Source organism: Leptodactylus fuscus, chromosome 2 (genome assembly GCF_031893055.1).
Source record: "Leptodactylus fuscus isolate aLepFus1 chromosome 2, aLepFus1.hap2, whole genome shotgun sequence".
NCBI classification, from domain to species: Eukaryota; Metazoa; Chordata; class Amphibia; order Anura; family Leptodactylidae; genus Leptodactylus; species Leptodactylus fuscus.
The window spans coordinates 273,726,785-273,850,382 of NC_134266.1; the positions used below are offsets into that span (position 1 = coordinate 273,726,785).

Sequence of the window (123,598 nt, forward strand, 5' to 3'; positions counted from 1 at the left end):
TACCAGGGGACCCCGAGACACAGGCCGCTGCTATATGGAGGAGACCCCTAATATAGAGGAGACCCTCACTACAGACCCCAAAATACCAGGGGACCCCGAGACACAGGCTGCTGCTATATGGAGGAGACCCCTAATATAGAGGAGACCCTCACTACAGACCCCAAAATACCAGGGGACCCCGAGACACAGGCTGCTGCTATATGGAGGAGACCCCTAATATAGAGGAGACCCTCACTACAGACCCCAAAATACCAGGGGACCCCGAGACACAGGCCGCTGCTATATGGAGGAGACCCCTAATATAGAGGAGACCCTCACTACAGACCCCAAAATACCAGGGGACCCCGAGACACAGGCTGCTGCTATATGGAGGAGACCCCTAATATAGAGGAGACCCTCACTACAGACCCCAAATACCAGGGACCCCGAGACACAGGCCACTGCTATATGGGGGAGACCCTCACTAAAGACCCCAAATACCCGGGGACCCCGAGACACAGGCCGCTGCTATATGGAGGAGACCCCTAATATAGAGGAGACCCTCACTACAGACCCCAAATACCCGGGGAACCCAAGACACAGGCCGCTGCTATATGGAGGAGACCCCTAATATAGAGGAGACCCTCACTACAGACCCCAATTACCCGGGGAGCCCAAGACACAGGCCGCTGCTATATGGGGTAGACCCCTAATATAGAGGAGACCCTCAATACAGACCCCAAATACCCAGGACCCCGAGACACAGGCTGCTGCTATATGGAGGAGACCCCTAATATAAAGGAGACCCTCACTACAGACCCCAAATACCCGGGGAGCCCAAGACACAGGCCGCTGCTATATGGAGGAGACCCCTAATATAAAGGAGACCCTCACTACAGACCCCAAATACCCGGGGACCCCGAGACTCAGGCCGCTGCTATATAGGGGATACCCCTAATATGGGGAGACCCTCACTACAGACCCCAAAATACCTGGGGACCTCAAGACACAGGCCGCTGCTATATGGGGGAGACCCTCACTACAGACCTCAAAATACTTGGGGACCTCGAGACACAGGCCGCTGCTATATGGAGGAGACCCTCACTACAGAACCCAAAGGAACCAAGACACAAGATGCTGCTATACTGGCTAGACCCCTAATACAGAGACCATCTCTGAGGGGCGAGACCCAGATACCAGGGAGGACCCTTAATATAGAGGAGACCTTTGAAGGGGAGACACCTAATAGGGAAACCATCCCATTGGGGGGGGGGGGCAAGATACCTGGGGGTCCCCTAATGTAAAGGAGATTTATGAGAGGGGAGAACCCTAATATAGAGACCATCTCTGAGGGGAGACCACAATATAGAGGAAACCTCTGAGGGGGAGACTCAAAAACCTGAGGGGACTACAATATGTAGACCGGTTCTGAGGAGGAAGACCTGGATACCGGAGGGGACCCCCAAGATAAAGGAGACCTCTGAGGAGGGGAGACCCAGATTCCTGAGGGGACTCCAATATAGAGAACACCTCTGAGGGGGGAGACCCAAAATCCTGAGGGAGCTCAAATAAAGAGGACACTTGCAGGGAAGCCTCAGATACCTGAGTTGACCCTGATATTGAGGTGGGTGATCCATATTCCCAGGGTAAATTCAATATAGAGGTCACTTCTTTACAGTGTAAGACCAAGATGCCAGGGGGCACCGCAGTATACAGTTTACCCTCGCGAGGGAGTACACCTGGGGGAATAACATTATACAGGCAACCTCTGTGTAGGTCACCTCAATATACACTATGTGGAGAAAAGTAGGGTCCCCTCTACATTACACCTACAAGAGCTTATATAACACACCATTCAGGCATTAAAGGGGTTTTCCATAGGATATGCCATAAAGGTTTGATAGATTCGGATTCCACCTCTGGGACCCCCACTTATCTCTAAGGCTAAGATCACACCTGCTGCAGAAACCACCATAGAGAAGTGTCTTGTATGGAGGACTTTTCTCTCCGCCGCTTTCAGTAAGACTATTGGTTTTGGTCAGGCTTTACGGAAACAGCGTAGGTCTGTTCCCATAAAAAAGACTAGACGTTGCGGTTACAATATGGCGCACTGGTTTACGTTACCATAACCCCATGCACTTTTATGGGAGTTACAGAGTTTACAGCTATCTGTTCCCAAGCCCGACCATAGCTGATCGTCTTCAAAGCAAGGGCACGGTCAGGTTAGTAGGGAGGCAGGGAGCCTGAGGTGGGTCCCACCTCTGAGACCTGCACCTATCAGACAATTATGGATAAACCCCTTTAATATGAAGTTGGCCCCCTCCCCCTTTATCTTCCACTCTTCTTGCTTTACAAGATTCTAGGGTTCTTTGTTTTTGCCCTTTCGGAAGAAGAACATTTGTGAGACACTGATTTAGGAACTGATGTTGGACCTTGAAAAGGCCTGGCACGATATCTCTGTTCTAGCCCACCTCTTGGGTGTTGGATGGGTCTGAGTTCGGGGCTCTGTGCAGAGACTCAAGTTCTTTTGCACCAAACTCCCTCAACCATACCTTTATTGACCTTGCATTTTGTGTCGGAACTGGGCACTGGAGGAAGGGGCGCTAACGCAACTATATAGACCCAGATACACTTAAGTGGAAGCGGAGACCTCACTGCTTCCTCACCAAGAAGGACATGCCATAAGATCATGCAAACCAAGGAAGTAGACAATGTCGCTAAGATCTGCCAAGGATCATATTTTCAAGCATTTAGCTTCCATCTGTGACAGGTGGGAAATGCATAAAGGCCAGATTGAAAGCAAAGTTTTTTAGTCACATGAAACCTCAGAAATTAGATGAAGTGGTCTGGGAGGACTGTGTGATGTCTTCTATTTGTCGACATTCCAGTTATTGCCACTTGTCGGAAACTGAGAAAAACAGAATCCTTGAACTGAGAGACCTTGGTCGCTCACATCGGTCTGGCAGATTGCGATGTGCCTAGGCCGAAATGTTAACATTGAATGTCAGGGTGGTTGAGAGAGCAATGTTGAACTGGAACGACAACAAGATCTGCGCTGAGGCAAACCTCTGGACGGACGGATCATCTAACTGGAAGAATAACCTGACTAGTGATCCAATCTGGACTACAAGTGACCTCCCTACCACAGAAGACAACCACAGAAGACAATGGAGATCTATACCCTCCAGCGATGAGCCCTGTTTTATCTCGGACACAATTTTAGCCAGAGATGTGTCTGGGGACCACATATGCAAATTCCATAAAGAGGACTTCACGAAGAAATGCCACATCGTTCCTGGTCCCAGGATTATGGAGTAGATGTCATAATGTATGGTAGCTGGACTCCTCCAGTCTACATTTTAGGTACTTTGTCAGTTCATAGTTATATTGATTTGGTGGTGTTACCACTGTTAGGAACCTGATGCAACAAACAACTTTGTAAGGTCTAGGGCAACTAGAATCCCCAAGCGCTGAGGCAAAAACAGTCCTGGGTGTGCTTCGCTCCCCTAACCGGAGCGGAATCAGGCCCCGGAGTTCTTCTTTTGAGGCACAATACATCTAAGGGCTCGTTCATACTTCGGAAAATCTGCCTCATATTCTTAACATTTTCCTCCTATCGCGGTATGCCGAAGCAGAAGTGATGAATGGAGCGGATCAACGAAGGGCTCAAGCGGTGGACTCTGCAACTGAATCAGCTTCAAGATCGAGCAGGTTGCTTATTTTTTCAGCGTCCTGCTCCAATCTCTACCTCCCATTTGGGGGCGAAATCTGTCTCAAAAACAGTGGCAGATTCCACTGCATAACCAGGCCCTCAAAATAAGCTCGGTTCAGTGTGAACATACCCTTGGATGGGCAGATTTTCTGCCTGTTAACAATATAACATACCAGCCATCACTTATGAACAGCCATTTACACGTAACAATCATCATTAGTACATGAACAAACAATATTTAATACATTCCTTCACCGTCATACCATTTGCATTTGTGGGTAGAGCATCCCCTTTTAGCACGTGTATATAGGCTGCCAACCAATGAGCACATAAACAATGCCAAAAATAAGGCTTTGCTCATTTGTTGGGTGTTCATTTGCTGATCATTGGCCCGTGTAAAAGGGCCTTCAGTGTGTGATTATCGATACCTTATTGTCAAGACAACAAGTCCTTAGAGATTTTCCGAAGACGTGATTGTTCAGGATGGTTGGCTAATGATTTTCTAGCAGCGCCGGACAAGATTGTTCAGTTTATGACTCCCCTGAGAAGTCATCATCTGCAAGACCGTGGGACTAGGATTTTTTTTTAATTCGAAGATTTTATTGAGAAAAATAAAATTAAGAGGAATATTTGGCACAATATACAATAGAGAAATCATTATATGGCATGTATAGTAAAAGGTGCGTGTGTTTTCTCTCCAGTTAAAGGACCCAAATCAAATTTTCATAGGATAGGTTATTAGTATGTGGCCTGTCGTGGTCCAACACTTGGACCCTGCACAGATCATCTATTCTAGCAGCCTCCCTGCACCGTAAGGTACTAAAGGACGAATATGTGCAGCACCGCTCCTATTCATCAATATGGCATCTCAGTTTGGGGTGTGGGGAATCGCTCAGGTAGCAGTGCAGGAAACAGACACTAGGTTGTACACAAGTTGCATTAACTGCCTTTGCAAAGGCACAAATAACCAAAAGAAAAGCCTTCTCGGCTGAGAACTAACTAAACATAAGGAAACTTTTCCCTGACTATACAGGAGTCTGGCTACCAGACTCCCACCTTGGCCACAACAATGGGTGGCACAGTACCTGCTTTGTAGGTTCGGTCTGGACAGGTCAGCTCTGTCAGTGTGGTGCCACAGCTCCCAGTCCTCACCAGGCCTTGACCACACAGCTGACCTCCCTGGCATCTGGCATGGGTGCCACCAGACACCCCTCAGCTGCCTGGCTGGAACATACCTGTCTTCCCAGACTACACCCTTGACTCGCACTGGGCCGTCAACCCATTAAAGGAACAACAAGGATTATAGATGTGTCCTAACTGGCATGCAGAAACATCATACTTACCAACTTTAATTTAGAGATCTGGGAGTCCCAATGTGCTGAGCATGTCACAAAAAATTTGTATGGCCACTCCCCTTTTACTAAAGCTCCACCCTTTTGGGGGCATTACATGTATGGGACTTAAACGTCCGACAGTATTATGGGATGTGTACGCTTATAAGGTAGGCATTCGTTTCCCATAGATCGTGAAGCCTGTTAGAGACAACCGCACCATATTGCATTATAAAGTGGTCTTCTAGGGGGGTCATCTCAAAGAAGATGGCTAGTATGGAAAACCGAACGTCCATCACGTACACTGCGGGCTGGGAAGGGGGTGGACTTTTGGAGAGGCTCCTCTGTACTGTGCACCTCCTGTTGCAATGTTTTATTTCACCCTGTGTTCATTGATGTCTCCGTTATTATTGATATAACATCAGCAGCCACATAATAGGGTAGAGGGGTCGACATGGCAGAACGTGTCACCTCAGGTCAACCGTGACCTAAATTAATCACATCATTAATACCAGTGATGGAAAATGAAAACTGAAATGTAGTGACCAGGCAGCCCCGCGCCCGAGCAATGTGTGACCACTCCAGCGATGCCTGAAGGAACGGCTCCGGTCACTGCCCCATAAATATCACCCATACAGTTATAGGCTCCTGGGCCAGGACATTTATTAGAATTGTCTATATGGTAATATAAGAGTATATTCACACACACCGCAGATTTCTGCCATGGAAAATCTATCCTATCGAAATGCAGTTATATCAGGAATCAGGTGTATTATGAGGTTCTGCAGCAGCTGCAACATGCATTATAATGTTGCTGAAGTGTGTATTACAGAGTTCTACAGTTTAGGTATCATACTGTGTTCTGCAGCAGCTGAGGTGTGTATTATGATGTTCTGCAGCAGCTGAGGTGTGTACTATGATGTTCTGCAGCAGCTGAGGTGTGTATTATGAGGTTCTGCAGCAGCTGAGGTGTGTACTATGATGTTCTGCAGCAGCTGAGGTGTGTGTTATGATGTTCTGCAGCAGCTGAGGTGTGTACTATGATGTTCTGCAGCAGCTGAGGTGTGTACTATGATGTTCTGCAGCAGCTGAGGTGTGTATTATGAGGTTCTGCAGCAGCTGAGGTGTGTACTATGATGTTCTGCAGCAGCTGAGGTGTGTGTTATGATGTTCTGCAGCAGCTGAGGTGTGTACTATGATGTTCTGCAGCAGCTGAGGTGTGTATTATGAGGTTCTGCAGCAGCTGAGGTGTGTGTTATGTTCTGCTGCAGCTGAGGTGTGTATTATGATGTTCTGCAGCAGCTGAGGTGTGTATTATGATGTTCTGCAGCAGCTGAGGTGTGTATTGTGATGTTCTGCAGCAGCTGAGGTGTGTACTATGATGTTCTGCAGCAGCTGAGGTGTGTATTATGAGGTTCTGCAGCAGCTGAGGTGTGTATTATGAGGTTCTGCAGCAGCTGAGGTGTGTGTTATGATGTTCTGCAGCAGCTGAGGTGTGTATTATGAGGTTCTGCAGCAGCTGACATGTGTATTATGATGTTCTGCAGCAGCTGAGGTGTATATTATGAGGTTCTGCAGCAGCTGAGGTGTGTGTTATGATGTTCTGCAGCAGCTGAGGTGTGTATTATGAGGTTCTGCAGCAGCTGACATGTGTATTATGATGTTCTGCAGCAGCTGAGGTGTATATTATGAGGTTCTGCAGCAGCTGAGGTGTGTATTATGATGTTCTGCAGCAGCTGAGGTGTGTATTATGATGTTCTGCAGCAGCTGAGGTGTGTATTATGAGGTTCTGCAGCAGCTGAGGTGTGTATTATAATATCCTGCAGCAGCTGAGGTGTGTATTATAATGTTCTGCAGCAGCTGAGGTGTGTATTATAATATCCTGCAGCAGCTGAGGTGTGTATTATGAGGTTCTGCAGCAGCTGAGGTGTGTATTATGAGGTTCTGCAGCAGCTGAGGTGTGTATTATGTTGTTCTGCAGCAGCTGAGGTGTGTATTATGATGTTCTGCAGCAGCTGAGGTGTGTATTATGATGTTCTGCAGCAGCTGAGGTGTGTATTATGTTATTCTGCAGCAGCTGAGGTGTATTATGATGTTCTGCAGCAGCTGAGGTGTGTATTATGAGGTTCTGCAGCAGCTGAGGTGTGTATTATGAGGTTCTGCAGCAGCTGAGGTGTGTATTATGTTGTTCTGCAGCAGCTGAGGTGTGTAGTATGATGTTCTGCAGCAGCTGAGGTGTGTATTATGTTATTCTGCAGCAGCTGAGGTGTGTACTATGAGGTTCTGCAGCAGCTGAGGTGTGTATTATGTTGTTCTGCAGCAGCTGAGGTGTGTAGTATGATGTTCTGCAGCAGCTGAGGTGTGTATTATGTTATTCTGCAGCAGCTGAGGTGTGTATTATGATGTTCTGCAGCAGTTGAGATGTGTATTATGAGGTTCTGCAGCAGCTGAGTTGTGTACTATGAGGTTCTGCAGCAGCTGAGGTGTGTATTATGTTGTTCTGCAGCAGCTGAGGTGTGTATTATGATGTTCTGCAGCAGCTGAGGTGTGTATTATGTTATTCTGCAGCAGCTGAGGTGTGTATTATGATGTTCTGCAGCAGTTGAGATGTGTATTATGAGGTTCTGCAGCAGCTGAGTTGTGTACTATGAGGTTCTGCAGCAGCTGAGGTGTGTATTATGTTGTTCTGCAGCAGCTGAGGTGTGTATTATGATGTTCTGCAGCGGCTGAGTTGTGTATTATGTTTATCACTTGCTTTATACCCAGAAACCGCTGCTCAATAGTTGTAATTTTATTGAAAGCCCTATTTGTGCAAAATTGACTAACTTACGGATATTTTGTCACCTTTTTCTGAACAGTGTCCAGGAGGGGGCGCAGTGCTGACACATTACAATCACAGTGTATATCATAGAGGGTCTCGGCCTGCTATCAATCTGGCACATTTTCCGTCCTGCACCTCTTACATGTAGGATTATGCTGTCCGCCTGAAAAATCAGACATCTTTGTGAACGGACACTTAAGGACAGACACGGACTGTAAAGAACGCACATGATGTCCTATTAAATCAATGCAAAATGTAACGGACACAGCTAGTGTCCGATGCTAAGATTTTGCGCAGACATTAGCATCGTACACTAGCTGTCAGACACCGACGCTAGTGTGATCGCCCACTTAGAGTCGTCTCCCCTTTCTTTCTGCCCGTGTATGACCGGCACAGCAGACACAGATAAGCGGTGTTTAGTTGGTGCCGCTCATCCCTGACATCAGACTGGGATCTGGATAGAAATATTCTGTATAGACTCATCAATAGAACATTTCCATGGATTTGTATTATCCGTGCGACAATGTCTATAGACCTGTCAGCCCCGCACAGCATCGATCCCGGCAGCCGCCATTGTTCCGCCTGGCGCGGTGATCAGACAGTTATTTGTGCTGGGTTATCCGCTCCACCATTTTAATTATCTTTTTTATTTACAGGTGAAATAAAAGCTCAGGCAGCGTACGGCGGTGCGCTCTCCGGGGACCGACATGCCGTAAGTATTAAGCATCTGGATCTTTAATGCACTTTGCTTGGGGATGCGGAAAGAGACCCGCGTGTCTTGTAGCCGAGTGGATGTCATAATTCACATGATCAGTAATTCAAGATCACAGAGCGACCATGAGCCGGAGAGCTGACGCCGCCGAGCAGAGGCCTAACTGGAAGTGCAAAATCTGTAACGTGGCCCCCCCCTACCACATACTATGCCGGTGTATCTTATACTGTATAGTGTCCTTTAGGTCCCCTCAGGCCTGTCATTGGGCCTCAGCCGTCACATGAGGCGCGCTGACGTCATGACACTTGGGTCACGTCGTCATCACCACTGACCATATTGAAAGATCCAGCATTCACCATAATAGTACAGTTACAGCAAGGGGTTAACTGATGACCTATCCTAAGGATAGGCTGTAAGGATAGGTCATCAATTATTAAGCTTGGGAAACCCCTTGAAAGGCTCGCCGATCGGCTATTCCTGTCTCATGAGAATCCTCCAGACTATATAATGTGTGGATGACCAGACTAATGTGTCCGCTCTTCTTCCTCCATACATGACATCATTTTATTGACCATCCTGGAAATCTTTTCACACATTTCAGTCATATTAATGCGTTTACTGGTATTGGCAGAGAATTACAACAAACCGGAGGTTACATCAGGTATCTACTCGAATGATCTGCAGTACCAGACATAGCCTGCGGATAAGAGTGGCGCTATTTTCGGGATAATAAACAACAGACTCCTAATCCCTTTCAAGTGGCAGTAGTCATGCCCATGGCGAAGGAACATATGGAGCAGATCAAGGACTGGATCTATAACAGAACGGCTAAACTCAAAACCTTTAGTCCAGGTGATCGGGTGTTGGTGTTGGTTCCACGGTGGAAAGTAAATTTCTGGCCAAATGGTAAGGGCCATATGAGATTATCGAAAGAGTGGGGGAAGTGAACTATAAGGTACCAACCGGGCAAGAGAAAGACCGAACAAATCTACCATAGAAATTTACTAAACCCTGGAAGGACAAGGAAACGTAGGACAGGGAAGAAGGTGCCCCTAGCAAGGTAAGTACGGCATCACCCGAGGTGCAAGTAGCAGAGACTCTGTCTAAGGCCCAGAAACAGGAGACAAAAGAGTTGGTACAGAAAAATAATGATGTGTTTTCTGAGATGCCTGGACGCACCCATGTGATAGAGCATGACATTGTCACCGAGCCGCAGGTACGGGTTAATCTAAAACCATACCGGATACCTGAAGCTCATAGACAACCATATCTGAGGAGGTCAAAGACGTGGGCACTTGGGGTAATTGAGGAATCTAAGAGTGACTGGTCCATTCCCATTGTTCTGATTCCTAAGGTTTAGAGATGAGCGAACAGTGTTCTATCGAACACATGTTCGATCGGATATCACGCTGTTCGAGATGTTCGATTCCATACGGACACCACGTGGCAAACTCCAAAAAAATTCGATTTCCCTCCCACCTTCCCTGGCGCTTTTTTTGCTCTGCCGGAGGAGGCAGAGTCTAAGATCGCTACACACCAGTCTCCATTCAGGTCCGACCTTAGACTCCGCCTCCTCCGGCAGAACCGGAGGCGTAGCGAGCTCAACACACACATTCAGCTCTGCTGCATCACCGCATAGGAATGCAGGAATGGAGACTCCGCCTCCCCCGGCAGAGCCAGCGCTGATTGGCCGAATACTGTAGACTGGCCAATGCATTCCTATGGGAAAAAGTTAGCTCGCGAAAATCGCAAGCTCACAGGGATTTCCATGTAATAAAGTGACTTTTATGCCCCCAGACATGCTTCCCCTACTGTCCCAGTGTCATTCCAGGGTGTTGGTATCATTTCCTGGGGTGTCATAGTGGACTTGGTGACCCTCCTGAGACGGATTTGGGTTTCCCCTTAACGAGTATATGTTCCCCATAGACTATAATGGGGTTCGAAACCCATTCGAAGAGTGAGCAGCTGTTCGAATCGGATTTCGAACTTCGAACATTTGGGTGTTCGCTCATCTCTACTAAGGTTCTGTAATGATTGCCATAAACTGAATGAAGTGTCAAAATGTGATGCCTCCCCAATGTCCAGAGTCGATGAATTAATCGAGAGGTTGGGACATGCCAGGTATTTCTCCACCCTCCACTTAACCAAAGGAAACAAGCAGGTGCTGCTCTCTAAAGAGACCAGGGGAAAAACGGAATTTGTCACCCCAGAGGGGCTTGTTCCAATATGTGACGATGCCGTTTGGGTTACATGGGGCTCCAGCAACCTTCCAGAGATTGATAGACAGAGTCCTTAAGCCCCATCAAAGGTACGCTTCAGCCTATCTGGATGACATTGTCATCTTTAGTACAGACTGGGAGAGTCGCTTGCCAAAAGTTCAGGCCATACTAAATTCCCTCCAAGTGTCTGGTTTAACAGCCAACCCCAAAAAAATGTGCTTTGGGTCTGGAAGAGGCCAGATACCTTGGGTATGTCATTGGAAGAGAGGTGATAAAACCCCAGGTTAACAAAGTGGAGGCCATTCAAAATTGGCCTGAAATAAAAAGCATGCTGGGAATTGTTGGCTATTACCGAAGGTTCATCCCAAATTTTGCGACTATTGCAGCCCCGCTGACAGACCTAACTAAGGGGACTAATTCTGTCATGGTCAAATGGAGAGAAGAGGCCGAGGGGGCATTGCAAGAGTTGAGGTCAATCCTCTAAACAGCCGACTTTGGTCAAAGTGTTTGTGGTTCAGACTGACGCCTCTGATGTGGGGTTAGGTGCAGTGCTGTCCCAAATAGTGGGTAATGAAGAGCACCAAGGCACCTACCTGAATAGGAAGCTTATACCACCGGAGAAAAATTATAGCATTGTGGAGACGGAGTGCTTAGCCCTTAAATGGGCCCTGGAATCCCTAAGGTACTACCTCCTGGGCCGACACTATAAGCTGGTGCTCACTCCCCTCTAACATGGATGTGCCTCGCTAAGGAGAGGAACGCCAGAGTCACCAGGTCGTCTCTCACCCTGCAAAACTTTAAATTCACTGTGGAACACGGGGCAGGCAAGCTGCAGGGGAAGACTGATGCCCTATCCAGGACCCAATGTAGGTCGGTCAAAAGTGTCCGCCCCTACAAGTCAGAACAAGGTGGGGGGGGTATAGGTGACAGGCAGAGCGCTGGAGTCCCGCTATATCAGCCCCAGATCCCTGACTTATGTGTGGTCCAGGATGGATCTGGAGTAGGCCTCAGCCCAGGTGTGGGTCCTGGGCTCATTACTGGCCCATAAATGGTTGCAGAGCCTGCACTTCAGGGCAGAACCAAGAAGTGAGGAGGTGGCTGGGTCTGTCCTGTAACCCTGCGTCCGGTGAGACCAATTTGTGTTTGTGTTTTTCGTGTGGCTGGTGGTAAGCAACATGTATAGTTAGGTTATTACTTCTGTTTAGTTAGTCGCTCGGACGAGCAGGAATTTGTTTTTCTTCTTGTCTGAAGTTAAGGCTGGATTTTGTTTTGCTCATTTTGTGCCTTGAGGCAAGGTTTATTTATTTTCACATTTTGTGTCCCTGTCTTGGCTGTTTGGGTCCGCACCACTGCTCCTACCGAGCTACCTCCCCCACACTATCTATCTCATATCTCAATCTGAGTTGATATGCTGGTCCTGTTCACAGACTCCCTTTAAAGAGAAGATGATGCACATTCCCACAGGAGCACAGAGTGTTTCAAGGGATTGATGAGCCATATTGCACAGATTTCTGGTAATTGCCGGTATATACGAGGCTGTAGCCCAGGACGCCTTGAGCTAGTGCCTTGCCTTGGGCATTATTTCACAACACACGGCCTAAACTTCATGTAGAATTCATGACTTCCCCTTATGATAGATGTCAGCGTGTCCTTGTGATCAAACGCTATAGAAGGAGGCTGCGAGTAACATGAGAGGAAGGGTTAATGTTACCGGTCATCATATATCTGATACTCTGTTCTGTACATCTACCTGAGACCACCACTAGGGGGTGTACTGTGTAGAGATCCTATACAGGGTGATAGGAGCATTATACAGGGTAAGTTACAGGTACAGAGCACCAAATCCCCTGCAGAGACAGTTACAGGTTACAATTGTATCTGCAAGCAGTCACCACTAGGGGGAGCCTATAAGCTTACTGCATACAGTTCAGGGTATGTAGTAAGCTCCCCCTAGTGTCAGCTGCAAGCAGTCAGCATCTTATCTTTTAACCCATTCCTGTACCACGCATGACTAATAAAAGGTCTGTGCGCCATGCTGTACAACACGTAGATGGCGCCATCTGCAGCAACAGACATTCTCAATATCCTGCATTATAACCTTGTCACCCCTTCTAGAAGAAGTCAGGGAATTGCTAGCTATGCTGTCCCATGGTGTAAAAGTGCAGGGTCACCAATCCTACAGTATAGACCGAGCACCTCGAAATAGAACAGGAAGTGAACGGTACTGCCTCTGCCCTCTAGTGCTCCAAGCTGGTTATTACGCCCCCTGCAATATCCTCTCCCAGCATGTTTAAGATGACATGTATTTCTCAAACCAACACCTTGATTGATCTTACCACCATCCCTCTGCAGCGCACTGAAAAAGCTGAAACCCTGATCTATTTTAAGATGGCCGCTGACTGCGAGGTGCAAAACACGTTTTATAATGTAACGGTACCTCTGCACTATTCCCTGATCCGTAGGGGGAGGCAGCGCTAGGTCAACACAGCAACAACTGCAAAATATGGAATTCAAGGACCAACCGGGGCTAAAGCTAATTCAGACAGACAGCCTGAGGCGCATCCAGATTCTGACCGAGCCATTACGCCTCCTGAGGGAAGCGTTTTATTAAGTGATTGCTCAGCGCAGCATCTGGTCCAGCTGTGATAACTGAGGCTGCTCCTCCAGCACACCGCCGTAATGGTGCATTTCTGCTTAGCAAAGGGTTTTTTGGAGGAAGCTTTGGGATTTTTTTTATGGGTAAGACAGGTGTCTGGAATGTGTCATGAAGCAGGTGATGTGGAAGTAGCAAGCCTAGAACATGCAGTATACAGAGAGTCAACTGAGGCTTCTGATGTCATCTGTACCCCTTTGTTAGAAAAAGGGGCACAGACACATCGCTGTTTACCTCCTCATGGACACTGTTGCCTTCCCCCTATCACAGACACAGAGTAAGGAAATCTGCAGCTGCATCCCCTTCTCTCCGTTCCTTACTTCATTTTACTGTTTTACACCAGAAGGATTTTCTCTTGCCTATACTCTCACTTTATGCAGTCTCACAGACACAGTTAGAGAACCTGCAGCTGCATTCCCCACTCACTCTTCCTCTCTCACTTCTATATACTCTTTTACACAAGATTCATTTTCACTGCCTTACCAATCTCATAGCATGCAGCTGCATCCCTTCCCTTTATCCCTGTCTTCTGTTTCCGGTTTTGCTCTAGATTTTTACTCCTCCTCCTCTCTCACAGCATGCAGTCTCACAGGCACATAGAGAAAGAACCTGCAGTTGCATCCCCTCTACTCCCTTCCTCTTTGTCTCCTATTTACTGTTTTACACTAGATGGATTTTTATTCCCCCTCCTCTCTCACAGCATGCAGTCTCACAGGCACACAGAGAAAGAACCTGCAGCTGCATCCCCTCTTCTCTCTTCCTCCCTGTCTTCTATTTACTGATGGATGGATTTTGTGTCCCCTCTGCTCTCACAGAATGCAGTTCCACATGCATGTAAAGAAAGAACCTGCAGCTGCATCCCCTCTTCTCCCTTCCTCCCTGTCTTCTATTTACTGATGGATGATTTTGTGTCTCCTCTGCTCTCACAGAATGCATTCCCACAAGCATGTAAAGAAAGAACCTGCAGCTGCATCCCCCTCTTCTCCCTTCCTCCTTGTCTCCTATTATTATATGGATTTTTACTCCTCCTCTACTCTCACAGCCTGCAGTCTCACAAACACACAGAAAAAAATAACCAGCAACTGTATCCCTTCCCTTTATCCCTATTTTATATCTCCTTTTTTGCACTAGATGCAATTTTACTCCTCCTCCACTCTCGCAGCATTCAGTCTCACAGGCATACAGAGAAAGAACCTGCAGTTGCATCCCCTCTTCTCCCTTCCTCCTTGTCTTTTATTTACTGTTGGATGGATTTTGCGTCCCCTCTGCTCTCACAGAATGCAGTCCCACAAATATGCAAAGGAAGAACCTGCAGCTGCATCCCCCTCTTCTCCCTTCCTCTCTGTCCTCTATATACTGTTTTAAACTAGATGGATTTTCACTCATTCCACTCCAATCTCATAGTATGAAGTCTCACAGAACACAAAGAGAAATAACCTGCAGCTTCATCCCCCCACTAGCCCTTCCTCTCTGTCTTCTATAAACTGTCACCATTCTTTTCTGTCTCTTATATACTGTTTTACACTAGATGGTGTTTCCCTCTCTTTCCACTCATGTTATGCAGTCTCACAAACACAAAGAGAAATAACCTGCAGCTTCATCCCCCCACTCGCCCTTCCTCTCTGTCTTCTCTATACTGTTTTGCACTATATGGATTTTTTCCTTTGCAACTCTGTATGACGGCCACCAATCTGCCATGTGTCACTTATAATACTGGTGTCTACTTATGTTGCTGAGTAGCAGTTTGGACCCCCTCAGGCACCTGTGCTAGTGGTAAACGCTACCTCTGCAGCCCCTTAAGCTACATCACAGCATCAAGAACGGGACCTGATGTCTCCCTGCAGAGTTCCTCTTTAAATCCACTGAATTCACACTTCGCTATACAAGCCTGCAAGGGATTAGATCTGAAGGGTTCAGCCGTCTGATGCTAAATTTTCCCTTAGGAACTCAATGACAATAATATTTAAAGAGACCACAGAGAATTATGGCTCGGTCTTCTTTGTAGAACATTCGGGAGCCCGGGAGGGATTGGCCCTCACTTTGTTTGCTGGTGGGAATCGCCAAGGACCACACAAGATTGAAGCTGCATCCTCTGTTTCCTGGCCTCAGCGGATTCAGCGCCAAAACCCAACATCCCCTTATGAGTTGGCAGTGGAGAAACACACAATTGCCTCTGGAGATGCCACCCTGTATAAAGCGACAGGCATGTGTTCCAATGCCCAGGAGAGATCTGATAACATAAGTCAGAGCTGGCACTGAGCATCTGTCTGCCACATTAACTGGATTACTGAGCTTCCTAGGAGTGATTGCCTTTTATACGGATATGTCGACACGAAATCATGCAGTTTCCTAGAGTTTGGAGACCGCAGAATTCCCCGTTGTTTAAGATTATGCAAATACATTATTAATCCCCCTCCATCACTGTCAGCAGCGGCATCTTACAGATACCAGCAGAGACAGCAAGTATAACTGTAGTCAGCGGCGAGGGACAAGTCAAAGACAAACATAGGAATTAATGGGAACTTTAATGGCAGGTATGGAATTGTCACACCCGAAAATATAATTCCTGTATACTGTATGTGACATGTATCTGATAATGAGGTAGGTGAGACACTTCACTGGGAACCCTTATATCAATAGAGGTCTAGGTGCTTATACAATACAATCATAAGACCCGGGCTGTAATGGAATTCAACTATCTAAGTAATGGCAAACTGCTGAGCTTGTGCTAATACCCAGGAGCTAGTCAGAACAAGCAGAGCTGAACTAAAGCATAAATAATACAGCCTCTTATATGCAAGAATACAACTACTATAATACTGCCCCCTATGTACAAGAATATAACTACTATAATACTACCTCCTATGTACAAGAATATAACTACTGTAATACTGCTCCTATGTACAAGAATATAACTACTATAATACTGCTCTTATGTACAAGAATATAACTACTATAATACTACTCCTATATACAAGAATATAACTACTGTAACACTACTCCTATGTACAAGAATATAACTACTATAATACTGCTCTTATGTACAAGAATATAACTACTATAATACTACTCCTATGTACCAGAATATAACTACTATAATACTGCTCCTATGTACAAGAATATAACTACTATAATACTACTCCTATGTACAAGAATATAACTACTATAATACTGCTCCTATGTACAAGAATATAACTACTATAATACTGCTCCTATGTACAAGATTATAACTACTATAATGCTACTCCTATGTAAAAGAATAAAACTACTATAATACTGCTCCTATGTACAAGAATATAACTACTATAATACTGCTCCTATGTACAAGAATGTAACTACTATAATACTCTTCCTATGTACAAGAATATAACTACTATAATACTACTCCTATGTACAAGAATATAACTACTATAATACTACTCCTATGTACAAGAATATAACTACTATAATACTGCTCCTATTATAAGAATATCACTACTATAATACTACTCCTATGTACAAGAATATAACTACTATAATACTGCTCTTATTATAAGAATATAACTACTATAATACTCCTCCTATGTACAAAAATATAAATACTATAATACTACCTCCTATGTACAATAATATAACTACTATAATACTACCCCCTATGTGCAAGAATATAACTACTATAATACTACTCCTATGTACAAGAATATAACTACTATAATACTGCTCCTATGTACAAGAATATAACTACTATAATACTACTCCTATGTACAAGAATATAACAACTATAATACTACCTCCTATGTACAAGAATATAACTACTATAATACTGCTCCTATGTACAAGAATATAACTACTATAATACTACCTCCTATGTACAAGAATATAACTAGTATAATACTACTCCTATGTACAAGAATATAACTACTATAATACTACTCCTATGTACCAGAATATAACTACTATAATACTGCTCCTATGTACAAGAATATAACTACTATAATACTACTCCTATGTACAAGAATATAACTACTATAATACTACTCCTATGTACAAGAATATAACTACTATAATACTGCTCCTATGTACAAGAATATAACTACTATAATACTACTCCTATGTACAAGAATATAACTACTATAACACTGCTCCTATGTACAAGATTATAACTACTATAATGCTACTCCTATGTAAAAGAATAAAACTACTATAATACTGCTCCTATGTACAAGAATATAACTACTATAATACTGCTCCTATGTACAAGAATGTAACTACTATAATACTCTTCCTATGTACAAGAATATAACTACTATAATACTACTCCTATGTACAAGAATATAACTACTATAATACTACTCCTATGTACAAGAATATAACTACTATAATACTGCTCCTATTATAAGAATATCACTACTATAATACTACTCCTATGTACAAGAATATAACTACTATAATACTGCTCTTATTATAAGAATATAACTACTATAATACTCCTCCTATGTACAAAAATATAAATACTATAATACTACCTCCTATGTACAATAATATAACTACTATAATACTACCCCCTATGTGCAAGAATATAACTACTATAATACTACTCCTATGTACAAGAATATAACTACTATAATACTGCTCCTATGTACAAGAATATAACTACTATAATACTACTCCTATGTACAAGAATATAACAACTATAATACTACCTCCTATGTACAAGAATATAACTACTATAATACTGCTCCTATGTACAAGAATATAACTACTATAATACTACCTCCTATGTACAAGAATATAACTACTATAATGCTGCTCCTATGTACAAGAATATAACAACTATAATACTGCTCCTATGTACAAGATTATAACTACTATAATGCTACTCCTATGTACAAGAATATCACTACTATAATACTGCTCCTATGTACAAGAATATAACTACTATAATACTACTCCTATGTACAAGAATATAACTACTATAATACTGCTCCTATGTACAAGAATATAACTACTATAATACTACTCCTATGTACAAGAATATAACTACTATAATACTGCTCCTAGGTACAAGAATATAACTACTATAATACTACCTCCTATGTACAAGAATATAACTACTATAATACTGCCCCCTATGTGCAAGAATACAACTACTATAATACTACTCCTATGTACAAGAATATAACTACTATAATGCTGCTCCTATGTACAAGAATATAACTACTATAATACTGCTCCTATTATAAGAATATAACTACTATAATACTACTCCTATGTACAAGAATATAACTACTATAATACTGCTCCTATGTACAAGAATATAACTACTATAATACTACCTCCTATGTACAAGAATATAACTACTATAATACTGCCCCCTATGTGCAAGAATATAACTACTATAATACTACTCCTATGTACAGGAATATAACTACTATAATACTACTCCTATGTACAAGAATATAACTACTATAATACTGCTCCTATGTACAAGAATATAACTACTATAATACTGCTCCTATGTACAAGAATGTAACTACTATAATACTCTTCCTATGTACAAGAATATAACCACTATAATACTGCTCCTATGTACAAGAATATAACTACTATAATACTACTCCTATGTACAAGAATATAACTACTATAATACTACTCCTATGTACAAGAATATAACTACTATAATACTACTCCTATGTACAAGAATATAACTACTATAATACTGCTCCTATGTACAAGAATGTAACTACTATAATACTCTTCCTATGTACAAGAATATAACTACTATAATACTACTCCTATGTACAAGAATATAACTACTATAATACTACTCCTATGTACAAGAATATAACTACTATAATACTGCTCCTATTATAAGAATATAACTACTATAATACTACTCCTATGTACAAGAATATAACTACTATAATACTGCTCCTATTATAAGAATATAAATACTATAATACTGTCTCCTATGTACAAGAGTATAACTACTATAATACTACCTCCTATGTACAAGAATATAACTACTATAATACTACCCCCTATGTGCAAGAATATAACTACTATAATACTACTCCTATGTACAAGAATATAACTACTATAATACTGCTCCTATGTACAAGAATATAACTACTATAATACTACTCCTATGTACAAGAATATAACTACTATAATACTGCTCCTATGTACAAGAATATAACTAGTATAATACTACTCCTATGTACAAGAATATAACTACTATAATACTACTCCTATATACAAGAATATAACTACTATAATACTGCTCCTATGTACAAGAATATAACTACTATAATACTACCTCCTATGTACAAGAATATAACTGCTATAATACTACTCCTATGTACAAGAAAATAACTACTATAATACTGCTCCTATGTACAAGAATATAACTACTATAATACTACTCCTATGTACAAGAATATAACTGCTATAATACTACTCCTATGTACAGGAATATAACTACTATAATACTGCTCCTATGTATAAGAATATAACTACTATAATACTACCTCCTATGTACAAGAATATAACTGCTATAATACTACTCCTATGTACAAGAATATAACTACTATAATACTTCTCCTATGTACAAGAATATAACTACTATAATACTGCTCCTATGTACAAGAATATAACAACTATAATACTGCTCCTATGTACAAGATTATAACTACTATAATGCTACTCCTATGTACAAGAATATCACTACTATAATACTGCTCCTATGTACAAGAATATAACTACTATAATACTACTCCTATGTACAAGAATATAACTACTATAATACTGCTCCTATTATAAGAATATAACTACTATAATACTACTCCTATGTACAAGAATATAACTACTATAATACTGCTCCTATGTACAAGAATATAACTACTATAATACTACCTCCTATGTACAAGAATATAACTACTATAATACTGCCCCCTATGTGCAAGAATATAACTACTATAATACTACTCCTATGTACAAGAATATAACTACTATAATACTACTCCTATGTACAAAAATATAACTACTATAATACTGCTCCTATGTACAAGAATGTAACTACTATAATAGTCTTCCTATGTACAAGAATATAACCACTATAATACTGCTCCTATGTACAAGAATATAACTACTATAATACTACTCCTATGTACAAGAATATAACTACTATAATACTACTCCTATGTACAAGAATATAACTACTATAATACTACTCCTATGTACAAGAATATAACTACTATAATACTGCTCCTATGTACAAGAATGTAACTACTATAATACTCTTCCTATGTACAAGAATATAACTACTATAATACTACTCCTATGTACAAGAATATAACTACTATAATACTACTCCTATGTACAAGAATATAACTACTATAATACTGCTCCTATTATAAGAATATAACTACTATAATACTACTCCTATGTACAAGAATATAACTACTATAATACTGCTCCTATTATAAGAATATAACTACTATAATACTGTCTCCTATGTACAAGAGTATAACTACTATAATACTACCTCCTATGTACAAGAATATAACTACTATAATACTACCCCCTATGTGCAAGAATATAACTACTATAATACTACTCCTATGTACAAGAATATAACTACTATAATACTGCTCCTATGTACAAGAATATAACTACTATAATACTACTCCTATGTACAAGAATATAACTACTATAATACTGCTCCTATGTACAAGAATATAACTACTATAATACTACTCCTATGTACAAGAATATAACTACTATAATACTGCTCCTATGTACAAGAATATAACTACTATAATACTACTCCTATGTACAAGAATGTAACTACTATAATACTCTTCCTATGTACAAGAATATAACTACTATAATACTACTCCTATGTACAAGAATATAACTACTATAATACTACTCCTATGTACAAGAATATAACTACTATAATACTGCTCCTATTATAAGAATATAACTACTATAATACTACTCCTATGTACAAGAATATAACTACTATAATACTGCTCTTATGTACAAGAATATAACTACTATAATACTACTCCTATGTACCAGAATATAACTACTATAATACTGCTCCTATGTACAAGAATATAACTACTATAATACTACTCCTATGTACAAGAATATAACTACTATAATACTGCTCCTATGTACAAGAATATAACTACTATAATACTGCTCCTATGTACAAGATTATAACTACTATAATGCTACTCCTATGTAAAAGAATAAAACTACTATAATACTGCTCCTATGTACAAGAATATAACTACTATAATACTGCTCCTATGTACAAGAATGTAACTACTATAATACTCTTCCTATGTACAAGAATATAACTACTATAATACTACTCCTATGTACAAGAATATAACTACTATAATACTACTCCTATGTACAAGAATATAACTACTATAATACTGCTCCTATTATAAGAATATCACTACTATAATACTACTCCTATGTACAAGAATATAACTACTATAATACTGCTCTTATTATAAGAATATAACTACTATAATACTCCTCCTATGTACAAAAATATAAATACTATAATACTACCTCCTATGTACAATAATATAACTACTATAATACTACCCCCTATGTGCAAGAATATAACTACTATAATACTACTCCTATGTACAAGAATATAACTACTATAATACTGCTCCTATGTACAAGAATATAACTACTATAATACTACTCCTATGTACAAGAATATAACAACTATAATACTACCTCCTATGTACAAGAATATAACTACTATAATACTGCTCCTATGTACAAGAATATAACTACTATAATACTACCTCCTATGTACAAGAATATAACTAGTATAATACTACTCCTATGTACAAGAATATAACTACTATAATACTACTCCTATGTACCAGAATATAACTACTATAATACTGCTCCTATGTACAAGAATATAACTACTATAATACTACTCCTATGTACAAGAATATAACTACTATAATACTGCTCCTATGTACAAGAATATAACTACTATAACACTGCTCCTATGTACAAGATTATAACTACTATAATGCTACTCCTATGTAAAAGAATAAAACTACTATAATACTGCTCCTATGTACAAGAATATAACTACTATAATACTGCTCCTATGTACAAGAATGTAACTACTATAATACTCTTCCTATGTACAAGAATATAACTACTATAATACTACTCCTATGTACAAGAATATAACTACTATAATACTACTCCTATGTACAAGAATATAACTACTATAATACTGCTCCTATTATAAGAATATCACTACTATAATACTACTCCTATGTACAAGAATATAACTACTATAATACTGCTCTTATTATAAGAATATAACTACTATAATACTCCTCCTATGTACAAAAATATAAATACTATAATACTACCTCCTATGTACAATAATATAACTACTATAATACTACCCCCTATGTGCAAGAATATAACTACTATAATACTACTCCTATGTACAAGAATATAACTACTATAATACTGCTCCTATGTACAAGAATATAACTACTATAATACTACTCCTATGTACAAGAATATAACAACTATAATACTACCTCCTATGTACAAGAATATAACTACTATAATACTGCTCCTATGTACAAGAATATAACTACTATAATACTTCCTCCTATGTACAAGAATATAACTACTATAATACTACCTCCTATGTACAAGAATATAACTACTATAATACTGCTCCTATGTACAAGATTATAACTACTATAATGCTACTCCTATGTACAAGAATATCACTACTATAATACTGCTCCTATGTACAAGAATATAACTACTATAATACTACTCCTATGTACAAGAATATAACTACTATAATACTGCTCCTATGTACAAGAATATAACTACTATAATACTACTCCTATGTACAAGAATATAACTACTATAATACTGCTCCTAGGTACAAGAATATAACTACTATAATACTACCTCCTATGTACAAGAATATAACTACTATAATACTGCCCCCTATGTGCAAGAATACAACTACTATAATACTACTCCTATGTACAAGAATATAACTACTATAATGCTGCTCCTATGTACAAGAATATAACTACTATAATACTGCTCCTATTATAAGAATATAACTACTATAATACTACTCCTATGTACAAGAATATAACTACTATAATACTGCTCCTATGTACAAGAATATAACTACTATAATACTACCTCCTATGTACAAGAATATAACTACTATAATACTGCCCCCTATGTGCAAGAATATAACTACTATAATACTACTCCTATGTACAGGAATATAACTACTATAATACTACTCCTATGTACAAGAATATAACTACTATAATACTGCTCCTATGTACAAGAATATAACTACTATAATACTGCTCCTATGTACAAGAATGTAACTACTATAATACTCTTCCTATGTACAAGAATATAACCACTATAATACTGCTCCTATGTACAAGAATATAACTACTATAATACTACTCCTATGTACAAGAATATAACTACTATAATACTACTCCTATGTACAAGAATATAACTACTATAATACTACTCCTATGTACAAGAATATAACTACTATAATACTGCTCCTATGTACAAGAATGTAACTACTATAATACTCTTCCTATGTACAAGAATATAACTACTATAATACTACTCCTATGTACAAGAATATAACTACTATAATACTACTCCTATGTACAAGAATATAACTACTATAATACTGCTCCTATTATAAGAATATAACTACTATAATACTACTCCTATGTACAAGAATATAACTACTATAATACTGCTCCTATTATAAGAATATAACTACTATAATACTGTCTCCTATGTACAAGAGTATAACTACTATAATACTACCTCCTATGTACAAGAATATAACTACTATAATACTACCCCCTATGTGCAAGAATATAACTACTATAATACTACTCCTATGTACAAGAATATAACTACTATAATACTGCTCCTATGTACAAGAATATAACTACTATAATACTACTCCTATGTACAAGAATATAACTACTATAATACTGCTCCTATGTACAAGAATATAACTATTATAATACTACTCCTATGTACAAGAATATAACTACTATAATACTACTCCTATATACAAGAATATAACTACTATAATACTGCTCCTATGTACAAGAATATAACTACTATAATACTACCTCCTATGTACAAGAATATAACTGCTATAATACTACTCCTATGTACAAGAAAATAACTACTATAATACTGCTCCTATGTACAAGAATATAACTACTATAATACTACTCCTATGTACAAGAATATAACTGCTATAATACTACTCCTATGTACAGGAATATAACTACTATAATACTGCTCCTATGTATAAGAATATAACTACTATAATACTACCTCCTATGTACAAGAATATAACTGCTATAATACTACTCCTATGTACAAGAATATAACTACTATAATACTTCTCCTATGTACAAGAATATAACTACTATAATACTGCTCCTATGTACAAGAATATAACAACTATAATACTGCTCCTATGTACAAGATTATAACTACTATAATGCTACTCCTATGTACAAGAATATCACTACTATAATACTGCTCCTATGTACAAGAATATAACTACTATAATACTGCTCCTATTATAAGAATATAACTACTATAATACTACTCCTATGTACAAGAATATAACTACTATAATACTGCTCCTATGTACAAGAATATAACTACTATAATACTACCTCCTATGTACAAGAATATAACTACTATAATACTGCCCCCTATGTGCAAGAATATAACTACTATAATACTACTCCTATGTACAAGAATATAACTACTATAATACTACTCCTATGTACAAGAATATAACTACTATAATACTGCTCCTATGTACAAGAATGTAACTACTATAATAGTCTTCCTATGTACAAGAATATAACCACTATAATACTGCTCCTATGTACAAGAATATAACTACTATAATACTACTCCTATGTACAAGAATATAACTACTATAATACTACTCCTATGTACAAGAATATAACTACTATAATACTACTCCTATGTACAAGAATATAACTACTATAATACTGCTCCTATGTACAAGAATGTAACTACTATAATACTCTTCCTATGTACAAGAATATAACTACTATAATACTACTCTTATGTACAAGAATATAACTACTATAATACTACTCCTATGTACAAGAATATAACTACTATAATACTGCTCCTATTATAAGAATATAACTACTATAGTACTACTCCTATGTACAAGAATATAACTACTATAATACTGCTCCTATTATAAGAATATAACTACTATAATACTGTCTCCTATGTACAAGAGTATAACTACTATAATACTACCTCCTATGTACAAGAATATAACTACTATAATACTACCCCCTATGTGCAAGAATATAACTACTATAATACTACTCCTATGTACAAGAATATAACTACTATAATACTGCTCCTATGTACAAGAATATAACTACTATAATACTACTCCTATGTACAAGAATATAACTACTATAATACTGCTCCTATGTACAAGAATATAACTACTATAATACTACTCCTATGTACAAGAATATAACTACTATAATACTGCTCCTATGTACAAGAATATAACTACTATAATACTACTCCTATGTACAAGAATGTAACTACTATAATACTCTTCCTATGTACAAGAATATAACTACTATAATACTACTCCTATGTACAAGAATATAACTACTATAATACTACTCCTATGTACAAGAATATAACTACTATAATACTGCTCCTATTATAAGAATATAACTACTATAATACTACTCCTATGTACAAGAATATAACTACTATAATACTGCTCCTATTATAAGAATATAACTACTATAATACTGTCTCCTATGTACAAGAGTATAACTACTATAATACAACCTCCTATGTACAAGAATATAACTACTATAATACTACCTCCTATGTACAAGAATATAACTACCATAATACTGCCCCCTATGTGCAAGAATACAACTACTATAATACTGCTCCTATGTACAAGAATATAACTACTATAATACTGCTCCTATGTACAAGAATATAACTACTATAATACTACTCCTATGTATAAGAATATAACTACTATAATAATACCTCCTATGTACAAGAATATAACTGCTATAATACTACTCCTATGTACAGGAATATAACTACTATAATACTGCTCCTATGTATAAGAATATAACTACTATAATACTACCTCCTATGTACAAGAATATAACTGCTATAATACTACTCCTATGTACAAGAATATAACTACTATAATACTACTCCTATGTACAAGAATATAACTACTATAATACTGCTCCTATGTACAAGAATATAACAACTATAATACTGCTCCTATGTACAAGATTATAACTACTATAATGCTACTCCTATGTACAAGAATATCACTACTATAATACTGCTCCTATGTACAAGAATATAACTACTATAATACTGCTCCTATGTACAAGAATATAACTACTATAATACTACTCCTATGTACAAGAATATAACTACTATAATACTGCTCCTAGGTACAAGAATATAACTACTATAATACTACCTCCTATGTACAAGAATATAACTACTATAATACTGCCCCCTATGTGCAGGAATACAACTACTATAATACTACTCCTATGTACAAGAATATAACTACTATAATGCTGCTCCTATGTACAAGAATATAACTACTATAATACTGCTCCTATTATAAGAATATAACTACTATAATACTACTCCTATGTACAAGAATATAACTACTATAATACTGCTCCTATGTACAAGAATATAACTACTATAATACTACCTCCTATGTACAAGAATATAACTACTATAATACTGCCCCCTATGTGCAATAATATAACTACTATAATACTACTCCTATGTACAAGAATATAACTACTATAATACTACTCCTATGTACAAGAATATAACTACTATAATACTACCCCTATGTACAAGAATATAACTACTATAATACTGCCCCCTATGTGCAATAATATAACTACTATAATACTGCCCCCTATGTGCAATAATATAACTACTATAATACTACTCCTATGTACAAGAATATAACTACTATAATACTACTCCTATGTACAAGAATATAACTACTATAATACTGCTCCTAGGTACAAGAATATAACTACTATAATACTACCTCCTATGTACAAGAATATAACTACTATAATACTGCCCCCTATGTGCAAGAATACAACTACTATAATACTACTCCTATGTACAAGAATATAACTACTATAATGCTGCTCCTATGTACAAGAATATAACTACTATAATACTGCTCCTATTATAAGAATATAACTACTATAATACTGCTCCTATGTACAAGAATATAACTACTATAATGCTGCTCCTATGTACAAGAATATAACTACTATAATACTGCTCCTATTATAAGAATATAACTACTATAATACTACTCCTATGTACAAGAATATAACTACTATAATACTGCTCCTATGTACAAGAATATAACTACTATAATACTGCTCCTATGTACAAGAATATAACTACTATAATACTACTCCTATGTACAAGAATATAACTACTATAATACTACTCCTATGTACAAGAATATAACTACTATAATACTGTCGACATACCTGCCTCCGGACGACAACCCACATACGCACGGTAGTGAGATCCACCACCCAGAACCCACACAGACAAGAAGAAACAGCCGAGACAGAATTGTCAACAAGAGTGGGAGACAACTGCTGAACATGTGCCGAAGCCTAGGACTGTACATAATAAATGGACGTACCACAGGCGATCCCAGAGGACGCTTCACACTAAACTCTCAAGTGGGCAACAGCGTGGTGGACTATGCCATTACAGACGCAGACCTGTCAGACATTGAAGACTTCACAATCGCACCTGACTCCCATCTATCAGACCACAACCAGATCCTACTATACATGAGAACCAGGAACAAAACACCCATACATGAGCCCCAACAGTCCGGCCTCTACAACCTACCAATACATTTCAAATGGGCCAACCACCAGGCCATAGAATATAGCAACGCAACCAACCGACCCGAAATCAAGACACTGCTCACAAACTTCCATACAAACAACTATCAGCCAGACCAACAGGGAGTCACCAGAGCTGTGAAGGATCTCAAGTACATCCTACAGACCACAGCAGAACTAGCAGGCCTGAAACGAACCAAACCCATAAGACAAACCAACAAACAGTCCCACAAATGGTTCGACAGCGACTGCAAAGCACTACGCCATACCCTAAGAACAGCCTCCAACCAAAAACACAGGGACCCCAACAACAAGGAGGTGATGGAAGCCTACAGCAATCTATGCAAGCAATACAAGGGCACCCTCAGAGAGAAGAAACAGAGATACCTCTCCCACAAAATTGAGCAACTAGAGGACTCCCTCCAGGACAGCTCATTCTGGGAGACCTGGCACCACATGGGCACAAAGCCCAAGAAAAACTCTCTCCACATCCAAAATGGCAATATCTGGCTCAACTACTTCAGAGGTCTCTACAAAAACATCCCAGAAGAAGAACTAACTCCAGAACAGCAACAGATAATCACCAAACTGAGGGCCATGGAGAAAGTCATCAAAGACTTCCAGAACCCTCTGGACTCGCCAATCACCATAAAAGATATACAGGAAAGAATTGCCGTGCTGAAAGGCAAAAAGGCCAGCGGCCCTGACGGCATCCTACCAGAGATGATCAAATACAGCCCTCCAGCAATACACGCGGCACTGGCAAAGCTATTCACCCTCGTGCTCAATGCTGGACACTTCCCCGAAGACTGGAACAAAGGGCTCATAACCCCCATCTACAAGAATGGGGACCAATATGACCCCAACAACTACAGAGGGATCTGCGTCAGCAGCACGCTAGGGAAACTGTTCAACAGCATCATCAATAACAGAATCCTCACCTTCCTCACACAACACGGGGTCCTCAGCAAGAGCCAAGCAGGGTTCATGCCAAACCACCGCACCACAGACCATATCTACACCCTGCACAGCCTCATCAAGACGCACGTCCACAACACCAAAAGAGGCAAGATATTCGCCTGCTTCGTGGACTTTAAGAAGGCGTTTGATTCAGTATGGCACCCAGGCCTACTTCTAAAACTCCTAGAGAGTGGAATAGGAGGAAGAACGTACGACGTCATCAAGAGCTCCAACACCGGAAACCAGTGCAGTGTGAAGGTGAATGGGAAAAGGACAGCATACTTCCAACAGGCCCGAGGGGTCAGACAAGGCTGTAGCCTGAGCCCAACGCTCTTCAACATCTATATCAATGAACTGGCTACAGCCCTGGAGGCCTCACCAACCCCAGGCCTCACCCTGAACAATCGAGAGGTGAAGTTCCTGCTATACGCCGATGACCTCCTACTCCTGGCCCCCACCGAGAAAGACCTCCAAGAAAGCCTGTCAGTGCTGGAAAAATTCAGTACCACATGGGCCCTACCCATCAACCAGAAGAAGACCAAAGTCATGGTATTCCAGAAGAAGGGCCACAATAAAGCCTCCACCCCACAATTCACACTGAACGGCTCCACACTGGAGAAGACCAACAGCTACACCTACCTGGGGCTGGAGCTCAGCCAATCAGGAGGCTTCAAAGCAGCAATAGAAACCCTGAAAGCAAAAGCCTGCAGAACCTTCTACGCCATCAGAAGACAACTGTACCACCTCAAACCACCGGTGAGGGTCTGGATGAAGATATTTGACGCTGTCATCTCCCCGATCCTTCTCTATGGCAGTGAGGTTTGGGGCCCAGCCACCTACCCAGACCAGTCAAGGTGGGATTCCAGCCCAACAGAGAACTTCCACCTGGAGTTCTGCAAATACCTGCTACATGTCCATCGCAACACCTCCAACATAGCCTGCAGGGCAGAGCTAGGCAGACTCCCCCTATGGCTCACCATACAGAAGAGGGCGCTAGCTTTCCAGGCACACATCCAGGGGAGCAAGCCTGACTCCTACCACCACCAAGCATGGCTAAGCCACCTGAGCAAACCAGACATTCAACAACCAAACAGCAGCCAACCACCAAACCAAAAACTCCAACAGATGATAACCAAGGCCGAAATAAAGGCGACCACAGAGGCAAACAGAGAGCGGTACATTGAAGAATGGAGAAACGAAATAAATAACTCCAAGAAACTCACCGTGTACCAATCCCTACAAAGGGACTACACCATGGCCACCTACCTGGAGAGAATACGCCACCCCAAGCACAGACAGACCCTGAGCCGGTACAGACTGAGCGCCCACAACCTAGAGATAGAGACGGGGCGATACAGACAGATGTACAAGCCACGGGAGAAGAGACTGTGCCAGCACTGTGACCAGGGGGCCCTAGAAGACGAGACCCACTTCCTGCTACACTGCACCAAATACTCAGCTATGAGGGCCGTCTACTACCAAAGACTCTCTGCCCACATCCAAGACTTCATATCTGCAGACGAGAAGAGAAAACTCTAAATCCTACTGGGAGAAAAAGAGGCCACTGTGGAGATCGCTACCCAATACGTGTCCAGCTGTCACCAAACAAGAGGAATATGAGACTCCATGGACTGTTATATTTATCCCAAAACACCCGCCCCACCCACCCCCACCCCCACCTCCCCATATAGCAGTCACCAACGAAGAGGAAGATGAGACTCCATGGACTGTTATAACCGAACCCCCCCCCCCATACCCACCACCCACCCAACCCAACTCCCCCCCCACCCACCCACTTTACTAGCTTTGGCAATGCCAAATACCTATTCGGACGTGCCAATAAAGCATTTTTTGATTTGATTTGATTTGATACTGCTCCTATGTACAAAAATATAACTACTATAATACTACCTCCTATGTACAAGAATATAACTGCTATAATACTACTCCTATGTACAAGAATATAACTACTATAATACTGCTCCTATGTACAAGAATATAACTACTATAATACTACTCCTATGTACAAGAATATAACTGCTATAATACTACTCCTATGTACAAGAATATAACTACTATAATACTGCTCCTATGTACAAGAATATAACTACTATAATACTGCTCCTATGTACAAGAATATAACTACTATAATACTGCTCCTATGTACAAGAATATAACTACTATAATACTACTCCTATGTATAAGAATATAACTACTATAATAATACCTCCTATGTACTTGAATATAACTGCTATAATACTACTCCTATGTACAGGAATATAACTACTATAATACTGCTCCTATGTATAAGAATATAACTACTATAATACTACCTCCTATGTACAAGAATATAACTGCTATAATACTACTCCTATGTACAAGAATATAACTACTATAATACTACTCCTATGTACAAGAATATAACTACTATAATACTGCTCCTATGTACAAGAATATAACTACTATAATACTACTCCTATGTACAAGAATATAACTACTACAATACTACTCCTATGTACAAGAATATAACTACTATAATACTACTCCTATGTACAAGAATATAACTACTATAATACTACTCCTATGTACAATAATATAACTACTATAATACTGCTCCTATGTACAAGAATATAACTACTATAATACTACTCCTATGTACAAGAATATAACTACTATAATACTGCTCCTATGTACAAGAATATAACTACTATAATACTACTCCTATGTACAAGAATATAACTACTATAATACTACTCCTATGTACAAGAATATAACTACAATACTGCTCCTATGTACAAGAATATAACTAGTATAATACTACTCCTATGTACAAGAATATAACTACTATAATACTACTCCTATATACAAGAATACAACTACTATAATACTGCTCCTATGTACAAGAATATAACTACTATAATACTACCTCCTATGTACAAGAATATAACTGCTATAATACTACTCCTATGTACAAGAATATAACTACTATAATACTGCTCCTATGTACAAGAATATAACTACTATAATACTACTCCTATGTACAAGAATATAACTGCTATAATACTACTCCTATGTACAAGAATATAACTACTATAATACTGCTCCTATGTACAAGAATATAACTACTATAATACTACTCCTATGTACAAGAATATAACTGCTATAATACTACTCCTATGTACAAGAATATAACTACTATAATACTGCTCCTATGTACAAGAATATAACTACTATAATACTGCTCCTATGTACAAGAATATAACTACTATAATACTACTCCTATGTATAAGAATATAACTACTATAATAATACCTCCTATGTACAAGAATATAACTACTATAATACTGCCCCTATGTACAAGAATATAACTACTATAATACTGCCCCTATGTACAAGAATATAACTACTATAATACTACCTCCTATGTACAAGAATATAACTACTATAATACTGCTCCTATGTACAAGAATATAACTACTATAATACTACTCCTATGTATAAGAATATAACTACTATAATAATACCTCCTATGTACAAGAATATAACTACTATAATACTGCCCCTATGTACAAGAATATAACTACTATAATACTGCCCCTATGTACAAGAATATAACTACTATAATACTACCTCCTATGTACAATAATATAACTACTATAATACTACTCCTATGTACAAGAATATAACTACTATAATACTGCCCCCTGTGTACAAGAATATAACTACTATAATACTACTCCTATGTACAAGAATATAACTACTATAATACTACTCCTATGTACAGGAATATAACTACTATAATACTACTCCTATGTATAAGAATATAATACTATAATACTACTCCTATGTACAAGAATATAACTACTATAATAATACCCCCTATGTACAAGAATATAACTACTATAATACTACTTCCTATGTACAAGAATATAACTACTATAATACTGCTCCTATGTACAAGAATATAACTACTATAATACTGCTCCTATGTACAAGAATATAACTACTATAATACTACTCCTATGTACAAGAATATAACTACTACAATACTACTCCTATGTACAAGAATATAACTACTATAATACTACTCCTATGTACAAGAATATAACTACTATAATACTACTCCTATGTACAATAATATAACTACTATAATACTGCTCCTATGTACAAGAATATAACTACTATAATACTACTCCTATGTACAAGAATATAACTACTATAATACTGCTCCTATGTACAAGAATATAACTACTATAATACTACTCCTATGTACAAGAATATAACTACTATAATACTACTCCTATGTACAAGAATATAACTACAATACTGCTCCTATGTACAAGAATATAACTAGTATAATACTACTCCTATGTACAAGAATATAACTACTATAATACTACTCCTATATACAAGAATACAACTACTATAATACTGCTCCTATGTACAAGAATATAACTACTATAATACTACCTCCTATGTACAAGAATATAACTGCTATAATACTACTCCTATGTACAAGAATATAACTACTATAATACTGCTCCTATGTACAAGAATATAACTACTATAATACTACTCCTATGTACAAGAATATAACTGCTATAATACTACTCCTATGTACAAGAATATAACTACTATAATACTGCTCCTATGTACAAGAATATAACTACTATAATACTACTCCTATGTACAAGAATATAACTGCTATAATACTACTCCTATGTACAAGAATATAACTACTATAATACTGCTCCTATGTACAAGAATATAACTACTATAATACTGCTCCTATGTACAAGAATATAACTACTATAATACTACTCCTATGTATAAGAATATAACTACTATAATAATACCTCCTATGTACAAGAATATAACTACTATAATACTGCCCCTATGTACAAGAATATAACTACTATAATACTGCCCCTATGTACAAGAATATAACTACTATAATACTACCTCCTATGTACAAGAATATAACTACTATAATACTGCTCCTATGTACAAGAATATAACTACTATAATACTACTCCTATGTATAAGAATATAACTACTATAATAATACCTCCTATGTACAAGAATATAACTACTATAATACTGCCCCTATGTACAAGAATATAACTACTATAATACTGCCCCTATGTACAAGAATATAACTACTATAATACTACCTCCTATGTACAATAATATAACTACTATAATACTACTCCTATGTACAAGAATATAACTACTATAATACTGCCCCCTGTGTACAAGAATATAACTACTATAATACTACTCCTATGTACAAGAATATAACTACTATAATACTACTCCTATGTACAGGAATATAACTACTATAATACTACTCCTATGTATAAGAATATAATACTATAATACTACTCCTATGTACAAGAATATAACTACTATAATAATACCCCCTATGTACAAGAATATAACTACTATAATACTACTTCCTATGTACAAGAATATAACTACTATAATACTGCTCCTATGTACAAGAATATAACTACTATAATACTGCTCCTATGTACAAGAATATAACTACTATAATACTACTCCTATGTACAAGAATATAACTACTACAATACTACTCCTATGTACAAGAATATAACTACTATAATACTACTCCTATGTACAAGAATATAACTACTATAATACTACTCCTATGTACAATAATATAACTACTATAATACTGCTCCTATGTACAAGAATATAACTACTATAATACTACTCCTATGTACAAGAATATAACTACTATAATACTGCTCCTATGTACAAGAATATAACTACTATAATACTACTCCTATGTACAAGAATATAACTACTATAATACTACTCCTATGTACAAGAATATAACTACAATACTGCTCCTATGTACAAGAATATAACTAGTATAATACTACTCCTATGTACAAGAATATAACTACTATAATACTACTCCTATATACAAGAATACAACTACTATAATACTGCTCCTATGTACAAGAATATAACTACTATAATACTACCTCCTATGTACAAGAATATAACTGCTATAATACTACTCCTATGTACAAGAATATAACTACTATAATACTGCTCCTATGTACAAGAATATAACTACTATAATACTACTCCTATGTACAAGAATATAACTGCTATAATACTACTCCTATGTACAAGAATATAACTACTATAATACTGCTCCTATGTACAAGAATATAACTACTATAATACTACTCCTATGTACAAGAATATAACTGCTATAATACTACTCCTATGTACAAGAATATAACTACTATAATACTGCTCCTATGTACAAGAATATAACTACTATAATACTGCTCCTATGTACAAGAATATAACTACTATAATACTACTCCTATGTATAAGAATATAACTACTATAATAATACCTCCTATGTACAAGAATATAACTACTATAATACTGCCCCTATGTACAAGAATATAACTACTATAATACTGCCCCTATGTACAAGAATATAACTACTATAATACTACCTCCTATGTACAAGAATATAACTACTATAATACTGCTCCTATGTACAAGAATATAACTACTATAATACTACTCCTATGTATAAGAATATAACTACTATAATAATACCTCCTATGTACAAGAATATAACTACTATAATACTGCCCCTATGTACAAGAATATAACTACTATAATACTGCCCCTATGTACAAGAATATAACTACTATAATACTACCTCCTATGTACAAGAATATAACTACTATAATACTACTCCTATGTACAAGAATATAACTACTATAATACTGCCCCCTGTGTACAAGAATATAACTACTATAATACTACTCCTATGTACAAGAATATAACTACTATAATACTACTCCTATGTACAGGAATATAACTACTATAATACTACTCCTATGTATAAGAATATAATACTATAATACTACTCCTATGTACAAGAATATAACTACTATAATAATACCCCCTATGTACAAGAATATAACTACTATAATACTACTTCCTATGTACAAGAATATAACTACTATAATACTGCTCCTATGTACAAGAATATAACTACTATAATACTGCTCCTATGTACAAGAATATAACTACTATAATACTACTCCTATGTACAGGAATATAACTACTATAATACTACTCCTATGTATAAGAATATAATACTATAATACTACTCCTATGTACAAGAATATAACTACTATAATAATACCTCCTATGTACAAGAATATAACTACTATAATACTACTCCTATGTACAAGAATATAACTACTATAATACTGCTCCTTACTACTATATCCATCCCTTACATAGACTCGCTGACGCGTTTCGAAGACATAAAGTCTTCTTAGTCGTAGCCTGTTTTGTTTTTACCTTACGTGGCTATAAATTCCTTCCGGTATAATCATCGCCATCTGTGATGCCTGAAAACTATCGTTAAAACCAACGTTAACCCTTTATGGGAATAAAACCACATACGTGTCGAAATGATAATACCTCAGAAAATTTGCCATACATAGCTGTATACTCATAATAGTACAGACTTAAACCTCGTTGTTAATTTTTATATGAAAAAGTGTGTTTTTTAATTTTGGAATAAACGCTACGTTTTATAAGGACCGTGGATGTAAGCTGGAATCTTTTATTTCCATTGGATTTTCTTGCTACGTGACCCATAGCCGGTGGGGTTGATTTCCGGGCTTCCTCCGTCCTCAAGTCTACAAGACTACATAGAACTCCCAGTAAGAATGTTGGATGAAGATTCATAAGTAAGTGGGCTGCATTTTTTCTCTGTTTGCGTCTAGTATAATACTACTCCTATGTACAAGAATATAACTACTATAATACTGCCCCCTATGTACAAGATTACAACTACTATAATACTGCCCCCTATGTACAAGAATATAACTACTATAATACTGCCCCCTATGTACAAGATTACAACTACTATAGTACTGCCCCCTATGTACAAGAATATATAACTAATCTGATAGTGTCCCCATATAGTCCATGTGCAGTATGTGTATACAGTATACATGAATGATAATACATTTTAATATGCTATAACTAGATATAACAGATGATGTTTTGCTATTTTACCACCTTTGGGATGATACAATGACAGATATGTGGTCAGGATTGATAATACCGTGTGCCATGTGTTGTTATTATACTGCAGGCTGTATAGTCCTGCTATATAATGGGGTGATACTTCCATATAGCTCATTACATGCTCCCCTGTAGTGTCGGCGCTGTCAGATATCTGCAGTTCGGAGGCTCAGCTGGAAGTTGAACATCTGTGCTTTAGTACTAAGAAATCCAGACGTGAAGATTTGGGAATGTGTCCAGGACTGGGTCAGGTGCTGAAGACTCTGCCGTGGTAATTACCGGTGATGTGTCTGACTGTAAATCTATAGGACACGGGGACTGTCAGTATAAGAGAAGGTCACACCAGAATTCCTGCTCTGGCTTCAGTGTTTTTGTACTGATGATGATTTGCGCTGTTGTCCTTACATTGCTTGGTGCCCTGAGAAGAGCTTTCTATTGATCCCCTCTTTACGATGTAATATATAGTGCCCTGACAATGTAATACTGCAATCTGCTGTATACCAGGTGGTCACACACCCCTATGTCTGGCACTAGTATTGCAATATAGACAGACAGCTGTGCTTTTGACTCCTAATGTGCAGTTTTTTCCTCCTGTGCACTTACTATATGTAATCTCTTCCTCCTCCTGTGAAGACCCTGCGTGCAGTCCCTTCCTCCTGTGCAGCCTCTATATGTAGTCTCTTCCTTCTCCTGTGCAGTCCCTTCCTCCTGTGCAGCCTCTATATGTAGTCTCTTCCTTCTCCTGTGCAGTCCCTTCCTTCTGTGCAGCACCTATATGTAGTCTCTTCCTTCTCCTGTGCAGTCCCTTCCTTCTGTGCAGCCTCTATATGTAGTCTCTTCCTTCTCCTGTGCAGTCCCTTCCTTCTGTGCAGCCTCTATATGTAGTCTCTTCCTTCTCCTGTGCAGTCCCTTCCTTCTGTGCAGCCTCTATATGTAGTCTCTTCCTTCTCCTGTGCAGTCCCTTCCTCCTGTGCAGCACCTATATGTAGTCTCTTCCTTCTCCTGTGCAGTCCCTTCCTCCTGTGCAGCACCTATATGTAGTCTCTTCCTTCTCCTGTGCAGTCCCTTCCTCCTGTGCAGCACCTATATGTAGTCTCTTCCGTCTCCTGTGCAGTCCCTTCCTCCTGTGCAGCACCTATATGTAGTCTCTTCCTTCTCCTGTGCAGTCCCTTCCTTCTGTGCAGCCTCTATATGTAGTCTCTTCCTTCTCCTGTGCAGTCCCTTCCTTCTGTGCAGCCTCTATATGTAGTCTCTTCCTTCTCCTGTGCAGTCCCTTCCTTCTGTGCAGCCTCTATATGTAATCTCTTCCTTCTCCTGTGCAGTCCCTTCCTTCTGTGCAGCCTCTATATGTAGTCTCTTCCTTCTCCTGTGCAGTCCCTTCCTCCTGTGCAGCACCTATATGTAGTCTCTTCCTTCTCCTGTGCAGTCCCTTCCTCCTGTGCAGCACCTATATGTAGTCTCTTCCTTCTCCTGTGCAGTCCCTTACTCCTGTGCAGCACCTATATGTAGTCTCTTCCTTCTCCTGTGCAGTCCCTTCCTCCTGTGCAGCACCTATATGTAGTCTCTTCCTTCTCCTGTGCAGTCCCTTCCTCCTGTGCAGCACCTATATGTAGTCTCTTCCTTCTCCTGTGCAGTCCCTTCCTTCTGTGCAGCCTCTATATGTAGTCTCTTCCTTCTCCTGTGCAGTCCCTTCCTTCTGTGCAGCCTCTATATGTAGTCTCTTCCTTCTCCTGTGCAGTCCCTTCCTCCTGTGCAGCACCTATATGTAGTCTCTTCCTTCTCCTGTGCAGTCCCTTCCTCCTGTGCAGCACCTATATGTAGTCTCTTCCTTCTCCTGTGCAGTCCCTTCCTCCTGTGCAGCCTCTATATGTAGTCTCTTCCTTCTCCTGTGCAGTCCCTTCCTCCTGTGCAGCACCTATATGTAGTCTCTTCCTTCTCCTGTGCAGTCCCTTCCTCCTGTGCAGCACCTATATGTAGTCTCTTCCTTCTCCTGTGCAGTCCCTTCCTCCTGTGCAGCCTCTATATGTAGTCTCTTCCTTCTCCTGTGCAGTCCCTTCCTCCTGTGCAGCACCTATATGTAGTCTCTTCCTTCTCCTGTGCAGTCCCTTCCTCCTGTGCAGCACCTATATGTAGTCTCTTCCTTCTCCTTTGCAGTCCCTTCCTCCTGTGCAGCCTCTATATGTAGTCTCTTCCTTCTCCTGTGCAGTCCCTTCCTCCTGTGCAGCCTCTATATGTAGTCTCTTCCTTCTCCTGTGCAGTCCCTTCCTCCTGTGCAGCACCTATATGTGGTCATTTCTCCTGTACAATCACTATGGTGGTGGTTCGGGGGAGGGGACGCTCCTTCATGTGTTCTGGAGCTGCCCGCTTTGGGGGGATTTCTGGGCCGGAATTCACCGTCTGATCTCCCAAATCTTTCAAACTACCATACCTAACACCCCGGCCTTCTTTCTGCTGCATCTCTCGGAGACCTCCCGTAAATCGGCTATAAGACACATGGTTAACGCGGCTAGAGCCTGCATCCCTGCTCTTTGGAAGTCCCCCACTCCCCCTCGCTTTGTAACTGGATTCGTAAAGTGGAGGATATCCAGTCCATGGAAGACCTCACGGCGTCTCTTCCAGGGCTCCCGTCCCTACAGGGACATTATGGGTTAGGAGCGTCTCATTGACCCCCGGGCCCAGACCATTTGTTCGTGGTCTGGGCCCGGGGGTCCCGCCTCCTCTTCTCTTTTTTCTCCTCTTTCTGCCTTTTTGCTTGTTTTTCTTTCCTTTCTCTCCTCCCCTGCTTCTCTATAGTCCCCTCCTCTCCCTCTTCCCTACCTTGCTTGTTCGGACAGCCTTCTGTTTTCTTTATGACATTGGCCCTTTGCTTACCTGCCGGGCCTTACTGGGTTTTTTTTTTTTTTTTTTTGTTGTTTTTTCTTTTGTGTTTCTGCTGAGTGTTCTTACGCTTTGTTTGCTTTTTCCCTGTTTGTTTGAAGTTTATAAATAAAGAATTTATAAAAAAAGAAAAGACGATAATCCGTATAAAGAGACAATATAAACCGTACCATGTGTCAGCTGGACCGGGGCCATGTAGGCAGAACGTACACCGTGCTAAGCTGTGGATGATACCATGGATGAAGGAGATCTGCTAATAATAACCACCTATTACTGGACAAATGAGAGACTCCAGACCTGTATGTAATGTAATGTATGTACACAGTGACTGCACCAGCAGAATAGTGAGCGCAGCTCTGGAGTATAATACAGGATAAGTAATGTAATGTATGTACACAGTGACTGCACCAGCAGAATAGTGAGCGCAGCTCTGGAGTATAATACAGGATAAGTAATGTAATGTATGTACACAGTGACTGTACCAGCAGAATAGTGAGCGCAGCTCTGGAGTATAATACAGGATAAGTAATGTAATGTATGTACACAGTGACTGCACCAGCAGAATAGTGAGCGCAGCTCTGGAGTACAATACAGGATAAGTAATGTAATGTATGTACACAGTGACTGCACCAGCAGAATAGTGAGCGCAGCTCTGGAGTATAATACAGGATAAGTAATGTAATGTATGTACACAGTGACTGTACCAGCAGAATAGTGAGAGCAGCTCTGGAGTATAATACAGGATAAGTAATGTAATGTATGTACACAGTGACTGTACCAGCAGAATAGTGAGCGCAGCTCTGGAGTATAATACAGGATAAGTAATGTAATGTATGTACACAGTGACTGTACCAGCAGAATAGTGAGCACAGCTCTGGAGTATAATGCAGGATAAGTAATGTAATGTATGTACACAGTGACTGCACCAGCAGAATAGTGAGCGCAGCTCTGGAGTATAATACAGGATAAGTAATGTAATGTATGTACACAGTGACTGCACCAGTAGAATAGTGAGCGCAGCTCTGGAGTATAATACAGGATAAGTAATGTATGTATGTACACAGTGACTGCACCAGCAGAATAGTGAGCGCAGCTCTGGAGTATAATACAGGATAAGTAATGTATGTACACAGTGACTGAATCAGCAGAATAGTGAGCGCAGCTCTGGGGTATAATACAGGATAAGTAATGTAATGTATGTACACAGTGACAGCACCAGAAGAATAGTGAGCGCAGCTCTGGGGTATAATACAGGATAAGTAATGTAATGTATGTACACAGTGACTGCACCAGCAGAATAGTGAGCGCAGCTCTGGAGTAAAATACAGGATAAGTAATGTAATGTATGTACACAGTGACTGCACCAGCAGAATAGTGAGAGCAGCTCTGGAGTATAATACAGGATAAGTAATGTAATGTATGTACACAGTGACTGTATCAGCAGAATAGTGAGCACAGCTCTGGAGTATAATACAGGATAAGTAATGTAATGTATGTACACAGTGACTGTACCAGCAGAATAGTGAGCGCAGCTCTGGGGTATAATACAGGATAAGTAATGTAATGTATGTACACAGTGACTGCACCAGCAGAATAGTGAGCGCAGCTCTGGAGTATAATACAGGATAAGTAATGTAATGTATGTACACAGTGACTGTACCAGCAGAATAGTGAGCGCAGCTCTGGGGTATAATACAGGATAAGTAATGTAATGTATGTACACAGTGACTGCACCAGCAGAATACTGAGCGCAGCTCTGGGGTATAATACAGGATAAGTAATGTAATGTATGTACACAGTGACTGCACCAGCAGAATAGTGAGCGCAGCTCTGGAGTAAAATACAGGATAAGTAATGTAATGTATGTACACAGTGACTGCACCAGCAGAATAGTGAGAGCAGCTCTGGAGTATAATACAGGATAAGTAATGTAATGTATATACACAGTGACTGTACCAGCAGAATAGTGAGCGCAGCTCTGGAGTATAATACAGGATAAGTAATATAATGTATGTACACAGTGACTGTACCAGCAGAATAGTAAGCGCAGCTCTGGAGTAAAATATAGGATAAGTAATGTAATGTATGTACACAGTGACTGCACCAGCAGAATAGTGAGCGCAGCTCTGGAGTAAAGTACAGGATAAGTAATGTAATGTATGTACACAGTGACTGTACCTGCAGAATAGTGAGCGCAGCTCTGGAGTATAATACAGGATAAGTAATGTAATGTATGTACACAGTGACTGTACCAGCAGAATAGTGAGCGCAGCTCTGGAGTATAATATAGGATAAGTAATGTAATGTATGTACACAGTGACTGTACCAGCAGAATAGTGAGCGCAGCTCTGGAGTATAATACAGGATAAGTAATGTAATGTATGTACACAGTGACTGCACCAGCAGAATAGTGAGCGCAGCTCTGGAGTATAATACAGGATAAGTAATGTAATGTATGTACACAGTGACTGCACCAGCAGAATACTGAGCGCAGCTCTGGAGTATAATACAGGATAAGTAATGTAATGTATGTACACAGTGACTGCACCAGCAGAATAGTGAGTGCAGCTCTGGAGTATAATACCAGGAAAAGTAATGTAATGTATGTACACAGTGACTGCACCAGCAGAATAGTGAGCGCAGCTCTGGAGTATAATACAGGATAAGTAATGTAATGTATGTACATAGTGACTGTACCAGCAGAATAGTGAGCGCAGCTCTGGAGTATAATACAGGATAAGTAATGTAATGTATGTACACAGTGACTATACCAGCAGAATAGTGAGAGCAGCTCTGTAGTATAATGCAGGATAAGTAATGCATGTACACAGTGACTGTACCAGCAGAATAGTGAGCGCAGCTCTGGAGTATAATACAGGATAAGTAATGTAATGTATGTACACAGTGACTGCACCAGCAGAATAGTGAGCGCAGCTCTGGAGTACAATACAGGATAAGTAATGGAATGTATGTACACAGTGACTGTACCAGCAGAATAGTGAGCGCAGCTCTGGAGTATAATACAGGATAAGTAATGTAATGTATGTACACAGTGACTGCACCAGCAGAATAGTGACCGAAGCTCTGGAGTATAATACAGGATGAGTAATGTAATGTATGTACACAGTGACTGCACCAGCAGAATAGTAAGCACAGCTCTGGAGTATAATGCAGAATAAGTAATGTAATGTATGTACACAGTGACTGCACCAGCAGAATAGTGAGCGCAGCTCTGGAGTATAATACAGGATAAGTAATGTAATGTATGTACACAGTGACTGTACCAGCAGAATAGTGAGCGCAGCTCTGGAGTATAATACAGGATAAGTAATGTAATGTATGTACACAGTGACTGTACCAGCAGAATAGTGAGCGCAGCTCTGGAGTATAATACAGGATAAGTAATGTAATGTATGTACACAGTGACTGTACCAGCAGAATAGTGAGCGCAGCTCTGGAGTATAATACAGGATAAGTAATGTAATGTATGTACACAGTGACTGCACCAGCAGAATAGTGAGTGCAGCTCTGGAGTATAATACAGGATAAGTAATGTATGTATGTACACAGTGACTGCACCAGCAGAATAGTGAGCGCAGCTCTGGAGTATAATACAGGATAAGTAATGTAATGTATGTACACAGTGACTGCACCAGCAGAATAGTGAGAGCAGCTCTGGAGTATAATACAGGATAAGTAATGTAAAGTATGTACACAGTGACTGTACCGGCAGAATAGTGAGCGCAGCTCTGGAGTATAATACAGGATAAGTAACATAATGTATGTACACAGTGACTGTACCAGCAGAATAGTGAGCGCAGCTCTGGAGTATAATACAGGATAAGTAATGTAATGTATGTACACAGTGACTGTACCGGCAGAATAGTGAGCGCAGCTCTGGAGTATAATACAGGATAAGTAATGTAATGTATGTACACAGTGACTATACCAGCAGAATAGTGAGTGCAGCTCTGGAGTATAATACAGGATAAGTAATGTAATGTATGTACACAGTGACTGTACCAGCAGAATAGTGAGCGCAGCTCTGGAGTATAATACAGGATAAGTAATGTATGTACACAGTGACTGCACCAGCAGAATAGTGAGCGCAGCTCTGGAGTATAATACAGGGTAAGTAATGTAATGTATGTACACAGTGACTGTACCAGCAGAATAGTGAGCGCAGCTCTGGAGTATAATACAGGATAAGTAATGTAATGTATGTACACAGTGACTGCACCAGCAAAATAGTGAGCGCAGCTCTGGAGTATAATACAGGATATGTAATGTAATGTATGTACACAGTGACTGCACCAGCAGAATAGTGAGCGCAGCTTTGGAGTATAATACAGGATAAGTAATGTAATGTATGTACACAGTGACTGCACCAGCAGAATAGTGAGCGCAGCTCTGGAGTATAATACAGGATAAGTAATGTAATGTATGTACACAGTGACTGTACCAGCAGAATAGTGAGCGCAGCTCTGCAGTATAATACAGGATAAGTAATGTAATGTATGTACACAGTGACTGCACCAGCAGAATAGTGAGAGCACCACTGGAGTATAATACAGGATAAGTAATGTAATGTATGTACACAGTGACTGTACCAGCAGAATAGTGAGCGCAGCTGTGGAGTATAATACAGGATATGTAATGTAATGTATGTACACAGTGACTGTACCAGCAGAATAGTGAGCACAGCTCTGGAGTATAGTACAGGATAAGTAATGTAATGTATGTACACAGTGACTGTACCAGCAGAATAGTGAGCGCAGCTCTGGAGTATAATACAGGGTAAGTAATGTAATGTATGTACACAGTGACTGTACCAGCAGAATAGTGAGCGCAGCTCTGGAGTATAATACAGGGTAAGTAATGTAATGTATGTACACAGTGACTGTACCAGCAGAATAGTGAGCGCAGCTCTGGAGTATAATACAGGATAAGTAATGTAATGTATGTACACAGTGACTGTACCAGCAGAATAGTGAGCGCAGCTCTGGAGTATAATACAGGGTAAGTAATGTAATGTATGTACACAGTGACTGTACCAGCAGAATAGTGAGCGCAGCTCTGGAGTATAATACAGGGTAAGTAATGTAATGTATGTACACAGTGACTGTACCAGCAGAATAGTGAGCGCAGCTCTGGAGTATAATACAGGGTAAGTAATGTAATGTATGTACACAGTGACTGTACCAGCAGAATAGTGAGCGCAGCTCTGGAGTATAATACAGGATAAGTAATGTAATGTATGTACACAGTGACTGCACCAGCAGAATAGTGAGCGCAGCTCTGGAGTATCATACAGGATAAGTAATGTAATGTATGTACACAGTCACTATACCAGCAGAATGGTGAGTGCAGCTCTGGAGTATAATACAGGATAAGTAATGTAATGTATGTACACAGTGACTGTACCAGCAGAATAGTGAGTACAGCTCTGGAGTATAATACAGGATAAGTAATGTAATGTATGTACACAGTGACTGTACCAGCAGAATAGTGAGTGCAGCTCTGTAGTATAATACAGGATAAGTAATGTAATGTATGTACACAGTGACTGTACCAGCAGAATAGTGAGCGCAGCTCTGGAGTATAATACCAGATAAGTAATGTATGTACACAGTGACTGCACCAGCAGAATAGTGAGCGCAGCTTTGGAGTATAATACAGGATAAGTAATGTAATGTATGTACACAGTGACTGTACCAGCAGAATAGTGAGCGCAGCTCTGGAGTATAATACAGGATAAGTAATGTAATGTATGTACACAGTGACTGCACCAGCAAAATAGTGAGCGCAGCTCTGGAGTATAATACAGGATATGTAATGTAATGTATGTACACAGTGACTGCACCAGCAGAATAGTGAGTGCAGCTCTGGAGTATAATACAGGATAAGTAATGTAATGTATGTACACAGTGACTGCACCAGCAGAATAGTGAGCGCAGCTCTGGAGTATAATACAGGATAAGTAATGTAATGTATGTACACAGTGACTGTACCAGCAGAATAGTGAGCGCAGCTCTGCAGTATAATACAGGATAAGTAATGTAATGTATGTAAACAGTGACTGCACCAGCAGAATAGTGAGAGCACCACTGGAGTATAATACAGGATAAGTAATGTAATGTATGTACACAGTGACTGTACCAGCAGAATAGTGAGCGCAGCTGTGGAGTATAATACAGGATATGTAATGTAATGTATGTACACAGTGACTGTACCAGCAGAATAGTGAGCACAGCTGTGGAGTATAGTACAGGATAAGTAATGTAATGTATGTACACAGTGACTGTACCAGCAGAATAGTAAGCGCAGCTCTGGAGTATAATACAGGATAAGTAATGTATGTATGTACACAGTGACTGCACCAGCAGAATAGTGAGCGCAGCTCTGGAGTATAATACAGGATAAGTAATGTAATGTATGTACACAGTGACTGTACCAGCAGAATAGTGAGCGCAGCTCTGGAGTATAATACAGGATAAGTAATGTAATGTATGTACACAGTGACTGTACCAGCAGAATAGTGAGCGCAGCTCTGGAGTATAATACAGGATAAGTAATATAATGTATGTACACAGTGACTGTACCAGCAGAATAGTGAGCGCAGCTCTGCAATATAATACAGGATAAGTAATGTAATGTATGTACACAGTGACTGTACCAGCAGAATAGTGAGCGCAGCTCTGGAGTATAATACAGGATAAGTAATATAATGTATGTACACAGTGACTGTACCAGCAGAATAGTGAGCGCAGCTCTGCAATATAATACAGGATAAGTAATGTAATGTATGTACACAGTGACTGCACCAGCAGAATAGTGAGCGCAGCTCTGGAGTATAATACAGGATAAGTAATGTAATTTATGTACACAGTGACTGTACCAGCAGAATAGTGAGCGCAGCTCTGGAGTATAATACAGGATAAGTAATATTATGTGTGTACACAGTGACTGTACCAGCAGAATAGTGAGCGCAGCTCTGGAGTATAATACAGGATAAGTAATGTAATGTATGTACACAGTGACTGTACCAGCAGAATAGTGAGTGCAGCTCTGTAGTATAATACAGGATAAGTAATGTAATGTATGTACACAGTGACTGTACCAGCAGAATAGTGAGCGCAGCTCTGGAGTATAATACAGGATAAGTAATGTAATGTATGTACACAGTGACTGCACCAGCAGAATAGTGAGCGCAGCTCTGGAGTACAATACAGGATAAGTAATGTAATGTATGTACACAGTGACTGTACCAGCAGAATAGTAAGCGCAGCTCTGGAGTATAATACATTATAAGTAATGTAATGTATGTACACAGTGACTGCACCAGCAGAATAGTGAATGCAGCTCTGGAGTATAATACAGGATAAGTAATGTATGTATGTACACAGTGACTGCACCAGCAGAATAGTGAGCGCAGCTCTGGAGTATAATACAGGATAAGTAATGTAATGTATGTACACAGTGACTGTACCAGCAGAATAGTGAGCGCAGCTCTGGAGTATAATACAGGATAAGTAATGTAATGTATGTACACAGTGACTGTACCCGCAGAATAGTGAGCGCAGCTCTGGAGTATAATACAGGATAAGTAATGTAATGTATGTACACAGTGACTGTACCAGCAGAATAGTGAGCGCAGCTCTGGAGTATAATACAGGATAAGTAATGTAATGTATGTACACAGTGACTGCACCAGCAGAATAGTGAGTGCAGCTCTGGAGTATAATACAGGATAAGTAATGTATGTATGTACACAGTGACTGCACCAGCAGAATAGTGAGCGCAGCTCTGGAGTATAATACAGGATAAGTAATGTAATGTATGTACACAGTGACTGCACCAGCAGAATAGTGAGAGCAGCTCTGGAGTATAATACAGGATAAGTAATGTAATGTATGTACACAGTGACTGTACCGGCAGAATAGTGAGCGCAGCTCTGGAGTATAATACAGGATAAGTAATGTAATGTATGTACACAGTGACTGCACCAGCAGAATAGTGAGAGCAGCTATGGAGTATAATACAGGTTAAGTAATGTAATGTATGTACACAGTGACTGCACCAGCAGAATAGTGAGAGCAGCTCTGGAGTATAATACAGGATAAGTAACATAATGTATGTACACAGTGACTGTACCGGCAGAATAGTGAGCGCAGCTCTGGAGTATAATACAGGATAAGTAATATAATGTGTGTACACAGTGACTGTACCGGCAGAATAGTGAGCGCAGCTCTGGAGTATAATACAGGATAAGTAATGTAATGTATGTACACAGTGACTGTACCGGCAGAATAGTGAGCGCAGCTCTGGAGTATAATACAGGATAAGTAATGTAATGTATGTACACAGTGACTATACCAGCAGAATAGTGAGTGCAGCTCTGGAGTATAATACAGGATAAGTAATGTAATGTATGTACACAGTGATTGTACCAGCAGAATAGTGAGTGCAGCTCTGTAGTATAATACAGGATAAGTAATGTAATGTATGTACACAGTGACTGCACCAGCAGAATAGTGAGCGCAGCTCTGGAGTATAACACAGGATAAGTAATGTAATGTATGTACACAGTGACTGCACCAGCAGAATAGTGAGCGCAGCTCTGGAGTATAATACAGGATAAGTAATATTATGTGTGTACACAGTGACTGTACCAGCAGAATAGTGAGCGCAGCTCTGGAGTATAATACAGGATAAGTAATGTAATGTATGTACACAGCTACTGTACCAGCAGAATAGTGAGTGCAGCTCTGTAGTATAATACAGGATAAGTAATGTAATGTATGTACACAGTGACTGTACCAGCAGAATAGTGAGCGCAGCTCTGGAGTATAATACAGGATAAGTAATGTAATGTATGTACACAGTGACTGCACCAGCAGAATAGTGAGCGCAGCTCTGGAGTACAATACAGGATAAGTAATGTAATGTATGTACACAGTGACTGTACCAGCAGAATAGTGAGCGCAGCTCTGGAGTATAATACATTATAAGTAATGTAATGTATGTACACAGTGACTGCACCAGCAGAATAGTGAATGCAGCTCTGGAGTATAATACAGGATAAGTAATGTATGTATGTACACAGTGACTGCACCAGCAGAATAGTGAGCGCAGCTCTGGAGTATAATACAGGATAAGTAATGTAATGTATGTACACAGTGACTGTACCAGCAGAATAGTGAGCGCAGCTCTGGAGTATAATACAGGATAAGTAATGTAATGTATGTACACAGTGACTGTTCCCGCAGAATAGTGAGCGCAGCTCTGGAGTATAATACAGGATAAGTAATGTAATGTATGTACACAGTGACTGTACCAGCAGAATAGTGAGCGCAGCTCTGGAGTATAATACAGGATAAGTAATGTAATGTATGTACACAGTGACTGCACCAGCAGAATAGTGAGTGCAGCTCTGGAGTATAATACAGGATAAGTAATGTATGTATGTACACAGTGACTGCACCAGCAGAATAGTGAGCGCAGCTCTGGAGTATAATACAGGATAAGTAATGTAATGTATGTACACAGTGACTGCACCAGCAGAATAGTGAGAGCAGCTCTGGAGTATAATACAGGATAAGTAATGTAATGTATGTACACAGTGACTGTACCGGCAGAATAGTGAGCGCAGCTCTGGAGTATAATACAGGATAAGTAATGTAATGTATGTACACAGTGACTGCACCAGCAGAATAGTGAGAGCAGCTATGGAGTATAATACAGGTTAAGTAATGTAATGTATGTACACAGTGACTGCACCAGCAGAATGGTGAGAGCAGCTCTGGAGTATAATACAGGATAAGTAACATAATGTATGTACACAGTGACTGTACCGGCAGAATAGTGAGCGCAGCTCTGGAGTATAATACAGGATAAGTAATATAATGTGTGTACACAGTGACTGTACCGGCAGAATAGTGAGCGCAGCTCTGGAGTATAATACAGGATAAGTAATGTAATGTATGTACACAGTGACTGTACCGGCAGAATAGTGAGCGCAGCTCTGGAGTATAATACAGGATAAGTAATGTAATGTATGTACACAGTGACTATACCAGCAGAATAGTGAGTGCAGCTCTGGAGTATAATACAGGATAAGTAATGTAATGTATGTACACAGTGATTGTACCAGCAGAATAGTGAGTGCAGCTCTGTAGTATAATACAGGATAAGTAATGTAATGTATGTACACAGTGACTGCACCAGCAGAATAGTGAGCGCAGCTCTGGAGTATAATACAGGATAAGTAATGTAATGTATGTACACAGTGACTGCACCAGCAGAATAGTGAGTGCAGCTCTGGAGTATAATACAGGATAAGTATTATTTAATATTATTTTTTTAATAATTTATTAATTATTTAAATTTATTTTTTATAATTTTATTATTCATTTTTTTAATTTTATTAATTAATTTAATTATTTAAATTTATTATTAAAGAGCACCACTGGAGTATAATACAAGATAAGTAATGTAATGTATGTATACAGTGACTGTACCAGCAGAATAGTGAGCGCAGCTGTGGAGTATAATACAGGATATGTAATGTAATGTATGTACACAGTGACTGTACCAGCAGAATAGTGAGCACAGCTCTGGAGTATAGTACAGGATAAGTAATGTAATGTATGTACACAGTGACTGTACCAGCAGAATAGTGAGCGCAGCTCTGGAGCATAATACAGGATAAGTAATGTAATGTATGTACACAGTGACTGTACCAGCAGAATAGTGAGCGCAGCTCTGGAGTATAATACAGGGTAAGTAATGTAATGTATGTACACAGTGACTGTACCAGCAGAATAGTGAGCGCAGCTCTGGAGTATAATACAGGATAAGTAATGTAATGTATGTACACAGTGACTGCACCAGCAGAATACTGAGCGCAGCTCTGGAGTATAATACAGGATAAGTAATGTAATGTATGTACACAGTGACTGCACCAGCAGAATAGTGAGTGCAGCTCTGGAGTATAATACCAGGAAAAGTAATGTAATGTATGTACACAGTGACTGCACCAGCAGAATAGTGAGCGCAGCTCTGGAGTATAATACAGGATAAGTAATGTAATGTATGTACATAGTGACTGTACCAGCAGAATAGTGAGCGCAGCTCTGGAGTATAATACAGGATAAGTAATGTAATGTATGTACACAGAGACTGCACCAGCAGAATAGTGAGCGCAGCTCTGGAGTACAATACAGGATAAGTAATGGAATGTATGTACACAGTGACTGTACCAGCAGAATAGTGAGCGCAGCTCTGGAGTATAATACAGGATAAGTAATGTAATGTATGTACACAGTGACTGTACCAGCAGAATAGTGAGCGCAGCTCTGGAGTATAATACAGGATAAGTAATGTAATGTATGTACACAGTGACTGTACCAGCAGAATAGTGAGCGCAGCTCTGGAGTATAATACAGGATAAGTAATGTAATGTATGTACACAGTGACTGTACCAGCAGAATAGTGAGCGCAGCTCTGGAGTATAATACAGGATAAGTAATGTAATGTATGTACACAGTGACTGCACCAGCAGAATAGTGAGTGCAGCTCTGGAGTATAATACAGGATAAGTAATGTATGTATGTACACAGTGACTGCACCAGCAGAATAGTGAGCGCAGCTCTGGAGTATAATACAGGATAAGTAATGTAATGTATGTACACAGTGACTGCACCAGCAGAATAGTGAGAGCAGCTCTGGAGTATAATACATTATAAGTAATGTAAAGTATGTACACAGTGACTGTACCGGCAGAATAGTGAGCGCAGCTCTGGAGTATAATACAGGATAAGTAACATAATGTATGTACACAGTGACTGTACCAGCAGAATAGTGAGCGCAGCTCTGGAGTATAATACAGGATAAGTAATGTAATGTATGTACACAGTGACTGTACCGGCAGAATAGTGAGCGCAGCTCTGGAGTATAATACAGGATAAGTAATGTAATGTATGTACACAGTGACTATACCAGCAGAATAGTGAGTGCAGCTCTGGAGTATAATACAGGATAAGTAATGTAATGTATGTACACAGTGACTGTACCAGCAGAATAGTGAGCGCAGCTCTGGAGTATAATACAGGATAAGTAATGTATGTACACAGTGACTGCACCAGCAGAATAGTGAGCGCAGCTCTGGAGTATAATACAGGGTGAGTAATGTAATGTATGTACACAGTGACTGTACCAGCAGAATAGTGAGCGCAGCTCTGGAGTATAATACAGGATAAGTAATGTAATGTATGTACACAGTGACTGCACCAGCAAAATAGTGAGCGCAGCTCTGGAGTATAATACAGGATATGTAATGTAATGTATGTACACAGTGACTGCACCAGCAGAATAGTGAGCGCTGCTTTGGAGTATAATACAGGATAAGTAATGTAATGTATGTACACAGTGACTGCACCAGCAGAATAGTGAGCGCAGCTCTGGAGTATAATACAGGATAAGTAATGTAATGTATGTACACAGTGACTGTACCAGCAGAATAGTGAGCGCAGCTGTGGAGTATAATACAGGATATGTAATGTAATGTATGTACACAGTGACTGTACCAGCAGAATAGTGAGCACAGCTCTGGAGTATAGTACAGGATAAGTAATGTAATGTATGTACACAGTGACTGTACCAGCAGAATAGTGAGCGCAGCTCTGGAGCATAATACAGGATAAGTAATGTAATGTATGTACACAGTGACTGTACCAGCAGAATAGTGAGCGCAGCTCTGGAGTATAATACAGGGTAAGTAATGTAATGTATGTACACAGTGACTGTACCAGCAGAATAGTGAGCGTAGCTCTGGAGTATAATACAGGATAAGTAATGTAATGTATGTACACAGTGACTGCACCAGCAGAATAGTGAGCGCAGCTCTGGAGTATCATACAGGATAAGTAATGTAATGTATGTACACAGTCACTATACCAGCAGAATGGTGAGTGCAGCTCTGGAGTATAATACAGGATAAGTAATGTAATGTATGTACACAGTGACTGTACCAGCAGAATAGTGAGTGCAGCTCTGGAGTATAATACAGGATAAGTAATGTAATGTATGTACACAGTGACTGTACCAGCAGAATAGTGAGTGCAGCTCTGTAGTATAATACAGGATAAGTAATGTAATGTATGTACACAGTGACTGTACCAGCAGAATAGTGAGCGCAGCTCTGGAGTATAATACCAGATAAGTAATGTATGTACACAGTGACTGCACCAGCAGAATAGTGAGCGCAGCTTTGGAGTATAATACAGGATAAGTAATGTAATGTATGTACACAGTGACTGTACCAGCAGAATAGTGAGCGCAGCTCTGGAGTATAATACAGGATAAGTAATGTAATATATGTACACAGTGACTGCACCAGCAAAATAGTGAGCGCAGCTCTGGAGTATAATACAGGATATGTAATGTAATGTATGTACACAGTGACTGCACCAGCAGAATAGTGAGTGCAGCTCTGGAGTATAATACAGGATAAGTAATGTAATGTATGTACACAGTGACTGCACCAGCAGAATAGTGAGCGCAGCTCTGGAGTATAATACAGGATAAGTAATGTAATGTATGTACACAGTGACTGTACCAGCAGAATAGTGAGCGCAGCTCTGCAGTATAATACAGGATAAGTAATGTAATGTATGTAAACAGTGACTGCACCAGCAGAATAGTGAGAGCACCACTGGAGTATAATACAGGATAAGTAATGTAATGTATGTACACAGTGACTGTACCAGCAGAATAGTGAGCGCAGCTGTGGAGTATAATACAGGATATGTAATGTAATGTATGTACACAGTGACTGTACCAGCAGAATAGTGAGCACAGCTGTGGAGTATAGTACAGGATAATTAATGTAATGTATGTACACAGTGACTGTACCAGCAGAATAGTAAGCGCAGCTCTGGAGTATAATACAGGATAAGTAATGTATGTATGTACACAGTGACTGCACCAGCAGAATAGTGAGCGCAGCTCTGGAGTATAATACAGGGTAAGTAATGTAATGTATGTACACAGTGACTGTACCAGCAGAATAGTGAGCGCAGCTCTGGAGTATAATACAGGATAAGTAATGTAATGTATGTACACAGTGACTGTACCAGCAGAATAGTGAGCGCAGCTCTGGAGTATAATACAGGATAAGTAATATAATGTATGTACACAGTGACTGTACCAGCAGAATAGTGAGCGCAGCTCTGCAATATAATACAGGATAAGTAATGTAATGTATGTACACAGTGACTGCACCAGCAGAATAGTGAGCGCAGCTCTGGAGTATAATACAGGATAAGTAATGTAATTTATGTACACAGTGACTGTACCAGCAGAATAGTGAGCGCAGCTCTGGAGTATAATACAGGATAAGTAATATTATGTGTGTACACAGTGACTGTACCAGCAGAATAGTGAGCGCAGCTCTGGAGTATAATACAGGATAAGTAATGTAATGTATGTACACAGTGACTGTACCAGCAGAATAGTGAGTGCAGCTCTGTAGTATAATACAGGATAAGTAATGTAATGTATGTACACAGTGACTGTACCAGCAGAATAGTGAGCGCAGCTCTGGAGTATAATACAGGATAAGTAATGTAATGTATGTACACAGTGACTGCACCAGCAGAATAGTGAGCGCAGCTCTGGAGTACAATACAGGATAAGTAATGTAATGTATGTACACAGTGACTGTACCAGCAGAATAGTGAGCGCAGCTCTGGAGTATAATACATTATAAGTAATGTAATGTATGTACACAGTGACTGCACCAGCAGAATAGTGAATGCAGCTCTGGAGTATAATACAGGATAAGTGATGTATGTATGTACACAGTGACTGCACCAGCAGAATAGTGAGCGCAGCTCTGGAGTATAATACAGGATAAGTAATGTAATGTATGTACACAGTGACTGTACCAGCAGAATAGTGAGCGCAGCTCTGGAGTATAATACAGGATAAGTAATGTAATGTATGTACACAGTGACTGTACCCGCAGAATAGTGAGCGCAGCTCTGGAGTATAATACAGGATAAGTAATGTAATGTATGTACACAGTGACTGTACCAGCAGAATAGTGAGCGCAGCTCTGGAGTATAATACAGGATAAGTAATGTAATGTATGTACACAGTGACTGCACCAGCAGAATAGTGAGTGCAGCTCTGGAGTATAATACAGGATAAGTAATGTATGTATGTACACAGTGACTGCACCAGCAGAATAGTGAGCGCAGCTCTGGAGTATAATACAGGATAAGTAATGTAATGTATGTACACAGTGACTGCACCAGCAGAATAGTGAGAGCAGCTCTGGAGTATAATACAGGATAAGTAATGTAATGTATGTACACAGTGACTGTACCGGCAGAATAGTGAGCGCAGCTCTGGAGTATAATACAGGATAAGTAATGTAATGTATGTACACAGTGACTGCACCAGCAGAATAGTGAGAGCAGCTATGGAGTATAATACAGGTTAAGTAATGTAATGTATGTACACAGTGACTGCACCAGCAGAATAGTGAGAGCAGCTCTGGAGTATAATACAGGATAAGTAACATAATGTATGTACACAGTGACTGTACCGGCAGAATAGTGAGCGCAGCTCTGGAGTATAATACAGGATAAGTAATATAATGTGTGTACACAGTGACTGTACCGGCAGAATAGTGAGCGCAGCTCTGGAGTATAATACAGGATAAGTAATGTAATGTATGTACACAGTGACTGTACCGGCAGAATAGTGAGCGCAGCTCTGGAGTATAATACAGGATAAGTAATGTAATGTATGTACACAGTGACTATACCAGCAGAATAGTGAGTGCAGCTCTGGAGTATAATACAGGATAAGTAATGTAATGTATGTACACAGTGATTGTACCAGCAGAATAGTGAGTGCAGCTCTGTAGTATAATACAGGATAAGTAATGTAATGTATGTACACAGTGACTGCACCAGCAGAATAGTGAGCGCAGCTCTGGAGTATAATACAGGATAAGTAATGTAATGTATGTACACAGTGACTGCACCAGCAGAATAGTGAGCGCAGCTCTGGAGTATAATACAGGATAAGTAACATAATGTATGTACACAGTGACTGTACCGGCAGAATAGTGAGCGCAGCTCTGGAGTATAATACAGGATAAGTAATATAATGTGTGTACACAGTGACTGTACCGGCAGAATAGTGAGCGCAGCTCTGGAGTATAATACAGGATAAGTAATGTAATGTATGTACACAGTGACTGTACCGGCAGAATAGTGAGCGCAGCTCTGGAGTATAATACAGGATATGTAATGTAATGTATGTACACAGTGACTATACCAGCAGAATAGTGAGTGCAGCTCTGGAGTATAATACAGGATAAGTAATGTAATGTATGTACACAGTGATTGTACCAGCAGAATAGTGAGTGCAGCTCTGTAGTATAATACAGGATAAGTAATGTAATGTATGTACACAGTGACTGCACCAGCAGAATAGTGAGCGCAGCTCTGGAGTATAATACAGGATAAGTAATGTAATGTATGTACACAGTGACTGCACCAGCAGAATAGTGAGCGCAGCTCTGGAGTATAATACAGGATAAGTAATGTAATGTATGTACACAGTGACTGCACCAGCAGAATAGTGAGCGCAGCTCTGCAGTATAATACAGGATAAGTAATGTAATGTATGTACACAGTGACTGCACCAGCAGAATAGTGAGAGCACCACTGGAGTATAATACAAGATACTTAATGTAATGTATGTATACAGTGACTGTACCAGCAGAATAGTGAGCGCAGCTGTGGAGTATAATACAGGATATGTAATGTAATGTATGTACACAGTGACTGTACCAGCAGAATAGTGAGCACAGCTCTGGAGTATAGTACAGGATAAGTAATGTAATGTATGTACACAGTGACTGTACCAGCAGAATAGTGAGCGCAGCTCTGGAGCATAATACAGGATAAGTAATGTAATGTATGTACACAGTGACTGTACCAGCAGAATAGTGAGCGCAGCTCTGGAGTATAATACAGGGTAAGTAATGTAATGTATGTACACAGTGACTGTACCAGCAGAATAGTGAGCGCAGCTCTGGAGTATAATACAGGATAAGTAATGTAATGTATGTACACAGTGACTGCACCAGCAGAATAGTGAGCGCAGCTCTGGAGTATCATACAGGATAAGTAATGTAATGTATGTACACAGTGACTATACCAGCAGAATGGTGAGTGCAGCTCTGGAGTATAATACAGGATAAGTAATGTAATGTATGTACACAGTGACTGTACCAGCAGAATAGTGAGTGCAGCTCTGGAGTATAATACAGGATAAGTAATGTAATGTATGTACACAGTGACTGTATTAGCAGAATAGTGAGTGCAGCTCTGTAGTATAATACAGGATAAGTAATGTAATGTATGTACACAGTGACTGTACCAGCAGAATAGTGAGCGCAGCTCTGGAGTATAATACCGGATAAGTAATGTATGTACACAGTGACTGTACCAGCAGAATAGTGAGCGCAGCTCTGGAGTATAATACAGGATAAGTAATGTAATGTATGTACACAGTGACTGTACCAGCAGAATAGTGAGCGCAGCTCTGGAGTATAATACAGGATAAGTAATGTAATGTATGTACACAGTGACTGCACCAGCAAAATAGTGAGCGCAGCTCTGGAGTATAATACAGGATATGTAATGTAATGTATGTACACAGTGACTGCACCAGCAGAATAGTGAGTGCAGCTCTGGAGTATAATACAGGATAAGTAATGTAATGTATGTACACAGTGACTGCACCAGCAGAATAGTGAGCGCAGCTCTGGAGTATAATACAGGATAAGTAATGTAATGTATGTACACAGTGACTGTACCAGCAGAATAGTGAGCGCAGCTCTGCAGTATAATACAGGATAAGTAATGTAATGTATGTAAACAGTGACTGCACCAGCAGAATAGTGAGAGCACCACTGGAGTATAATACAGGATAAGTAATGTAATGTATGTACACAGTGACTGTACCAGCAGAATAGTGAGCGCAGCTGTGGAGTATAATACAGGATATGTAATGTAATGTATGTACACAGTGACTGTACCAGCAGAATAGTGAGCACAGCTGTGGAGTATAGTACAGGATAAGTAATGTAATGTATGTACACAGTGACTGTACCAGCAGAATAGTAAGCGCAGCTCTGGAGTATAATACAGGATAAGTAATGTATGTATGTACACAGTGACTGTACCAGCAGAATAGTGAGCGCAGCTCTGGAGTATAATACAGGATAAGTAATGTAATGTATGTACACAGTGACTGTACCAGCAGAATAGTGAGTGCAGCTCTGTAGTATAATACAGGATAAGTAATGTAATGTATGTACACAGTGACTGTACCAGCAGAATAGTGAGCACAGCTCTGGAGTATAATACAGGATAAGTAATGTATGTACACAGTGACTGCACCAGCAGAATAGTGAGCGCAGCTCTGGAGAATAATACAGGATAAGTAATGTAATGTATTTACACAGTGACTGTACCAGCAGAATAATGAGCGCAGCTCTGGAGTATAATACAGGATAAGTAATGTAATGTATGTACACAGTGACTGCACCAGCAGAATAGTGAGCGCAGCTCTGGATTATAATACAGGATAAGTAATGTAATGTATGTACACAGTGACTGCACCATCAGAATAGTGAGCGCAGCTCTGGAGTATAATACAGGATAAGTAATGTAATGTATTTACACAGTGACTGTACCAGCAGAATAGTGAGCGCAGCTCTGGAGTATAATACAGGATAAGTAATGTAATGTATGTACACAGTGACTGCACCAGCAGAATAGTGAGCGCAGCTCTGGATTATAATACAGGATAAGTAATGTAATGTATGTACACAGTGACTGCACCAGCAGAATAGTTGAGTGCAGCTCTGGATTATAATACAGGATAAGTAATGTAATGTATGTACACAGTGACTGCACCATCAGAATAGTGAGCGCAGCTCTGGAGTATAATACAGGATAAGTAATGTAATGTATGTACACAGTGACTGCACCAGCAGAATAGTGAGCGCAGCTCTGGAGTATAATACAGGATAAGTAATGTAATGTATGTACACAGTGACTGTACCAGCAGAATAGTGAGCGCAGCTCTGCAGTATAATACAGGATAAGTAATGTAATGTATGTACACAGTGACTGCACCAGCAGAATAGTGAGCGCACCACTGGAGTATAATACAGGATAAGTAATGTAATGTATGTACACAGTGACTGCACCAGCAGAATAGTGAGCGCAGATCTGGAGTATAATACAGGATAAGTAATGTATGTACACAGTGACTGCACCAGCAGAATAGTGAGCGCAGCTCTGGAGTATAATACAGGATAAGTAATGTAATGTATGTACACAGTGACTGTACCAGCAGAATAGTGATCGCAGCTCTGCCGTATAATACAGGATAAGTAATGTAATGTATGTACACAGTGACTGCACCAGCAGAATAGTGAGCGCACCACTGGAGTATAATACAGGATAAGTAATGTAATGTATGTACACAGTGTGAGCGCAGCTCTGGAGCATAATACAGGATAAGTAATGTAATGTATGTACACAGTGACTGTACCAGCAGAATAGTGAGCGCAGCTCTGGAGTATAATACAGGGTAAGTAATGTAATGTATGTACACAGTGACTGTACCAGCAGAATAGTGAGCGCAGCTCTGGAGTATAATACAGGATAAGTAATGTAATGTATGTAGACAGTGACTGCACCAGCAGAATAGTGAGCGCAGCTCTGGAGTATTATACAGGATAAGTAATGTAATGTATGTACACAGTGACTGCACCAGCAGAATAGTGAGAGCAGCTCTGGAGTATAATACAGGATAAGTAATGTAATGTATGAACACAGTGACTGTACCAGCAGAATAGTGAGCGCAGCTCTGCAGTATAATACAGGATAAGTAATGTATGTACACAGTGACTGCACCAGCAGAATAGTGAGCGCACCACTGGAGTATAATACAGGATAAGTAATGTAATGTATGTACACAGTGACTGTACCAGCAGAATAGTGAGCGCAGCTCTGGAGTATAATACAGGATAAGTAATGTAATGTATGTACACAGTGACTGCACCAGCAGAATAGTGAGCGCAGCTCTGGAGTATAATACAGGGTAAGTAATGTAATGTATGTACACAATGACTGTACCAGCAGAATAGTGAGCGCAGCTCTGGAGTATAATACAGGATAAGTAATGTATTGTATGTACACAGTGACTGTACCAGCAGAATAGTGAGCGCAGCTCTGGAGTATAATACAGGATAAGTAATGTAATGTATGTACACAGTGACTGCACCAGTAGAATAGTGAGCGCAGCTCTGGAGTATAATACAGGATAAGTAATGTAATGTATGTACACAGTGACTGTACCAGCAAAATAATGAGCGCAGCTCTGGAGTATAATACAGGATAAGTAATGTAATGTATGTACACAGTGACAGTACCAGCAGAATAGTGAGCGCAGCTCTGGAGTATTATGATTTTAATAACAATATATATATAATGCAGATGTAATAGTAATATGTTGATGTGTAGAAGTTCCTGGGGCCAGTAAGAATAATTATCTGTTCAAGCAATGGAGTCCTATAGGGAATATTATATCCATATGATTTATTATACCTAAACATGAAGTCATACATAAAGTCTCTTATTTTTTTGGTTGTGAACAGGTATAAAAAAAAGGTATAAAACAACCTAAAACTATTAGTGGAATATTCTACAGTACAGAACATGGCTGCCATGTGCCTTTCCATTGGTGGTATCTAGAATCGCAGTTCATCTTCATCGAAGTGAATGAGCTGCAATATCACACACAGACTGTGGACAGGGGGGGGGGGGGACACTTATGTGTCGCGCTCTAATTCCTCTCCCATAAGAGGATCAGCCCTGCTCTCAGTTTACACAACAAATGTCACTGGATGCTGCCACTTCTAGAATAGGCGAGAACTCTGCCCCACTGCATGCTGGGAGTGGTAGTCCGGAGCCTGGAACACGCCATGTCCACCAGATTACCTGGAGCAAGGTGTGGACTACAAGTCCCATCATGCACAGCTTAATCCTACCTGAATCCTCTTGTATTTAAATATCCGAGACACGTCATAGAGGCGAAATATACAGAAGAGAGAAAAGAGACTGCACAAGACAGGTAGGGACCGCACCGGGGGCTGTATACAGACAGGGGAATACAAGCTATTACTATCTGTTATCAGCCATGTCAGGGGAGGCCGACTGTAGGACAGGGGAATGCAATCTATTACTATCTGTTATCAGCCATGTCAGGGGAGGCCGACTGTAGGACAGGGGAATACAATCTATTACTATCTGTTATCAGCCATGTCAGGGGGGAGAGGCCGACTGTAGGACAGGGGAATACAATCTATTACTATCTGTTATCAGCCATGTCAGGAGAGGAGAGGCCGACTGTAGGACAGGAGAATACAATCTATTACTATCTGTTATCAGCCATGTCAGGGGGGAGAGGCCGACTGTAGGACAGGGGAATACAATCTATTACTATCTGTTATCAGCCATGTCAGGAGAGGAGAGGCCGACTGTAGGACAGGGGAATACAATCTATTACTATCTGTTATCAGCCATTTCAGGAGAGGCCGACTGTAGGACAGGGGAATACAATCTATTACTATCTGTTATCAGCCATGTCAGGAGAGGAGAGGCCGACTGTAGGACAGGGGGATACAATCTATTACTATCTGTTATCAGCCATGTCAGGAGAGGAAAGGCCGACTGTAGGACAGGGGAATACAATCTATTACTATCTGTTATCAGCCATGTCAGGAGAGGAGAGGCCGACTGTAGGACAGGGGAATACAATCTATTACTATCTGTTATCAGCCATGTCAGGAGAGGAGAGGCCGACTGTAGGACAGGGGAATACAATCTATTACTATCTGTTATCAGCCATGTCAGGAGAGGCCGACTGTAGGACAGGGGAATACAATCTATTACTATCTGTTATCAGCCATGTCAGGAGAGGAGAGGCCGACTGTAGGACAGGAGAATACAATCTATTACTATCTGTTATCAGCCATGTCAGGAGAGGAGAGGCCGACTGTAGGACAGGGGAATACAATCTATTACTATCTGTTATCAGCCATGTCAGGAGAGGAGAGGCCGACTGTAGGACAGGGGAATACAATCTATTACTATCTGTTATCAGCCATGTCAGGAGAGGAGAGGCCGACTGTAGGACAGGAGAATACAATCTATTACTATCTGTTATCAGCCATGTCAGGAGAGGAGAGGCCGACTGTAGGACAGGGGAATACAATCTATTACTATCTGTTATCAGCCATGTCAGGAGAGGAGAGGCCGACTGTAGGACAGGAGAATACAATCTATTACTATCTGTTATCAGCCATGTCAGGAGAGGAGAGGCCGACTGTAGGACAGGAGAATACGATCTATTACTATCTGTTATCAGCCATGTCTGGAGAGGAGAGGCCGACTGTAGGACAGGAGAATACAATCTATTACTATCTGTTATCAGCCATGTCAGGGGAGGCCGACTGTAGGACAGGGGAATACAATCTATTACTATCTGTTATCAGCCATGTCAGGAGAGGAGAGGCCGACTGTAGGACAGGAGAATACAATCTATTACTATCTGTTATCAGCCATGTCAGGAGAGGAGAGGCCGACTGTAGGACAGGAGAATACAATCTATTACTATCTGTTATCAGCCATGTCAGGAGAGGCCGACTGTAGGACAGGGGAATACAATCTATTACTATCTGTTATCAGCCATGTCAGGAGAGGAGAGGCCGACTGTAGGACAGGGGAATACAATCTATTACTATCTGTTATCAGCCATGTCAGGAGAGGAGAGGCCGACTGTAGGACAGGGGAATACAATCTATTACTATCTGTTATCAGCCATGTCAGGAGAGGAGAGGCCGACTGTAGGACAGGGGAATACAATCTATTACTATCTGTTATCAGCCATGTCAGGAGGGAAGGCCGACTGTAGGACAGGAGAATACAATCTATTACTATCTATTATCAGCCATGTCAGGAGAGGAGAGGCCGACTGTAGGACAGGGGAATACAATCTATTACTATCTGTTATCAGCCATGTCAGGAGAGGAGAGGCCGACTGTAGGACAGGAGAATACAATCTATTACTATCTGTTATCAGCCATGTCAGGAGAGGAGAGGCCGACTGTAGGACAGGGGAATACAATCTATTACTATCTGTTATCAGCCATGTCAGGAGAGGAGAGGCCGACTGTAGGACAGGAGAATACGATCTATTACTATCTGTTATCAGCCATGTCTGGAGAGGAGAGGCCGACTGTAGGACAGGAGAATACAATCTATTACTATCTGTTATCAGCCATGTCAGGAGAGGCCGACTGTAGGACAGGGGAATACAATCTATTACTATCTGGTATCAGCCATGTCAGGAGAGGAGAGGCCGACTGTAGGAGAAGAGAATACAAGCTATTACTATCTGTTATCAGCCATGTCAGGAGAGGAGAGGCCGACTGTAGGACAGGGGAATACAATCTATTACTATCTGTTATCAGCCATGTCAGGAGAGGCCGACTGTAGGACAGGAGAATACAATCTATTACTATCTGTTATCAGCCATGTCAGGAGAGGAGAGGCCGACTGTAGGACAGGAGAATACAATCTATTACTATCTGTTATCAGCCATGTCAGGAGAGGAGAGGCCGACTGTAGGACAGGAGAATACAATCTATTACTATCTGTTATCAGCCATGTCAGGAGAGGCCGACTCTAGGACAGGGGAATACAATCTATTACTATCTGTTATCAGCCATGTCAGGAGAGGAGAGGCCGACTGTAGGACAGGGGAATACAATCTATTACTATCTGTTATCAGCCATGTCAGGAGGGGAGAGGCCAACTGTAGGACAGGGGAATACAATCTATTACTATCTGTTATCAGCCATGTCAGGAGAGGCCGACTGTAGGACAGGGGAATACAAGCTATTACTATCTGTTATCAGCCATGTCAGGAGAGGAGAGGCCGACTGTAGGACAGGAGAATACAATCTATTACTATCTGTTATCAGCCATATCAGGAGAGGCCGGCTGTAGGACAGGGGAATACAATCTATGACTATCTGTTATCAGCCATGTCAGGAGAGGAGAGGCCGACTGTAGGACAGGGGAATACAATCTATTACTATCTGTTATCAGCCATGTCAGGAGAGGAGAGGCCGACTGTAGGACAGGGGAATACAATCTATTACTATCTGTTATCAGCCATGTCAGGAGAGGAGAGGCCGACTGTAGGACAGGAGAATACAATCTATTACTATCTGTTATCAGCCATATCAGGAGAGGCCAGCTGTAGGACAGGGGAATACAATCTATGACTATCTGTTATCAGCCATGTCAGGAGAGGAGAGGCCGACTGTAGGACAGGAGAATACAATCTATTACTATCTGTTATCAGCCATATCAGGAGAGGCCAGCTGTAGGACAGGGGAATACAATCTATGACTATCTGTTATCAGCCATGTCAGGAGAGGAGAGGCCAGCTGTAGGACAGGGGAATACAATCTATAACTATCTGTTATCAGCCATGTCAGGAGAGGAGAGGCCGACTGTAGGACAGGGGAATACAATCTATTACTATCTGTTATCAGCCATGTCAGGAGGGGAGAGGCCGACTGTAGGACAGGAGAATACAATCTATTACTATCTGTTATCAGCCATGTCAGGAGAGGAGAGGCCGACTGTAGGACAGGGGAATACAATCTATTACTATCTGTTATCAGCCATGTCAGGAGAGGAGAGGCCGACTGTAGGACAGGGGAATACAATCTATTACTATCTGTTATCAGCCATGTCAGGAGAGGAGAGGCCGACTGTAGGACAGGGGAATACAATCTATTACTATCTGTTATCAGCCATGTCAGGAGGGAAGGCCGACTGTAGGACAGGAGAATACAATCTATTACTATCTATTATCAGCCATGTCAGGAGAGGAGAGGCCGACTGTAGGACAGGGGAATACAATCTATTACTATCTGTTATCAGCCATGTCAGGAGAGGAGAGGCCGACTGTAGGACAGGAGAATACAATCTATTACTATCTGTTATCAGCCATGTCAGGAGAGGAGAGGCCGACTGTAGGACAGGGGAATACAATCTATTACTATCTGTTATCAGCCATGTCAGGAGAGGAGAGGCCGACTGTAGGACAGGAGAATACGATCTATTACTATCTGTTATCAGCCATGTCTGGAGAGGAGAGGCCGACTGTAGGACAGGAGAATACAATCTATTACTATCTGTTATCAGCCATGTCAGGAGAGGCCGACTGTAGGACAGGGGAATACAATCTATTACTATCTGGTATCAGCCATGTCAGGAGAGGAGAGGCCGACTGTAGGACAGGGGAATACGATCTACTACTATCTGGTATCAGCCATGTCAGGAGAGGCCGACTGTAGGACAGGAGAATACAATCTATTACTATCTGTTATCAGCCATGTCTGGAGAGGAGAGGCCGACTGAAGGACAGGGGAATACGATGTATTACTATCTGGTATCAGCCATGTCAGGAGAGGCCGACTGTAGGACAGGAGAATACAATCTATTACTATCTGTTATCAGCCATGTCAGGAGAGGCCGACTGTAGGACAGGGGAATACAATCTATTACTATCTGTTATCAGCCATGTCAGGGGAGGCCGACTGTAGGACAGGGGAATACAATCTATTACTATCTGTTATCAGCCATGTCAGGAGAGGAGAGGTCGACTGTAGGACAGGGGAATACAATCTATTACTATCTGTTATCAGCCATGTCAGGAGAGGAGAGGCCGACTGTAGGACAGGGGAATACAATCTATTACTATCTGTTATCAGCCATATCAGGAGAGGCCGGCTGTAGGACAGGGGAATACAATCTATGACTATCTGTTATCAGCCATGTCAGGAGAGGAGAGGCCGACTGTAGGACAGGGGAATACAATCTATTACTATCTGTTATCAGCCATGTCAGGAGGGGAGAGGCCGACTGTAGGACAGGAGAATACAATCTATTACTATCTGTTATCAGCCATGTCAGGAGAGGAGAGGCCGACTGTAGGACAGGGGAATACAATCTATTTCTATCTGTTATCAGCCATGTCAGGAGAGGAGAGGCCGACTGTAGGACAGGGGAATACAATCTATTACTATCTGTTATCAGCCATGTCAGGAGAGGAGAGGCCGACTGTAGGACAGGGGAATACAATCTATTACTATCTGTTATCAGCCATGTCAGGAGAGGAGAGGCCGACTGTAGGACAGGAGAATACAATCTATTACTATCTGTTATCAGCCATGTCAGGAGAGGAGAGGCCGACTGTAGGACAGGAGAATACGATCTATTACTATCTGTTATCAGCCATGTCTGGAGAGGAGAGGCCGACTGTAGGACAGGAGAATACAATCTATTACTATCTGTTATCAGCCATGTCAGGAGAGGCCGACTGTAGGACAGGGGAATACAATCTATTACTATCTGGTATCAGCCATGTCAGGAAAGGAGAGGCCGACTGTAGGACAGGGGAATACAATCTATTACTATCTGTTATCAGCCATGTCAGGAGAGGAGAGGCCGACTGTAGGACAGGAGAATACAATCTATTACTATCTGTTATCAGCCATGTCAGGAGAGGCCGACTCTAGGACAGGTGAATACAATCTATTACTATCTGTTATCAGCCATGTCAGGAGAGGAGAGGCCGACTGTAGGACAGGGGGAATACAATCTATTACTATCTGTTATCAGCCATGTCAGGAGGGGAGAGGCCAACTGTAGGACAGGGGAATACAATCTATTACTATCTGTTATCAGCCATGTCAGGAGAGGCCGACTGTAGGACAGGGGAATACAAGCTATTACTATCTGTTATCAGCCATGTCAGGAGAGGAGAGGCCGACTGTAGGATAGGAGAATACAATCTATTACTATCTGTTATCAGCCATATCAGGAGAGGCCGGCTGTAGGACAGGGGAATACAATCTATGACTATCTGTTATCAGCCATGTCAGGAGAGGAGAGGCCGACTGTAGGACAGGGGAATACAATCTATTACTATCTGTTATCAGCCATGTCAGGGGAGGCCGACTGTAGGACAGGGGAATACAATCTATTACTATCTGTTATCAGCCATGTCAGGAGAGGAGAGGCCGACTGTAGGACAGGGGAATACAATCTATTACTATCTGTTATCAGCCATGTCAGGAGAGGAGAGGCCGACTGTAGGACAGGGGAATACAATCTATTACTATCTGTTATCAGCCATGTCAGGAGAGGAGAGGCCGACTGTACGACAGGGGAATACAATCTATTACTATCTGTTATCAGCCATGTCAGGAGAGGAGAGGCCGACTGTAGGACAGGGGAATACAATCTATTACTATCTGTTTTCAGCCATGTCAGGAGAGGAGATGCCGACTGTAGGACAGGAGAATACAATCTATTACTATCTGTTATCAGCCATGTCAGGAGAGGAGAGGCCGACTGTAGGACAGGGGAATGCAATTTATTACTATCTGTTTTCAGCCATGTCACTGGTATCCTCCATTTCTTTTAAAACATCACTGCACTGTTATAATTTGCAGCATTTGGGCCTACTGGGCCTTTATATATACAGTATTTTTATTTTGAAGAATAATCCAATGCTGGAGAACTAATGTCCAGTATTGCCTGGAAAGGAGTTAATGAACAGGATAGGCTATCGGCATGTTTTCTGTTGGAGTCTGATAGCCGGACCCTGCACAGATCTGTCTCTAGCTTCCTATGGGTGGAGGACGCTGTATTATATGTGTTACACCACTGCTCTTCTAGTAATGGGCACATTAGCGCCAACCACTCCATAGTGGTGGTTCCAGGAATTACTTGTATAAGAACGGTGCTGCACATGTCACCCATCCACTAGTGACTTCTAGCACCCAGAGGATGAGCTGTGCAGAGTCCGGGTATCAGACCCCACAGGTCACATACAGCAGTGGATAAGGCATCAGTGCAAAAATTCAATTTGGGGCCAGAAAGCCCCTTTAAGTTAATTCCGACTACTCTGTTTAAAACCACCCTTTGCTCCCAGGTCCACTCACAAGTAAAGATGGAGCAGTAAGTGATAAGAGCTTGCACTAGTGCTAGTCAGGAACTTGGGAAAGCTGGGTGACAATGTCCCTTCCTATTCACGGTCTATCTTTACAGTTGCTGAATATGCAGCATTATACAGAGAGCCATGGAGGGGGCTCAGGGGGTGTCAGCGACAACCGCCAACCTTCTTTATTTAATAAGGCGGCCTCTTTATCGCTGTTAATACAATTACATTTCTCATTACGCTGGTGCTTCCCCCGGCTGGGCCGCAGTGTAAGTGAATTAACCCCTCTGCAGATTCAATATCAGACAGATAACTTTCTGCAAGTGACATAATTACCATTGTGCAAATCTCCAGATGAACAACCGGATACCGTCATCTTCTGTCTCCGACTGGAGCAATACATGAGATTCCAGCTGACTGTATACTGGCAATGGCAGGGTTATTAAAGGGCCATACGCCGCACGATATCTGCAGCAAGCAATAGGAGGATCCCTGCGGGAAGTCATTAAAATTGCAAATTGGTTATATGTGACATGCTGTGCACAGGCTATACCGTATGATATCTGATAGAGTGTGCAGCCATAGTGACTCAGTCCAGAATTATTCTATACATATATATATATATATATATATATATATATATATATATATATATATGTCAGAGCTTTGTTTTTCCGATGCAAAGCTCCAAATATCCTACATAGAGCATGAAACTAGAAAATTCTTGCAGCCACCACTAGAGGGCTGACATAGTATGCAAAGAGCTCCCCCAAGTGGTGACCAGTATTGCAGTAATACGACCACTGTGATCTCCTATCACATAACTAACGTTAAAGGGGTGACCACGGACTATGACATTGGGCTCAACCTCCTCTTCGGTCACATGGCCACGCTACAGTGCTAATCGTTACCCATTGTCTCTCTTGCAGGGTAAACCGCAGGTGGAGATGGCTTTGGTGAAGAGCGGCTGGCTCTGGAGACAAAGTAAGTGGACGCTCCTACCGCCCTATAGATATCAGGTCATCCGTCGTGTCATAAGGGCATCCATCTATACAATGCTTACCATCGAGGGGGTGAATAGAAGATTATGGGTCCCAGTGTGTGATCAGTAATAGGGTCACCTTTGGGCCCCCTCAGACACCAGGGCCTGGGTACGACCTCTGCCCCCCTATAGCCATCTCCCTAATTCTGGTCACTAATGTAAAGGTAATGGATGACCGTGGACACTACCAATTCACACAGAGGTGTAACCCGTCTGATGAAGCCCTTTCATATCGTCTATGACCCTTTGCGCCCGTTACATATTTTATCTTGACCCCTCCTGTTTGGGAAGTTGTGAGGTCACGTATATAAATATTCTGTCTATAGGCTCTGTGCTGCGCCGATGGAAGAAGCAATGGTTTGACCTATGGATGGATGGCGCTCTAGTCTATTACCCCGATGACCGTCGCCAAAGCATTGAGGAACGTATTGTACTGAAATATAACTGTGTGACCGTCAGGTCTGGGAAAGAGTGTGGAGGTGAGTGCAAAAGCTTAAAAGGGAATATTCAGGTCTGGGGGAGGTGAAAAAAAAAATAAAAAATCCTACTCACTTTTCCCTGATGCTTCAGAGCTTTTTTCCCACTTCCCCTGGCCTGTGTATGTGTATATATCCTATATAAGGTAATGTATTCTTATATACAGGTTATACCGGCCTGATATACTGCTCAGTATTACACTGTATGTATCTGATAACACTTCTGCTATAAGGGCTGTGATATAGAAATGTCTAATGTCTTCCCTGCAGATATTCAGCCCCCGGAGGGAAGTAACCGGGAATCATTACTGGTAATAGATATGAGGGATCACTCCAGGCTGTTACTGTGTGCAGAGAATGAAGATGATGCTGTGTAAGTATTTGGGGCCACAGAGAGGGCAGAATCTACGTACTTGAATAATCTGACTGATAGTGTAATGGTCGTAACATTTCTTATGTGATTGTTGTCTTATCTTGTACTGAAACAGATCACAATAAAACTAGTTCTGATCCCGAGTTACATCCTGTATTATACTCCAGAGCTGCGCTCACTATTCTGCTGGTACAGTCACTGTGTACATACATTACTTATCCTGTATTATACTCCAGAGCTGCGCTCACTATTCTGCTGGTACAGTCACTGTGTACATACATTACATTACTTATCCTGTATTATACTCCAGAGCTGCGCTCACTATTCTGCTGGTACAGTCACTGTGTACATACATTACATTACTTATCCTGTATTATACTACAGAGCTGCGCTCACTATTCTGCTGGTGCAGTCACTGTGTACATACATTATTTATCCTGTATTATACTCCAGAGCTGCGCTCACTATTCTGCTGGTACAGTCACTGTGTACATACATTACATTACTTATCCTGTATTATGCTCCAGAGCTGCGCTCACTATTCTGCTGGTACAGTCACTGTGTACATACATTACATTACTTATCCTGTATTATACTCCAGAGCTGCGCTCACTATTCTGCTGGTGCAGTCACTGTGTACATACATTACATTACTTATCCTGTATTATACTCCAGAGCTGCGCTCACTATTCTGCTGGTACAGTCACTGTGTACATACATTACATTACTTATCCTGTATTATACTCCAGAGCTGCGCTCACTATTCTGCTGGTACAGTCACTGTGTACATACATTACATTACTTATCCTGTATTATACTCCAGAGCTGCGCTCACTATTCTGCTGGTACAGTCACTGTGTACATACATTACATTACTTATCCTGTATTATACTCCAGAGCTGCGCTCACTATTCTGCTGGTACAGTCACTGTGTACATACATTACATTACTTATCCTGTATTATACACCAGAGCTGCGCTCACTATTCTGCTGGTGCAGTCACTGTGTACATACATTACATTACTTATCCTGTATTATACTCCAGAGCTGCGCTCACTATTCTGCTGGTACAGTCACTGTGTACATACATTACATTACTTATCCTGTATTATACCCCAGAGCTGCACTCACTATTCTGCTGGTGCAGTCACTGTGTACATACATTACATTACTTATCCTGTATTATACTCCAGAGCTGCGCTCACTATTCTCCTGGTATAGTCACTGTGTACATACATTACATTACTTATCCTGTATTATACTCCAGAGCTAAGCTCACTATTCTGCTGGTGCAGTCACTGTGTACATACATTACATTACTTATCCTGTATTATACTCCAGAGCTGCGCTCACTATTCTCAGGTGCAGTCACTGTGTACATACATTACATTACTTATCCTGTATTATACTCCAGAGCTGCGCTCACTATTCTGCTGGTACAGTCACTGTGTAAATACATTACTTATCCTGTATTATACTCCAGAGCTGTGCTCACTATTCTGCTGGTGCAGTCACTGTGTACATACATTACATTACTTACCCTGTATTATACTCCAGAGCTGAGCTCACTATTCTGCTGGTACAGTCACTGTGTACATACATTACATTACTTATCCTGTATTATACTCCAGAGCTGCGCTCACTATTCTGCTGGTACAGTCACTGTGTACATACATTACATTACTTATCCTGTATTATGCTCGAGAGCTGGCTCACTATTCTGTCGGTGCAGTCACTGTGTACATACATTACATTACTTATTCTGTATTATACTCCAGAGCTGCGCTCACTATTCTGCTGGTACAGTCACTGTGTACATACATTACATTACTTATCCTGTATTATACTCCAGAGCTGCGCTCACTATTCTGCTGGTACAGTCACTGTGTACATACATTACATTACTTATCCTGTATTATACTCCAGAGCTGCGCTCACTATTCTGCTGGTACAGTCACTGTGTACATACATTACATTACTTATCCTGTATTATACTACAGAGCTGCGCTCACTATTCTGCTGGTGCAGTCACTGTGTACATACATTATTTATCCTGTATTATACTCCAGAGCTGCGCTCACTATTCTGCTGGTACAGTCACTGTGTACATACATTACATTACTTATCCTGTATTATGCTCCAGAGCTGCGCTCACTATTCTGCTGGTACAGTCACTGTGTAAATACATTACTTATCCTGTATTATACTCCAGAGCTGCGCTCACTATTTTGCTGGTGCAGTCACTGTGTACATACATTACATTACTTACCCTGTATTATACTCCAGAGCTGCGCTCACTATTCTGCTGGTACAGTCACTGTGTACATACATTACATTACTTATCCTGTATTATACTCCAGAGCTGCGCTCACTATTCTGCTGGTACAGTCACTGTGTACATACATTACATTACTTATCCTGTATTATGCTCCAGAGCTGCGCTCACTATTCTGTCGGTGCAGTCACTGTGTACATACATTACATTACTTATCCTGTATTATACTCCAGAGCTGCGCTCACTATTCTGCTGGTACAGTCACTGTGTACATACATTACATTACTTATCCTGTATTATACTCCAGAGCTGCGCTCACTATTCTGCTGGTATAGTCACTGTGTACATACATTACATTACTTATCCTGTATTATACTCCAGAGCTGCGCTCACTATTCTGCTGGTACAGTCACTGTGTACATACATTACATTACTTATCCTGTATTATACTACAGAGCTGCGCTCACTATTCTGCTGGTGCAGTCACTGTGTACATACATTACATTACTTATCCTGTATTATACTACAGAGCTGCGCTCACTATTCTGCTGGTGCAGTCACTGTGTACATACATTATTTATCCTGTATTATACTCCAGAGCTGCGCTCACTATTCTGCTGGTACAGTCACTGTGTACATACATTACATTACTTATCCTGTATTATGCTCCAGAGCTGCGCTCACTATTCTGCTGGTACAGTCACTGTGTACATACATTACATTACTTATCCTGTATTATACTCCAGAGCTGCGCTCACTATTCTGCTGGTGCAGTCACTGTGTACATACATTACATTACTTATCCTGTATTATACTCCAGAGCTGCGCTCACTATTCTGCTGGTACAGTCACTGTGTACATACATTACATTACTTATCCTGTATTATACTCCAGAGCTGCACTCACTATTCTGCTGGTGCAGTCACTGTGTACATACATTACATTACTTATCCTGTATTATACTCCAGAGCTGCGCTCACTATTCTGCTGGTACAGTCACTGTGTACATACATTACATTACTTATCCTGTATTATACTCCAGAGCTGCGCTCACTATTCTGCTGGTGCAGTCACTGTGTACATACATTACATTACTTATCCTGTATTATACTCCAGAGCTGCGCTCACTATTCTGCTGGTACAGTCACTGTGTACATACATTACATTACTTATCCTGTATTATACTCCAGAGCTGCGCTCACTAGTCTGCTGGTGCAGTCACTGTGTACATACATTATATTACTTATCATGATGATTTTTCTTGCATTTCCCTATGTCCATGGTGAGTTGTAGGCTGTAGTATTTGTACCATGTGGCGGTGTCACTCAGGTCACAGGGGTCACCCCGGGCTGTTTAATAATGTGAAGTTTCTGGCAGGTGTGAAGATTCACTATAATCTCAGCAGCGTCCATCTGGCAGAATACACCTGTAATCCCGCTCTCCACCTACCTGGCCTAGTTTTCTGCTGACTAGTAGGAGTTATACACTTTGTCCATTGTCATGTCAGGAGACGGTACACATATTATTACTATAGGCTTTATTATCATGTATGAGCGGTAGTATGTTCTGCAGATTGGGGCAGTGTCTGGTATGTACAATACTCAGTATATGTCTAGATATGGCCCCTGCAGCTCCTCTCCTCCTTTGTCTATATTTCATAGACATTCCAAAAAGTGCCCCTATACTGTATATATCACACAAATTCAATTGCTATAAATAATGCAGCCATACTGTGAACATAAATATTACACACATAAATAGTACTCACATACATAGAATATCACACACTTCAATAGTTCCGCTATACTACACACATAAATATTTCAACTATACCACATACATAAATAGCGCTATAGTATACATATAAATAATACCCCTACACCATACACAATAATCATACTTCTATACTAAACGCATAAAGCAGATATGAGATAAAAATGCAGAAACCTGTCATACAGTACAAAGGAACAGAACGCTTCATGTTTACGCTTCTATTATAGTACTCACATATACAGTACTACTATACTGCACACATAAATAATACGGCTATACAGTGCACATCAATAGTGTCACTATACCATATACATATAGTACCACCACATTGTGCACATGGTTAGAACATCTTATTGGCACCTGGATTATCATCATGAACACACTATGGTGTGACGGCACGCAGTTCCAGTATAGGACGGTGACTTTCTCGCCTGGCTGCTGCTGAGGAGCCCTTACGTATGTCGACATATTTGTGACTAATTTTTCTTCTTCTCTATTTTAAGAGCTTGGAAGTTTGCGTTACTGGACGCCAAAACCCCAGTAAGTGTGAATATGGTCATCACAATGTGCACAACAGTGCGGTATTTCTACTTTCTATATACATAATACAGTAGAGGCCTAAAGTGGGACCTGAAATAAGTCAGTGCAGTCTGGCAAGGCAGTCTCCTGCACAGCTGAACATCCTGTGACTGTATAGCTACATGCCACCACCAGGGGGAGCTCAGGAGCTGACTGTATACTGTTCATATATAGAGCTCAATAATAATACCGTACACAGTTACATAGCTCCTGAGCTCCTCCTAGTGGTGTCTGCATGAAGAAGGAGATAAATTAAACAATGCTATGTCTGTGCAGAGGTTTTGCTGCTTTGTATCAGAAAAATAACCCGTACTGAAGTTTTTACCTAAAATTGATAGAAACAGAAGTCGTAGATTCTGTCTGTAGGGTGTGTATATGACGGTGGTATCTGTTCTGCTCCTCCAGGTGTATGTATATAATCCATACGATGACAACTACAATACCGTCCCCGTAAACTCTCATCAGGCTGTATACGTCAATCACGGCCACTGCGGTCACGGCTACGGTACGTCACACAGATACGGTATTATTTATAGGTCTAGGGATTGTAGCTCCGTGAATTAGGATTTGTCAGACCTACCAATGCAATCTGGACTTTTTATTTGTTACAGTGCCTTAGAGAGTGAAGGGCCACTGCCACATATAGCGGTATTATAAGCGGCTCATGGTAGGGGGCGACCCTGGTACAGATTCTGCTTAGGATCACGTTGCGACTCCTGACCGCCATATACAGGGATATATATATACAGTCCTATGAAAAAGTTTGGGCACCCCTCTTAATCTTAATCATTTTTAGTTCTAAATATTTTGGTGTTTGCAGCAGCCATTTCAGTTTGATATATCTAATAACTGATGGACACAGTAATATTTCAGGATTGAAATGAGGTTTATTGTACTAACAGAAAATGTGCAATATGCATTAAACCAAAATTTGACCAGTGCAAAAGTATGGGCACCTCAACAGAAAAGTGACATTAATATTTAGTAGATCCTCCTTTTGCAAAGATAACAGCCTCTAGTCGCTTCCTGTAGCTTTTAATCAGTTCCTGGATCCTGGATAAAGGTATTTTGGACAAACAATTCAAGTTCAGTTAAGTTAGATGGTCGCCGAGCATGGACAGCCCGCTTCAAATCATCCCACAGATGTTCAATGATATTCAGGTCTGGGGACTGGGATGGCCATTCCAGAACATTGTACTTGTTCCTCTGCATGAATGCCTGAGGATTTGGAGCGGTGTTTTGGATCATTGTCTTGCTGAAATATCCATCCCCGGCGTAACTTCAACTTCGTCACTGATTCTTGAACATTATTCTCAAGAATCTGCTGATACTGAGTGGAATCCATGCGACCCTCAACTTTAACAAGATTCCCGATGCCGGCATTGGCCACACAGCCCCAAAGCATGATGGAACCTCCACCAAATTTTACAGTGGGTAGCATGTGTTTTTCTTGGAATGCTGTTTCTTTTTGGACGCCATGCATAACGCCTTTTTTTATAACCAAACAACTCAATCTTTGTTTCCAAAATGAAGTTGGCTTCTCCAAATGTGCTTTTTCATACCTCAGGCAACTCTATTTGTGGCGTACGTGCAGAAACGGCTTCTTTCTCATCACTCTCCCATACAGCTTCTCCTTGTGCAAAGTGCGCTGTATAGTTGACCGATGCACAGTGACACCATCTGCAGCAAGATGATGCTGCAGCTCTTTGGAGGTGGTCTGTGGATTGTCCTTAACTCTTCTCACCATTCTTCTTCCCTGCCTTTCTGATATTTTTCTTGGCCTGCCACTTCTGGGCTTAACAAGAACTGTCCCTGTGCTCTTCCATTTCCTTACTATGTTCCTCACAGTGGAAACTGACAGGTTAAATCTCTGAGACAGCTTTTTGTATCCTTCCCCTGAACAACTATGTTGAACAATCTTTGTTTTCAGATCATTTGAGAGTTGTTTTGAGTAGCCCATGATGCCACTCTTCAGAGGAGATTCAAATAGGAGATCAACTTGAAATTGGCCACCTTAAATACCTTTTCTTATGATTGGATACATCTGGCTATGAAGTTCAAAGCTCACTGAGGTTACAAAACCAATTTTGTGCTTCAGTAAGTCAGTAAAAAGTAGTTAGGGGAATTCAAATCAATAAAATGATAAGGGTGCCCATACTTTTGCACTGGTCAAATTTTGGTTTAATGCATATTGCACATTTTCTGTTAGTACAATAAACCTCATTTCAATCCTGAAATATTACTGTGTCCATCAGTTATTAGATATATCAAACTGAAATGGCTGTTGCAAACACCAAAATTTTTAGAACTAAAAATGATTAAGATTAATAGGGGTGCCCAAACTTTTTCATAGGACTGTATATACTTCATGTACAGGGTCAGTCTCTGGGTCTATGGTCGTCGTACCCTACTAATACTCCTGCATGTGAATGTATCTGGCAGCGTTATACCGCCATCTACTGGTCGTAATGCCTCATTACAGGCGACTTTATTTCTCGCCCTAGGTCCCGGAGTGGCGCACGTTATCGTCAGGGACAATCGCGATAGCTTGGGAGAACAGATGGCGCTGGGCTTGTTGGCTGGAGCCATCACCACCTCCGCCCTCAGCAACCTCCTCTGGCTCCCCTGTTGGTTTTAGGGACCCCGACTGGCAGAGGGGTCGGTCTGGTGGAATGGACGGTCATGGGGCCCCGGAGGATCCCCGTCTGGTAGATTCTCACTAGTTGTGTCCTGTATATAAAGCTTAGACCAAACACCGCCATTCTAGTCCCAAAGCCAATTAACCCCTTCAGGTTGTCTCCTTGTAGCCGCAGCCCGCTGGATCCATTAACCCTTTATGTCATTGATTTCCTCTTTGATATCCTTCACGCCAGTGATCCAATAGTTTAGTACACGAGTCATAATATAGGTGAAATGTACCCCTGCACCTTTAAGGGGACTTTAAAGGGACGGTACCAAGATTTGTACGAATATGATAAATGTATAATAATGAAATAAAACAGATTATATATGTGAGACGCCGAGGTCTACGTCTTCCCTGAGCTCCTCCTCTGCTCTGTTAACAGCATTTAGGGATCTGCTTTACAGCACAGTCATGGCTATAGGCAGCTGATTCATTGAGGTCTATGGGACAGTTTTAGGCTTTGTGGCCTGAGTGGATATTGCAGGATATGATATTTTTTTTTCTTGTACAATATAGACAGTGACTAGAGATAGATGAAGCTCTCAAAATTTCTATCATCAAAAATCTACCTCCCCGTGACAAAATGCTACATCATGGGAGGGAAATAATGTAGAATAATACGTCATGAGGATGTCGCTGAGCCGGCGCCATCGGGAGAGGTCGTGGCAGTAACTCATAGCTGGCATGTGAAAACGCTACTCGTGGCCACTTATCTCCACCAATAATGACTTTGGCATCTAAGGGTTGTCTAAGATGTCCAGAACTCTCCACCATCTGAATGAGCTTGGAAACCATCAAGTATTTGCCCAAAACATTATGGGAACCTACAAATACTAGGTCCCCACGCTCTGACAGTGGAATACACATCGGCCTGAAGAAGACGCTTGACCGGCGTCGAAACGCGTAGCCTATCATTTTATCTTCTGTCATTGAAACCAATAAAGTGACGTTACTAGAGATGAGCGAGTAGAATTCGATCGAGTAGGTATTCGATCGAATACTACGGTATTCGAAATACTCGTACTCGATCGAGTACCACTCGCTATTCGAATGGAAAAGTTTGATGCAGAACCAGCATTGATTGGCAGAATGCTATACAGTCGGCCAATCAACGCTGGTTCTTCTCCTACCTTTAGAAGTCTTCTCCGTGCAGCTTCCCCGCGGCGTCTTCCGGCTCTGAATTCACTCTGCCAGGCATCGGGCCTGGGCAGAGCCGACTTTAACTGTAAGCGGCCATTTTCTTGTAGTGCGGGCATGCGCAGTCGGCTCTGCCCAGGCCCAATGCCTGGCAGAGTGAATTCAGAGCCGGAAGATGCCGCGGGGACGCTGCACGGAGAAGACTTCTCGGAGGATCCAGCCCGACCCTCACTCATGGACTTGGTAAGTATAATTTGATCAAACGTTGCCTACCCCTGAAACGAGCATTTTCCCCCCATAGACTATAATAGGGTTCGATATTCGATTAGTCAAATATTGAGGGGCAACTCGAAACGAATATCGAGTATTTAACTACTCGCTGATCTCTAGACGTTACCAATTAACCCTTGGACTGACTCTTCACTCAGTAGCGCTCCCTCTATTCCCGGTTTTTACCCCATTTGTATTCTATGTTTGGAAGCTGCAACTGATAGATCGTTATCTTTTTTCCACATACGGCGCCAGTCCTTTTTATATTTTAGAGCCAGGTGGATAACTCTTTGTTCCATCATGTCTTTCGAGAATATTCCAAGTGCCTTGTACCGGAGCTCTGTCCAGTCGGGCTCCCACCCCACAAAAGATGCGTCTGTCGTCAACAAGCTTGGACCATGGACTTCCAGTTCTTCAGATGACTCCACCACTTGAAGGAGCAATGGACCTCCAGAGACAGTGACTACTTCCTACCCAATCCCTTTGGGTTGTGCTTCCAAATGTTCATGACCTCCGTGTATAGAGGTGGAAGAGGCCAACTAGCCCAAGAACTACCTCTGCAACAGTTGTCAAGGCTCCGAGAGAATTTTACCGCAGCTAGAACGTTCTCTATTCTATGGAAGAACAATTGTCATGTGTGTGGAGTCCACGACGAAATCCCACATGGAGACGATCAGGTCTAGGGTTTAATCTTCCAATGGTGCCATTCTTCACTTCTAAGTTATATCTATAGGGGGCGCCACCTTAACAATATATATGGAAAACACCAGAATTATAAGCGGTATCAGGTCCATATTTAGGATTGGGCCCGGAGCTTGATGTTACGCTTCTGATGTACACCATTGTATTAAAGGGACACTCAACTTTCTCATATTGATGGTCTGTCCTGGGCAACACTGTAGCGGTAAAAAACACAAATCAAAATAACCAAATTGCCATTTTTTCCCCCAATTTTGCTTTATCATAATTACAATTAGAAATGATTAGCTTCCCGTTATATCTTAGGACGTGTTAAATGGTATCATTATGAATCTGTCCTGCAAAAAATAAGTCCCCATAAGTTACGGCTTTTGGATGGTGGTGGGAAAGGGTTAATACCGCAGTACTCTAGTATTACCAGCAGGGGCAGCAGAGAGGTTGTCCTGTAGATTATACAGCAGTTTGGATTGTTTTCGGTATTTGCGGCGCCTCTTATGGTGGATTTATGTGATTTATACCGTACTATGATAGTGAGGGGGAGGATGGGCACAGTTGGGGCTGGCGATCGGGGTCAGGGGGTCATTCACCGCTCGGTAGCCATCATGGATTTCTATTTTATCGCATTTTAGTCCTTATTTTGGAATTGTAGCAGTTACATTGTAATTATTGTATAATTTTTTTTTTCTTCACTTTTTCTAATTTTTGTCGCTGATGTGTTTAGTTTGCAGAGGATTATAGACTGGATGCAACTGTAACAAACCCTCAGCTGTGAGGAGTATTAGATCCGTGCATGAAATTAGGTCTGAGACCCCTGGAAATGCTCAGGAATCTTCTGAATAGGAGACCCGCGCCCGGCCATACATTGTCCTTCCACATTAGCCAGATGACTACTAGTCTACAGTTAACCCTTACTATACCATAGAAAAGATAAGATAAGATAATCCTTTAATAGTCCCCAGCACAGCATGAACGATGAGCATGACATCATCCCGCAATCGATAGAGTCATAAATGTAATGACTGATGACATCATCGCAGGAAATCGCTCATTGCTGCTCGCAGTGACCTTGTGAAGGATGCAGAAGCTTTATACAGGGGTCTGCAACTGCAACTCCACAGGCTGCCAGGGCATGCTGAGAGTAGTAGTACCACCTATCAGGGACTACAGTCCTGGGATGTCCCTCATGAGCGATTTCATACTGGAGTGTCCAGATTACCCAAAAAACAAAAGCCCTCCTGGACGTCTACAAAAGCCGGAATATCTCCCTGATGCTTCACAAACCCAGCTCACCCTATTCCTACACTGCCATCAGCTCTCTGGCGCCCCCACAGGCAATGACCTGGCACTACACAGGAATGCGTATTGTCTACAAAGGAGCCCACAGAGGTCTGGTCTGGGGTCTGTATTAGTTTAGGGGTCTGGTCTGGGATCTGTATTAGTTTAGGGGTTACGTCTGGGGTCTGTATTAGTTTAGGGGTCTGGTCTGGGGTCTGTATTAGTTTAGGGGTCTGGTCTGGGGTCTGTATTAGTTTAGGGGTCTGGTCTGGGGTCTGTATTAGTTTAGGGGTCTGGTCTGGGGTCTGTATTAGTTTAGGGGTCTGGTCTGGAGTCTGTATTAGTTTAGGGGTCTGGTCTGGGGTCTGTATTAGTTTAGGGGACTGGTCTGGGGTCTGTATTAGTTTAGGGGTCTGGTCTGGGGTCTGTATTAGTTTAGGGGTCTGGTCTGGGGTCTGTATTAGTTTAGGAGTCTGGTCTGGGGTCTGTATTAGCTTAGGGGTCTGGTCTGGGGTCTGTATTAGTTTAGGGGTCTGGTCTGGGGTCTGTATTAGTTTAGGGGTCTGGTCTGGGGGTCTGTATTAGTTTAGGGGTCTGGTCTGGGGTCTGTATTAGTTTAGGGGTCTGGTCTGGGGTCTGTATTAGTTTAGGGGTCTGGTCTGGGGTCTGTATTAGTTTAGGGGTCTGGTCTGGGGTCTGTATTAGTTTAGGGCTCTGGTCTTTGGTCTGTATAAGTTTAGGGGTCTGGGGCCTGTATTAGTTTGGGGGTCTGGTCTGGGGTCTGTATTGGTTTAGGGGTCTGGTCTGGGGTCTGTATTAGTTTAGGGGTCTGGTCTGGGGTCTGTATTAGTTTAGGGGTCTGGTCTGGGGTCTGTATTAGTTTAGGGGTCTGTATTAGTTTAGGGGTCTGGTCTGGGGTCTGTATTAGTTTAGGGGTCTGGTCTGGGGTCTGTATTAGTTTAGGGGTCTGGTCTGGGGTCTGTATTAGTTTAGGGGTCTGGTCTGGGGTCTGTATTAGTTTAGGGGTCTGGTCTGGGGTCTGTATTAGTTTAGGGGTCTGGTCTGGGGTCTGTATTAGTTTAGGGGTCTGGTCTGGGGTCTGTATTAGTTTAGAGGTCCGGTCTGGGGTCTGTATTAGTTTAGGGGTCCGGTCTGGGGTCTGTATTAGTTTAGAGGTCTGGTCTGGGGTCTGTATTAGTTTAGGGGTCCGGTCTGGGGTCTGTATTAGTTTAGGGGTCTGGTCTGGGGTCTGTATTAGTTTAGGGGTCCGGTCTGGGGTCTGTATTAGTTTAGGGGTCTGGTCTGGGGTCTGTATTAGTTTAGAGGTCTGGTCTGGGGTCTGTATTAGTTTAGGGGTCTGGTCTGGTGTCTGTATTAGTTTAGGGGTCTGGTCTGGGGTCTGTATTAGTTTAGAGGTCTGGTCTGGTGTCTGTATTAGTTTAGGGGTCTGGTCTGGGGTCTGTATTACTTTAGAGGTCTGGTCTGGGGTCTGTATTAGTTTAGGGGTCTGTATTAGTTTAGGGGTCCGGTCTGGGGTCTGTATTAGTTTAGGGGTCTGGTCTGGGGTCTGTATTAGTTTAGGGGTCCGGTCTGGGGTCTGTATTAGTTTAGGGGTCCGGTCTGGGGTCTGTATTAGTTTAGGGGTCTGGTCTGGGGTCTGTATTAGTTTAGGGGTCTGGTCTGGGGTCTGTATTAGTTTAGAGGTCTGGTCTGGGGTCTGTATTAGTTTAGGGGTCTGGTCTGGGGTCTGTATTAGTTTAGAGGTCTGGTCTGGGGTCTGTATTAGTTTAGGGGTCTGGTCTGGTGTCTGTATTAGTTTAGGGGTCTGGTCTGGGGTCTGTATTAGTTTAGAGGTCTGGGGTCTGTATTAGTTTAGGGGTCTGGTCTGGGGTCTGTATTAGTTTAGGGGTCTGGTTTGGGGTCTGTATTAGTTTAGGGGTCTGGTCTGGGGTCTGTATTAGTTTAGGGGTCTGGTCTGGGGTCTGTATTAGTTTAGGGCTCTGGTCTGGGGTCTGTATTAGTTTAGGGGTCTGGTCTGGGGTCTGTATTAGTTTAGGAGTCTGGTCTGGGGCCTGTATTAGTTTAGGGGTCTGGTCTGGGGTCTGTATTAGTTTAGGAGTCTGGTCTGGGGTCTGTATTAGTTTAGGAGTCTGGTCTGGGGTCTGTATTAGTTTAGGGGTCTGGTCTGGGGTCTGTATTAGTTTAGGGGTCTTGTCTGGGGTCTGTATTAGTTTAGAGGTCTGGTGTGGGGTCTGTATTAGTTTAGGGGTCTGGTCTGGGGTCTGTATTAGTTTAGGGGTCTGGTCTGGGGTCTGTATTAGTTTAGGGGTCCGGTCTGGGGTCTGTATTAGTTTAGAGGTCTGGTCTGGGGTCTGTATTAGTTTAGGGGTCTGGTCTGGGGTCTGTATTAGTTTAGAGGTCTGGTCTGGTGTCTGTATTAGTTTAGGGGTCTTGTCTGGGGTCTGTATTACTTTAGAGGTCTGGTCTGGGGTTTGTATTAGTTTAGGGGTCTGGTCTGGTGTCTGTATTAGTTTAGGGGTCTGGTCTGGGGTCTGTATTACTTTAGAGGTCTGGTCTGGGGTCTGTATTAGTTTAGGGGTCCGGTCTGGGGTCTGTATTAGTTTAGGGGTCCGGTCTGGGGTCTGTATTAGTTTAGGGGTCTGGTCTGGGGTCTGTATTAGTTTAGGGGTCTGGTCTGGGGTCTGTATTAGTTTAGGGTCCGGTCTGGGGTCTGTATTAGTTTAGAGGTCTGGTCTGGGGTCTGTATTAGTTTAGGGGTCTGGTCTGGGGTCTGTATTAGATTAGAGGTCTGGTCTGGGGTCTGTATTAGTTTAGGGGTCTGGTCTGGTGTCTGTATTAGTTTAGGGGTCTGGTCTGGGGTCTGTATTAGTTTAGAGGTCTGGTCTGGGGTCTGTATTAGTTTAGGGGTCTGGTCTGGGGTCTGTATTAGTTTAGGGGTCTGGTCTGGGGTCTGTATTAGTTTAGGGGTCTGGTCTGGGGTCTGTATTAGTTTAGGGGTCTGGTCTGGGGTCTGTATTAGTTTAGGGGTCTGGTCTGGGGTCTGTATTAGTTTAGGGGTCTGGTCTGGGGTCTGTATTAGTTTAGGGGTCTGGTCTGGGGTCTGTATTAGTTTAGGGGTCTGGTCTGGGGTCTGTATTAGTTTAGGAGTCTGGTCTGGGGCCTGTATTAGTTTAGGGGTCTGGTCTGGGGTCTGTATTAGTTTAGGGGTCTGGTCTGGGGTCTGTATTAGTTTAGGGGTCTGGTCTGGGGTCTGTATTAGTTTAGGGGTCTGGTCTGGGGTCTGTATTAGTTTAGGGGTCTGGTCTGGGGTCTGTATTAGTTTAGGGGTCTGGTCTGGGGTCTGTATTAGTTTAGGGGTCTGGTCTGGGGTCTGTATTAGTTTAGAGGTCCGGTCTGGGGTCTGTATTAGTTTAGGGGTCCGGTCTGGGGTCTGTATTAGTTTAGAGGTCTGGTCTGGGGTCTGTATTAGTTTAGGGGTCCGGTCTGGGGTCTGTATTAGTTTAGGGGTCTGGTCTGGGGTCTGTATTAGTTTAGGGGTCCGGTCTGGGGTCTGTATTAGTTTAGGGGTCTGGTCTGGGGTCTGTATTAGTTTAGAGGTCTGGTCTGGGGTCTGTATTAGTTTAGGGGTCTGGTCTGGTGTCTGTATTAGTTTAGGGGTCTGGTCTGGGGTCTGTATTAGTTTAGAGGTCTGGTCTGGTGTCTGTATTAGTTTAGGGGTCTGGTCTGGGGTCTGTATTACTTTAGAGGTCTGGTCTGGGGTCTGTATTAGTTTAGGGGTCTGGTCTGGGGTCTGTATTAGTTTAGGGGTCCGGTCTGGGGTCTGTATTAGTTTAGGGGTCTGGTCTGGGGTCTGTATTAGTTTAGGGGTCTGGTCTGAGGTCTGTATTAGTTTAGGGGTCTGGTCTGGGGTCTGTATTAGTTTAGGGTCTGGTCTGGGGTCTGTATTAGTTTAGAGGTCTGGTCTGGGGTCTGTATTAGTTTAGGGGTCTGGTCTGGGGTCTGTATTAGTTTAGAGGTCTGGTCTGGGGTCTGTATTAGTTTAGGGGTCTGGTCTGGTGTCTGTATTAGTTTAGGGGTCTGGTCTGGGGTCTGTATTAGTTTAGGGCTCTGGTCTGGGGTCTGTATTAGTTTAGGGGTCTGGTCTGGGGTCTGTATTAGTTTAGGAGTCTGGTCTGGGGCCTGTATTAGTTTAGGGGTCTGGTCTGGGGTCTGTATTAGTTTAGGAGTCTGGTCTGGGGTCTGTATTAGTTTAGGAGTCTGGTCTGGGGTCTGTATTAGTTTAGGGGTCTGGTCTGGGGTCTGTATTAGTTTAGGGGTCTGGTCTGGGGTCTGTATTAGTTTAGAGGTCTGGTGTGGGGTCTGTATTAGTTTAGGGGTCTGGTCTGGGGTCTGTATTAGTTTAGGGGTCTGGTCTGGGGTCTGTATTAGTTTAGGGGTCCGGTCTGGGGTCTGTATTAGTTTAGAGGTCTGGTCTGGGGTCTGTATTAGTTTAGGGGTCTGGTCTGGGGTCTGTATTAGTTTAGAGGTCTGGTCTGGTGTCTGTATTAGTTTAGGGGTCTTGTCTGGGGTCTGTATTACTTTAGAGGTCTGGTCTGGGGTTTGTATTAGTTTAGGGGTCTGGTCTGGTGTCTGTATTAGTTTAGGGGTCTGGTCTGGGGTCTGTATTACTTTAGAGGTCTGGTCTGGGGTCTGTATTAGTTTAGGGGTCCGGTCTGGGGTCTGTATTAGTTTAGGGGTCCGGTCTGGGGTCTGTATTAGTTTAGGGGTCTGGTCTGGGGTCTGTATTAGTTTAGGGGTCTGGTCTGGGGTCTGTATTAGTTTAGGGTCCGGTCTGGGGTCTGTATTAGTTTAGAGGTCTGGTCTGGGGTCTGTATTAGTTTAGGGGTCTGGTCTGGGGTCTGTATTAGATTAGAGGTCTGGTCTGGGGTCTGTATTAGTTTAGGGGTCTGGTCTGGTGTCTGTATTAGTTTAGGGGTCTGGTCTGGGGTCTGTATTAGTTTAGAGGTCTGGTCTGGGGTCTGTATTAGTTTAGGGGTCTGGTCTGGGGTCTGTATTAGTTTAGGGGTCTGGTCTGGGGTCTGTATTAGTTTAGGGGTCTGGTCTGGGGTCTGTATTAGTTTAGGGGTCTGGTCTGGGGTCTGTATTAGTTTAGGGGTCTGGTCTGGGGTCTGTATTAGTTTAGGGGTCTGGTCTGGGGTCTGTATTAGTTTAGGGCTCTGGTCTGGGGTCTGTATTAGTTTAGGGGTCTGGTCTGGGGTCTGTATTAGTTTAGGAGTCTGGTCTGGGGCCTGTATTAGTTTAGGGGTCTGGTCTGGGGTCTGTATTAGTTTAGGAGTCTGGTCTGGGGTCTGTATTACTTTAGAGGTCTGGTCTGGGGTCTGTATTAGTTTAGGGGTCTGGTCTGGGGTCTGAATTAGTTTAGGGGTCTGGTCTGGGGTCTGTATTAGTTTAGGGGTCTGGTCTGGGGTCTGTATTACTTTAGAGGTCTGGTCTGGGGTCTGTATTACTTTAGAGGTCTGGTCTGGGGTCTGTATTAGTTTAGAGGTCTGGTCCGGGGTCTGTATTAGTTTAGAGGTCTGGTCTAGGGTCTGTATTAGTTTAGAGGTCTGGTCTGGGGTCTGTATTAGTTTAGGGGTCTGGTCTGGGGTCTGTATTAGTTTAGGGGTCTGGTCTGGGGTCTGTATTAGTTTAGAGGTCTGGTGTCTGTATTAGTTTAGGGGTCTGGTCTGGGGTCTGTATTAGTTTAGGGGTCTAGTCTGGGGTCTGGATTAGTTTAGGGGTCTGGTCTGGGGTCTGTATTAGTTTAGGGGTCTGGTGTCTGTATTAGTTTAGGGGTCTGGTCTGGGGTCTGTATTAGATTAGAGGTCTGGTCTGGGGTCTGTATTAGTTTAGGGGTCTGGTCTGGGCTCTGTATTAGTTTAGAGGTCTGGTCTGGGGTCTGTATTAGTTTAGGGGTCTGGTCTGGGGTCTGTATTAGTTTAGGGGTCTGGGATCTGTATTAGTTTAGGGGTCTGGTCTGGGGTCTGTATTAGTTTAGGGGTCTGGGATCTGTATTAGTTTAGGGGTCTGGTCTGGGGTCTGTATTAGTTTAGGGGTCTGGTCTGGGGTCTGTATTAGTTTAGGGGTCTGGTCTGGGCTCTGTATTAGTTTAGGGGTCTGGTCTGGGCTCTGTATTAGTTTAGGGGTCTGGTCTGGGCTCTGTATTAGTTTAGGGGTCTGGTCTGGGCTCTGTATTAGTTTAGGGGTCTGGTCTGGGCTCTGTATTAGTTTAGGGGTCTGGTCTGGGCTCTGTATTAGTTTAGGGGTCTGGTCTGGGGTCTGTATTAGTTTAGGGGTCTGGTCTGGGGTCTGTATTAGTTTAGGGGTCTGGTCTGGGGTCTGTATTAGTTTAGGGCTCTGGTCTGGGGTCTGTATTAGTTTAGGGGTCTGGTCTGGGGTCTGTATTAGTTTAGGAGTCTGGTCTGGGGCCTGTATTAGTTTAGGGGTCTGGTCTGGGGTCTGTATTAGTTTAGGAGTCTGGTCTGGGGTCTGTATTACTTTAGAGGTCTGGTCTGGGGTCTGTATTAGTTTAGGGGTCTGGTCTGGGGTCTGAATTAGTTTAGGGGTCTGGTCTGGGGTCTGTATTAGTTTAGGGGTCTGGTCTGGGGTCTGTATTAGTTTAGAGGTCTGGTCTGGGGTCTGTATTACTTTAGAGGTCTGGTCTGGGGTCTGTATTAGTTTAGAGGTCTGGTCTAGGGTCTGTATTAGTTTAGAGGTCTGGTCTGGGGTCTGTATTAGTTTAGGGGTCTGGTCTGGGGTCTGTATTAGTTTAGGGGTCTGGTCTGGGGTCTGTATTAGTTTAGGGGTCTGGTCTGGGGTCTGTATTAGTTTAGAGGTCTGGTCTGGGGTCTGTATTAGTTTAGGGGTCTGGTCTGGGGTCTGTATTAGTTTAGGGGTCTAGTCTGGGGTCTGGATTAGTTTAGGGGTCTGGTCTGGGGTCTGTATTAGTTTAGGGGTCTGGTGTCTGTATTAGTTTAGGGGTCTGGTCTGGGGTCTGTATTAGATTAGAGGTCTGGGGTCTGTATTAGTTTAGGGGTCTGGTCTGGGCTCTGTATTAGTTTAGAGGTCTGGTCTGGGGTCTGTATTAGTTTAGGGGTCTGGTCTGGGGTCTGTATTAGTTTAGGGGTCTGGGATCTGTATTAGTTTAGGGGTCTGGTCTGGGGTCTGTATTAGTTTAGGGGTCTGGGATCTGTATTAGTTTAGGGGTCTGGTCTGGGGTCTGTATTAGTTTAGGGGTCTGGTCTGGGGTCTGTATTAGTTTAGGGGTCTGGTCTGGGCTCTGTATTAGTTTAGGGGTCTGGTCTGGGCTCTGTATTAGTTTAGGGGTCTGGTCTGGGGTCTGTATTAGTTTAGGGGTCTGGTCTGGGGTCTGTATTAGTTTAGGGGTCTGGTCCGGGGTCTGTATTAGTTTAGGGGTCTGGTCTGGGCTCTGTATTAGTTTAGGGGTCTGGTCTGGGGTCTGTATTAGTTTAGGGGTCTGGTCTGGGCTCTGTATTAGTTTAGGGGTCTGGTCTGGGGTCTGTATTAGTTTAGGGGTCCGGTCTGGGGTCTGTATTAGTTTAGGGCTCTGGTCTGGGGTCTGTATTAGTTTAGGGGTCTGGTCTGGGCCCTGTATTAGTTTAGGGGGGTCTGGTCCGCACTCTGTATTAGACTCCAGATTCCTTTCCTTTGTACTAGTGAATAACTGATCTCATTTGTTTTGGCAACTTCTCTATTTTCTCCGGTCACAGTTTTCGGAGATTTCTCTGCAGCTCGGCTATTATTACGATGACGTCCTCGCCGCACTCTCTGCTCTCGCCTTCCGAGGATGCCAGTAATCTGCCTCACCGCCGGGTGCTCTGTGAAGTGTCAGCTCGAGAGGAAGGACAGTAATGGCTTCTCGCCTCGCGCCGTATAATTCATCTAGTTCATTAATCTCCAGCCCAGAGACGACGTGACCCGGGAGTGAGACAGAAAGAATCATCCGATCTGAGGGAAATCCGTCTTATATATTCAGGATAAATCCTCAGGTGTGGACTGGAGGAATCACAACCTTAATGTCATCTGAACCATCTCCAGACATCTCAATGTCTATCAGACTCTCCTACTCAGTCCAGACTCAGATATCCCATTCAGAGTGCCTGACCATCATCCCAAACTCCTGTCCACTTCAGACCCCCCCCCCCACACTATTCATTCCCTCTCCTCTGTGACCCCCAGACCCTTATGTCCACTCCAAGCCTCTGTCCACCCGCTAGACTTGTGTCCTCCATCCATTCCAGACATCTTGGTGTCCATCAGGTTCCTGTAGTAATTCGACTGATATCCCCCGTCCAGACCCTCTGCTCCCCGAGCAGCAGAGGACCGGACACATTGAAGTCCCGTATGCCCAACCCTATGACCCTTTGCCAGTCTGTGCCTTGTATATGTATTTCCCCTGCACTCTGGTGCCCTGGAGGGAGATTCACAACACACATCCTTCCACTGTCAGAAAGGATCCTACTATGTGCTGGACAAGGGAAGGGAATGATGGGTACAGATATTTTGTGGACAAGTCATCATAGTTATCTGGGACGAAAAGGGAAACGCTGCAAATTACAAAGGGGTTGTGAAGAAAACAGCACATGGCGCCAAAGTTGGAGTTTTGCACCAGGGCCCGTGAGCCTTTACTTACACCCCCGCCGAAATATGTCGTCTCAGAACACAGACCTAATTTCATACTTTGCACTTCCGAGGGATGAGAGCAGTGGAATCCGGGGAATATCTTACGGGATGAAGCTTTGTCGGCTGATTTTCTTGCTGTTTATTGATCTGTCACCTGCCATTGACGACCCCCGGACAATTGGTTATTCTGAGACCCCTCCACGGCCGGGGCAATAGTCAGCTCTGTTTACAAGATGTCGACCAATAACCTTGCACTGTGTATTCTCTACATTAGTCACACACTGCGCCAGAACTGTAACTAAAGCTTTGGCTGTGACTGGAGTAGAAGCCAATCCACGTGTAATAAGGAACGGCTGCAGTGTAATACCGGCAGGGCACACTAGAGGGCGCACGTGTTCTTCGCCTTCTATGTAGTCACACATTACAGATGCACGCCCCTTTAAGAAGCAGTAACATAGAAGTAGATGCAGACACATCTTATGTGATCGACGCCAGGAAGAGATCGGCACGGACAGGATTATATTCCCATGGGAAAAAAAAACTGGACCTTTATTAATACCAATAGTCATTACATAGTTGTTGGTGCCCCAAGACCTTGTCCTGCGCCAATCCCAGGCCGCGCCGCTCGTAGACCATAAGGCGGTATAAACCTTCCTATAGATAAAGCCTATCATGTGGATGGCGCTGCAAGGTAAAGTATGGAGGGTAACACTCCTGGTTCTGTGCACGGTCCTACTGCCATGTTTATTACCGTAATACATGTAATATAAGGTAGTAGGAAACTCCTCCATGCTTTACACTGCAGGCTGCACCCAAAGATTCTACTGCATAGGAGACAATGTTGGCTTTATCAACGAGTCGCTTTAATCCGCCGCCCCCCGCGGTCTCCATGACCACCCTACGGGATGGCAGGATCTGGGCGCCCATCTTCCTCCATTCCGCCAGCAGCAGCGGATCATACGCTTCACCATCAGGACCGCCGCCCGCACGGCGCCACGCTTAGTCATTCCGCTCGGCCACATTACAAAGTGCATTATTTAAACTTTATTTAAAAAAAAAAAAAACGAACAAAAAAAAAAAAGTTAATAAAATGATAAGCAGCAATTCACACCTCGGAAGCAGGAACATGCTGCAATATAAAACGGTGACCACGCCCCCTGAAACCCACGCACAGAGGGGCGCCCGTTTTTGTGGGCCGTACCTGCCTGTCAATGACATTAGTGTCTCCACCTGGCCGAGGTGCGAGGCCGGTGCTGCCTCATGCCTCCGCCGGGCTACTGGTATGGCCCATAAAATGGAGGCGCCCGTGGCGTACAAGTGGTATCTCCCATCAATGCGAGTCTTCGTGGCCATGGACGGCGTCCTGCAATGCCGCCATTCACCACCAGGGGGCGATGTGAACAAGAACAGGCAGATTGTTTTTCTTGATACCATTAGATTCATTTAAATAATGAAGACACTGTATAGATTTATATATATCATTAATGATCCGGCGGAGCCAGCCATGGACAGGTGAGAGGGGGAGCCCATAGTCACACTGCGGTTAATGAAGAGTTAATGGGGAGAGGGGAGGGGGAGGAGGGAGAGAAGTAGTAGTGAAGGTTCTGACGAAGGAGACCTGGAGGAAGCGGGAGACTAACAGGAGCAGCCGCCTTCACTGACAGGAGCTTCCTGAGGCTTTTCCAGTTTGATGTCTATCACTGGGGAGGAAACGGTTAAAGAAAACACAATCAACGGGTTATAATGTGATCAAAGGCGATCGATCGGAAGGGATACAAAGAATACGTAACATCGCCACCTGCAGGCACCTGACAACAGCAACACACAACAGATGGAACAACAATAGGATTTGGAGACAGCTTTTATCTACCGCCCCATCATGTTCTGTGAGCGGCAGATATACTGCTATATACCATCCTATTATAGGGAGGACACGACAAACTCACCCCAGCAGACGAAAATCCCAGACAGCGAGAGATCAATCACCGTCAGATAGAAAGGCTTCAAACACAACCCCAAGCTCACCCCAATTACCGCCACATAACACACTCCTCTCATCTACACCACTGTCATCATCAGAGCCGCGGTATCAGTGTAATGTCCACAAACTATACCGCCCGCAGATCTGACCACAAATTAGACATTTCTATAAATCAAATTGGTTTTTCATTAAATTTTTGAACTTCTGACCACAGAGGCAGTATTATAGTAGTTATATATTATATAGGGGCGGTATTATAGTAGTTATATTATATAGGGGCAGTATTATAGTAGTTATATTATATAGGGGCAGTACTATAGTAGTTATATTATATAGGGGCAGTATTATAGTAGTCATATTATATAGGGGCAGTATTATAGTAGTCATATTTATATAGGGGCGGTATTACATAAGTCATATTATATAGGAGCAGTATGATAGTAGTTATATTCTTGTACATAGGAGCAGTATTATAGTAGTTATATTCTTGTACATAGGAGGTAGTATTATAGTAGTTATATTCTTGTACATAGGAGTAGTATTATAGTAGTTATATTCTTGTACATAGGAGCAGTATTATAGTAGTTATATTCTTGTACATAGGAGCAGTATTATAGTAGTTATATTCTTGTACATAGGAGGTAGTATTATAGTAGTTATATTCTTGTACATAGGAGCAGTATTATAGTAGTTATATTCTTGAACATAGGAGGTAGTATTATAGTAGTTATATTCTTGTACATAGGAGCAGTATTATAATAGTTATATTCTTGTACATAGGAGGTAGTATTATAGTAGTTATATTCTTGTACATAGGAGCAGTATTATAGTAGTTATATTCTTGTACATAGGAGCAGTATTATAGTAGTTATATTCTTGTACATAGGAGCAGTATTATAGTAGTTATATTCTTGTACATAGGAGGTAGTATTATAGTAGTTATATTCTTGTACATAGGAGCAGTATTGTAGTAGTTATATTCTTGTACATAGGAGTAGTATTATAGTAGTTATATTCTTGTACATAGGAGCAGTATTATAGTAGTTATATTCTTGTACATAGGAGGTAGTATTATAGTAGTTATATTCTTGTACATAGGAGCAGTATTATAGTAGTTATATTCTTGTACATTGGAGCAGTATTATAGTAGTTATATTCTTGTACATAGGAGCAGTATTATAGTAGTTATGTTCTTGTACATAGGAGCAGTATTATAGTAGTTATATTCTTGTACATAGGAGTAGTATTATAGTAGTTATATTCTTGTACATAGGAGCAGTATTATAGTAGTTATATTCTTGTACATAGGGGGCAGTATTATAGTAGTTATATTCTTGTACATAGGGGGCAGTATTATAGTAGTTATATTCTTGTACATAGGAGCAGTATTATAGTAGTTATATTCTTGTACATAGGAGCAGTATTATAGTAGTTATATTCTTGTACATAGGAGGTAGTATTATAGTAGTTATATTCTTGTACATAGGAGTAGTATTATAGTAGTTATATTCTTGTACATAGGAGGTAGTATTATAGTAGTTATATTCTTGTACATAGGAGTAGTATTATAGTAGTTATATTCTTGTACATAGGAGCAGTATTATAGTAGTTATATTCTTGTACATTGGAGCAGTATTATAGTAGTTATGTTCTTGTACATAGGAGCAGTATTATAGTAGTTATATTCTTGTACATAGGAGTAGTATTATAGTAGTTATATTCTTGTACATAGGAGCAGTATTATAGTAGTTATATTCTTGTACATAGGAGCAGTATTATAGTAGTTATATTCTTGTACATAGGGGGCAGTATTATAGTAGTTATATTCTTGTACATAGGAGTAGTATTATAGTAGTTATATTCTTGTACATAGGGGGCAGTATTATAGTAGTTATATTCTTGTAGATAGGAGTAGTATTATAGTAGTTATATTCTTGTACATAGGAGCAGTATTATAGTAGTTATATTCTTGTACATAGGAGGTAGTATTATAGTAGTTATATTCTTGTATATAGGAGTAGTATTATAGTAGTTATATTCTTGTACATAGGAGCAGTATTATAGTAGTTATATATTATATAGGGGCAGTATTACAGTAGTCATATTATATAGGGGCGGTATTATAGTAGTTATATTCTTAGGGGGCGCTGTGTGGATCATACATAATAACTATCAAAATCAGCTACGCTTTATCCTATACGATCTCCCCAGTACATGAAGCATTGGGGTATATAAAGGATACTGTCTTCTCTACTCTTGTCCTGTGAGCTTTCCATACCAGGTAGAGCGGCTGCAACGCGTCTGAAGAGCTGGAAGACACAGGAACAGTCACAGGTGAGTCCATGGAAAAGTAAATGTAGATGTGGGTGCAGACACAGCAGTTGTATACACGGCATGTGCAGTCCCAGCTCACCTGTTTTACATTGTATCCGGCTTTGGCGCTGGTCTCAATAAACATTACATTCAGCTCCTTGGCTTTCCTCTCTCCTTCCTCGATGGACACTTGCCTGAAGACGGAGCACAAGATACTTCATGTTACTAGACACCACAGCCCTCCTGATACAGACATGGGTCTAGGGTTGTGTTCTTCAGTGGTGATGTCAGACGTGGCTGATGACATCATCGAACCTCAGACACCATGCCGCCCGTATTCACCCCGAGCCCTTTACCTTTTGTCAGCAAGATCTGTTTTATTCCCCACTAGCATGATGATGACATCACTCCCCCGCTCCGTCCTGACATCATCGATCCATTTTGTCGTTTGTTGGAATGAGTTCACATCTGATGGGAAACAGAAGGGTTAAAGATTAATGCACAGAATCCAGACGATGGGGCAACTGCTGTGACCACGAGACCCCAATATAAAGACGCGAGTGAGGACCCCTAATATCCTAAGGGATGAGATCCTGAGACGCAACCTGCATGTAGCCGATATACTCCAGAGCTGCACTCACAACTCTGCTGCTCCAAATAGAAACAACTACAAAACCTGACACGAGACAAACCCGAAGAACTTATCTGAGCCGTATACTGGGGGGAGGGGTGTACGGCAGACACAGCAGCACAGACAGAAGGTGGAGTTAGTGAGGACTATGGGATTTATCAAATGCTGCCCCAATTTACTACCGAGCCCAATAGTCAAACCGACATGTGAATTCTGTCCACTGCAGGGAGGATTTTTGCACTACCTGTGATATAACATCATATGGTCATTATACCTGGATGTGATGTCATAATGTACATTGTGACTATGTGTGTAACAACTGCGCTACAGTATTATACTGCATATTATACTGTACTGTGTCATCACTGTGTGTATTATCCTGTACTGTGACATCACTGTGTGTATTATCTCTGTACTGTGACATCACTGTGTGTATTATCTCTGTACTGTGACATCACTGTGTGTATTATCTCTGTACTGTGACATCACTGTGTGTATTATCTCTGTACTGTGACATCACTGTGTGTATTATCTCTGTACTGTGACATCACTGTGTGTATTATCTCTGTACTGTGACATCACTGTGTGTATTATCCTGTACTGTGACATCACTGTGTGTATTATCCCTGTACTGTGACATCACTGTGTGTATTATCTCTGTACTGTGACATCACTGTGTGTATTATCCTGTACTGTGACATCACTGTGTGTATTATCTCTGTACTGTGACATCACTGTGTGTATTATCCCTGTACTGTGACATCACTGTGTGTATTATCCTGTACTGTGACATCACTGTGTGTATTATCTCTGTACTGTGACATCACTGTGTGTATTATCCTGTACTGTGACATCACTGTGTGTATTATCCTGTACTATGACATCACTGTGTGTATTATCCTGTACTGTGACATCACTGTGTGTATTATCTCTGTACTGTGACATCACTGTGTGTATTATCTCTGTACTGTGACATCACTGTGTGTATTATCTCTGTACTGTGACATCACTGTGTGTATTATCTCTATACTGTGACATCACTGTGTGTATTATCCTGTACTGTGACATCACTGTGTGTATTATCCTGTACTGTGACATCACTGTGTGTATTATCCTGTACTGTGACATCACTGTGTGTATTATCTCTATACTGTGACATCACTGTGTGTATTATCCTGTACTGTGACATCACTGTGTGTATTATCCTGTACTGTGACATCACTGTGTGTATTATCTCTGTACTGTGACATCACTGTGTGCATTACCCTGTATTGGGCTATTAGTAGGACATTCTTCTTCGGCCTGACCTCCTTATTTTGGGCGCAGTCTCCCTGTAAATCTACTTGCTGCTGCAGGAGACGTCCCACTAGAGCTCTGGGATGAATCTGCGGGGACTCGCACATGTAGTGATTAGGCCGAGGTCTCTGGTCGGGGTGATGATGTAATAGTGGGTTACAGACACATGGGGTACAGGACGACACATGGACACGTCAGCACATTGCGAACACAGAACATGCACAACAGTGAAACGTGCAAGACACAACGTGGCACAGTAAGCAAGCAAACGACATGCACGCACCGCACAGCGCTATCTACTTATAACGGACCATGGAGACCGACAGCTACATCATAAAGAGGACCTGGGGCTGCTGAACCGTTAAAGGCATCCTACCAGGAGAGACCCCTTTAAGGGAAGGCACCATCAGATAAGATCGGCTTTAGATTAGAATATCTGTACAACACCCTATCAAGAATAGACTAGGGGGCGCAATTCTATCCAGTAAAAATGCTCCCTAAATGGAGCTGAAGATGTAAGCCCCGCCCATCAGACTCCTTACTAAACAAGTCTGTATCTATTGCTATCTATCCTATAATATACGGACCGACCCCTAATACACAAGAGCACGGGCATCAGAGGGCGAGAAGTCCAATGTCTAAAACGCCTAAATGCAACTTAGGTGCAAAGTTTTGTTTACGGCATTGCAGTAAAGCAGTTCACAAGAGAGAAAGAGCCCACAGACGCCCCCTCCTGGAGAGCGCAGGAACCTCATATTTCTTCCAGAGATAGCGCCACAACGGTCAGTGGTATTACAACTGAGCCCCATATAGGTATAATAGGCTGGGATGCAGTACCACACACAACCTGAGAACTGGTATGGCGCTATCACGTTGGTCTGATCCTTTAAAACCTACACTTAAAGGGTATGACAAGGCAGATGCCTACACTGTGCATGCACGGAATGGGAACAGATGTGATGGACACCAGACAGGACCCGGTGAATACCGCCACCTCCATGACTGGGACCAGTATAGTTAGTAAAGGTGTTATTAGCGTCAGCCGCACACAAGACATCAAACCACTTCTAAAATTACGGGGTGACTGGAGTTAATTCTACGTTCCCTCCCCCGCTACCGATCGGTCTACAGGGTGTAGCCGAGCTCACTGGGAATAGTGGCCGCTATGTATGGTATGTCAAGTGCTGTATAACCCTCCATACTGGTCAGACTGGGGGGGGGGGAGGGGGGCTGAGATCCGCCATCAGCTGACGTCGTCCCTACAGTATGGTCACTCCTTGAGGAGATCCAGATGACAGGCAATGCTTTCTGGGAAACGTATGCAAATTAGCTTCTCTACAGAACCTGCAGGTGGCACTAGGGAGACCGTTTTCTTCCTTCACGTTGGGAGCTAGAGCGGAAGGCGCCCCCTGCACCATAGCAGGGGTACTGCACCAGGGTCAGGAGATCAAACTGTATAGAGGTGCAAGGAAGAACATGCTGGGGTTCGGTGACACATCCCCTGTAGGTTGGCAGAGGGTCGCCACTAGGGGGTTGTGTTGGGGCATTGAACCCAGTGGAGGCCATTAAGGGTGTACTATATTGAGTGGGGGGGATTTACCTTCTACAGGACACTACGGGGGCCACCAGTGCACCGGCACAACTGGATGGGGTCAAAGGGACAAGACTATATAGGGGGGCACAAGCAACACTGGGCGGGGTTAGGGGCGTGTCTTATGTAAAAAATAGTCACGCTCAGTTCAGACCTTCATCTGATGGCCTATAGAGAGTCAGGGGTAAGAGGAGGCGGGTCTGACAACAAAAAGACAACCCCGCCTCCTTCCCAGAGGGATGGTCCGTTATAACCAGATGTGCGCTGCGGTGACACCACCAGACGACATTATAGGAAAGGCGAAGACGTTCTCGTCCACACTCACTTGTGATATCATAAACAACAACAGCCACAGTGGAGTCTCGGATGTAGCTAGGGATCAAACTCCTGAACCGCTCCTGACCTGCTGTGTCCCAGAGCTGCAGCCGGACCTAACAAGTGGGGGGAGGCCGGCACAGCAAAGAAAGGGGGGGAGGGGAGAGAAAAAACAAACACACCGTCAAAAAGGCTGCCAGCTGGAATACCTACTTGTTATATCGTAAACTACTACGGCGGCTGCGGAGTCGCGGATGTAACTGGGGATCAGGCTGCGGAATCGTTCCTGTCCCGCCGTATCCCAGAGCTGCAATCTGATCTGTGGATGGAAGACAATCAGCAAGGAGGGCAAAGAGCGGACGCTCGCCTCGGATCACCGCCGTGATGTACTGCCCACGCCAACCCTTAAAGGGATCCTATCAGTCAGATGACATTTTTTCTAAGTACCACGTTGGAATAGCCTTAAGAAAGCCTATTCTTCTCCTACCTTTCGTTATCTTCTTTGTGCCGCCGTCGGTATGTAAATTATCTCTCTAGCAGCACTGGGGGCGGGCCCCAGCGCTTAGACAGCACTGGGGGCGTCCCCAATGCTGCGAGAGAACTCTCTCCAGCACCGCCTCTTCAGCCTCTTCTTCCGGCGGTGGCTTGTAACTTCTAAGTCTTCTGGCCTTGGGCAGAGCAGACTGTGCATGCAGATCTTGTCGGTATGTAAATTAGCTCTCTCGCAGCACTGGGGGCGTCCCCAATGCTGCGAGAGAACTCTCCAGCGCCGCCTCTTCTTCAGCAGCATCATCTTCAGCCTCTTCTCCTGGCGGTAGCTTGTAACATCTAAGGCCTCTGGCCTTGGGCAGAGCAGACTGCGCATGTCCATAGACCACAAAAAAATGGCCGCTTGCATAGTACTGTAAGCGGCCATTTTCTCGGGGCCTGTGGGCATGCGCAGTCTGCTCTGCCCGAGGCCTAGAAGTAAGAAGACACCGCTGGAAGAAGAGAATGAAGAGGCCGTTCCTGAAGAAGATGGAGGCGACGGCAGCATTGGGGCCGCCCCCAGTGCTGTCTAAGCGCTGGGGCCCGCCCCCAATGCTGCGAGAGAGAAAATTTACATACCGACAAGAACCGGGATCGTAGGCGAACGGCGGCACGGAGAAGACAACGAAAGGTAGGAGAAGAATAGCCTTTCTTAAGGCTATTCCAACATGGTACTTAGAAAGAAATGTCATCTAAATGATAGGATCCCTTTAAAGGAGTACAGGGAGGGCGTGGGGGGATGTGAGCTAGAGCGCCTCCCCTGGTGAAATGTTACTTACTGTTCGGTCCTCCAGGTACATGGTCTTTGATAAGAAGTCGATGCCAATTGTGGCCTGAGAAGAAATAACCAAGGAAAAAGTTAAAAAAAAAAAAAAAAAAAAAAAAATACACAAATTTAAAAATCGTACTATCAATTTGGGGGGATCCTAGTGGCCTATCCCTTTAAGAGCCCCCATATCGTACCTGGTAGGTGTTGTCGAAACTGTCATACATGAACCTCGTGATCAGAGAAGTTTTTCCAACTGGAAGAAAAAAAAAGGAAAAAGGAGATGTTATATGAAGAACAGGAAATATATCTGCACTAGTGATGTCACCGACTGCGTCTTATACTATGACATCACCTGATTATATTACTGCCATACTAAGCAGCACAAACCTGATCTACACACATAGTAGTAAGAAATGAGGTGTAAACAGTCTCCAACAGAGCGGAGAGATCCTGACAGAGAAAGAGACAGAGGAGACAGTAATCTGACGTGTAAATATACTGCCACGTGTGAAGAGGAGCCAAAGGCTAAGAACTGCGAGATACAACCGCACCGAGAGGATAAAAGACACCGCAACACAATAGTACTAATAAAGATCATACACAAATATAGGAGTAGTATTATAGTAGTTATATTCTTGTACATAGGAGTAGTATTATAGTAGTTATATTCTTGTACATAGGAGCAGTATTATAGTAGTTATATTCTTGTACATAGGAGGTAGTATTATAGTAGTTATATTCTTGTACATAGGAGCAGTATTATAGTAGTTATATTCTTGTACATAGGAGCAGTATTATAGTAGTTATATTCTTGTACATAGGAGGTAGTATTATAGTAGTTATATTCTTATACATAGGAGTAGTATTATAGTAGTTATATTCTTGTACATAGGAGGTAGTATTATAGTAGTTATATTCTTATACATAGGAGTAGTATTATAGTAGTTATATTCTTGTACATAGGAGTAGTATTATAGTAGTTATATTCTTGTACGTAGTAGTATTATAGTAGTTATATTTTTGTACATAGGAGGTAGTATTATAGTAGTTATATTCTTGTATATAGGAGTAGTATTATAGTAGTTATATTCTTGTACATAGGAGGTAGTATTATAGTAGTTATATTCTTATACATAGGAGTAGTATTATAGTAGTTATATTCTTGTACATAGTAGTAGTATTATAGTAGTTATATTCTTGTACATAGTAGTAGTATTATAGTAGTTATATTTTTGTACATAGGAGTAGTATTATAGTAGTTATATTCTTGTACATAGGAGGTAGTATTATAGTAGTTATATTCTTGTACATAGGAGTAGTATTATAGTAGTTATATTCTTGTACATAGGAGGTAGTATTATAGTAGTTATATTCTTGTACATAGGAGTAGTATTATAGTAGTTATATTCTTGTACATAGGAGGTAGTATTATAGTAGTTATATTCTTGTACATAGGGGCAGTATTATAGTAGTTATATTCTTGTACATAGGAGGTAGTATTATAGTAGTTATATTCTTGTACATAGGAGTAGTATTATAGTAGTTATATTCTTGTACATAGGAGTAGTATTATAGTAGTTATATTCTTGTACATAGGAGCAGTATTATAGTAGTTATATTCTTGTACATAGGAGTAGTATTATAGTAGTTATATTCTTGTACATAGGAGGTAGTATTATAGTAGTTATATTCTTGTATATAGGAGCAGTAATATAGTAGTTATATTCTTGTATATAGGAGCAGTAATATAGTAGTTATATTCTTGTACATAGGAGCAGTATTATAGTAGTTATATTCTTGTACATAGGAGCAGTAATATAGTAGTTATATTCTTGTACATAGGAGTAGTATTATAGCAGTTATATTCTTGTACATAGTAGTAGTATTATAGTAGTTATATTCTTGTATATAGGAGCAGTATTATAGTAGTTATATTCTTGTACATAGGAGCAGTATTATAGTAGTTATATTCTTGTACATAGGAGCAGTATTATAGTAGTTATATTCTTGTACATAGGAGCAGTATTATAGCAGTTATATTCTTGTACATAGGAGTAGTATTATAGTAGTTATATTCTTGTACATAGGAGTAGTATTATAGCAGTTATATTCTTGTACATAGGAGCAGTATTATAGTAGTTATATTCTTGTACATAGGAGGTAGTATTATAGCAGTTATATTCTTGTATATAGGAGCAGTATTATAGCAGTTATATTCTTGTACATAGGAGTAGTATTATAGTAGTTATATTCTTGTACATAGGAGGTAGTATTATAGTAGTTATATTCTTGTATATAGGAGCAGTAATATAGTAGTTATATTCTTGTACATAGGAGTAGTATTATAGCAGTTATATTCTTGTACATAGGAGTAGTATTATAGTAGTTATATTCTTGTACATAGGAGTAGTATTATAGTAGTTATATTCTTGTACATAGGAGCAGTATTATAGTAGTTATATTCTTGTACATAGGAGCAGTATTATAGTAGTTATATTCTTGTACATAGGAGTAGTATTATAGTAGTTATATTCTTGTACATAGGAGCAGTATTATAGTAGTTATATTCTTGTACATAGGAGCAGTATTATAGTAGTTATATTCTTGTACATAGGTGCAGTATTATAGCAGTTATATTCTTGTACATAGTAGTAGTATTATACGGTAGTAGTTATATTCTGGTCTCGTTCTGCAGCTGGCTGTTTGGCACTATTACAGGTATTTTAGGTCTCATACAGCATCCGACTTTCTATCGGGAACAATATATAATTAATCTGAGCTGTCGCCGGGCGGTTTGCTGAGGCAGCTCGCTGTACATTTGCGCTTACTTCAGCCTTTACATTTATCGGCTCGTGGGGAATAGAAGTCGTTTCCTCTACACATAATATAAGTCAATGAGCTGCGGCCGCTGGGTCTGAGCACCTGACATCTATGGAGACGGGGGGATGTATTGTTAGTGCTGTAATACCTGACCATATACAACGCCCTAATCCATCCTGCCCCATGGAGGTCGGAGCACTATTACGGTAGAACTCTTGCTGTGGATTTAATATAATGAATTGACCTGACATCACCCTGAACTTGCCCGTCGCTCGCTCTCAGGGGGGCACAGCCGGGGTGACTCCAGGTCACTGTAATAAGCCTATAACAACCAGGGCAGTACAGATAAATTGTCTGGTATACCCGAGGGGCAGCGCATAGTGGAGACGTCCATATCCGCTCTCCTGCCCCCCAGGCTTCCCGCACTGGTCTAGACATGGCCATATCACTGGTATCAATTATTCTTAATGGATATAAACATGTTATCTTTGTATGTCTGTGCTAAGGGGAGGGGAGGAGTGCTGGTATCGATGTATATAACATGGAGGGAGGGGAATTTACTCTCAGCAGCCCCTGCAACCTCAATAAGGAAAGAGTAATCAAACCCTGCACCATCCACCGGCCAAGGATTGTTCTGTGCCAGCTTGTAGCCTGAGAATCACAGGCCGAGAATAAGCCATTGTAAGGGGAGGACTACGCTGTAATGAAGGGGCTAAGGGCAGCTGCGAGGAATTTCACATCCCCGCTGCCGTCTGACTATAATAGTCACCTATTGTCTTAATTTTCCAATAAGGGACAGCAGGGGCTGGGCAGGTCTACGAATGAGTGACAACATGTCCCAGCCTATATGCCACATGCACGCTATTGTCCCAGGTATCAGCCAACTCTATTACAACCTAATGATATCATGTCCTTCGTCTAGGGGTCATTACAAAACATCCCAGACGATCAATACAGGATGATAGAGATCTACGCCCCATGATCAATGGCTGATACTCTCCCTGCACTCCGGACACATGGCGGGGTGGAGGAGGGGTACACCGTGAGATTATGGAAGGCCACTGACCCTTTATCACTAATAGGAGCTAGATAACCAGACACTGTGCACCATGACCGGGCCCCGCACAGCCGCAGATTGTTGCAATGTCCATCCATGGCTGCAAAGGCCCCTAAACAAGAGCAGCAGAATAAATATTCCAATCTGAGCGCACCGATACACTGTAACAGACCCCGCAGCTGTGTGAGCGGGACGAGGCCAGGACCGGATTCCATTTTCTAACCAAGTCATTATCCTTTGTGCAGATTGTCTTTAGTTATGGGAGAATCTGTAGCGTTTTTTAGGTGCAGTACCACTAGCAGCCTCAGTGTGGCAGTATAACTATTGCTCTCTGCGTTTTAGGTTGGTTTTTGTAAGGCCATACGGGTGTTCTGAGGTCTGGGCTCTACAATGCTGGTATCAGGACTGGTTCGGGGCCGACACGGCAGATGATACCTAATAATTATGGGAGGGGGAGGGTCCTCATCTCCGAGCTCCAGATTTTTGTCACTCTCCCAGGCTAGAAGGTGAAGGAATGGGGCCCATCCCATCACTATGGCAAGTCCAGAAGATACAAGGAAGGCAAAAAAACCCCCCAAAACAACGTGTGACGCTTGTGATGTTACTAATAGGAGTCCAATCACACAGCGCCCCCTATGTGTGGTAGGAATATAGGAGGACAATAGATCACAGATCTTCCTGGCAGCCAATCCCAGATGCATAAGACGTAACTCAGTCCTCACCCTGCAAATCCCTGATGACAGAGGCCGTGATGACTCCTGCAGACCTCGGAGGAGCGGTGGAATTTAATCGCCCCCGACCCGGCTGACCCCCCCAGTATAACGCACAGGATCGGGTCTCGGACAGCACAGGCTCGCTCACGTTACCACCGTGAATTATTTATACCCCATTGTCCTACATGTGAGCGAGGGCCGAGAGCAGAGCCAGGAATCTACAGGGCCTCCCCCACATGAAAACACTGCTTAGACCCAACATGGCCGCCGTTATAGGTGGTCACCCAGCTTTCCCAGACTCTGGAATACAGCGATACCCTAGAGCAGTGATGGCGAACCTTTTAGAGACCGAGTGCCCAAACTGCAACCCAAAACCCACAAAATTTTCGCGGAGTGCCAACACGACAATATAGACTTAATACTATGCGGATCCACAATTGCGGACAGTTACTGACCAAAAATTACAGTCATGTGGGGCTTTACAGAGCTTTCAATAATACAAACAACGTTGTACTGAAATGTAAAGGTCTCGGCATTTGGTACTTTGAACAATTAATTTTCACTATTTACATCGCACAGGATCTGTTTTATAGTGACCGTGCAATGTTCTTACATCCTGTACTAATATCACGTCTGCTATAAAACAGATACTGTGTGATATAAATAGTGAGGGGACCCCAGACAGTATTATATGCTCTGCAGTGGGCCCACCACACAATATTATATTCTCCACAGTAGCCCCCCAGTGTAATATGCTCCGCAGTAGGTGTCCCCCCCCCCACAGGATTATATGCTCCACAGTGGCATCCACACACAGTATTGTGTGCTTATAAATAGGCCCCCCCCAGTATTATATGCTCTTTAGTACACCCCCCAGTATTATAAGCCACCCCAGAATTATAAGCCCCCCCAGTATTATACACTCCCCCAGTATTATACACTCCCCCCAGTATTATAAGCCCCCTCAGTATTATACACTCCCCCCAGTATTATACACTCCCCCCAGTATTATACACTCCCCCAGTATTATAAGCCCCCTCAGTATTATACACTCCCCCCAGTATTATACACTCCCCCCAGTATTATACACTCCCCCAGTATTATACACTCCCCCCAGTATTATAAGCCCCCTCAGTATTATACACTCCCCCCAGTATTATACACTCCCCCAGTATTATACACTCCCCCCAGTATTATAAGCCCCCCCAGTATTATACACTCCCCCCAGTATTATAAGCCCCCCCAGTATTATACACTCCCCCCAGTATTATACACCCCACCCAGTATTATAAGCCCCCCCAGTATTATACACTCCCCCCAGTATTATACACTCCCCCCAGTATTATACACTCCCCCCAGTATTATACACTCCACCCAGTATTATAAGCCCCCCCAGTATTATACACTCCACCCAGTATTATACACCCCACCCAGTATTATAAGCCCCCCCAGTATTATACACCCCACCCAGTATTATAAGCCCCCCCAGTATTATACACTCCACCCAGTATTATACACCCCACCCAGTATTATAAGCCCCCCCAGTATTATACACCCCACCCAGTATTATAAGCCCCCCCAGTATTATACACTCCCCCCAGTATTATACACTCCCCCCAGTATTATACACTCCCCCCCAGTATTATACACTCCCCCCAGTATTATACACTCCCCCCAGTATTATACACTCCACCCAGTATTATAAGCCCCCCCAGTATTATACACTCCCCCCAGTATTATACACTCCCCCCAGTATTATACACTCCCCCCAGTATTATACACTCCCCCCAGTATTATACACTCCCCCAGTATTATACACCCCACCCAGTATTATACACCCCACCCAGTATTATACACTCCCCCCAGTATTATACACTCCCCCCAGTATTATACACTCCCCCAGTATTATACACTCCCCCCAGTATTATACACCCCACCCAGTATTATACACCCCACCCAGTATTATAAGCCCCCCCAGTATTATACACTCCCCCAGTATTATACACTCCCCCCAGTATTATACACTCCCCCCAGTATTATACACCCCACCCAGTATTATAAGCCCCCCCAGTATTATACACTCCCCCAGTATTATACACCCCACCCAGTATTATAAGCCCCCCCAGTATCATACACTCCCCCCCAGTATCATACACCCCACCAAGTATTATAAGCGCTCCCCCCAACATCATATACACAGTGAGCCACTCTCATACTCACCCCTGAAGAGCCGCCGGCATCCACCTTCTTGTCACTGGCGGCGCTGATGACGTCATCGCGCCCGCGTCGGGGCAGAGGTCAAACTCTGCAGCCAGTGTAGGCCGCGGTCGCGCGATCCGCGGCCTACCCTGACAGCTTTCAGCTGTATGTGCATTTGCACATACAACTGAAGGCAGTGATCGCTCATCAACGGGGAATCCTGTACCGAATTCCCTGTTGGTGAGCGATCCGGGCGACCGCACGCGTGCCATAGGTTCGCCATCACTGCCCTAGAGGATAGCAGGCCTGCGGCGAGGTTGCACTAAGCTTGTCATGGCTGATGGTCCGTTCCAAAAGCGTAAAGCCTAGACAACACCCCTGACCCCAGACTGGCACATTGTAACAAACCCTCAGCGGTGACAAGTATTAAGCGATTCCTAACTCGACGGGGCGGCGCTGCCCATCCCAGCTGTCAGAACACGTAACGTCCGCCTCACCGTGCTCGCAGACAAACACGTCTTTCCAGTACAAAAAGTTGCTCAGAGACACTGGAAGGCCGAAGCTAATGGCTGCTATATACATCCAGCTAGAGGGGTATACAGATCCGCACCACTATATACCCCAGAAGCTTAACTTCTCATGATCTGCTGTGTGTCAGTAGTCACTGCAGGTCTGTTATTCTATTCATGAACCAGAAGCTCACGACCCTTCCTCTTATTCTGGCCGTTCACTACAATAGACAGTCCGGCCTCAGACCTGGGCTATACTGGACACAATCCTACATGACTGACGTGACATGAGCCATGAAATCCGTGATCCACCCCCCACCACCACCGTTTAACTATTCATGGACCAGCAGCTTAGGGTAAGCATTCCAACCATTAGGATAGACGACCCCTCCTCTTATTCTATCCATTCACTACAATAGACAGTCCGGCCTCAGACCTGACCCGCCCGGACACAAGCCTACAAGACAGACCTGACATGAACAGACACACGAAATCTGCGACTCCCCCCCCCCCCCCACATTAACTATTCATGTGTCTGGAGAGTCCCCGGCCCTGGCAATATGGCGGCCCCCGCTCAGCACCACTACAGTACATTAGGGGGTAATTTATGGACCTGCCCAGACCACCGAGCGCAGATCTGAGAGCACAAGAGTTATTGATCGGCCCCCAAGCCCCGGCCGAGAAACTCAACATCCTGCCTGGAGAGTCCTGGGGGCCGAATAATGGTTATACCGGGCCAGGGGCCACTAATGTACCAGTACAGGAGACATATAATGGTTATACCGGGCCAGGGGCCACTAATGTACCAGTACAGGAGACATATAATGGTTATACCGGGCCCGGGGGCCACTAATGTACCAGTACAGGAGACATATAATGGTTATACCGGGCCGGGGGCCACTAATGTACCAGTACAGGAGACATATAATGGTTATACCGGGCCGGGGGCCACTAATGTACCAGCACAGGAGACATATAATGGTTATACCGGGCCGGGTGCCACTAATGTACCAGTACAGGAGACATATAATGGTTATACCGGGCCGGGGGCCACTAATGTACCAGCACAGGAGACATATAATGGTTATACCGGGCCGGGGGCCACTAATGTACCAGCACAGGAGACATATAATGGTTATACCGGGCCGGGGGCCACTAATGTACCAGTACAGGAGACATATAATGGTTATACCGGGCCGGGTGCCACTAATGTACCAGTACAGGAGACATATAATGGTTATACCGGGCCGGGGGCCACTAATGTACCAGTACAGGAGACATATAATGGTTATACCGGGCCGGGGGCCACTAATGTACCAGCACAGGAGACATATAATGGTTATACCGGGCCGGGGGCCACTAATGTACCAGCACAGGAGACATATAATGGTTATACCGGCCCGGGGGCCACTAATGTACCAGTACAGGAGACATATAATGGTTATACCGGCCCGGGGGCCACTAATGTACCAGTACAGGAGACATAATGGTTATACCGGCCCGGGGGCCACTAATGTACCAGTACAGGAGACATATAATGGTTATACCGGGCCGGGGGCCACTAATGTACCAGTACAGGAGACATATAATGGTTATACCGGGCCGGGGGCCACTAATGTACCAGCACAGGAGACATATAATGGTTATACCGGGCCGGGGGCCACTAATGTACCAGTACAGGAGACATATAATGGTTATACCGGGCCGGGGGCCACTAATGTACCAGCACAGGAGACATATAATGGTTATACCGGGCCGGGGGCCACTAATGTACCAGTACAGGGAGGGACATATAATGGTTATACTGGGCCGGGGGCCATATCCCCTTCCTCCCGGCTTCCTGGATGTCTCAGGGGCCCGGACGTTCGCTGTCGCGCTGACTCATCTTCGTATCTTATTTCTTTCTAGGAAAGCTGAGTGACAATGAGTATGACTTACTGAGCACAGCGCCGTACACTGTATAGTGGCTGTGCTTGGTATTGCAGCTCACCCTCGGTCACTGGAATGGGAAGGAGCTGTGATAAAGTCATGTGACCATGAATGTGACATCACAGGAAAAGTGAAAGATTCGTAATACAAAAGCAGTCAGCCCTCTAGCGCCACTGACAGACTGACCAGAGGAATTGCACAAGATATGCTAAAGTGGACTGCTGCCAATGCTACACCAGCCACCAGGGGGCACTGCGGGCACATTACTGGTGAGCCAAAAGGCAAGCCAAAATCTCACACCTGAGCCTCCACCCAGTTATTTGTACTCACTATCTACAGTGTTGGCCAAAAGTATTGCCCCCCCCCCCCCCCCGCAGTTCTGTCAGATAATCCTCGGTGTCCCCCAGATAATGATTACAAGCACAAACTCTTTGGTAATATCTTCATTTATTTTGCTTGAAAAAACACAAAAGAGAATGAAAAAAAGTCACATCATTGATCATTTTACACAAAACTCCAGAACTGGTGCGGACAGAAGTATTGGCGCCCTCAGCCTAATACTTGGTCGCACAACCTTTAGACACAATAACTGCGCACAACCGCTTCCGCTAACCAGCAATGAGTTTCTTACAAGGCTCTGCTGGAATCTTAGACCCTTCTTATTTGGCTCCTGCTCGCGGTCCCCCCTGAGATGTGAAGGGGGCCTTCTCCAAACTGCCACCAAGAGCTCTCTCCCCCTCCCCCACAGGTGTTCTATGGGATTCAGGGCTGGACTCATTGCTGCCACTTTACAAGTCTCCAGGGCTTTCTCTCACCACCATTTTCTAGTGCTGACCTGAAGTGTGTTTTGGGTCATTGTCCTGCTGGAAGAGCCCTGACCTCTGAGGGAGACCCCGCTTTCTCACACTGGGCCCTACATGATGCTGCACAATGTGTTGGTCGTCTTCAGACTTCATAATGCCATGCACACGGTCAAGCAGTCCAGTGCCAGAGGCAGCAAAGCAACCCCAAACCATCAGGGACCTCCGCCATGTCTGACTGTAGGGGGCGTCTTCTTCTCTTTTTCCCTGTAATCTCTATGTTGAGGCCTTCTCCTACTTTTGTCTCCTCTGACCAGAGAACATTCTTCCAGAATGGTTTTGGCTTTCTCAGGTAAGTTTTGGCAAACTCCAGCCTGGCTTCTGTCTGTGGGTAAGAAGTGGGGTCTTCCTGGGTCTCCTACCATACAGTCCCTTCTCATTCAGACGCTGACGCTGGATAGTACGGGGTGACACTGTTGTACCCTCGGACTGCAGGGCAGCTTGGACTTGTTTGGATGTTAGTCGAGGTTCTTTATCCGCCATCCGCACAATCTTGTGGTGAAATCTCTCGTCAATGTTTCTTTTGCGTCCACATCTAGGGAGGTTAGCCACAGTGCCATGGGCTTTACACTTCTTACTGACACTGCGCACGGTAGACACAGGAACATTCAGGTCTTTGGAGATGGACTTGTAGCCTTGAGATTACTCATGCTTCCTCACAATTTTGCTTCTCAAGTCCTCAGACAGTTCTTTGGTCTTCTTTCTTTTCTCCATGCTCAATGTGGTCACACAAGGACACAGGACAGGACACAGGACAGAGGTGGAGTCAACTTTAATCCATTTCAACTGGCTGCAAGTGTGATTTAGTTACTGCCACCACCTGTTAGGTGCCTCAGGTAAGTAACAGGTGCTGTTAATTACACAAATTAGAGAAGCATCACATGATTTTTCAAACAGTGCCGATACTTTTGTCCACCTCCTTTTTTATGTTTGTGGTTTTCCATTGAAGACAAATTAAATGAAGATAAAAATACCAAAGAATTTGTGATTGCAATCTGGAAGAAAATGAGTATTATCTGACAGAATTGCAGGGGTGCCAATACTTTTGGCCAACACTGTATGACCCGGGCAGGGCACATAATGCCAAATGTTAACATACAGACATGAAGCCTTAGCTCTACCCATAGGAGTTATAGAGTAACATGGGAGCACAGCTGGTACTTTTTGTCAGATCCTTCAAGAAGAAGAAGAACAGCTGAATCCAGAGAAGAAAGATTGTATGAAGATCAATACAAGGAATGCCAAGTGTCTGACACAAGAGCCTGCACACAACATACTCCACATACCAGAGCAGAATAGTGAGCGCAGCTCTGGAGTATAATACAGGATAAATAATGTAATGTATGTACACAGTGACTGCACCAGCAGAATAGTGAGCACAGCTCTGGAGTATAATACAGGATAAGTAATGTAATGTATGTACACAGTGACTGTACCAGCAGAATAGTGAGTGCAGCTCTGGAGTATAATACAGGATAAGTAATGTAATGTATGTACACAGTGACTGTACCAGCAGAATAGTGAGTGCAGCTCTGGAGTATAATACAGGATAAGTAATGTAATGTATGTACACAGTGACTGTACCAGCAGTATAGTGAGCGCAGCTCTGGAGTATAATACAGGATAAGTAATGTAATGTATGTACACAGTGACTGCACCAGCAGAATAGTGAGCGCAGCTCTGGAGTATAATACAGGATAAGTAATGTAATGTATGTACACAGTGACTGTACCAGCAGAATAGTGAGCGCAGCTCTGGAGTATAATACAGGATAAGTAGTGTAATGTATGTACACAGTGACTGCACCAGCAGAATAGTGAGTGCAGCTCTGGAGTATAAAACAGGATAAGTAATGTAATGTATGTACACAGTGACTGTACCAGCAGAATAGTGAGTGCAGCTCTGGAGTATAATACAGGATAAGTAATGTAATGTATGTACACAGTGACTGTACCAGCAGAATAGTGAGTGCAGCTCTGGAGTATAATACAGGATAAGTAATGTAATGTATGTACACAGTGACTGTACCAGCAGAATAGTGAGCGCAGCTCTGGAGTATAATACAGGATAAGTAATGTATGTACACAGTGACTGTACCAGCAGAATAGTGAGCGCAGCTCTGGAGTATAAAACAGGATAAGTAATGTAATGTATGTACACAGTGACTGCACCAGCAGAATAGTGAGCGCAGCTCTGGAGTATAATACAGGATGAGTAATGTAATGTATGTACACAGTGACTGCACCAGCAGAATAGTGAGCGCAGCTCTGGAGTATAATACAGGATAAGTAATGTAATGTATGTACACAGTGACTGTACCAGCAGAATAGTGAGCGCAGCTGTGGAGTATAATACAGGATAAGTAATGTAATGTATGTACACAGTGACTGCACCAGCAGAATAGTGAGCGCAGCTGTGGAGTATAATACAGGATAAGTAATGTAATGTATGTACACAGTGACTGTACCAGCAGAATAGTGAGCGCAGCTCTGCAGTATAATACAGGATAAGTAATGTATGTACACAGTGACTGCACCAGCAGAATAGTGAGCGCAGCTCTGGAGTATAATACAGGCTATAGCTCAGGATCAGTACAGTAGTGCACTTGAGTCTTATTTCTTCTCCTTATGCCATCACTTATCTATCACATATCAGGTAATGAATCCCCGGTATAATACTCACACCCGTCATGGCCACCACATCACCGCCCACACACAAGTTCTGCCATATTCTATCACAATCCATGCCATCTCTCTCTGCTGTTCATCACAACCTGAATTATCTGACCATGGATAATCCGGCCGCCCCTTCTATATAATCTCAGCACTGAGTATCGGAGCCATGTGGCCAGTCGTAGAATTTCCATAGACTGCACATGGCAGGCTGTCACTGACAGGTCACTATTTGCACAGCTGATTGTTGCAGTAAATTGAAATTGATCAGAGAAATGATGAATTCTGAGAGTCCCGGAGACGCCGCAGACTGATTGTGTCTGTGCGACAACCTGCGGCCTCGTACACACAGGTGACAGGTCGGTGTCATGTACAATGATCGGCTGCTGCAGAAACTAATGGCAGGGCTGAGAGGTCACAGAAGATCACATGGTTACATCAGCCCAAGCTGCTGCAGAACATCACACACACTCACTCTACTATACCACAGTGGATACGTTATAAATGGCCATATGTTATATACATCACCACCTAATAATCAAAAAATGCAGGACCATGGCAGATGAGGGGGGGTACTAGAGATAACAGTGACAGGGGAAGAGGGTCATTACACAAGGGCAGCGGGTAAAGGGGGTCACTAGGGACGAGGGTGGCGGGTGAAGGAGGTCACTAGGGACGAGGGGGGTGGGTGAAGGGGGTCACTAGGGACAAGGGGCGGCGGGTGAAGGGGGTCACTAGGGACAAGGGGCGGCGGGTGAAGGGGGTCACTAGGGACAAGGGGCGGCAAGTGAAGGGGGTCACTAGAGACGAGGGCGGCAAGTGAAGGGGGTCACTAGAGACGAGGGCGGCAAGTGAAGGGGGTCACTAGAGACGAGGGCGGCAAGTGAAGGGGGTCACTAGAGACGAGGGCGGCAAGTGAAGGGGGTCACTAGAGACGAGGGCGGCAAGTGAAGGGGGTCACTAGAGACGAGGGCGGCAAGTGAAGGGGGTCACTAGAGACGAGGGCGGCAAGTGAAGGGGGTCACTAGAGACGAGGGCGGCAGATGAAGGGGGTCACTAGAGACGAGGGCGGCAGATGAAGGGGGTCACTAGAGACGAGGGCGGCAAGTGAAGGGGGTCACTAGAGACGAGGGCGGCAGATGAAGGGGGTCACTAGAGACAAGGGCGGCAGATGAAGGGGGTCACTAGAGACGAGGGCGGCAGATGAAGGGGGTCACTAGAGACGAGGGCGGCAAGTGAAGGGGGTCACTAGAGACGAGGGCGGCAAGTGAAGGGGGTCACTAGAGACGAGGGCGGCAGATGAAGGGGGTCACTAGAGACGAGGGCGGCAGATGAAGGGGGTCACTAGAGACGAGGGCGGCAGATGAAGGGGGTCACTAGAGACGAGGGCGGCAGATGAAGGGGGTCACTAGAGACGAGAGCGGCAGATAAATAGGATTACTATAAATGAGGGAGTAAGGTAACAGGGGTCACTAGAGACAATTGTGCTAGCTATAGGCGATTGCAGGTAAAGATGAGGAGGGCTGACCTAGAGATGGGCCGGGGGTCACACGAGGTCAGGTGGGAGTGGGCCGAGTATTCGCAAGCTGTTAGTGGTAAAAGAATGGCTAGAAAATATGGAGGGGGCAGGGACTGACGGGATCTGATAAGAGGATGATGGGGGTTGTGGGGTCTAAGGTTCACTACAGAAGTATTACAATGGGAGGGAGATCAGGCGGTGGTACTACAGGTAACAGCAAGTAAATGGGGGGGGAGGGGGTAGAGGTAACAGGAGGAAGGTGAAGGAGCACCCTATGAATGACAGGAGGAGCAGCAGGAGTATATTGTGGAGGTTATCAGTGAAGGGTATGGCAGAGGACCTGCGGGTACCAGGAGGAGCATCAGATGGACATTATTTACAGCAGCGGCCACTATCACAGTCTTAAAGGAACGGTCCATAAATTTCAGAAACCTCAGCTGAGGCCGGGGAGGGTGTAAAACAGCAAAGATTCATCCTCACCTATCCCTGATGCTCCGTGGTACGGACCGGGGTTTAACGGGCCACAAGCAGTAGGGATCAGTGACATCACTCACATGTATTACCAGATCATTAGCAGTGACTGCTGATTGGTCGGAGCGGTCATGTGATCCTCGCCACTTCCAGCCTAACAAACCCTGGCATGTGAGGGGAGCCGACCGGGCAAACAAGGGAGCACCGGGGTAGGGGAGGAAGAGGGGTCTCTGTCAGGGGGTCTATTGTGTGATCCATGAAACAGCAGAGACTACAGAGACTAGTAACATGAGGGAGGATCAGGGAGTGCAATGCAAGTGACGGGAGGAGGGGGGATCAGGGGGTGCAGCACTAGTGACAGGAGGGGGATCAGGGGGTGCAGCGCTAGTGACAGGAGGGGGATCAGGGGGTGCAGGACTAGTGACAGGAGGGGGATCAGGGGGTGCAGGACTAGTGACAGGAGGGGGATCAGGGGGTGCAGGACTAGTGACAGGAGGGGGATCAGGGGGTGCAGGACTAGTGACAGGAGGGGGATCAGGGGTGCAGCACTAGTGACAGGAGGGGGATCAGGGGGTGCAGCGCTATTGACAGGAGGGGGATTAGGGGGTGCAGCACTAGTGACAGGAGGGGGATCAGGGGGTGCAGCGCTAGTGACAGGAGGGGGATCAGGGGGTGCAGCGCTAGTGACAGGAGGGGGATCAGGGGGTGCAGCGCTAGTGACAGGAGGGGGATCAGGGGGTGCAGCGCTAGTGACAGGAGGGGGATCAGGGGGTGCAGCACTAGTGACAGGAGGGGGATCAGGGGGTGCAGGACTAGTGACAGGAGGGGGATCAGGGGGTGCAGCGCTAGTGACAGGAGGGGGATCAGGGGGTGCAGCGCTAGTGACAGGAGGGGGATCAGGGGGTGCAGCGCTAGTGACAGGAGGGGGATCAGGACTAGTGACAGGAGGGGGATCAGGGGGTGCAGCGCTAGAGACAGGAGGGGGATCAGGGGGTGCAGCGCTAGTGACAGGAGGGGGATGAGAGGGGGTGCAGCGCTAGTGACAGGAGGGGGATCAGGGGGTGCAGGACTAGTGACAGGAGGGGGATCAGGGGGTGCAGCACTAGTGACAGGAGGGGGATCAGGGGGTGCAGCGCTATTGACAGGAGGGGGATTAGGGGGTGCAGCGCTAGTGACAGGAGGGGGATCAGGGGGTGCAGCACTAGTGACAGGAGGGGGATCAGGGGGTGCAGGACTAGTGACAGGAGGGAGGATCAGGGAGTGCAGCACTAGTGACAGGAGGGGGATCAGGGGGTGCAGCACTAGTGACAGGAGGGGGATCAGGGGGTGCAGGACTAGTGACAGGAGGGGGATCAGGGGGTGCAGCGCTAGTGACAGGAGGGGGATCAGGGGGTGCAGCGCTAGTGACAGGAGGGGGATCAGGGGGTGCAGCACTAGTGACAGGAGGGGGGTGGAGATCAGGGGGTGCACTGCCAGTGATAGGAGTTGGGGGGGGGGGGGAATCAGGGGGTGCAGCGCTAGTGACAGGAGGGGGATCAGGGGGTGCAGCGCTAGTGACAGGAGGGGGATCAGGGGGTGCAACACTAGTGACAGGAGGGGGATCAGGGGGTGCAGGACTAGTGACAGGAGGGGGATCAGGGGGTGCAGGACTAGTGACAGGAGGGGGATCAGGGGGTGCAGGACTAGTGACAGGAGGGGGATCAGGGGGTGCAGGACTAGTGACAGGAGGGGGGTGGAGATCAGGGGGTGCACTGCCAGTGATAGGAGTTGGGGGGGGGGGGAATCAGGGGGTGCAGCGCTAGTGACAGGAGGGGGATCAGGGGGTGCAGCGCTAGTGACAGGAGGGGGATCAGGGGGTGCAACACTAGTGACAGGAGGGGGATCAGGGGGTGCAGGACTAGTGACAGGAGGGGGATCAGGGGGTGCAGGACTAGTGACAGGAGGGGGATCAGGGGGTGCAGCGCTAGTGACAGGAGGGGGATCAGGGGGTGCAGCACTAGTGACAGGAGGGGGATCAGGGGGTGCAGCACTAGTGACAGGAGGGGGATCAGGGGGTGCAGCACTAGTGACAGGAGGGGGGTGGAGATCAGGGGGTGCAGCGCTAGTGACAGGAGGGGGATCAGGGGGTGCAGGACTAGTGACAGGAGGGGGATCAGGGGGTGCAGGACTAGTGACAGGAGGGGGATCAGGGGGTGCAGGACTAGTGACAGGAGGGGGATCAGGGGGTGCAGGACTAGTGACAGGAGGGGGATCAGGGGGTGCAGCACTAGTGACAGGAGGGGGATCAGGGGGTGCAGCACTAGTGACAGGAGGGGGATCAGGGGGTGCAGCACTAGTGACAGGAGGGGGGTGGAGATCAGGGGGTGCAGCGCTAGTGACAGGAGGGGGGTGGAGATCAGGGGGTGCAGCGCTAGTGACAGGAGGGGGATCAGGGGGTGCAGGACTAGTGACAGGAGGGGGATCAGGGGGTGCAGATCAGGGGGTGCAGCGCTAGTGACAGGAGGGGGATCAGGGGGTGCAGGACTAGTGACAGGAGGGGGATCAGGGGGTGCAGCACTAGTGACAGGAGGGGGATCAGGGGGTGCAGCACTAGTGACAGGAGGGGGATCAGGGGGTGCAGGACTAGTGACAGGAGGGGGATCAGGGGGTGCAGCGCTAGTGACAGGAGGGGGATCAGGGGGTGCAGCGCTAGTGACAGGAGGGGGGTGGAGATCAGAGGGCTGCACTGCCAGTGATAGGAGTTGGGGGGGGGGATCAGGGGGTGCACTATTAGCAACAGGAGAAGGATGAGAAGGGGGAGCACTATTAGGGACATGAGGGGGGGGATCAGCACTGTCTGGGGTTACAGTCCAGTATTGGGGTGTCTGGGGGGGGGGTCATGTGACCCGCGGATCGTTCTCACTCACCGCTCTGCTCTCCCAGGAAGACCAGCTTGAATTTCCTCAGCGGATTTCCGAAGTCTCCTCCCGAAGACATGTTGGCGGAGGCCGGAGCAAGGACTATCGCTGCGGGATCGGGTGGTGGTGGCGGCTCTGCCGGGGGGAGGCGGGAGGGGGCGGCCTGGGGAGCGGGGACGTCGCTGCCGAGAGAAGAGCCGCTTCCCGTGACCTCTCACACACACCTGATAGAGAAGCGCCGCCCCTACAGACAACACACAGCCCAACCCTGCAGCACTCGACTGCCAAGCCCTGTCTCCATAGCAACAGAAACCTTCAGCCAATGGGAGAGGCTGAAGGTCTGCCAATCGCCTGGGAGTAGGCGGGGCTTTGTGTCCATGGCGGGCCGCCATTATGAGTGTGGCATCAGCGGGGCCTGCTGATACATAATATCAGGGTGTTTAGTACATGACGTCATCTTCTGAACAAAAATGTGCAAATAATTCTAATAAACTGCAACAATGTATAAAGCTCAGCTATAAGGAACATAGGGTGAGCTAGGAAACCGCCGACTACACCGCGCCCGCCGCCATGAACCCACGTTTGCCCCTTCACCTTCTGCAGATATTTACATTGACCTCTATGGCACATATGTAAAGAAGCGCTGGGTCACGCCAAATGTTCTGCCCCAGTCACTGTCCATAGACTCAAGGATAACATTTAAAGGGGTGCTCCATTGGGAACAATCTTTTCGTATATACACTCCCAAATAGTAATCCTGGCCTCGGTAGTCACATGTGAGGTCACCACTGCGCCCGACCATCAGGAGACGTCAACGAGGACTGGAAAAGGCTGGAATGGCCGACCTTTAACCCTTTAGTGGACAATATAGTCACTGGCCAACTTTTGCGATGGGAGGGGGATAAACCTGAGGGGGTTTAAGGGCAAAGGCATCCCTAGCAAGGAGTTAGGGGTGAGATGTGTTAGAAGTAGCTCGATGAAGGATACAAAGAAGGGGTTGTCCAGTCACAGCAAATGACCCCCGATCCACAGGACCCCCCGCTAGACTATGCGGCCCGATACCCATGTAGTTCATGCCAACTGAAATGGGTTATCCAGCCACAGCAATTTACCCCTTATCCATAGGAATGGGGGAGAACCACTACAGGGACCCCATGGATTTCGAGAACTGAGATGTTTTGCTCCCCAGTTTTGATGGGAGCATCTGGTCACACAGCGCGCACCAACCGGGGGGCAAAACATTCCAGTTGTCAAGATCTGCGGGGGTCCCTGCAGTGGTTCTCCCACCGATTAGCAAGTTGCCCCCAATCCTGTGGATAAGGGGTACAACCCATTTCAGTTGGCATGGCCCACATGGTTATTGGTGCCGAATAGTCTAGCAGGGGGGTCTGGTGTGTGCCCGGGACAAAGGAGGAACTGGGGGATGAAAAAACAAGATAGTGAGGAGATAAGTAGGGCACAATAGGGAATGGGGGGGGGGGTTGAGGTTTGATTAGGTGCAGCACAGGTGAGGAGGGGGAGAGATGCTTTGGAAGACCCAACCCGAATCCTGAGATATCCACTTTTTGTTTGCTCTCCATTGTGATTGCGGTTTTATATTGTCCCATTGCCTCACAACATCGTAGCGTCACATATGGGGAGATATTACGGTAGTTGCAAAATGGGTCTTCTGGATATTTTGGGCCTGGGCAGTCCTGAAGGCTGGATGATGGTCCAGAGGCTGCCGGAGTTACAGATGCAGGGGGCACGGCTGTCCTGGTATAAAGGGGTAAGTTGGGGGTACATGACCCCGAGCTCAGCGAGTGTAGTTGGTCATGTGGTTTATGTATTGCTTGAATAAAGAAGTGTTGCAGGCCACTACAATTTTGCCAAAGAAATGCAATGGGTATGTGGGATTGGAATCTCTAGAGGGGTCAGCGTGTGCCCACCCCAAAGAAGATGGCCTATGGGAGAACCCTGGTGTGAATGTGCACTACGAACATTTCAGTATGGCCATGCTTCCCTTTACTAAGGTTCCAACCCTTTGGCAGGGTGACACCACTTTTCAGGTGACGTGGCTTCTTTTTTCCGCACCCTGCTGCAATGTGGCACTAAAGTACTGTTTGGAATACTTTTGTCTCCACATGATTCATGTGGACACCATGGGGAAAACACACGGACCCCATTATAGCCTCTGGGGTCCGTGTGGTTTAATTTGATTTAGTTTTTAATGCATTTGGTATTCCGTCCGGGGGTTCCCAAGCGGAACGCAGATGTGAACCGGGCCTTACCTGCAAAACTGAACACACAATCTGACCGTATGGACATGCTGGTGGCATCAGATTATTTTCATTGCAAACCCGACCTAAAATGGTTTCTAGTAAAATGACACGGACACTTTGAATGCTGCAGCGGACATATCTCTGTGTGATTCTTAGCCGACCCTATGCCGGTTTATATGACCTCGCCCTTATTGATTCTGCACCCCACCCTAGGGAAGCAGCTCCAAATGGCTCCTCCAAGGAAGTACTTGCTACAGTCCAAGGAACCACAGCAAAGCCCCATTTTCTTCTATAGCAGGGGTAGGGAACCTTTGGCTCTCCAGCTGCTGTGAAACTACAACTCCCAGCATGCTCCATTCACTTCCATGGGAGTTCCAAGAACAGCGGAACAAGTATGCATGCTGGGAGTTGTAGTCTTGCAACAGCTGGAGAGCCGTACGTTCCCTACCCCTGTTCTCTAGCATTGTGCTGCAGCAGCCTACACATCTGGGGGCCCACTATATGGGAAAAAAAAACATTAAAGGGGGAGTACTGACGCAGCAACACCAGCCTTTCATCTCAAGATCAGATGTCAGACCCCACCAATTACAATGCCAGAAGCCATTCCCCTATACAACCTCATTAAATCAGAATCATATAGGAGGCCAACATGGCCTACAAAACCCCAGATCAGATAAGTACCTTGGACTCCATGGAGAACCCCTTTAAGCGCACGCCTCAACCAATCCCTTACCCTATAAATTTCAGTCTGATTTAGATTTCATTTCTATATCCCACCTCCATTTATTCTGCTGACAGCATAAAATAAGAGCAGTAATAAGACAGAAGCGCAAGACTCCCCAACCAACATGGCGCTCCGACATAACCAGCCGTGTAGCATGACGTCACTTGCAGGCGCTGATAGGTGGATCGGCAGGACGCCTGCTATTGGTTCCTCAGCTCCGAGTTCTCGGGTAGCAGGGTAGGGCGTGGTCTCTTGTGTAAGAAGGCGGGGCCGGGAGCTAGTTGCGTTGCAGTGCGCAGTGCGGACGCCACGTTACTTGCTGTCACTTCCGGATGATGTCATCGGAGATCTTCGCCCCGTGAAGTGCCATCATCAGCAGTGGGCGGGGCCGGGCTAAGGGCGGGGTCGCATCACGTGATGTTTGGGTTCTTGCAGACTGTCGTTCCCTTGTTGTCTGTTGCTTGCTTGATGCATGCTGGGACTTGTAGTTCCAGGGTGTGGGGGGGGAGTTGTGCATGTTCCTTGTGCTGGAGCCATTATTTGCTGTTGTGTCATTGCATTTCTGTAAGTGGTTGTTGGAAATAAAAAAAAATCTGTGCGTAAAGCGTCACAATGTGTGATGCCATCTTTGCTATGGGGTGACGGTCGCCTGCACGGATGACACGTACATTAGACCTGCGGTTAGGGACGGATTTACATCTGGTTGTGTTTGTGTAAAGAAAGATATTGCAGGCTTCCCACTAATGGGGTCTACAATCTATGATTGTATTGGTCCAGCACCGCCAACCAATCAAGGCCTCTTCACTACTTAGCAAGCACAGCGCCGTATATGTCATAGTGACTGTGCTTGGTATTGCAGCTCAGCCCCATTTACTGGAATGGGACTGAGCTGCTGCTGTACCATGTGACTGGTGAATGTGATGTCATCAGTGCTTCTCTCCAGGCCGTCCTCAGCTGCACTCATTCGCCATATCGTCTTACTTTAAATTCTGACCTTTTCCAGCCATCTGCATCAGAAGAAAGTCTGCAGCACAACAGCTCAGCTCCGTCTACTGTAAGCGGTCTCGGTCTGTCTCTCTGGGTCAGCACAGTAGCGTCCCTGGACTCGCCGCACCGCTCTGCACGGTCTCTCAGTTACTGCGGTGCCGCCATCGCGCACAGTCTCTGTCTCTCCTCCACACAGTCAAACATCGACTTTGAAACACTGGTGTGGCTGACGTGACCCTTCAAGGTGGACTCCTTCCATCTTAATGGCGGGTGCGCTGTCTTTCACTTGTGACAGGGTTCACCCGTGGAAAATGAAGTGGAAGTCCTCTTTATTTTCCGTCACCGTATTCGCCGTGGCATTCTGGCAATGGTATGCTGGCGCACGGTTTTCCACTGCTGATTGGACCCAGATGACTGGACCTTATGAGCACAGAGCACCAACCCGCAGAACCTGCAGCGAGTAGGAGCAGGACAGGTATTATTTCAGGGTCCTGCTGCCATCTCTGGGTGGAATCTGCTGCGGATCCAGGATCCAAATCTGACCCCAAATCTGCTGCAAATTCCAGCATTTCAGTTTCTCTGGAGTCCTAATCCTAGGTCCTAGGGGGACACAACTTTACCTTAAGGGGTTTTTTTGTACCGGATTTTGATGCGGAATCCGCCTCAGAATCCGGCCCCCAAAAACGCCTCCCATTGACTTCAATGGGAGCCGTTCACTTCTTTTTTCCACTAGCGGTTTTATGCAAGCTGCCCTATCGGCAGCGGATTACGCGACGCTCCCTTCCAACTAGGCCCATTCATTTGCACCTAATCTGGAGCGGAATGCCGCGGCTAGCCGTTTTTTGGACCAGATTCTGAGGCGGCCTCCGCGTTATAAGAGAGATGGTAAAAGCACCTTTTTGTATATTTTTACATAGAAATTCACCATATTGTTTCACCATGTTCTTTTTTTTTTGTCCATCAAATTAAATGGTTCGGGGCTCGTTTTTTGGGGGGATGAACTCAACTTTTGGATAAAATTTTTATTTCATTTTTCTGCAATTTTAGAATTTTAAAGTGTTGTTTATTAACTTTATTATTTTCGTAGAATTCACCATGTTGTGCCAGCTCCTGTCTGCTTGGATGCTGCTTTTATACGGTTTTCATTTTAGAGCTTTCAGGCCCTGGATTGGATGGCAGCACATCGGGTCCCCTGATCGAAGGATGGGGGAATTGATGAGGACGAACAGAATACTAAACAACCTTGCAGCGTTGCAGCATCTAAGGGGTTAACACCCATGATTGGCGTTATCTCTGACTGTGGGTGCCACAGTACGTTACAGCAGAGACCCGCTGCCCTGTAGATATAGATGTATGGTGCTTAGCCCTATGGACCTTCACTCTGTACATGCGTGGGGCAATTCATTAAAGGGGAATTCTCATCTGGGACACTTATAGCATACTAGCTGGTACCCGCGACTTCGTCTGCGGTGATTGTAGAAGTGGGTATATACAGGCGTGGGTAAGGTTTTCGTACTGTGTATAAGGTCTGGGATATGAAATGTAAGTTTGTATCTTGTTTTTGCTGTAATTCAGAGAATACGTGAGACTTTTGTGTTGCAGTTACTTTGTATTTGAGCTGCTATATATACGGTGTTGTGAGAAACTTTACATAGTGACTTTGGGACAGAAGTATTTGAAGTTAACCCTTTCCCGCCGATGGCATTTTTTGATTTTCGTTTTTGACTCCCCTCCTTCTAAACCCCATAACTTTTTTTATTTCTCCGCTCCCAGAGCCATATGAGGTCTTAATTTTTCCTGGGACAAATTTTTCTTCATGATGCCACCATTATTTATTCTATATAATGTACTGGGAAGCTGGAAAAAATTCTGAATGGGGTGGATTTGAAGAAAAAATGCATTTCTGCGACTTTCTTACGGGCTTTGGTTTTACGGCGTTCACTGTGCAACCAAAATGACATGTCCCTTGTATTCTGTGCTTTGTTACGATTCCGGGGATACCAAATTTATATGGTTTTATTTACATTTTGACCCCTTAAAAAAAATTCCAAAACTGTGTTAAAAAATTATTTTTTGAAAAGTCGCCATATTCCGACAGCCGTAACTTTTTTTTATACTTGCGTGTACGGGGATGTATAGGGCGTCTTTTTTTGCGGGAACGGGTGTACTTTGTAGTTCTACCATTTTCGGGAAATGTTATTGCTTTGATCACTTTTTATTCAAATTTTTAGCAGAATCAAAACAGTGAAAAAATGGCAGTTTGGCACTTTTGACCATTTTTCCCGCTACGGCGTTTACCGAACAGGAAAATATTTGTATAACTTGGTAGAGCGGGCGATTTCGGACGTGGGGAGACCTAACATGTATGTGTTTCACAGTTTTTAACTACTTTTATATGTGTTCTAGGGAAAGGGGGGTGATTTGAATTTTTAATCCTTTTTATTTATTTTTTTTTATATTTTTTTACTTTTTTTAAACTTTTTTTTTTGCATTTATTAGACCGCCTAGGGGTATTGACATGGGTGGGCGGTGTCGCGGATTGTCAGAGTGGTGGGGGCAAAAATGGCTGCTCCGGAGCGTTAAAGAGAGCCTCCTGGAGTATCGGTAAGGTGAGGGGCAAAGTGGTAAAGTATATGTATATGTGA

General features: G+C 43.1%; 2 protein-coding genes across 3 annotated transcripts; one reads left to right on the forward strand and one right to left on the reverse strand.

Moving 5' to 3' along the window:
* Window positions 1-61,531: 61,531 nt before the first annotated feature.
* Window positions 61,532-77,977, forward strand: PLEKHB1 (pleckstrin homology domain containing B1). The gene is made up of 7 exons (XM_075266316.1): window positions 61,532-61,672; window positions 69,556-69,610; window positions 69,995-70,147; window positions 70,415-70,517; window positions 75,069-75,105; window positions 75,550-75,649; window positions 77,649-77,977. The coding sequence occupies exons 2-7, from the start codon at window positions 69,574-69,576 to the stop codon at window positions 77,780-77,782; spliced, it is 564 nt and encodes a 187-aa protein (XP_075122417.1). The 5' UTR covers window positions 61,532-61,672; window positions 69,556-69,573; the 3' UTR covers window positions 77,783-77,977.
* A 12,955-nt stretch (window positions 77,978-90,932) lies between these two features.
* RAB6A (RAB6A, member RAS oncogene family) lies at window positions 90,933-117,213 on the reverse strand. 2 transcript variants are annotated; one of them, XM_075266314.1, is made up of 8 exons: window positions 116,991-117,213; window positions 99,530-99,588; window positions 99,346-99,399; window positions 98,049-98,154; window positions 94,562-94,673; window positions 94,306-94,399; window positions 94,135-94,201; window positions 90,933-91,611 (listed from the first exon to the last, which is right to left on the reverse strand). In XM_075266314.1, the coding sequence occupies exons 1-8, from the start codon at window positions 117,058-117,060 to the stop codon at window positions 91,547-91,549; spliced, it is 627 nt and encodes a 208-aa protein (XP_075122415.1). In that variant the 5' UTR covers window positions 117,061-117,213; the 3' UTR covers window positions 90,933-91,546. The 2 variants fall into 2 exon arrangements, with proteins under 2 accessions (XP_075122415.1, XP_075122414.1); XM_075266313.1 differs by lacking the exon at window positions 98,049-98,154 and adding an exon at window positions 98,252-98,357.
* Between the last annotated feature and the right edge of the window lie 6,385 nt (window positions 117,214-123,598).

Bases quoted from the DNA above. Each gene is read 5' to 3' on its own strand.
- RAB6A (XM_075266314.1), bottom strand. From the start codon at position 117,060: ATGTCTTCGGGAGGAGACTTCGGAAATCCGCTGAGGAAATTCAAGCTG. The intron at 98,155-99,345 runs GTAAGTAACATT...CCCACTTGTTAG, and splicing joins TGTACCTGGAGGACCGAACA to GTCCGGCTGCAGCTCTGGGA. The intron at 94,400-94,561 runs GTAAAGGGCTCG...CTCCGTCTTCAG, and splicing joins ACAGATCTTGCTGACAAAAG to GCAAGTGTCCATCGAGGAAG.
- PLEKHB1 (XM_075266316.1), top strand. From the start codon at position 69,574: ATGGCTTTGGTGAAGAGCGGCTGGCTCTGGAGACAAA. The intron at 70,148-70,414 runs GTGAGTGCAAAA...TCTTCCCTGCAG, and splicing joins GTCTGGGAAAGAGTGTGGAG to ATATTCAGCCCCCGGAGGGA. The intron at 75,106-75,549 runs GTAAGTGTGAAT...CTGCTCCTCCAG, and splicing joins TACTGGACGCCAAAACCCCA to GTGTATGTATATAATCCATA.